The following is a 121,896-nucleotide window of genomic DNA, read 5'->3' on the forward strand; positions in this document are numbered from 1 at the left end:
GCTGTCCGGGCAAAATTTCCCTCATAGCACAGTGTATGGCGTAGGCCCGTCTTCATTAGCAAATCATGCTCGTAGCCATAACTGAAGGATCCGGGGGCATTGGGAAGGGGCCGGGGGGCTTCCCAACTAGTTTCAAGTCTTAAGTGATACATGTACTTTAGATACTAGTATTTTCGCTCCCACGCACAGGGCCCCTCCCATTCCACCAACACCCCGTTTCTATGGTCATATATAGGGACTATTCTTTTCGAGGTGGGGGCCGACAATATATTAGTATCTACTTAAGTACAATTATCTCCTGCGACGGGTGAGGACCAAACCCCGCCCAAGCCCTCGGCTCCTACAGCTATGGCAACGAACATTGAGCTGTTTTTCCGACTGGTTTCATCGACTGAAGTATTTGACTGATTTTATCGACTGAGATATGTGTGGGATTTTATCGTCTGGACGAGGCCACGTTAAAATGTCAGATTTATGTAAGATGAATCATTACTTGGAGATACCTAGGAAACCTATATACTACATGTAATTGGGGATCCGATTTATAGGAAGTTATAAGTTGTTTAATTGTTGCTGTTATGTAGGCACTATTTGCTCCTGAAATAAAGTGTTGAAGATCCAGTCCAAGAATCTGTATTCATTTCTGATCCTAACAGAACACACGTCGAAGAGCTACATTCCCTGCTAGTCAAATTGTACATAATATATTGAAGAAGAAGGCATGGATATCAACTTTATTCTTCCTTCAGCAGCAGTAGCAGCAATAAGAAATCTTGATCAAATATCAGTGTCTTGGAGTCTCAAACAGGGGTTTAAATGGGCTTTAAAAGGGACTTCTCAGAAAATTAATTACCCAGTCCGGAAAAGAAATATCGTTTTTTTGTCCAAATACAAAGGGATAGACAGCGACAGCTGGAATTTTTTGCAAAGGGTGCCCAAAAAGTACAGGTTTCTGTGACCTCCAGTAAAAAGGATGCGGGTGTTCAAAATGTTCTGGATACTAACGATGTATCTTTTTTTAATAACCTTGTGTTAATGGTGTCATCCTGCCAATTGCCATGATAAAGGTTGCAGCCATGCGAGATGTTTCAAGTTTTAGTGCCAAATGCACCAGCCGTCAAGACTCAAGATCACAGATTTAGACATGTTAGGCCTTACAACAGGAATCCTTTGTACAGGAATAGAAATTATTATCGTGAAAATAATTATAGATTATGTTATTTTGAATAATGGAAAAATAAGGATTTTGATTGTATTAATGATTAAAACATGGGGTCATGTTTTTGTTTGAAATAATTTTAAGGTGGATACACATGACTAATGTATAGGTCATATGTTATTTTATTATTGTTTAATTCTATTTTTAATTTCAAATCTATATTTTAACATTCATTAATGCTTGGTTAGTCATTAGAAGCAGACAACAATTAATTTGTCACTCCATATAAATTATGACAGGCTGGCAACTAGAGTGTTTGATCTCTTCAGTTTCTTTAACTATTGTTTTAAATGGCTTAAGACTTAATCCTTCAATAATTATATGCTTATTTCAACACTTTCATAGTAACTAATTTATATAAAAAGACAAGTGTATGTAGGATGAATTATACAGTAGTTGGAGAGACCAACTTAGTTGCAGGACTGATTTATAGGAAGTTATAAGTTATAAGTTGTTTACTTGTTGCTGTTATTTATTTGCTCCTGAAATAAAGTGTTGAAGATCTATTCAAAGAATCTGTAGTCATTTCCAATACTTAGAGAACACACTCCACGCGATACATTCCCTGAAAGTCGAACTATGTTATGAGCATGAAAGGGCTACTTAATAATATGAAATGAAATGGAGTTTAACGTCCTACTGTTGGGCTAATGAAGACGGACATACGCCATACAGTGTGCCATGAGGGAAATTTTGTCTGGACAGTGCACTACAGCCTACTCTTATATCGAATTCCACCTGTCAAGGAATCTTTTACGTTTATTCCAATGTGTACACAGGACCTCGTTTTGTCATCCCATCCGAATGACTACACAGCTAACCTTGTCAGGCCCTCTGTCCTGCATCACTGACAAAGGGGAATCACACCGGACAATCTGGATGAACTCTTTCGGGCAATGCAGGGATCGAACACCTACATGTAACCTCCAGACTAGCGAGCCGGCGTCTTACCCACTTAATCACTCCCGCTACATAATGAAGTGAAATGGGGTTTAACATCCTTCTGTTGTGCACCGACTAGGCTAATGAAGATGGGCATATGCCATACAGTGTGCTACAAGGGAAATTTTGCCCCGACAGTAGCGCTACAGCCTACTCTTATATATTGAATTCCAACTGCCAAGGGATATTTTACATGCACGCCAATGTGTACATGGGACCTTGGTTTTTCATGCCACCCGAAAGACTAGACAGCTGTAGTTTTTGTCACACCCTCCGTCCTGCCCTACGGACAAGGGGAAACCACCTGGATAAAATCCTGAGGAACTGTCTCCGCCAATACCGAGAACGAACCCGCGACCTCCAGGCTAGCGAACCAGCGCCTTACTCACTTAGCCACTGTTGTTCCAGGCTACTTATTGATCTTGGTTCACTTGGTTAGTCATTAGAAGCAGACAGCAATTAATTTGTCAGTCGATTTAAATAACTAAAGTGGGTGGTCTGTTAAGTTTCTTTTACTATAGTTTAAATGACTTAATCCTTCAATAATTATATGTTTATGTCAATACTTTCATAGTAACTAATTTATATAAAAAGAAAAATGTATGTAAGATGAATTATAGTTGGAGAGACCAGCTGAGGGAACCTATGTACCAGTTGGAGGACCAATTTATAGGAAGATATAAGTTGTTTACTTGTTGCTGTTATTTATTTGCTCTTGAAATAAAGTGTTGAAGATCTATTCGAAAAATCTGTATTCATTTCCGATACTTAGAGAACACACTCGACCAGATACATTCCCTGAAAGTGGAACCGTGTTATGAGCATGAAAGGGCTACTCAATGAAATAAAATGGGCTTTAACGTCCTACTGTTGTGCACCGACTGAGCTAATAAAGTCAGGCATATGCCATACAGGGGATCTTTTACATGCATGCCAATGTGTACATGGGACCTTGGTTTTTCATCCCATCCAAACGACTGCCCCACTGACAGGGGGAAACCACCCGGAAAATCCTGAGGAACTTTTTCGGCCAATACCAGGAACAAACCTCCAGGCTAGCGAGCCAGTGTCTTACTCACTTAGCCACCGTGGCTCCAGGCTACTTATTGTTATCTTAGTTCACTCCAATTAGTGATTCATAAAGTATGGTCCTCCACCATCAAGTCAAGCGACTGCTTTTTTTCGACTGAAATATACACTGAAATATTCGACTTGACGAGGTCACAAAAAAAAACCTGACTCGTCCAATACCCCCAGCCCCTGACTACAGGCCTATGTAGGATTCTATTGACTTAGATGACGGGCCAAAAATGCCCCCCCCCCCCAGAGGGCTCAAGGGGTCAGAAAATTGAACCCCAACATTTTTGGATAGCTTGGTCCCTAATCAACCCAAAACAACAAAAAAATCTGTTTTAACATACAAATCCTACGGGAGCTGTTTTGATGACATAACATACCACACTAAGAGGCCAAAGTTAATATCCGATTGACTTCAGATTGATACACAGAGTTTAAGATCTTGAGACGAACAAGTATGTTGATTTTCAAAGAATTTTTATGACTTGGAAGAGCTAAATCCATGATACAGTATTAAAAGTTTTGTATACAAAACGTTAGCATGGGGCAGAACTTTATAAAAACCAAACAAATTCTAATGGTTTTCTGAGTTGTTGCTCTTAATCAGATTTTAGTGTATTATAAATGTTTCATTACCGAAAAAAGTAAAAATATGCGACAACTCTTGTTGACTGCCCGGACGATTTAGCTGCTGTTGGGGTATGGTTCGTTGCCTGGCAACCTATCTTTGTTGTACTTATTGAAACAGCTCGCCTCTCAACCTCAAGGTACCTACTTTACCAAATTCAAGACCACCACCACGCCAAACTCAAGGAATTAATTCTGTTAAACCAAAAATTCTATATTCAGATATTTTAACCTCTAATGAAACTAACCTTCAACAGAATCCTGGGCTCAAAGATGAACCAAAATCAGACCCACATTCGAAAAGTGCTCCCTTTGGCAGCTTAACAAAAAAAGCCCTATTAGATAGCCAGTCGATACCTAAGAAGGGAGAGTTAACTTTGGAGAATGAAAACGACAAAGGTTCGTTTAAACCGGTACTGGGAAATTCGTCAGACAATCCGATATCGGAAACCAATAACAAAAAGTCTGCAGTGCATAAGGATGACAAACTTAATTCCCAACCGATAATGGAGATTTGTCCTGAGTTAGCTAGTCTGTCACTGGAGCCAAAGAAAGCAAAGGACACTATTTCACATGATCAAAAATTGGACAACTCGTTACGACGTACGGCACCGAGCAAATCGCCAATGGGGTTATTCAGTAAAATACTCAAATCTCCAGCACTTGATAACGTGGCCATTTATAATAAAAATGACACGAATCGGTTAGAGGAATGCCTCACAATGTTTCAAAGATCTTATGATATTAGTCATGGTCATAATTGGAACGCCGCATACGATATGGGTCTAACCTATATGTAAATGACTCCGCCCAAATAAGAATAAGCCCGAGAAGCGTTTGGAAAAACATTCGAATGCAATTCTCCTTTAAGTCGGTATAAAGGATATGAACAATCGGGTATATGTTTAGTTCACATGAGTCAAGAATCGGATAGCAAGCGAAATGACTATGGACAGGATGCTTTCGAAATGTTTAAAGAGGCCATACGATGCTGGGGATTGTGTCAGGATAATATGCCATCATTAGATAACCAAAGGCAATATATACATTCGCTGAAGTCAATTAGACAACTTATTTTAGGGGAAGAGGGACGGTCGAGAACTAAGAAGGTTAACGAAGTAGCTGATCTACACTACTGTGTACACGATTATGGCGAATCATTAGGGCTGTATAAAGAACTGAAAGACAAACTTGAACGTTCCAATGATGCTAAAGGTGCTAAAGATTTGGATATAACTAAAGGTATAATAAAAAATAATGTAAAACTTGGAAACTTTAGTGATGTTCTGGATTTGATTCTGATTCTAGTCAACAGTCAAGAAGGATTGGAAAGTAAGAGTTTCATCCTGGAAGTCTTGCTGGAGATAATTAAACCTGCTATCAACAATGAAAATACCAATCTGATTGAATCAGTTTTCAAAATTTATCGTCGTTTATCAAAATATGACGAAGATGGTGATGATGTAGTAGTCATTTACGATGAAGAGATTAGTGGGCGTCAGATCTTTGCTTGGTTGAAGACCCTTTCTGGGTTGAAGGTAACCGAAAATGACGACAACGTTCCAATAACTCATCCTGGAATAACTGGACAGATTGAACTCATCGCTAATAGTGAAGCTGTTATTTTTATAATGGACAAAAAGAAAGAGACCGACTACCGTGAGTACGTTGTAGCTTCAGCAGTTAAGGCAAGACTCGCTAAGGACCGGCGTTTGTCCAAAATTATTCCTGTTACAGTCAGCAACTACAGCTTCACATCGTCACTGAGAGCCTTCAAAAGCTTGTCATATCCTACTGATAACCGAGATGCTGACATTAAATCATGGCTATGCTCTTTCTGTGACATTTTTTTTATCGCCTGACAAAAATGTTTAAATGTTCAGAGCCATAAGCTTAAAGATGAGTCGCACTTTTACTTTTTAAAAAATAACTTGATTTTCTCTGGCTTCCTATATTTTGGAATTTCCCAAATAGAAAGTCGAAATGTTATTTAGCTGTGGAAACCACATAGATGTGCCATGGGTATAGAGAGATGCCGGTATAAAATTATCCCCGTCGAACAAAGATTATGGAGTTTGAGAAGGATCCGTGTATAACAGTGTGAACTGTTCTACAAAACCCCAAACTACCTGAATTTAGAACAAACAATGACCCCACCCCACCCCTCCCAGTTTATGGAACCCCAGATGAATAATATCTATAAACTGTGGTTGTTTTTTTAATCAAAGAATCAAAATTCGTAATTATATATAAATATATACCAGTAAATAAAACCAATACAATTCATGTACAGTATATAGGCTTTAGTTGTCTTCAGATTAAATATTAATAACTTTCTCTTTTCTGGTATTGCAAACAAGCAGATTTGCAATTTTATGAATCCTATTCCTTTTTTTTTTATCTGATTTGAGAAATTATTTTATGTTATAATTATGTATTAATTTAGCTTCATCTTATTTATATGATTTTTTACAACTTAACTTACCATCTACACATTAAATTTATGTTTTATTATCTAATAATTTTTTTCTATTCTAAAATTATTTATACAAAAACATTCATCAGTATTTAATGGCTTTATTCCCCAGTACAGGTTGTTTTTATACGCCCACACTTGCATGATTGACGTGTGCGTGTTGAATCAGAAGGTCTGGCATTAAGTCAGGTGGGGTGGTTTCGATTTCCCGTTTGTACGTGACAAGGAGTAGGGTCGCGAGTCTAACCTCGTGGGGTTTCTCCTTGTCCCTCGCTACTAATCACCCCTACGCGCAAGCGAATTATTTCATTGAAACATTATGTTGGTCCCGAAATGACCTAGTTTGTGTCGGGTGGATGTGACCCCATCTCTCTCTCTCTCTCTCTCTCTCTCTCTTTCTTTTTCTCTCTCTGCAATGACATTATTTTTGAATAGCCCCAAGACTCGCGAAAAGTACTTTAAACGTTTAAAGAGTTATTAAACCAGTGTTAAAATCAGTTTGTGTCGGCACGTCTTTTATCTTTTCACCACTTACAAGGTAGTGGAGCTTTACAGTGCCAATATTACGTGTTTTATTTCAACATTCCTGCTCTCTTTCATAGAATCAAATCTAGGTTCAGCTTAGCTTACACTTAAAGAATTCAACTGTTTCCAAATATTATCTTAAATACATTGTAATTATGATATTTTTGTTGACACCCCAGGAGCCTAGGTATCTCCACTGACTCACCAGACAGGAGGTCCCAGTTTGTGTCCCGTTATCGAGTGAGGATATTACTCGTTGGCGTACATGTAAAAGACGCCTTGACCGGTCCAAATTTCCCTCTTATTTCATGTTCATCATGGTGTTCAAGTAAATCATTTCATTTCCTAACAGCTCAAGTATATCTTATTTTTTAGTGTATTTTGTATAGACCCATAAAGGAACGGGAACAGATTATCAGGTCACCCAACAAAAAAAAATGACCCGAAATCATAAAGGGTACGTGTCCAGATAAGCAGTTTTGACGTTGAAATTTCATACCTACTCAGACTTTTATTTTTGAGACTGTTTAAATCGGGATAGTCCCTTTAAGTTTACATATATTAATTGTGCAACAAGATTTATATTCACTCATAAAGTTTACATATATTAATTGTACAACAAGATTTATATTCACCCTACATTTATAAAGTTTACGCGTATTAATTGTTCATCAAGATTTATATGAATTCTATTTTTATAAAGTTTACATGTATTAATTGTTCATCAAGATATATATTTATAAAGTTTACATTATACATCAAGATTTATATTTATTTTTATAAAGTTTACATTATACATCAAGATTTATATTTCTTGTATTTTTATAAAGTTGTCTAATTGTTGAACATCAGTTAAATCAGAATCAGTGTATATTACTAAATTTAATGTAGTTGCAGAATCAAATAATAAGGTGACAGTATATGCTTATTATTATCAGACAATCCTATATTTAATTTAAAGTCGTCTTATTGAGAAAACATTTTCAGCCAGGGGTCGCATCGCATGCAAGCTTAACGGATGGATACGAAAATGGCCCATCCAGAGTAATAAATGTGATAACATGGTCCGTCTTCATCAGTCCATTCGGTGCTGAAATGTAGGACGTTAAACTTCATTTCATTTCATGTAACATGGTATACTCTCTATCGAGAAATGTTATCTCTGACAAAAATAAATACATTTAATTATAATCCAATTAGAAGATTTTTGGACAGGGACACTAGTGGATGTTGTTATCATAGGTCAACAGCATTCAGTTGTTGTAACGTGTAAATATAATAAAACACTCGTTCTAAACATTTTATTGAAAATAGTGGTATATGTGTATATATAAATACAGACGATGTAATTAGATTATTGTAGACCTATAATGTCTGATAAGGTCAATTATATATTAATAAATAATACATTGATATGAAAGCTTAACAAACAAGAAGGGAAAATGCTACAAATCAAACTATATGTACGCCTACTATCATTTTTCGATTCTTTATATACTTGTATAGGTTTAGGTATTATTGTAAATATAACGGGGTCTATGATACAAATGCAGCCATTAATTTCATTGATTATCGGATTAAATGATCTTTTTTTAATACAAATTGATTCTGGCATTACGGATCTAAAACAACTCATTACCATTGTCCATACACAATATATTGTGATTGTCAGACATTCCAGTCAGTGGAGTTTAAGATATACATTAAGATTATAGTACATGTATATAAATAAAAGATATAGTATCAAAACAAATAAAATCTTTTTATCTGTTAATACGTGGGGCCTATAATAAGCCATTTTAAAATTAACCCTAGTTTTTCAAACTGATCATATTTTATATTAATTGACACTGTGACGGTGCCCAACAATTACTCAACAAAACATGGAACGAACAGCCGGTGAATGCCGCGCAGGCAACCAAAAACGTTAATGTTTTATACAAAGAAAAACTCAATTAGTACACTGTAGGAAAGGAAAATGAGACATATAACGACTATCCTAGTTTGGGGGCGTGGCATTTTGGGTGTGTCTGTCACTGGTACCCCACCGCAAAAACTGTCGGACGGTGGCCATTCATGATTTCTGTGGTGGTGCTGAACAACATTCAAAACGACCATCCTAGTTTGGGGGCGTGTCATATTGAGTGTGTCTGTAAGTTGCACATCACCGAAGAACTGTTTGAGAGTGGTCAGGGTCGGGTCTTCATATCGCTGTATGTAGTACTGGCACCTTGTAACTGGTCTTCATGTGGTTGTAGGTAGTAATAGTACCTTGTAACCAGGACGGACTGATCATACTGGTTTTCATATCGCCGTGGGAGGTAATATTACCTTGTAACCAGGACGAACTGGTCATCATATCACTGTAGGTAATAATAGTACCTTGTAACCATGACGAACAGGCTATACTGCTTTTCATAAGGCTGTAGATAGTAATGGTACCTTGTAACTAAGACGGACTGACCATACTTGTATTCATATGGTTGTAGGTAGTAGTAGTAGTACCTTGTAACAAGGACGGGTGTAGCACCATGGGTCTTTTGTCAGACGTGGAAAGCAGAAAATACATAAAACCGGTCGCCACATCTGGCGTTTAACCCATGCATCCTTTCTTACTACATATTATCATAATAGCGTTGTGAACGTCTAGTATTCTTCAGTACCGACCAGACTGCGCCATGGAGTGAGCTCCGTGGGTATATTTGCCCAGGCATGTGTTGACATTGTATTATACTATTAAAAAAAAGTAGGGGGTATTTGATTTTTAAGTGTTATTAAAGTCACCTAATGAAACTGACGAAGAAACAAATGACAAAATGAAATGAAGTTCACATTCATCGATTTATTCCAAATGATCGTTAGACTAAGTAAGGCACAGACTGACCATTATAAGGGTAAAATGATACCCGGGGTCAAACAGCAAAGTTACCACAGCATCACAACCAAGTCAGTAACGGGTAAATCCTCCTCTGTTTGCCAAACAAGCATTGATCCGACGTGGCATACTCCTAATGAGACGTCTAAGGTCATTTTGGTCCAGATTGTCCCATTCCTGTTGCAACGCAGCAGCAAGTTCTTGGACATTGGCAGGACGTTGTTGACGTTGACGTAACCTCTGTCCAAGCATGTCCCAGACATGCTCGATGGGGGAGAGGTCGGGACTCAGTGCTGGCCAAGGTAATGTGGTGATGTTCTGTTGTTGGAGGTAACCTGTAACGATCCTGGCCCTGTGACATCTTGCGTTGTCATCCTGGAAGATGAAACGGCGGCCATGACGTCGTGCGAACGGCACAACATGGACTGCCAAGATGTTGTCCCGGTAGTACTGGCCTGTAACACGCCCTGCAACAACATGTAAAGCCGTTCTTCCAGCAACAGTGATGCCTCCCCACACCATAACAGAACCACCCCCAAATCGATCATGTCTGATGACGTTAACGTCTTGGAAGCGCTCGTTTCGACGACGCCACACCCTCCTACGTCTGTCCAAAAAATCAACAGTGAACCTTGACTCATCTGAAAACATCACATTGCTCCAGCGTCGATTATCCCAGTGTTGACGATCCCTACACCAACGACGTCTTGCCTGAATGTGATGATCTCTCAAACAAGGGATCACGCGAGGACGTCGGGCGCGAAGGTGACCCCTATGCAGTCGATTCCGAATCGTCTGGCCACTCACTCTCACACCAGTGTCTGTTTGAAGACGAGCGCTGATCTGATTTGCTGTGATGACACGATTTCTCAAGGCCAAGGTACGGATAAATCGATCCTGGGCTTGAGTTGTCGCCCTTGGTCGACTTGAGCGTGGTCTGTCCTGTACAGATTGTGTATCACGGTATCTGGACCATAGCCTGCTTATGACAGACTGAGAAACATTCATCGTCCGCGCCACAACCGCCTGTGTTGTGCCGATCTGTAGCATGCCAAGGGCACGTAACCTTTCATTTTGGGTAAGCCGACGCATATCAAAATTTGTTTTCTGGTCACTAAAACAATTAAACTGATGTTTCCACCCTGGAATTCAATGCCACAATGACTGTAACATTCAAAGTCAGAGTCGTGCAAATCTTGGGTTGGACCCCCATGATGATCCCAAGCATCACCTGCATTCCATGCGGTAGCTATTGGTGCGTTTGGGCGTCACATGTAACTGGAAATGTTTCTTCTGTTAGGTTCTATAGTGACTTTTTTCGTAGTCATTTGCATATTTTAGTATTATGCCCCCAAAATCAAATATCCCCTACTTTTTTGGAATAGTATATATTCCATTTCATCCCAGCCACTGCTGAGAGCAAGTTAAAATTTCCTTTTCCCGTAGACAAGTCCATATGCCGAGAATAAACGTTCAGATTATGCTGAAGTCGCACGTGCAGCTAACTTGTTGTGGTGTTACCCCAGTTGCACTGAATTGTTTGCCAAAACGATCACACCTAACCTTACCATTATCGCACTTTGTAATAAGTATTTCCAAATCCAGGATTCCGGTGGCATTTTGACAGAAAAACGTTTAAAAACAAATTGAATTTGGTGCCTTCGGCCTTGACCCTTTATTCCGAGTAGGAGACTGGACACCAAATTATTTTGAGCGGAGATCACGCGAAACCAGAAATCCAAGATGGTGTCCAAAAATGGCGAGAAAAAATATGAAAACTCGATTTTCTCACTATTAAGGCATGTAGCCTAAGGTGTCGTTTTATGTTTTCGAGACTGCTGAGCACGAATTTGAGATAACCAAGATGGCGTCCAAAACTTACGGGAAAAATACAGAAATTCGAGAAAAAAAATTCAGTAGCGACCTAGATACCCAAGATGGCGGCCAAAAATGGCGGGAATAATATAAAAATTCGATTTAATAAATTTCTATGTACTAATAACATCATAGTGCCAAATTGGCTTCTCAAAGAATTGTCGAACTTCAGGTTGTCATTTTGAAAACTCTGACAGACAAATACTGTACATCAAAGGAGGGTAAACTGTTTGCGTTCTTTATTGACTTCAGAAAAGTATTTGAAACGGTAATGTTGGACTTTATAGAAAAAAAACTTCTTCAAATTGTAGATGGTTCAAATTTTTACATTTTGATTAAAAAATATGTAGCTTATCAGAAAAGTAAGGCGATAATTAACCAGATTGCTTCTTCAAATGCCCTGAACTAGTCACTAATGGACCATTGATTACTTTATGCTGATGATGTGGCAGTGAAAGTGGATTACAACCAAAACTTGATAAATTAGACGACTGTTATAAAGACTGGTGTCTTTCAGTAAATATTGATAAATCCAAAAATCTTATGTTTACTTAACAAGACTTTGTATTTCAAGGTATCACAGTTCACAATATATATTATCTTATCGCTATCTTGGTGTAATATTTTCTGCACCAGGTTCATTTTCACTAACCAAGGCTTTAAAACATGTTTTAAACTGTGTAAAGATGCATTATCTATAAATCCTCAGATTAAAACAAGTTTTTATATATTTGATCATACTATTAAACCCATAATATTGTATGGCAGTGAAATATGGGGAGCTTTTAATACACTTAGTCCTAAGTTCAAAAAAGGCTTCTCTTTAGAAAAGATATAACATGCTATAGAACCTGATAAGCTACATGTTAAATTTTGTAAATGTCTTTTAGCGGTACACAAAAAGAGTTTAAATTTTGCAGTTCTGGTCGAATTAGGTCGATCCCCATTGTATTTAGAAATTGTAAAGTCTCTTCTGTGTTTTTGGCATCACTCTGAGAGCTCATCTCCAGATTCATTATTAGCTCATGCTCTCGCAACTCGCAAAAAACTTCCCAAAGTTGGACAGTCATGGTTTTGCACTGTCACTGAATTATGTCAACTCTTGATTTTGCCTTTAATAAACACTTCATGTTATAAATTTTCGATATTTAAGACCAATTTGAAAAAGTTGCTGGTCAAATGTCATATAGAAACTTAATTGGCTTAAGCAAAGGGAATCATTGAATACTGGGAAACTAGATTTATATGCCCAACTTAAAACTAACTTTGGATATCAAAATTATCTATCCTTGAAGAAATGTGAATTCAGAAAGGATATCCCAATCTCAAAATATCCCTACATAGGCTCAAAATAGAAACTGGCAGGTATATAAGAGTAAATCACGCCTCTGTGAAAAATGCCTGTCGGGGAAAGTTGAGAACGAATTGCATTTTTTAATTGCTTGTACACATCTGGCTACAGACAGGAAATATTTATTTGAGGTTACTGAAAAATCCAATACTAACTTTATTAACTTGTGAAAATCTAGACATATTAAATGAACTTGGTCGCTTTTGCACAAGAACTTGCCATACAATTATTTTCTGTATCTTGGTTAAGCACCATACTGTGAATAATATATAGGCTTACATTATTTCTGACTTAATATTGAAGGTTAGGGCCTACTTATTTAAGTTGCTGTATTGGTCTGTAACATAGGCTACAGAGTTAAGTGGATTTGCCCCCCTTTCCATTAATAATGTACTCATGGCATGAGCCGTTTTTATCGGCATGAAGCCTTATTTAGTGCATAGGCCTACTATATTTATATTTAAAATACAAATGTGACGTCATCCTTTGATGTTGGCGTACAATTATTTCCAATAATGTACGGGCAACTTGCCAATTGTACATTATCTATACTAGACTCGCGTGACGTATATCATTGAAAAGCGCACGCGGGATAGTGTCTGTATTTTAAGTTGTTTAATGGTCTCGATCGAGCTAAAGACATTACGTAATATATTGAAACAACACTCGGCTAAGGCCTTCTGTAGTTTCAATATATTAATATTACTTAATGTCTCGCTCTCGACCATTAAACCATACACAGTCATGCTATTTTGTATATTTTTATTATTTGACTGTCATTTGGGTTGATCTATAGGCCTACCATATCCCCCGTGGACGTACCATATGCCGTCCTTGTCAGACCCTCAGTCCTGCACCACTGATAAGGACAGCTGTCTAGTCTCTTGGATGTCGGCTGTCCTGCACCAGAGTGACAATGAGAAACCATGCCAGAAAATCCCGATGAAATTTATACTCGACCAACACAGGGATCGAACCCGCGACACCAGATTATGGCGAGCTAGCATCTTACTCACTTGACTTATCAACCGTACGCGTATATATACTATTACTAAGCGTCATGGAAAACGCATCACTTTTTTTTCCCCAAATATTTTATTACTAGGTGGTTTGTATGTATAATATTATGCAATACTATGAACTATTGTTTGACACAATGCTCCCAAACTCAAAAAATATCGGCCCGTGTGCACAAAAAAAAAATTGCACGAGATACACATGAAAACCCCAATATTCACGTGCAGCATTGTGTGTGAGCCCTTTAAAAGCATGTTTTCAACTTAATGTGCAGTAAATGAACTGTGAAACGTCAATCTGGCGTAATTTATTGTTGGACGTGTGAAGGAATCGAGCTAGAGATGCCGAGAGTTACTGAAAATCAATGGAATGAAGCCATGGGAATGTCCAGGGCTGGGATGTCTACACGTGCTATTGTCAGACACTTCAATTGTCATCAGTCCACAATTGTAAGGTTGGTGGAACGTGTTCGAGTTACTGGATCAACACGTGACTGTCAACGTCCTGGTCCACAACGCGTTACCACAGAGGCGTTACAAATCAGGCTCAAGACCGCTACATCCGGGTCACTCATCTGCGTGACAGATTCCGCCCAGCGACTGGAACAGGTGCAGCAGTCATCGGAAGACAGGGACCAGTAAGTGCCAACACCGTAAGACGTCGTCTAAGAGAAGTAGGACTCCGTGCATAACGACCTTATATTGATATGGGCTCAAGGACACCAGACATGGAGAAGAGTAGACTGGCAAATAAGTGTGCTCTTCAGTGATGAGAGTCACTTTCATCTTTATCACGCTGATGGCCGTCAACGTGTGTGGAGACGTCTTGGGGAACGTCTTGGCAGACTGCTGCGTCTTCGAAACGAATCGATGGGGTGGGGGAAGTGTAATGGTGTGGGGCGAAGCTTCACATTTCATCACCGGACCGCCCTACACATTTGCAGGGGGCGCGTTAATTAATGCTGTAGCCTACCGTGATGATGGCCCGTGGAGGACACGCGCTACTGACATCTGTGTCGTACTTTTGGTTTTGACCCCTCTGACTTTGTACCCTTGATTACAGATTAAACATCCATAAGTGTACAATTGTGTTGTTATTGATGTGTCCCCATTTGAATATTGTTCACAATAAATAGCAAAATAAATGAGATATGTTTACAGGATCATTTTGTTATACGAAAAACTAAGTGATGCGTTTTCCATGGCGCTCAGTATAGTTGCTCCTATAATAGCCTATAATTATAAAGTGAAGGGGTGACCAATCGTGTTTCTAAAAATAGAACTGAGACCTTTCCAAGAAAAAGTCCTGTTATCTTAGAATCTACTATTACTATATGTCTTTAAAGCTTAAATGCGACAGCCCCTGTTTGTTTTGTATTCACAACCTAAACAAGTCGGCGCTGAAAGTCTCTACAAGAAGTAACATCGACTCATCGAGGTAAGTATTGTATAGGTATTATATATCTGGCTGGCTCAAATGCTGGCCGGATGTGATAATTACTCTCACTTAGTAAATTACACAGTTTACTATCAGATTCAGAATGCTACTTCCAGTTTGTGTAACTTCAAATAACGTGATTGAGAAATTATTGACGTTGCCACATTACTCCATTTGTGATAGAAAGCGTTCAACCTAGCGAAGTTATGGGGGGAAAGTCAGAGCCGGGCAAAGAGACCAGAGTTATTGTAAAGGTCGATGGGAATATCCCTGACCATGATTAAACCAAATAACCAATGACGCCTTCTAGTCTATTTATAGCTCGATAGGTTTTTTTATATATTATAATAGAACTTGGATCATACTATAAAATCTACCAATTGTTTTCCGTTTAGTACGTACGTAGTCCACGAGTAAATGCACAATAAATTGGTTAGTTTTAGGCATAGGCCTAATCCCTAAATAATTATATTAACATTAAGTTGATATTATCTTGGAAGTTGGATATTTTATATTTGTTCATTTTTCTTTACTTTGGTCCTAGTCTAAATCGTGTACGTTACAAATACAAGTTTCCAGATCCAGGTCGACAGTTGAAGCTGAAAACAAGTTGACAACTTTCCATTTCTTTCATTTACAACGCCTCTCGCGATTTAGTCTGTAGATGATATTGATAAAAACTTGAAGTGATTTATGAAATTGTGTTCTTTGGTGGAATAAACATATTTTAATTGGTTAATCTCCACTTTACGGTCAGACAGGTACGTACGCAAACGTAAGTAGAAATGGTTCCACCTGACTTCCGTCTTTGACTCAATTCTAAACAGAGAGAGAAATGGGGTTTACCGTCCACTCGCCACAAAGCAGGTCATTTCGGGACTAACATATGGTTTAATTATTTTATTTCAATAATGCGCTTCCGCGTAGGGGTCTTCAGCAGTGGGAGGAAACCGGAGGACCCGGAGAAAACCCACTAGGGTGGACAGGCAACCCTACTCCTTGTCACCATAGAAGTTCTATGTTGTCACTTACAACCAGGGAATCAAAACCACGCCAGTTGACTCAATGACAGGCCTTATGATACAGTGCGCACATGCTAACCATTCGGCCATCCACCCCCCCTCTAATTCTAAAGCATTGTACACCATGATACAATCAATCCATACAACCATTGGCTTGCCATATTATTATGTCTAATTAAAGGGGCATTATGTAAGATTGAGGTAAAAAGTTGACCTCTCTCGCTATGAATACTATGATAGTTAAAAAATAGATCATGAAAAAAGAATATGTTGAAAAGTGCCTCACTCTCACTCTGAACCGAGATATTAGAGATTCACTTTTCTTTTAGCCTGGTCTTGATCGTGATTACTAACCTTGGTAGGATAATAAATAAAATCTTGATTATCAATTTTTATGTATTCAAATCCACTAAATATCTCAGGCTAACGTTGGCATTGAGAGTTCATTAGGCCTATGGTTGGGTAAGTTAATTAATGTCCAATCAATCAATAGCTTAAATAGCATTTCAGACTTAAAGAAAGACCTGCAATAGGCAGATTTAGCTCTTGCATAATGTATGTTTAATAATTTATATAATATTTTAAAAGCCCAAAAGAAAATTTTGCAATAGGCAGATAATTTAGCTGTTACATAATGTGTGTTTAATGGTCAATACTTTGATGTTTTTGATAAAAAAATAATTTAATTCAAACCATGTTATTATACGTGTTGAAAATTTTGTTTGAGCAAAGCATCAATGTTCCAATGTTTCGAACACTGCTCCCATGAAGTTTTAATTCCTTTTATATGACAGGCCTACAGAGTTTGATCAATTGATATTCTAATATTGTTTTCATTTTCAAAGATATTACAAATTATCAAATGATATATAAACTATAATGCACTGGGGTACATTTTGGTACGCCCCACTTGATATGTGGTTCTATTGTCTTACACCTATTCTAAGTGTCCGCTAATGTGTTCGGAACAGTTGCCTAGCCTATGAAATTTATTTATTTCTGTTGTATTGCCATCAAGTGCAAATATTAATTATGTGACGACTTGTGTTGTTTCAATATATTACTTAATGTCTTACTCTCAACCATTAAACCACACATAATGGTTATTTATTCAGTTTCTTATTGCCTCATAGCGTTATTTTAGGACAATAGGAATCCCTTGCAAACTACAAACTACAATATTGTAAAAGATAAATCTCTAATAGTAGTAATAGGAATATTTTTTTTTTGATTTGATGTGACTCAACTCTTCAGGTACAAATTAGATTGTATGCAAAAACAGATCTGTTAACTTCCATTATGTAAGGGATTCAAATATCTGTAGTACCTTTTGACTTTGAGTTTACGTGAAACCAATAAGACCTGAGATGACCATGCAGCCCTTATAGTATATATTTAATTGACGCGTATACTATCTCCCTGACAATGTCTGTCTACTACATCATTAACACTGTTCATCATGTGCATTTTGCATACCGATAGTTCATTGGCCAATCACGCTATTTTACCGAGATTTCGCCTAATAGTTTGGATGCAGCTATGGCGGGTGGGGCGCCAGGCAGGGTAAGCTTACTCTTCCGGACACCTGTTACCACTGTTTGTCGTGTATTTTGTACACGGTGCACAGTCCATATGCTGATTACACTATTTTGCCTTATTACAGTATTTTGCCTATACCGTTTTTTTAGGACTTCGAATTTTGTCTAATGGTTTGGATTGTTCGTACTTGGTTTTATTTTATTATATACTGTGATGATGATTAATTTGTTAATATTTGTGTATTATTTAAAAGATGGGTTCCCGCGTACAAACTGGGTGATTTAATGGTATATATGGACTAAAAACATATTTAAACTAATTAATTTGTCATAACTTTGCTTCAAATCCTTCTCAAACATTGTAATTGTGAAGGAATGTCCTGCTATAAAAATTTGATCAAACCAGGTAATGTGTACGTCACATGACTTACCTCTCTTGGAAGTCAGAGGAGAATTCATTGCATACATAAGACGATGTTATCTTTAATCGCTTACTATTTATTACCAATATCGAATCCTAATTAAATTCTCGGGTTATCCACTACCCGCGTCTTTTTCCGTCATTTGTATCTCAGAAAGTGTTGTACATCTAACTCTTTATAAAGTTTATCAACTTGTACATCATGTGCTCAATGTTCGCGTGTGACCTTTGACATCACGCGTGCAGAAATTCCTAATTGTCAGGCTGTTGATTAGGGGAACCCTTACATTTTTATCCTGTATACGCTCCATGAGTGTTTTTCGGGGAATCCAGTATTTTTCTAGTAAGATTGGATATCTCTACTTTCTATATATACCAAAATTACCATACTTTTATTGGAAATAACCACCCGATAAATACTTTTCTGGGAACCCATCTTTAAGTCTAACTAAAAGTTAGATGACCTAATTATACTTGATGAAATATATCTTTAAACCTGTTTACCTTTTATTTCATGCAGATTTTGAATTACAAGCACGATGATGTCTGAGAGAGATAAGAGACTGTTACAGGTCAACCGTGAAAATCTTCTTAAAAACATTTTTGATGTGGACAGTGTTGCATCTCACTTACTTGCTGACGAAGTCATTACAGATTCTATGCATGACGAAATAGTGGTAATATATTTTGGTTGTCCATGTTCATGTGTCCTCACATTGAACACATACCCTGACATCTTGCCCTGTTAAAGGACAATATTGGTGTCAGTCATTATTACATATGTGATAACTGGTTAAACACATTTCAATTATGACTTTAACACAGAGATCATTGCTATGGTAGATGTGTAACAAACACTTGAGGAAACGGTAAGTGACGACAAAAATGATAATAACAATTTTTCTTTTTTTTGAATTGTCAGATATCCTCTCACGGTCTCTTATAACAACTTTTCGTCTTCAACGGAATTATCAGTGAAATGAAATTCGACCATGTATCTGTTATTGTTCATTACTTCTGTCAGTTTGTCATTTTTGTCATCACTTCCTGTTTCTTCAAGTGTTTGTTACAGATCTACCATAGCAATGATCTCTTTAATTTACATATATTATAAATTGATTTAAATTTGTGTTTTAACAGAGCCATAGGACCAAAGCTAGTAAAATTCGTGAATTGTTGACAATTATACCACGACGAGGTGAAGATGCTTTCAACCAGTTTTATGAAGCTCTAGTAAAAACAGATGAAGGAGCAGCAGCTGATTTACTCAAGCCTGAATTAAAGGAAATGAGAAAAAAAGGGAAAATTCCTCTCGCAAGTCATACAGTTGTAGATGAAGAACATGATGGCCTTCCAACAGGTAAAACATCTTAAAACAGAGTTTTGGTGTCCATATGGTCTAAAGTGTATGCTACAGTTTCCTCCCACTACTAAAGACCAATAAATACAAGCGAATTATTAAAATTAAATTGAGCTATATGTTAGTCCAGAAATGACATAGATTGTGTAAAGTGGATGTTGAACCCAGTTTCTCTCTTTCTCTTTATCACAGATAAATGAAATCTGATTAAAACACAGATCCTATTTTGTTTCGCTTTTTTTTATAGTTCAAAATTTTGTTTTACTTGTCTTTACTACATTAGGATCTTGAAGAGTTGTTATATAAACCATGTTCTAGTTGAGTTAAAGGATTAGCCAATGAAACGGTCTTTTAATCAAATTTCTTATCATACTCTGATGTCATAGGATCAAAAGTTGCTTGCATGACCTCTGATGCGACCTCCCACTACAACTGGTCAGATCTTTGTAGTGAAAAACCTGGAAGCCATCGAAAGTATAACAAAAAAAATATAGATCTGTATTTTAATCAGATTGGTTTAACATCATATTGTTCTGCAAAATCAGACTAATGAAGTCATGACAGCAGCGCTTCCACCTACTCTTTTAATTAAGGGCACACCAACACATGCATTGGTGGATCTTGTTTTTATACGCCCACATTGAAATGTGGTTGTATATTGTCGTCGCCCTCGTCCATCCCGCGTCCACAATTGCTTGTGGACGCTCTGGAGGCTAAAGTTAATATCTGATTGACTTCAAATTTATACATGAGACGACGAAGACTATTGATTTTCAGTGATTTCCGATAATTACTGCCAGAGTTATGGCCCTTGATCACTTTGAAAAATCTTGTGGACGCTCTAGAGGTCAAAGTCAATATCTGATTGACTTTAAATTTATACACAGTGTTTAAGGTCATGGGACGAAGACGCCTGATGATTTTCAGTGATTTTCGATAACCTTGTGAACACCCTAAGATCGTATTATGGACATTATTTACAGATTGTACCCCGACCACAACCTGTTTTATGATTTTCTAGGGGCTTTTCCGGAATGTAGTGAGAATTAGTTTAGTGTCCGGGGCTTATCTCTGATATTTGCAGTGGTCTTGATTCTTGAATAATACCCAATGTTTGTCTCTCTATAATGTCAATTACCACAAACAAGCATTCAATTCTTCTTTTAGATTGGCCTGATGAGTCAGAAGATTTCAAAGGTAACATCGTTGTAAAAAAAACTGAAGATGGTACTTCAATGCATAAAAAGTTTAAAATGATATTAGTTCAACCAATTAACAATTCATTACCAGTAAGTATTATAAAGATATAATATCTTATCCCATCACAAATATACATCAATTTTATGGTGGAATTGTTCATTTGGTCGAAAGGATTAACCCTATAGAATTTCAAGATATGAAAAAGTCATCATCCTATTTATGTTTGAACCTATTAAATATTGTGAAGAGAAAACAGTACAAAGTTTTCTTATCTGTATTCGAGTGCAAGGAAATGCCCTATTGAATTCCAAAATTATAGTGTTCTTATGTGATAATGGGCAATGTCAGCAAATATTATATCAAGTAAATGCTGGGATGGGGCATAAGGAATTACTTTGATATTTTATGAAACCTTGTGACTGTGATACTGGATGATGTTCTCAATGGAATTTCTTGATGAGAGCTTACTTAAATCTTTGGTGGGATTGGTTGTCAATACGTTCAGACTTTGCTGCTGGTATAGGAGGGACCTGTCCAAAGTTTAATTCCATAAATTACATTTCAGATCTATTCTATGAAAAACAAGCCACGAGGATTTTGTGTTGTTATAAACAATGAAGATTTTACTGATTCAAAAATAAAGATGGAAGATCGTACAGGATCAGAAAAAGACTATAATGCATGTCTTCAATTATTCACTGAGTTGAATTTTGAAGTTAAGACATTTGGCAACAAGACAGCATTTGTATGTTTATTATAATTTATCATACTCAAAATTGAATTAAGCTGATCTGATGTGTTATTCCCATTAGCGTGGATTAAAATCTATATGATGTTCAAATTATGTTTCGAAATATTGATCAGAAGTCAGTTTGTTTTTATATGCCTACATTGAAATGTGATTGTATATTGTCAATGGTCTGCGCATAGGTCCAGTGTCTACAATTGCTTGCAGTGGATGCTCTAAAGGTCATGAGACGAAGAAACCTATTGCTCACATTGAAAACACCAGTGGATGGTTTAGAGGCTAAATTTAATATCTGATTGACTTACAGAGCATTCAAGGTCATTGATTTTCAACGATTTCCATTAATTACTGCCATAGTTATGGCCCTTGATCACTTTGAAATCTCTTTATACATAGTGTTCGAGGTCATGAGACAATGAAACCTATGGATTTTCAACAATTTCCCACAAGGTCATGAGACAAAGAAACCTGTTGATTTTCAACAATTTAAGATAATTACTGCAAGAGTTCCAGAGTTATCGTCCTTGATCACTTTGAGTAATCTTGTGAACTCTCTGGAGGTCAAAGTGTAAGCCTGGGACAGAACAAGATGCCAAACAGATCCTAATAAATGGGTTCTTACTCTTAATCAATTTTTAGTGTATTGTAAATGCTTTCATTTTCCAGCAATAGACATAATATACGATAACCCTTGTTGACCGCATGGACAGCTTACATGCTGTGGGTGTATGTTTCATTGCCTGGCTACCTTTATTTTAATTTTAGTTTTATTTTGTAATTTTAGTTTTATTTTTTGGCATAAACCATCAACAGCTTTATCTCAATATCAAACTATAAATTGTTGTTGGTTTCTTATTTCAAGCAACTTGAAGAGATTGCACAAGCTTATAGTAGAAAAGATCATTTGAATTATGAATGTTTTGTGATGATTGTAATGTCACACGGATCTAAAGGGAACATATATGGGGTGGACGGTGAAGAAGTTGAGATCGAAAGACTAACCAATTGTTTTAATAAAGTTAACTGTCCTTCATTAAAAGGAAAACCAAAGTTATTCTTTATTCAAGCTTGTCAGGATGGTAGGTATAAGAGTATAATCTATTGTTTACATCAACAGAATATCAGTTATTTAAATTAGCATTTATTTGAAAACGTTTTAGGCATCCTTAAGATAATCCTTCTACCATAGCTTTATGGGAATCAGCCACTCATGGTATAGTTCACTATTTAAACTAAGATGCATTAATTAAAGGGGAGTTGGGTGGCCGAATGGTTAACGCATGAGCTTTGGAGCACAGGGTCTGTCATTGAGTCATGTGACGTGCATTCAATTCCCCTCTTGTTTTTTCTTCGGGTCCTCTGGTTTCCTCCCACTGCTAAAAACACATATGCGCAAGCGACTTATTGAAATAAAATTGAACTATATGTTAGTCCCAAAATGACCTGGTTTGTGTCAAACCATCTCTCTCTCTCTTTTGTATGAGCTAAATCTGCCTATTGCAGGTCTTTCTGTTGGCTTCAAATGACATAATATATAAATAATTATTTATATATATATTCACATATTCACAAGTCTGTATAGTGGGAGCCCCGAGGGGAGGGGGGTGAACGTAGCTGAAAAATGTACCAATTTTCTCCAAAATGGTATCAATGCATGTATATCTGGTATCATCAGAATTTTAGTCTGATGGGTTTCTGATGGTGGGTGTGGCTATGAGGGTTGTGATTCTGGGCGTGAATTCTTGCTAGATTAGCTCAAAGTGTACCACATGAAAATCGTGCAGAAGTGGAACGTACATCTTCAGGTATTACAAAAACACTATAACAGACATTTCTAGTGGTGGCATACCCCTGACAGAGCTATGTGTTTGCAAAAAATTGATTTTTGAGCAAAAAACGTTTTATTGGGCTAAAAATGCATTTTTGAAAAAAGAAATTGGCCCTGCAGCCACAGTTTATTGCCTTATCCTAGCATACAGCGACCTATGAGGGAAATTTTTCTTGGTCACCGGCACTACAGTTTAACATCCTACTGTTCTGCTCAGAATGAGCTAATGAAGACACACATATAATATGCTGTGAGGGAAATTTTTCCCAGACAGCGGCGCTACGGCCTACTCTTATATCCAACTCCAACTGCCAAGGGATCTTTTAAGTGCACATCAATGTGTACACGGGACCTCTGTTCTTTTGTCCTAGCTGAATGAAAGACCCTCTTTCCTACGCCAATGGCAAGGGGCAACCACGCCGGAAAATCCTGATGAACTTTATTAGCCAATACAGATCTTGATCACTGAGACACCCAAGATTGATTGCATCGAGACTTCAGTTCAGTTCAGTGCAACGGTTAAAATGAATTTTTTTTTTCTCACATTTTTACGTGTTTGATAAAGACAAGAGAACCGTTGATGAAACATTGCCAGAAATAAACATCCAAGTAACTTGTATTCCATATAATTTCTCTATGTTGTACATATTTAAGAAGTTTATTTAATACAATTTATTAGTATCCTGTGCACGCTGCACAGATATTTTTGATTAAGACTGGATGACAAAGTTGCTGCAGACCCATCATTTTAAATTTTAAACTGTTATTCATGTTTCTCCTTTTTATGTCTTATTCAGTCAAACAAGAAAACATCACACAAACAGTTATCACCGAGGAGGAAATTTCAATTTCAAAGAAAATGGATAAACTACGTATAAGTAAAGATGCATCAGATGGTGATGGTGAAGCTGCTTCAATGACAGACTTTGTCATTGCTATGGCAACAATGCCAGGTAATTTTTTTTTTTTTAAGTACAAAAATTCAATAAACGGCAGGGCGGGAAATGTTTGCCTGCCTACTTTTTGCTGGCTGGAAATATTTACCACTGAGTGAAAATATCTAGTGAAATTTACTTAAATATACATTATGCAAGAGCTAAATTGGCCTATTGCAGGTCTTTCTTTAGGCCTGAAATGTTATCTAAATTATTAATTAGACATCAATTAACTCATCCAGACTATAATCAACTCTCGATGTTATCGCTAGCCTACAATATTTACTGGATTAGAATCTGATCTGCTGCTCAACGCTCATTGATGATTAAATCAAAAAATGGATAATCGAGACTATGTTTCTTTTATCGTACCGACTTTAGTAATGATGATCAAGGCTAGGCCTAAAATTCAATCACTAAATTCTCTGTTCAGAAGGGATCAATTTGACTAAAATTTTCAGCAAATTCCCTTTACATTATCTAGTTTTTAACTTTTATAATGAGAACTGCCAGCTCTTTATCTAATCTCCCAATGTATCTTTAATGTTAAGCAATTTAACTTCTGACCAAAATACTTGCATAATACCTCGCATATGTTTAATTATTCCTTTCCAAAATTGTTATGTAAGAAATACTGCGAAGAAGGTGATCAAGCGCAATGATGCACTGCATCATTTTAAGTCAATATGGCTAATAAGAGCTGATTTCTCACTACACTAGTTTTCATCTGGCAAATATCTATGCATGTTCATCTAAAAAGAAATGGTACCATAAACAAATATGGCGGCTTGAGTGGAAATGTCCACAGCTCATTTCTCGGTTTATGTAACCATTTAAAACACTCAACAAAGCTATGTCAGCAACACAAAAAAACTGCTGATGGCCATATAATCGGTGCCTGGCAACAATGTTCATATTTTTTATTGTAGGTTATGTTTCATGGAGAAGAATAGATATTGGAACATGGTTTATTCAAGCCATTGTCTATATATTTAAAAATTATTCACATCAGAGAGATATTAATGGATTAATGACATATGTAAGTTTCCTTTCAAATACCAAAGACAGTTAAACATTGCCTATTCACCGATAATTTATAGAAGGCTGAATTATCCTGAATTATTGTGGGTGGTTGAGTGGTCTAATGTGTGCACTTTGGATCATAAGGTCTGTAATTGAGTTAAGTGTCATGGTTTTGATCCATACTTGCAGGTGACAAGCAGTAGAGTTGCTGTCCAACCTCATGGGTTTTCTCCAGGCTTTCTCCCACTGTATTGGCAAAGAAAGTTTATCTGGGTTTTACATCGTAAAATTAATGTCCCTTGGCAGATGGATTTCGATATAAGAGTAGGCCATAGTGCCGCTGCCCGGGCAAAATTTCCTCAAAGCACACTGTATGGCATATGGCCGTCTTTTTTAGCCCAGTGGGAGCAGAACAGTAGGACATTAAACCCCATTTCATTTGATGTATTAAATTGAAACAATGGGAGAAAGAAATACCATATTTTGATAGGTTTAGAGTTGTGTCTAACATCAGATTATTTCAATTACAGGTTAACAATTTAGTTCAGAAAGCAGGTGGAGGGGATAGACAATGTTCTGTTTTTAGATCATCCCTCAGTAAAGATTTTTATTTCTTCCCTGGTCTTGATGAAACACAATTTAGAAGCCAGCCACTCAATCAGATGTTAATGGAACCTAATTAATATTACAAATATTATGCAAATAAACCCCCCCCCCCCCGACTTAGCCCTGTGAAATACATTAAATAACAGAAAACAATATGTGAAGGATTGAAACATATGTATTATAAATGTGAAGTGAATCGGTTAACTCTTCTTCTACTTTGAAAAGTTTATCAAGATTGCGATCTTTGTTAAAGATACATTAGTTAAGAGTTTATAAAGAATTAGCCATTTTTGCTATAATAATTCAAAAATAGATGATAAGAAAAGAAAATGTTGAAAATTTCAGTCAAATTACTTTGTTCTGAACGGAATTGTCACTGTTGGAAGTTTGGACTAGAAAAAGGCATCAATTGTGTCTGCACCGTCTATGAGAATTGGCTATCGTTTGATTGACAGACGATAACTCCACTCACATATTCTCGATTATCAGGTAACATGCTCAATGGCTATGGTAGCCTCGCTTGGCAGGCCTTTTATCACCAGTTTCCGGTAGTGACATCAGCGACTATCGGTAAACGTTCACTTGGTCCGCCATTTATTGATTTAATTTCAAATGGACGCCTGTTTAAATCCGAACTATATCCAAGCCATCTGATGGTCTACAGAGTTGATTTTGAGCTTGTCATGTAAATAAAGGTCTAATTAATAATTTCTATAACATCTTAAGCCTAAATAAAGACTTGCAAAAGGCAGATTTAGCTCTTGCATAATGTATGTTTTGTTAAGTCAAATTTGACTTTGATTTGTCATTCTTAGTCGTATTTTGTCCATTCTTTGTCATAGATTGGATTGCAGTATAATTACATTTTCATAGACTGATCCAGAGCAGTAGAAATCAAATCCTTGTTGGATCTTTCATAATTGATTGACAAGCTCTTTCATGTTTCTGCAGACAGCTTAGGATTTTGACCTGATCTTGACATTAAAAACCCATTGCTGCTAAAATGATGCAGTCCTTATTGTGATACTGAAATAGTTTTGTTTGAACTTGAAACGAAACAAAAATGACACAAGGTAATTAGTAATATAACATGGAATTGTATATATCTATGTGAGTTAATTAGCTGATTTTTTTGTCCCCCGCCTTTCGAAGAAAGCAGGGGACTATTAAAATGGGTCTGTCCGTCTGTCTGTCCGTCTGTCTGTCCGTCCGTCCGTCCGTCTGTCTGTCCGTCACACTTTTTGGGACACAATAACTCTCTTCCTAATTGAGCTAGAATGTTCAAACTTGGTGTATGTGTTTATTAGGTCAATGCCTTGATGGAGTTCGAAGATGAGCATTTTCCGCTTAGGGTAAGCAGAGATAAGCAATTTGATTGGTTGATGCTTTGGGACACGATAACTCTCTTCCTAATTGGGCTAGAATGTTCAAACTTGGTGTATGTGTTGATTAGGTCAATGCCTTGATGGAGTTCGAAGATGAGCATTTTCCGCTTAGGGTAAGCAGAGATAAGCAATTTGATTGGTTGATGCTTTGGGACACGATAACTTTTAATTGAGCTAGAATGTTCAAACTTGGTGTATGTGTTTATTAGGTCAATGCCTCGATGGAGTTCGAAGATGAGCATTTTCCGCTTAGGGTAAGCAGAGATAAGCAATTTGATTGGTTGATACTTTGGGGCACGATAACTCTCTTCCTAATTGAGCTAGAATGTTCAAACTTGGTGTATGTGTTGATTAGGTCAATGCCTTGATGGAGTTCGAAAATGAGCATTTTCCGCTTAGGGTAAGCAGAGATAAGCAATTTGATTGGTTGATGCTTTGGGACACGATAACTTTAGTTCTAATTAAGTGAGATTGATGAAACTTGGTGTATAGTTTCATGACAGTAATACCTTGACTAAGTTTGATAATGAGCATTTTCTGCTCAGGGTAAGCAGCAATTTGATTGGTTGATACTTTGGGGCACGATAACTCTCTTCCTAATTGAGCTAGAATGTTCAAACTTGGTGTATGTGTTGATTAGGTCAATGCCTTGATGGAGTTCGAAGATGAGCATTTTCCGCTTAGGGTAAGCAGAGATAAGCAATTTGATTGGTTGATGCTTTGGGACACGATAACTTTAGTTCTAATTAAGTGAGATTGATGAAACTTGGTGTATAGTTTCATTACAGTAATACCTTGACTAAGTTTGATAATGAGCATTTTCTGCTCAGGGTAAGCAGAGCGATACGCAATTTGATTGGTCGAGACTTTGGAAAACAATAACTCTCCTACTTTGATTGTTAGACTATAAGTAAAGATATACTGTTTGATTGTTCAATACTTTGTAAAAGATAATTTGTGATAAATTTATATGTGTCCTCTAATTATTTTCCTATTTCGGCGGGGGACATCAGCCTCACTGTTGGCTTGTTTTTTAATGATTGAGCTTATTGCCAATGTCTTCACAGATCAGTATTGTATGTCCTTAGTTAAATGGGGGGGTTGGATGGCCGAATGGTTAGTGTCTGAACGCTGTATCATAAGGTCTATCATTGAGTCAGCTGGCATGGTTTCGATTCCCCAGCTGTACGTGACAAGGTGTAAGGCCGCCTGTCCAACCTCTTAGGTTTTCCCTGGGTCTTCCAGTTTCCTCCCACTGCTAAAGACCCCTCCGCTCAAGCAGATTATTGAAATAAAATTGAACCATGTTTGTCCCGAAATAGCCTAGTTTGTGTGAGTGGACGTTAAACTCTCTCTCTCTCTCTCTCTCTCTCTCTCTCTTCCTTAATTAAATTCTGTCTAATAAAGAACATTCAAGTCTGTTTAGTATTTACAAAGATATTGTCACTAGACAATACAAACAAGCTAACAGTGAATAGTACTCAAGCTATATTGATTTATAGCAGACTTAGTATTTGACAATAATAATATCATGAAAACAAATATTCTGGTTCTCAGATATTATTGTATCAAATAACTGGCCCATTTTTCTTTTAAAAAATAAATAAATAAAGGATTGTCTGGATCATTGGTTACTGCATGTTTATATTTCTCCTGGTTATATTTGAAGCAAACCAGAAGAGTACTGTAGGCACAGTTATCAAGTATGCATCCTGTATAAATGTTAAATGTTATTGACAATCATGAATCATACTGGATAATCACACATTACATTTCTATAAATAACATTATGAGGTAAATGTTTTGCCTTTAAATGTGATGTTTGTGATTGATAAGTCAATTAGCAACATGATCCTTTGACAAAAAGGGGGTTGGATGGCTGAATGGTTAGGACGTGCGCGCTGTATCAAACGGCCTGTCATTGAGTCAACTGGCGGGGTTTGTTTCCCCGGTTGTACGTGACATGGAGTAGGGTCGCCTGTCCAACCTCGTGGGTTTTCTCCAAGTCCTCCGGTTTCCTCCCACTGCTAAAGACCCCTATGCGCAAGCGAATTATTGAAATAAAATTGAACCATGTGTTAGTCCCGAAATGACCTAGTTGTGTCGAGTGGATGTTAAACCCCATTTCTCTCTCTCCCCCTTTGACAAAATACCAAAGCAACCCCCCCCCCCCCCCCCCCCGCATCAGATTTTTGTGAACGATCATATATATTTTTTTTATGTGGCCTAAACTTGTTTTATTAATTGTGATCTTATTTGACAATATGAGTCTTATGATTATTTTATGTGGTCTCATGCTTTCAGATAAAAATACTTAGCTCAAATAAACTTTGTGTTCTTATGTAACTAAAATAATTTTTTTTTTAATATTATTAATATTAAGGAGCTTTGAAATCTGATTAAAACACAGTTCGTTTTTTATAGTTCAAAATTTTATTTTACTTGTCTTCACTAGTAACCTACGTTCATACGTTCAGGTTGATGTAAGGGCTTAGCTAATCAAATGATCTTTTGAGCCAAATTCTTACCATGCTGTGTCCAAACACTGTGGCTAGACAATTTTCCGGCGTGGTTCCCCCTTGTCAGTGATGCAGGACGGAGGGCCTGACAAGGACAGCTGTCTAGTCTTTCGGATGATACGAAAAACCGAGATCCTGTGTATATATTGGAATGCACGTAAAAGATCCCCTAGCAGTTGGAATTCGATATAAGAGTAGGCGATAGTGCCGGTGCCCGGGCAAAATTTCCCTCATAGCACACTGTATGGCGTATGCCTGTCTTCATTAGCCCAGTATAGGAGCAGAACGGTAGGACGTTAAACCCCATTTCATTTCTGTGGCTAGACATTCACATAGTCTAGTCCTAAAACAAGATGTCCATGCCCATGAAATTAATTTAAGAATTGCCATTTCAGAAAATACATTTGCATTGCCAGTTCAGTATCAAACACTCTTAATTTTTTTATTGTAAAATTTGTCTTCATGGGCCATATCTATGTTTTTTAAATTAATCCTCAGATTCTTCATCAAGATCCGTGGTTGTTTATAATAATGCATGAATTATGGGATTTATTTCGGGAAGGGGCACAACTCTTACTTATACTGGATAATCAACCACATAAAAAAACACCCCCCCCCCCCCCCCCCCCCCCCGTTTACTTATGGGCAATTGAAGAAAACAAAACAAAGCAACAGTAGTATTTCGAAATAGCTGATTAGTGAGTAGAATAATAGGGTCAAAAGTCACTTGTATGAACCCTGACATGATCTCCCATTTCAATTGGTCAGATTTTCATTGAAAATATAAAATATAGATCTGCATTTTAATCAGATTGTAAATTTTTGTCAATAATGTAAATTAAATAATTGTAATGCAAGTAAAATACTTTATTAACATATAATTTTTTGCACCTAAATATTGTCTATAAAATGGTGTCTTAAGTACAGTATAATTGCAGATATAAAATGTCTGAATAATATAAAATGTATCTTGTGTTTTTATTTCAAACAAAGTGAAGACTTGATAGAATATTCTCTGGTTATATTCTCTCGATCCCCTGAAAAATGTCAATCGAGGAAACATGAGAATTTTAAGCGACAAGGTATGTGTAACCTGAATATGATTCCATCTCGACCCATTACTGTAGCTGAAAATTGTGATCATGTCACAATACAGATTTTGAAACTACCATAACTAGGACACTTAAAATCCCTTCTTACTCAAGAAGTCTGACAGTTTGGACCATTCTGGATTGACAATCGAGCTGTTGACTTCAGTTCTAATTGTGTGTGAGTGATAAAGTGTATGATTTCATTACCTAAGCAGAGAGATAAGTAAATTGAGTTCACAATGCTTTTGTAAAAATATAAATATGCAAGTAAATAATATATTTATTTTGGAATTGAGACAGGAGACACCAGCCTCACTGCTGGGTGGTTTCGGGGACTTTCTTGACTAAATTAAAAATATGATACCATTGTAGTATGGATGTAAATATGGGTGTGCTGTGTGATTGTTTGTGTATCCGGGGATGATGTCTAAATTGTTCTGTTTTGTCTTCAGTTTAAATATACTGGCTTGGTCATGGGGGATTCTTTTTCGCTTAGTTCATCCAGATTTTTCGGAATGGTTCTACCTTGTCAGGGATGCAGGTTGGAGAGCCTGGCAAAGACAACTGTCTAGTCGTTCGGATGGGACAAAAAACCAAGGTCCTGTGTACACGTTGGCGGGCACGTAAAAGATCCCTGACAGTTGGAATTTGATGTAAGAGTTGGCCGTAGTGCCACTGTCCGGGCCAAATTTCCCTCATAGCATACTGTATGGCATATGCCCATCTTGATTAGCCCAGTTCGGGGCAGAACAGTAGGACGTTAAACCCCATTTCATTTCATTTCTTTTTGGCTTTGGCCTTGGGTCATGGGTTCAGTTCCAGACAAGAGCACCCTGTCACATTGGCCCCCCAACTTTGAATCTGATAAATTATAAAAATTAGTTACATTTATTTTCTGGTTGAAAGTGATAATGTCTCTTTAAAACTGTTATAACCTATAACTATCGATTATATATAGTTATAAAACTCCATTGGGGTTGGATAGCCGAATGGTTAGCACGTGCGCGCTGTATAATAAAGCCGGTCATTGAGTCAGCTGGTGTGGTTTCAAATCCCCAGTTGTACGTGACAAGGAGTAGGGTCGCCTGTCCAACAAATTTTATATAATTTCATATTATTGTTCAGACACATCACACAGGTCCATCACAACCATCTTGAATTATGTTTTGTTAACATTTTGGCCCAGAAAGTTTATTGTGATTTTTCTGGGGTGGTTTCCCCTTGTCACAGATGCAGGATCGAGAACTTGACAACGACAGCTGTTTAGTGAATCGGATTGAATGGAAAACTGAGGTCCTGTGGACACATTGGTCTGCACATACAAGAACCCTTGACTACAGCTCTGAGCAAGATTTCCCTAATAGCAATTAAACTGCATGATGTATGCCCGTCTTCATTAGCCCAACCAGAGCTAATTTCATTTTGTTAACACTTCATAGTATTATGAAAGTATATTAGTCTGCTGAATAATCAAATCCCAATATGGTACCAATCTGTTTCAGTTTCACGGAGGTAATGCAAACACCTTCTTTTAACTCTGTAGAAGATGACTGACCTTACGTTCACATGTATTATAGGTCTAGGTGTTATTATATTGGGAAATAGTAACACAAACTGGTACAGGCAGAATGGTGCCTTTTACTGATTTTACACCTTTGTGTACTATTTTATGCATGCTACCCATCAAAATAGGAAATAATTTTTATCCAGATATACTTCCAACATATCTATTTATTTTCTTAATGATTTAAAAAATTGCTTTAAAATTTAATTTGCAGAAGAAAAAAGGATAATATTGAGAGCCAATGTCATATATCAATGATTAAGTATAGCAGCCATCATAGAACTATATACAACTTAGTTCTATGCAGCCATATAACTGTAGCAACCAAGCGAATATTCACTGCTGAGTCTGACCAGTTTGACATATGGAACAAAAAACATCTGCATTAAATATTTTTTTTTTTTTTTACTTTATCATAAGAAAACAAAAATATGAGATCAGCATTATCGTATCACTCCCCTGTGGAGAGAAAGCGCCCGTGAGTTCTGATGTCACGTGGTTCGCGTTTCTTACTGACGTCAAACCGTAAACAATATGGCTACCTTTATGTCACTGTTAAAGAAAGACTGAATGAAAGGTTTTCAATTTGTTATTATTTATAATTTTCTTGTAATACTAGTCCATATTATATAGACCCTATAATCTATTATAATGAGGTCCATGGCCAAATAACCTGTTTAACTGTTATTACCACAATCATCGTAACTTTACGTAGTGTGAAGTCAATAATGTTCTATTCTAGCCTTAATAGGTCCGGTAGCCTATTATACCTCTAGGTATAGTTGGTGTCTGATTAATCCATAGATTCTTAAACTGCTTTATTCACGAAGTAGAAAAACAGCTCATCCAAAAACGACACTTCGAATAATTTTCCAATGAGTTAAATTAACTCATGTACATAGATCATAGAACTAAATATTTAGTTCTATCTATGCATAGCCTAGAAGATAGACTAAGGTTGATATGGTTGACTCAAAGTATTACATACCTGTAATCTCAAAACACTGGTGATACAAGTCAGTCATGAGAGCAATCAATTTTATTTGTCTTAAATCTTTAGACTTTGTTTTCAAGGAGTTAAATAACCTAGCTACATGTAGCGTTGTGGCTGGAGTAAGGCGGAAGACATCAGTAGTGGGACCATTTCTATAAATAACCAAGCTGTATCTTTTATAAAAAAAAAGTCTACCTTAATCAGCAGAAATCTTTATTCTGAGAGAAAAAACATGCTTTATAAATGACAATATTATTATTAGGCCTATCTTATGGGTAGGGTAAATTTGAGGTCTGGGGTTAAGAGTTGGTTAGACAAAAGAAATTCTTTAATAAAGTCCATTCACTCCATTGTCACTTACTGTAAACAAATGTTATTTTAAGTAGCTAACCAATTTAACCACCAGGATTTTCAAAAATTGTATTTGAAAATGAAATGAAATGGGGTTTAACGTCTTACTGTTCTGCTCTGACTGGGCTAATGAAGATGGGCATATGCCATACAGTGTCCTATCAGGGCAATTTCGCCCTGGCAGCGGCACTGTGGCCTGCTCTTATATCCAATTCCAACTGCCAAGGGATCATTTGCGTGCATGCCAATGTATACACAGGACCTTGGTTTTTTTGTCTCATCCGAATGACTAGACAGCTGTCCTTGTCAGACCCTCCGTCCTGCACCACTGACAACAGGGAAACCACGTCGGAAAATCCTGATGAACAAAAATTGCATTTGAGAAATGTGAATGTGTTTGTAAGTTTCATTAAGTTTGCAGATGTCTGTAATGTAGTATTGTTTGATCATTACAAAGACTGGTTACTTTTTGTGGCTGATTTTTATAAAATCATAAAAATATTGCTACACAACACTGTACTTTATACTCTAAAAATGTCGTAATAGAATTGACTGTAATGAAATGATAAATCATGGAAAATATTGCTATTTTAAACTTTAAAAATATCATTATAAAATTGACTAAAAAAATTCTTCTTTTAGGTACCGAAGTCACTAAAAATATTCCGTTTTGAGAAATAGAGTACTAATGTCAATATTCTATTTTAACTTCACATAGTGCATGATGGGTAATAGTGAGTCATCATATGAAAGTCCAAAGCCAGTGAAATCTTTATTGCAAAATCAGGCGAGAATTGATAAATTAACTCGTTTTCTAGAAGCTAAAGCAGAATATGAGAAAACTGTGGAGGTGTTTGATGGGAACGGAATTGATAAATATGAACAAGACAAGGTAAGTGTTAATATATTTATAATTCGTTTACTGTTTATTTGAAAGTCAATTCATAATATAAGGCAAGTCAAGTTTGTAATATGGCAGGTTCCTAATAATAAGCACAAGTTGTAGCGCTACTCAATCTCATGTTGTAAAAGTTATGCTGTAAATAAACCATAGTCCACTATGTGTGGTTTAATGGTCGAGAGCAAGACATTGAGTAAAATATTGAAACAACACGAGGGACGTTAATATAATATAAGCTTATGTTGTTTCAATATATTATGCAGTGTCTTAAGCTCAAGACCATTAAACAACTTAAAATACAGACACTCGCACATGCTTTGTAATGAAATACATGTACGTCACATTGCGGCCATTCTTCGTACCATTATTTGAAATAATGGTACGCTAACATCAAAGGATGATGTCACATCTTTATTTTAAACAGTTTTAGTTATCACAGAACCTAACAGGACAATAAATGTAAAGTAAGTGCCATACAATAGTAGTAGCAGCAGAAGTCCAAAAACATAAATGTGTATATATGTATGTCAGACAACACAAGAATACTGAAATTCAAATTCCATGAAAACATGTATGAAAAAGAAACAATGTCCCTTCATTTACAACATTTCCAAAGTGTGATAAAAAAAAAGAAGAACTCTTTCAACATCTTACACTGGTAATACCATTAGGGATTTCCATTCTGAATGTTTTGCCATTAATTTGCCATAGATATATTTTGAATTCTTTAATTACCAGTATACCATAAAGATGTGTTAACAAATACAGCTGATTTGGATGCAGGATTCTGTTATATCACATGTCCCCAAATACAAATAAATAGAACAGTTTAATACAATTTCAAGTTTAATTCTAAATCCAAAGAAGGCCTACAGTATCCGTACTCTGTTTATATTTATGTTAACCCACAGTCTCTAGCTATTTACCTTAACAAAACTTGATACAAGCCTCTTTGAAAAGAAGAATGGTTCTTTTTGTTGTCTTGTTCCCTAGAGGTGTCCAACCTCGCAGGTTTTCGCCAGGTCCTCCGATGTTTCCTCCCACTGCTAAAAACCCCTACGAGCAAGCGAATTGTTGAAATAAGATTAAATCATGTGTTAGTCCTGAAATGACCTAGTTTGTGTCGAGTGGACTTATAACCCATCTCTCTCTCTCTCTCTCTAAAAAGATTAGCGCATAAATATGATTATCATAGTTATTGTTCTCTTTTTTTTGATTTGTTTAGCAAAGTATGAAAATGTTGAAAGGGCTCTTTAAGAAGTTGGACCCTAGATATGAGACTATGAAAAATATTGGTGAAGTTAGTGGAGAAATACAGCTGTCTTTTAAATATGATGCTGAAAAGGAATTTTTACTTGTCAAGGTTATAAAATGTCGGGAATTGAGGTGTGGAGGTATTCGCTCTAAAACTTCCAGTCCATATGTAAAGGTAAGACTTAGCTGGAAGAGGGGGGGGGGGGGGGGTTGTTGTTCACAATAAAATACTATTTATGGATAACATTTACTGTAGTTTATTACAGTGTGACATTTCAACAAGATTTCACAAGTAGTTATCAAGCATATATGTTTGATCCCTGCATTGGCTGAGAAAGTTAATCCAGATTTTCCGTCGTTGTTCCCCCTTATCAGTGATGCAGGATGGAGGGCTTGACAAGGACAGTTGTCTAGTCATTCGGATGGGATGAAAAAATGAGGTCCTGTGTACACATTGGCGTGCACGTAAAAGATCCCTTGACAGTTGGAATTTGACCGGGCAAAATTTCCCTCATAGCACACTGTATGGCGTATGCCTGTCTTCATTAGCCCAGTATAGGAGCAGAACAGTAGGACCCTAAAGCCCATTTCATTTCATATCAAGCATATCATATCAACACAAATAAATGGTTGTTTTGTTGTCTAACAATGCAACCAAAACATTCTAGATCGAACAATTTGATTGGCTGTCTTTACTGGTAAGGGAATTAGTGAAAAAGCAGGAAGCACTATCAGCACAATTGTCTTAGTCTGCATACAGTGCTTTATTTAGCAGGGGTGTTGCCTACCACCATTCATTTGAATTGATCACTCAAGATTTTAATTTACTCCTTAGTATTTTACCTTGATTTGCATTTTTCTTGCATTAAACTACATTGATGTTAAAGACATTGTTATATATTTCAGATGGACATGTATCCAGACAACCACAGTCAAGGTTCTCAACTTACTAAAATTGTTGTTGAAGAAAATAATCCAGTTTTCTCGGAAATTTTTTCCTTTAAAATTAATGAAATTGAAATAATTGACAATAATCTGGTGATACAAGTCTGGGATTATGACGTAGTTACGCAAGATGACTTTTTAGGTGAAGTTATTGTCAGACTTCAAGATTTCGACTTCAATAAATCACCTATTCATACAGCGTGGTACACCCTCAATATGAATGTAAGTTTCTATTCTGATGTCTTTATCATTACACGTCAATATACGCCCACATTTTATTAGAGTATATTGTCGGTACCCCTGTTTCTAGGTCCGCTCTACAAGTCAGAGTCTTTGAATTTTTTGTTCAACTTGCAGGTATTGTTTAGTTAATCGTAAGGATGAACCCTATCAAAATTTTTGATCGCACAATTTATAAACTAGTCCTAGTCCTAAAAAGGAACACTACTGAAATGAGTCGTGAAATAATTTTTAGCAACTATCCCAGTCTACAAAGCCTTATAAATACTCTACAGATCGTAGTTTTTGAGATTTATTTTTTACAACATTCTGGGATTGTTCAGCTAGTCCTGATGAGAATCCTATTGGAATTCAGAGTTACTGCCCCTGTTGATAAAAACTTGTAAATGCTCGACTATATTTTAAGTATGATGTAATATTATTTCAGACTGATCTAAGTGTTAGTGGTGATTTAGAGATAAGTTTAGCTTATAAGTTACCTCAACAACTCTATGTAACAGTTCATCAAGCCACTGGATTATCTCCCCCTGATGGCCAGTCGTCATCCAGTCCATTCGTCAAGGTAGCTATTCCTGGAACTAAATCTGTTTACAGTTCACAGGTATTATTTTTACTATTCTTTCTTTTATTGATTCTCTGATCTATAATAAATCTTGATTAACACTAGCAAACTGTGAGTGATTTGTTTTTAGGAGGTAAAATAATGAAATAAACAATTCAGTTATTGTATACAATCTTCACATTGGTTTAATAACGTAAGTTTTAAAAATGAGACATGATCTTTAAGTTTTTTAACTTTCTAGATTCAAACATATTTTTGCCAAAACTCCCAGGCAGTGAAACTGCAACCTCTGTGCGTTGATTCCTTCTTTATTGGCTTGTATAACACCTTAATGTTAATGGAGCTTTTGCATTGCAGATTGAAAAAAGTATTACCCAAAAATTGTAGAATGCGGTGTGCCATATGTAGAACTTCGTGAACTTAAAGATTATTTCGTTTTATTTTTAGGTTGTGCGAAACTGTTTAGATCCACAGTGGAATGAAACATTTGAATTCTTGGTTCCTCAAGAAGAGTTAGCTTTCAGGTAATATTAATACAAAAACTATACACAAGCTATCTGCTGTTGCATAAATAACGTTGAAAATCTTTTCCAAAAAAGGGATGGAAAATTTAGCTACTATAAAACTCAGAATTATTATCGATGTGAAGATTTATTTTGAATGCAAATTGGATGAATTCCACAATTGTGTAATGTAGATATAGATTTGAAATATCAAAAGTTTAAAAGTTGATCAGCAATTTGTCTTTTGTAATTGAATGGGGGATCATGAAGTCTGTCATTGAGTTAAGTTGCATGGTTTTTATCCAAGCTTGTAGGTGATAACTGACAATTAACCTCCCCAATTTATGCTAAAACACCTACACATTTAAAGTATTGAAATACGTTTGTACAATAACAAGTTGGTCCAGTTGGTCCTGAAAGGACCAAGTTTAAACCCCATATATTTATCTTTGAATTGGGCTCGTGATTTTCAGAATAATTGATTCTAGATCTTGTTTTTGTCCAACAGATATATTGTTTTCCATGTTGTTGATGAGAACGATAACTATGGTAACTCATCTCTTGGACAAGTCATACTTGACCTTGATACATTTGACCCTGAAAAAGGTCATCATGAGAGTTATAAGCTTGCTGATCTGGTAAGAAATATATTTTTATCATCTATCCAATAGTCATATTGTAGCTGGTCTCATTTTAAAGTGGTGTTATCACTCTCACCCTGTAAGAGATATATTTTAATTCTACATATATCTAGTAGGATTCATATTATAGCTGGTATTATCACTCTCACCCTGTAAGAGATATATTTTAATTCTACATATATCTAGTAGGATTCATATTATAGCTGGTATTATCACTCTCACCCTGTAAGAGATACATTTTAATTTGATATCTATCTAATAGGAGTCATATTTTAGCTGGTCTCATTTTAAACTGGTGTTATCAATCTCACCCTGTAAGAGATATATTTTAATTCTACATCTGTAAAGGTATTTTTACAATTGTTAAACTGATTGAAAAATGCTAACAAATTTGTACTACTCTTAAGATAAAGTTGAAATGTGTATAGCTTGATAGATTTGCCTCAAATTTGGCATACAGTCTTGTTTGTAACTATATATCCAGATCCAGCCTAGACCTCCAAATTGCTGATTCCGCTTTAAAATTATAGTTTTAGTTTTTTTGACTGTGACTGTTGGACTGTCATCTAAACCTTTTTCTGGTTGAAGATATTAAATTTTAAATGCAGAGATATGGGACAACTACGAATACATGTTCTCTCATGCAAAAAATATCTATTATTTTTCAGAAAAATTCAGAACATTTGAAAAATAAGACGTCTCAAACGGCAACATCTCAAGAATTTAGAGAATCTTTTATGGCACATGCTTCTATTCGTCATCCTCAGTTCCTGTTTCAGAAAGAATCCCAAACTGGCAAAAAGGTATGATTTCTTCTCTTTTCAACAGCTGATGGCAAGGGAATCCGAGGTTTAAGTAGCTCTGGAAGTCAAGCTGAACTTTACTGCAGATTAAAGGGGTGGCTGATGAAGCAAGGTGTCCCCCAAACTTAGTGCAAGAGAAATTTGAAAAATATTGTTGTGTCTTAAATTCTTAACACTAACACATTCATTGCAAATGAATTCTTCTTGGACTGTAGATTTTGAAGTTAAACAGAAAAAGTGGCAGTTAATCATAAATGTTATATATTAACAAAATATTACTAGAATTTAGAGAGGCCAGATATTATTTTGATGAAAAGGTCCCCCCATTTGAATTACAGGGGTATTTTGGGTGTTTTGTGGGGGTTATCTGACTTGATATTCTATCAGCTGTCATCCCTGATATGATAAACCTTCAACATTTTATTGATTGGAAATTTATTAATCACTTTTATTCAACAAGTTTTATTTATTTATATTCATATTTCAGGTTTTTACGTTGACCTGTAGAAAAGCTAAATGTAAAGGCAGAATCAGGGCTGTTGATGGAATCCTGGTCGCTTGAGGAAAATCAGGGCTGTTGATGGAATCCTGGTCACTTGAGTTAATAATAAAAAAATATTAACGCGAACCATTTCAAATACTTTTTCAAAGACTCGATACAAACTACATGATCATAATCTACATGATCATAATCTCAAACATACAGATTCCAGATCATAAAACATTTTTAGTTCAACATTTTATATTTAAATTGCCTTTTACAAACCAAAATATGTGCTTCCTCATTTATTATCAGGCGCTGAGTTCACAAAGCATTCTCAGACTTAAAGATACATTATGGGAGATTTTTATAGAGAGTTGGCCATTCTTGCTATAACAGTTCAAAAGTAGATGATGAAAGAAGAATATATTGAAAAATTCAGTCAAATTACTTTATTCTGAACATAGTTATCATCGTTGTAATATTTGCCTAGAAATGGTAGCGAAATGTGTCTTCACCTTCGCCGGTCGTTTGATTGACAGGCGTTAACTCCACCTACATATCTCGATTATTAAGTAAAGTTTTCAATAGCATACGGAAACGCTTTACAGCGGCCTTGCTAAGTACACTCTATCATTTAGCCTCGATCTAACTGATGTATTTTCATCAGGTTACCCCTTATCTGATTTAATCAATTAGTGAAATCCTATTTAAATCCGAGCTGTAGCCGAGCCATCCCTGGGTCTACAGAGTTGATTTTGGTCTTGTTGTTTAAATAAAGATCTAATTTATAATTTCTATAACATCTGAAGCCTAAATTAAGACTTGCAATAATCAGATTTAGCTCTTGCATAATGCATGTTTAAGTTAAGAATTTACACAAAATTGTTCGCCTTACTTTAACTAAAATATAGCCCTTTATAAAACTTTTATTGTTTTAATGTATCAAATACATCAATAAGAAACTATGTGCAAACTTTTGTGTTTCTGGATCCCAGATATTTCTCATAAACAGTGAATGAAAGTTGAGTAAATTCTTAACTTAAAGTAGCTAAGTCTCTAACTCAATATCATCCAAAATCTTCGACATTGTAAACACAATTTTATTTGTAGGTTTAAATCAACATTGATGTTGTGATATTACCGGGAAAAGATGGCCTTCTGATATCCAATATTTAAAGACAAAATAAACATTTTACAATTGGTACACGAATTGTTTACCATAATGCGTTTCAGCGCTATTTGTAATAAGGGACTCGAAAAACGAGGCTAGGCATATTCCACAAGTTATGTCAAACGGTGACATCATATTCTTATCTGGAGAGCATGCCAAATAAATACTATCGGCGTAGACTGGAATAACCAGACGCTAGAGATTGAAATTCGGTTGAGAATACTGGCGTATTTCGCCGAACCTAACTGATTAGAAATTACAGTAAAAACAGGAACGATTGAATGTAAATCAATTTATATACATTCATATTACATTATTGTATGCGTTGCGACCCATTTGTGTCAATTTCTAGGTCCCAAATATTAGCGACTTAGCTCCTTTAAGTCTGAGAATGCTTTGTGAACTCGGGGCCCGATTTAAAAGACATGTTGATGCTGTAACAGGGAGATGAAAAAATATAACTGAGTTGAGAAAAAATTGTCTGTCAATTGGCATTTTAAACATACATTATGCAAAAGCTAAACCTGCCAATTGCAGGTCTTTTTTTAACCCTGAAATGTTATCTAAATTATTAATTAGACATAAATTAACTTATCCAGACCATAATCAACTCTCGATGGCATCGCTAGCCTGCAATATTTACTGGATTAGAACCTGGTCTGCTGCTTCTGATTAAATCAAAAAATGGATAATTGAGACTATATTTTTTATCGTGCCGACTTTAGTAATGATGATAGAGGCTAGACCCCAAATTCAATCAGTAAATACTTGGTTCAGGGTGGATCAATTTGACTGGAATTTTCAGCAAATTCCCTTTACATTATCTAGTTTTAAACTATTATAGTGCGAACTACCAACTCTTTATCTAATCTCCCATAATTTATCTTTAATGTATTGCTCTATATATTGATGTTTACCCGACAGTTAGACTTGATGAGCTGCAATATTTTACAAATTTTATCGTTTGTTATGATGTGTGTGTTTTTGTTTATATTGTATTTACTTAAAGCCACTGGGCGGGTTGGATGGTCGAATGGTTAGCACATGCATGTTGTATCATAAGGTCTGTCATTGAGTCAAGTGGCGTGGTTTTGATTCCCCGCTTGTACATGTGACAAGGAAGGAGTAGGGTCGGAAGGAGTAGGGTCGTCTGTCCACCCTCATGGGTTTTTTCGAGGTCCTCCCACTGCTAAAGACAACTACGTGCAAGCAAATTATTGAAATAAAATTGAACCATGTTAGTCCCAAAATGACCTAGTTTGTGTCATGGAGGTTACTCTCTCTGTTTATTGTAATAAGTACTAGCTCGATACCCAACTTCACCTCAGGCCCAAGATCTGTGACTTTGACCTTCATAAATCTTGCCCTAAAAGATTAATGGGGGTCATGCTGGTTAATTTGATACCACATATGTGGAGATGGCTCGCGCGCGGGGTCGGGTGGGGTGGGGTGGGGTGGGGTGGGGGGGAACATGATAGGTGAACATACTGACAGACATCTTTGATTTTATTTATATACATTTAGATAGATAGGCTAATGATCACATTGAATGATGAAAATTACTATTTGAACATTCTAAGAACATTCAATTATGTGTATTTGATGAATGTATATGCATTTTCAGAGTTCTAAAATTAGTGAATAATTCAAATCAACTTTATAATTACTAACTGGTGAAACTGTGAGTGTCAGACTGTCAGTTCATTGTTGTTAGTGGTATTGACTTAACGGGCAATTCAAATACATGTAAATAGAACAATTAGTCATGTCAACACAAGTAAAAATGAGTAATTCTATATAAATAGTACAAGTAAAAACTGAGCAGTTCTATATAAATAGTACAGGGGAAAAATGATCTAGATTACTAACAAGAGCATTCTGACTGTTGTATTTATTTTATACACTCCCATGTCTTAAAGATTTATTTCCTCGACAGTTAGATTGGCAAAAGGCCTTATACTTCATTGATTAGAATATATATTCAAACTAACAAATATGATTGTAAGTTATTCACATCATTGATTAGAATATTCAAACTAACAAATTTTAATATGATTGTAAGTTATGAATTTAAAAAAACGTATTCTATTATAAATTGAAATATACAGAACTGTCAGTCAAATTTGCTATTGACATTTAAGCATTTATTTCTTAATTTATTTATTGTGAGCTCGATCTACTCACTTTCAGTCTATAATATTATTTTTCTAGTTCATAAGAAAATCGTACTTTTGGTTAATAATCGTTTTAACTATATATTGATAAAACAAAATGTGGTTAAAGGTAACCTCTTTTTCTCCAGTAAGTTTAGCTAAGTCTCTAACTCAATATCATCCAAAGTCTTACACGTTGAAAACACGAATTATTTGTCAATTCAAATCAACATTGATGATGTGATCTTACCAGGAAAAGGTAGGCTTCTGATATCCAATATTTAAGACAAAATAAACATTTTACCATTGGTACCTGAATCGTGTACCGTAGTGCGTTTCAGCGTTATTTGTAATAAGTGACCAGAAAGAACGAGGCTAGACATATTCCACAATTCCTGTCAAATGGTGACGCCATATCTTATCTGGAGAGCATGCACAATAGACTGGAATAACAAAATGCTAGAAATCGCCATTCGGTTGAGACTCATGCTGTATTTCGCTGGACATTACTGATTTGAAATTAGAGTCAAAACAGAAACAATTGAATGTAAATCAGTTTATATACAATCAGATTGCATTATTATATGCGTTGCGACCCATTTGGGTCAATTTCTAGGTCCCAAGTATTAGCGATTTAGCTCCTTTAAACTAAACTTATACATGAGTATTCAAAGTGGATTAGATTTCTTTTAAAAGCAGGTTATATAATATTTACATATGCATGTATATATTATGTTATGACCCAGAACTGTTGGCAGTCATCAGATTATCCCCCATTTATATTTTAAAGACTGATGGATTATAAATAGAAAATAAACTACAAACACATTATGTAATGTATTCTTTGAATGGCATTTAGTAATTGGAACATAATCAAATAAAATATATATTCGTGTTGATATGATATGCTGGATAACGTTTTGTGAAATCTTGTTGAAACATTGCTTGGTAATAAACCATAGTTATTTTTATTCATAAATAGTATTTTATTTGACCTATGTAAATGCTAAGGAAAATGTTTATTTACCAGAAATAATCCCTTTATCAAGCATTTTATAATTTTAAAAAATCTGAAAAAGTAATTTCATCAGAATAAAGGCAGATGGTCACAATTAGCTTGAATTTTCACAATATCTTTTATCTTTAGCAACACATGGGAAAAAATTAATTTCAATGATTTTGATACTTTTCCAGAATTCACAATCAACTGGCATTTAACTTATGTAATGCCAATTGTCATACAATTATCAACATTAATTTATTGTCCAGGAGCTAATGACCAAATAATATGGTGATAAGTCACAGAAGATTCGTTTCCCTAAACTTTCTGCAGGTGTCCATATCATTATTGAAATGGGGGGTTGGATGGCCGAATGGTTAGCATGTACGCGCTGTATCATACCTGTCATTGAGTCAACTGGCGTGGTTTTGAATCCCCGGTTGTACATGACAAGGAGTAGGGTTGCCTGTCCAACCTCGTGGGTTTTCTCCGGGTCCTCCCACTGCTAAAGACACCTACGTGCATGTGAATTATTGAAATAAAATTAAAACCATATGTTAGTCCCGAAATGACCTAGTTTGTGTTGAGTGGAGGTTAAACCCCATTTCTCTCTCTCTCTCTCTCTCATTATTGAAATATCACTTGACCAAACTGTGCACTGTTGTGGAATATAGCCACAACAGCACCTAAAGTACCTCTGTTCGGGTGTCTATAATATGATCATCATAATTGAAAGTTTCTAACAGCAAAGGTCTCTATAATTTAATGTACATATGTGATCCATCTGAAATGACAAGTCTATTACGATATAAACTAAAATGTTAAAATAGAGTGAAATATCTCTTTAATGACAAAACATGAAAGGTAACTCTCTTTGGGTTTTTTTTTATATATATATTTTGCCCATTTGGATATTTTAGTTCCTATAAAGTAACCAATGACATATATGTACTCTTTATGTTTTTTTAAAATTGTTATACATGTACTAATAATGTTTGAACATTATTTTTTTTTTATGAAATATTCTGTATTTTACTGTGATATAAAAGCCTCAGCTGTGATTATTACATTAATATGTATTACAAAATAAACAAGAACAAACTTTGTTTTCTTCATGAATTTAACCTTTTTACCACAGACTTAAAGATGCATTATGTAAGAAAATGAAATGAAATGAAATGAAATGGAGTTTAACGTCCTACTGTTCTGCTCCTAACCTGGGCTAATGAAGACGGGCATACGCCATACAGTGTGCTATGAGGGAAATTTTGCCCGGACAGCGGCACTACGGCCTACTCTTATATCGAATTCCAACTGCCAAGGGATCTTTTACGTGCACGCCAATGTGTACACAGGACCTCGGTTTTTCGTCCCATCCGAACGACTAGACAGCTTTCCTTGTCAGCCCCTCCGCATTATGTAAGAGTTAAATCTGCCCACTGCAGGTCTTTCTTTTGGCTGGGGATCACGGTGGCTAAGACGCTGGCTCGCTAGCCTTAGGTCTAATGTGGTTCCCCCTTGTCAGTGATGCAGGACGGAGGGCCTGGCAAGGACAACTGTCTAGTCGTTCGGATGGGCTCAAAAACCGAGATCCCGTGTACACATTGGCTTACACATAAAAGATCCCTTAACAGTAGGCGGCTGTCTGGGCAAAATTTCCCTCATAGCACAACGTATGGTATAGCCTATGCCCGTCTTCATTAGCCCAGTCCGGAATAGAACAGTAGGACGTTAAAGCCCATTTCATTTCATTTTATCTGGCTTCAGATTTTATATAAATTATTATTTAGACATTTATTCACTTGACGAGCATTTAATCAATCCTCTAGATCATCGGATGGCCAAGATTTAAATGAATTTGAGAAGCCGTGAGATTTAAAAATTTAATGATAAAATAAATACTCTACATCTTCAGTCATAACTACATCCAGAAAATAGTAATTTGAATGAAATTTTCAATATATTCATTTTTCATTATCTAATTTTGAAGTATTATAGTAAGACTGGACATTTCTCTATTTAAATGTGACAATGCACATTTTAATAACAGATACACAGAAACAACAGTATTTTTTCCTGTTTGTTCATTAACAACACTCCTGTTTCTAAAGAAATGGTGAAATATGTATATTATTTTAGGTAAAATAACTTGTAGGAAACCCCAAAGAAAATTTGACTGTCACAAACGCCTTTTCCTGCTATTCCAGCCCGTGAATACAGCAATTTATTTTATGATCACTAGTGGAATACCGCGTTTTATCAGTGAAATAAAAGTGTTATTCCACTGTCTAAAGTAGTCCATGTTGTTTTTACCTAAAATGATTGTAAAATCATAAAATAAATAGAACATTTGTCGTTTTGTCGTGAATAACATATTTTATTTCATCTCTAAGCAAGAAAACGTTTATATTTTGACGAATGCTACGCATTCGTGAAAATATAAGTTTTCTTGCTTCTCGATGGATTAAAAAAGGTTATTCACTCTAAAATGACAAATTACCCTCTATATAATCTCATTTACAGTCTATGGAGATAGGACCGTCAGGTGAAAATTTTGAAAATTAACTGTTGCAAATGCGTTTACCTGCTTTTCCAGCCCGTGAATACAGCATCTTCTATTGTTATCCAATACAGCCTACCATAAGTGGCCAACCTGAATCCCAAACAACTAATCAATCTATGGGGGCCTTGCCCTTGGCCTTCTGGAGAAAATCTAACTGCCACAAATGGGTTTTTCTGCTATTCTAGCCTGTGAATTAAGTAACTTCAGAGTTGTCCAATGGTTTTGTAACCGAAATCCCACTCTATGCCATCAGACCATTGCAGCTGCATTCACAAAATAAATAACAATTGATGCCCCAAAAAATGTCACACAAAATTGAGTGACTCAAGACAAAAATGTTTTAATTTATAATCAATTCAGTACAGATTTGTGGTATTCAAATAAAAGAAAAGTAAAATTAGTGTTTTATTAGATTTCAGGCACTTTATTTTGCCAACTAGGATGAAATAATAATTTTTGTTTTCACTTTACCCATCTACCAGAAAAGTCAGATTGCCCAAGTAAAGTTCGCTTCATACTACATCCGTATTCATAAACGTATCCGCATCCGCGTTTTGCCGTTGAAATAGAAAACGTCCGGCTTTCAAGGCTGAATTGTCTGTGAGAGATTGAGTTTCTATTTGGGGAGATGATGTAATAATTTAAGGGGAAAATACTCGCTGATTGGCAAAAACTCGGCTTACTAGCCGAAATGCCGGACGCACTTTACAAAAATACGCTCTGGGAGAAATCAATCCGGCTTAACGGACGCAGTTGTTTTTGTGCGCAATACGTGCCGGATTCTATTTCAACCCTTTCTCTAAAAATGACTAAAGTATACCACTACCAGTACGTATTCACGCACGTATTTACAGGTATATATGGATACGGATGTAGTATATACGGACCTTTATTTAGGGGGTAGCTGTCCCCTCCCCAACCCTCCTAGCTGGCTCGTAGGCATATGCCTGAATATAACATTCAATTTCATCAGCAACATATGCATGACCCCAACTAATTCAAATCTACAGAAAACAGAAAAATAATTGATTTTTTTATAGTCATTTAGGAAGTCCCACATAGTCCTACATATATTTCCCATTTAAGAAATTCTTTGGATTTCAATCCATGAGATTTTTTTGTTTTTGTTTAGAGATTTGACTCCTAAATTCAAAATGGTAAATTTAAAATAAATTATGCCATTTTTTTTTTTGGAAGTGGGGTGGGGATGGGAGCTTTTTGTATTGACCATAAAAAAAAATAGATATACATTGTCCGTCAATGTTACAGCACGCCCGAGAACATTTCCCGCTCTCGTGTGCTCTGAGCTAGTTACGGCCCTAGCTGCCATGGGGTGTTATTTTTTCCCCCTTTTTTGTATTAAATTTGGGGTTTAAATTACTATTTTTGGGGATTGGGATGTTATTCAATCAAAGATATATGTCGTGGAATCTTTTGTTTATTTTCAGATATCTGTAATAGTAGACTATACGATCATCACTAATTCAGTATATGACAACACGGATGATACCGGCCACGCCCTTTTTTGATGACGTATTTTGTCATCGGTTTAGTTAGGATTCACGCGGACCATGGTAGATGAAATCAGGCTCTTAATGTTTAGGATATGTACACAGGTAAGTTTATGCAACAGATCTAGTGTTTATGTAAGAATACCACGCCACGAAACACCTGTTTTATTTATTTCCACCTTGAATTATGACATCAGTCTTGTCGTACCAATATAATATATTTTTAATAGGTTATGGCTAAAGTACACGTGACATAGGTCTATACAGGACATAGTTAATGAATAAACTTGATTATAGCCATGCAGAGAACGAAGATTTTCAACATAAATGGTTTGAAACGTCTAACGTAAACCTTTACAAATGAAACTTCGATTTAAAAATACTTTCGAACCTTCTGGACAAGTAAAATAGGATGTAATTAATGGATAATTTACACAACAGGTAAGACACTAACACATCTAGTACTTATAAGGCTATTTTTTATTTTCTGGAGCTTTCAAGCCAGCAAGAGTGTTATTGTCCCTTTAAATGCCTGTTAAATCTTTTTGAAAAAGGTATAAATTTTGGAAGGTTGACATTATTGATCATAGGCTAAATATACCGTCTAATTGATAATATTGACATAATCATTATGGCTGTTCACCTACCGTACGTAGGTCTAGCCTAGCCTACACATGTCATTGTCATTGACTCACAAGCGAAGTCGCTGGATTGTTACAATGCCTCTGAATGACTAAGCGTTAACAGGTTGATTTATATAGTCAATCAACTATTTCTATAACAAAGTGTATGCAATATGCTCCCGTTTACTGTAACAGCAACAAGATCAAAAATAATATGTAATCAGAATGTAATCATCAATCGTGTAAACACAGGTAAAATATTGTTATGTAATCAACAAAATGTCTACAGATTACCATGAGCTCACATATAGAGCTCACATATGCGTATAGAGCTCACATCAAAATCTATCTTATCTATCAGATTACTTGGGGAAATGTAATCAGGTGCTGGTGAATTACAATTACTGATTAATTGTAATCAAAAATGAGTAGCCTATATTGTAACCCTGATCACTGCATATCTTATCTATCAAATTATTTGAGGAAATGTAATCAGTCACTAGTGAATTACAATTACTGATTATTTGTGATAAAAAAGGAGTATATTGTAATCCTGATTACTGATATCAACAATGTTTTCATATCTTATCTATTTGGGATGAAGACATTTTAAAGGCCCATTCTTGCAACAAGGTGTGATCATTCAAGACCTTAAATTCGCATATAATGGATTTTTTAATGCAGTACATATCTTGTCTTCTAGAATATAATCTTCAAATCGCTCAGTTAAAATTTAAAATTTACAGCTTCAACCTGTAAATATAGGTAATTTAATTTTGACTTAGAAGATGGCATCTCCAAGTCATAATTTTGTATTTTTCATTAGTTTAATTTGATATTTTTTAATGTCATTTTGATTAATTGAAGATTGTGCAAGGTTTAGGCGAGTAGCTTTATTTGCATGTGGCATTTCAGATGGCATTATCTTGATATTTGCTGCCACATTTGAAAGGTGTAATCAAATGGAACTGACCTCCTGCTGTCTTTGTGTGGCCCTTTATCTGTTACAGAACTAAATAATCCTAAAAACAGAATTGAATAATTTGGTAAGGACCATTTTTGTGAAGTAATTACTAAACTGTTTTGTTTGCCATACCCCCCTCGTGTACCAGAATGCATTTCAGCGACATTTGTAACAAGGGACTCGAAGAACGAGGCTAAACATATCCCACAAGGTATGTCAGTGACTTCTTATTCTTAAACAAAGATCATGTTCGATATTGGTGACTACTCTGGGGCATGCTCAGGAATTTGAGCAAGTTTTCCGTGAGTCTGGGGGATGACCTGAGGTTTTATTAAATCTGAAGCTTTGAAACAAGATTTCTGCTCTTTTCATGTTAGTACATGTAAGTCAGTCATTGTAAATTCAAAGACCCGTCCTTGCTCTCTTATCTGATTACCTGAGAAAATTTACCTGGGTATCTGTCCATGATTATGGATTTCCATAAATTATGTATCAATGAAGAGTTATAATTACAAGTTATGAGGTAAACTTGTAAACTTGTACGCCTACATTGAAATGTTAACCCAAATAGAAACAGAGTGGAATCCAAAACCATTTGAATAACATAAACTCTGTTAAGAATAGGATCCCATATTCATGAAGCAATGGCCCAAGAAATCCCTCTCTGGCCATTGCTGGATTGGCTTCCAGTTCAATCAAATCTATCCCAAATACAGCAACATCACAGCCCTTTGCTAAAACTTTGGACAGTGATTAAAAACGGTGCAATTATTGTTCGTCTCCAAAGAGTATTGTTTACATTGTATCCATGTTGATAGCCTCGTTTGTCACGCAATTAGTTTTTCTGCAATATTCGACTATGCACTGGTTAATTGGGCATAATAATATCGTGAGTTATGACGTAACATTATGTAAGCATATTTGGTCCAATTTGGAGCTAGGTTTAAAACGTAATGATATTGTTACGCAATTAGCTTGGTTGTTAATCAGATTATTGACCAGTCATAATTTGGAACAGAAATTTGCTTCCTTTGCAGCAGTGTTAGGTGGGATTAGCTCTAATCAAACGAAAGACTGTGAGGAGTATGATAGGATCCAAGTTATAATAAACTTGTAACAGAAGAAATATATAGTGGTTTAAAAAAACAAAGTCACAAAACCATCTGTTATAGCATCTAACACTGTAACCCAGGTATCATTTAATCTTGTGTATCTAGCACTAATTTCTTTCACATTCGTTTAATATCAAATCTTTGTTTTAAACCTTGTAAAAAATCGTTTAAAATCACCCAAAATCAAAGATTTAATATTAAACGAATGTGAAAGAAATTAGTGCTAGATACACAAGATGAAATAAAATCCAGATTACAGTGTAACGTTTCATAAGTGTAAAAACCTACTTCCTTGTGTTCTTGTTATTTCACTTACAAAATGTTAAATTTTAAAAAAATGGTTTTGTGATACCCTTGACTGGACTATTAACCACTACATTGAAATGTGACTGTATATTGCAGTCACCAAGGTCTTCTCTCTAGTTTCCTCTCTTTCACACAAGTGAATTATTAATATAAAATTGTAGTCCCAAAAATGACATAGTTTGTGTCAAGTGCAAGCCCATTTTCTCTCGGGAGCCACGGTGGCTCAGTGAGCAAGGTGATGCTCAACGACCAAGAGATCGGGGGTCATTCGGATGGATGAAATATCAAGGCCCTGTGTTAGTGTACATGTAAATGAACAATTGGCAGTTGAAATTCAACATAAAAGTAGGCTATAGCACACTCTATGGCGTATACCCGTCTTCATTAGCTTAGCCGGCGCAGAAAAGTAGAACGTTTAACCCTATCTAAAGTGAATGTTTATTTCCTACTCGAGATCCTTGAAATCAAGTCCTGAGTGTACACAATATATCTATACATGTTGGACAAAGGTCTATGTCTTAATCAAAATATTTTTGTTTTAAAATTTGATTTTTTAATTTTGTTTTCTTTCAGACATGATGAACTAGAATTCGAACAAAAAAACCCCCCAAAATGGTGAATTTCTTCAGACAAGTTCTTCTCCTCTTGTGGAAGAACTTTGTAATTCAGAGGAGAAAAGTATGTGTGTCTGTGTTTGAAGTTATACTACCATTATTATTTGCGGTGATCGTGTTGGTTGTAAGAATATTAGTGACATCCGAACACATTTCCGAACCGAAAATCTACCCCAACAAGACTGTTCAGATCTACAAGTGGTATAAGTCAAGTAAAACTTTAATATACGCTCCAAATAATGCAAGAGTTGATAGCATTATGGATGAATTTGTATTTTTACTGAATTCTGAGGCTGCACCAGTTCCAAAGTACAATTGTAAGTATATTATAAATTTTTTCATATCACAACTGAACTGATAAAGATGGCATACATGTGTAGTGAATTGGATAGAGCAGATTACTGTGGTAGAGTAGGCCCGGCAATAGTTCTGTTGAGGGTTCACTACAATGTAGAGGTGGGGGATGAGCCAACCAAGCAGCGGGCTCAGAAAGACTGACTTCAGATAGATTAACCAACAAATCTTTATTACTCTTTCAATACAGCTATATATCACTTCTGTCCAGTGCTCGTTGAGTTCCTGGGTCATTCTCCTAACAGTGCTCTTAAGTTGGCTCACTAAATGGCACTCTAAATAGCTCTCTTCTCAGAACTCTAATCTTAATGCTCCTTATCGGGTTGTCTGTAAAGCTCCCTACAAGTCAGGGTCAAACTAATCAGAACGTGTAATCACCTGGAGGCATCTTCTCTGTATCTTGCCTCTTCTAATTACTAACTCAACTGACTACTACTGGGCAAGACAAGGTATTATATACCGAAGATCACATGACATAACCATGTGGTATAAGTCACACCTACCATTCCTGCCAATCGAAAGCACACGCCAGCCAATATAGAAACGTGCCAACGACAGCGTGTGTTGGGACAGATTTACAAAATACATTTAAACAATATAAACACAAATGAAAATATTCGAAATGTAATAAGAGTTTTTGAAAATGGACAATTAAAGTAAATAACTAGTTAATTACTAACATAACGGAAAACAATAAGAAAACTAGGTTGCCTAAACTGAAGACGTGGATCGGACCATGAACATGCACTTCAGATCACCACACATGTATGTCTTGCAGTGTGCTATGAAGGGTATTTTGCCCGGACAGTGGCATTCCTGCTACTTTTTCGTTGAATTCTAACTGCCAAGGCTTCCTATACACAGGTACACAGGACTGACTGAGCGACTGACAAGGGAAAACCAAGTTTAAAAACCCAGGTGGCATGCAGCATTAGAACTGAGAGTGAATCTTATTGATTTTCAGCATTCTAGGTCTTTCTGTTCCAAAGATCATATATATCATGTGTCCAGAAAAGCTATAGACAGCAATAGAGATCAGTTTTCTTAATGGATGCTTTGGATCCCTATCAAATTTAGTTAAAATCTAAGTTTTCCTTTTGGTCTAACCTGTTGTTCTGTAGGCGTAAATCTTGTTTTTCTGTAAGACAATAGCAGGAATATTGATTAAAGAAGCTTATTATCATGATAAACTTCACTAATTTTTAACAATGGTATAAAAACACAATACTTGTGATATTTGAATAGATAGCTCATTAGGCCAATGCAATCTGATGATTAGTTTTTCAGGATTCTTACATGTGTATTAGGAGCAAGAACAATTTGTCTGTCTGTTGTCCATCCGTTACAGTCTGACTTCTTGTTCGGAACTGCCTGGTTAATAGTTATTCAGATTTGTTCAAATGAATTTTCTGTCTTAAAGAGGCAAATAGACATTCTTCCGTACACTGCATCAGCTAAAACTTGGGTCAAAGAGAACAAATGGTTGGAACTTCAATTAAAATGTAATCAAATATAATGAGACAGATGAAAAACGTCTGATTAGTTGTCTAAATCACAGTTAGCAGTCTTTTGGGAATTCAGCAGCAGGCTACTGTATCCTCAGAACTTCTTTGTTTAAAATACGTTTTTCTGCTGAGTACAGCTTAACTTATGTTGGTTTTGCTATTGAAAAGCCACTCTATGACCAACCTGAATTCCAATCAATCAATCAATCAGACTGTTGCAACTACCTTCACCAGAGAATACTGTCAAATGAAAAAAAGATAACTAAGCATATTTATGGTCGAAACCTCCACTCGGCCGAAAATGTCCACTTCATCTAATTTTTCCAGAATCAGTGTATTTAGTGACAGTTTCGGTAGTGCCGGTTGGGTGTGCCAGAATAATTAAGCGGTGTTGATACTTGATAGTCATAGGAGAGAGTAAACTATGGGGCAACTATTAAACCCCCCAAAATTACTCTTGCAGAACATTTTTTACTGATCTTTTAGAGGAATTTAGTAATGGGATAGAGCAATAAACTATACCACATACTTATGGAAGAACAATTACTGATTTATGTTGAGAAAATGCTCGTAATTATTATTTTGATTTGGTAATAAAATGTTCCAGGTTCCAGGGTTCGCCCATCTCCCCCAAAAGTTATGACAAATCAACGCCCTTGGCTATGGAGCAGTGTTCGTCCCTTTATAATTGATAATTGATGGCCATTTGATCTACAGAATATATATATCGAACAGTTAAATTACTGTACTCCTTAATAGATCGGTTTTACTAGTGTTATCAGATTGGAGGGTTGGATGGCCGAATGGTTAGCATCGTGTGTGCTGTATCATAAGGCCTGTCATTGAGTCAACTGGCGTGGTTTCGAATCCCCAGTTGTACGTGACAAGGAGTAGGGTCACCTGTCCAACCTCGTGGGTTTTCTCTGGATTCCTCCCACTGCTAAAGACCCCAACGCGCACAGCGAATTATTTAAATAAAATTAAACCATATGTTAGTCCCGAAATGACCTAGTTTGTGTCGAGTGGACATTTATCCCCATCTCTCTCTCTCTCTCTCTCTCTCTCTCTCTCTCAGATTGTTTGTTTATTAGTATGTACAGTACATGTAGTCACAAACAATTTGATCCAGTAATGTACTCCTTAACATACCTGTTTTACTATAAGTATTATCATAAGTATTATCACATGTAGTCACAATCGATTTGATCCAACTACCTGGTAAAATTATTGTTCTATAGTGTTGTTGTCGATATTTATTTATAATGTGTAAATAATCCTTCAATATTTAATGTTAGCTTACAGACAGACTATACTTAAAAAAGAGGTTTTATATAAGAGCTAAATCTGCCTATCACATGTCTTTGTATTGGTTTCAAATGTTATATAAATTATTATTTATTCACATGACAAGCCCATAATGAAGTCTCTAGGTGTTTATTATTGTAGCAATGGTACTTGACAATTGAGACTAAATCATCAAAACTTCAAAGTCATAACTTTGCTCAGAATATACTTTATTCAATAAAGTGATTGACTGAAATTTTCAATATATTTTTTTTGTCATTATTTATTTTTGAGCTATTATAGCAAGAACGGCCAGCTATTTATCTAAATCTTTAATTGTATTATTTTGTGATTTGTAAAAATTCTTCAGCATGATCGACTAATCTTAGTTGCTGTTATAATTTGAATTCATAGAGGCAAATTAAAGACTATATTTTCTGGGCTATCAACTAAAATTCAAATTGGTGTGGCCTTAGTTTACATACCGGGTACAGAAAATGTCATGATATATTCAGAAGGTATTTGAAGTCTTATCTAATAGACAGATCATATGTGCATCAATATCAAATGTTTGTAGTAACTGTTGTCATGGTTTCAAGATATCTATTCTAAATGTCTTTCTACTCAGTTTATGTTATCTATTTATTTATGAATCACATAAAAAACATGAAGTTAATTGGGGGTTAGATGTCCTAGTTTCTGAACCTGTTTGGCTAAAGAATATGAGCATACATATACACACCACAATATGGTACAAGGGAAATTTTTCACAAACAACAGAGTTTCCGCCTAACTGCAAAAGGTTCTTTTAAAGTACATGTCAATGTGTACACAAGATGTACACTGGTTTTCATATTTTTTTTGGTCCCATTTGATTGACTAGACATTTGACCAGTACATGTCTTACCCACTGAACCACTGTGGGACCCGTTATAACAAGGAAATAAGGAAGTATCAAATATTTTATTGGATTTGCTCCAAATGTGGAGTGGAATTCCCCTCTCTTATCAGATAATGTTGTAATTTAAAGACTGGGTCTGTCTTGTACATGTATATGCACACACTGATCAGCAGTGAATATTTGCTAGGCTGTTACAATCACTGATAAGAATGACATCGATGTGACTTATGAGCCACAAATATTAACTTTTTTCCTCCGATAAATTAAATTCTAAAACATTTGTCATATGTATTGGAAAAATAAATCAAGACATTTAAAGTATTTGTAGGTAAAAATTTCCTATTTTAGTGTAAATGGGTATTAAAATGAGTTAGGCGCCATTCTGCTTGAATCAGTAAGGTCTTATGTAAACAATGCATGTATCACCTAATAGTGATACTAAATTTTACTTCTTTTTCAAATTTTATTTTAAGGATATACAGAATTTATTTCTTAAAGTATATAGACAATATAACTAATAGTAAGGTTATCATTTAGTCTTTCTTTACTTTAGTGTTAATATTTTGATTTAAAGTCTATAAAAAGTAATTGCCTAAAAGCATGATTGGCTTTGACTGTTTTATAATCTTTGGATGCCAGTAGGCTTATTAAGAGAAACCTTGAGCAAAGATTTATACAGTTAACAATGCAGTCTGATCAATGCCAATCAAGTGTCAATGCTTTTTAATTCTTTATGGCTTAAAGCTTATTAGATCCTATAAATTATATTTCACTATGAAACTTTCAACCAATGAAATTTATATATTTATTTAACTTCTTTTCATTTGATGTGTTACAATATTTTTATCTTTAATTTGATTTGTTGAAATCATTGTCCTTTTGTCTGTATACAAATTAGTTACTTTAAAAGACCTCTACACACAGACAAGAGGGCAGATGAAATTAGAGACACACAGACAAGGAGATCGAATGCCTTGTATATAATTTGTAAATAATGTATTTTTAAAACTGTATATAAAGTAATATTGAAATGAATTTGGAATTGGACTTTTAATGAACAGTGACCGCCTTCACCAGAATACTTCTCCAGTAATGAGCTATACACCCCCAATCCTAGCTCATCCATATGTATGAAATATTACATATGTACATATGTATCACCTGGGTGCATATTCGAACCAGAATAGCCCCCCTGAACGTTGGGTGATACATGCGCCATTGAGCCAATGATTGACGCCGCGTGATATGACGTCATGCGTTGAAGGCAGTCATCTTTTACAGAGATATTAGAAGACTTTCGTAATACTCTGTGAAACAGATTGGTATATGGATACGCATAGTAACACACCTCAAGCAGGGGGCAGTATTGACAGTTGTGGGTCTGAGTTTGATAGCATAGATTAATCAAAGATTGTTGTGTTACTTATACCCTTGCAATTTAAAGTGTATTTTTCTCACAGTTTAATACACCCTGTAGTATGTACTCAGATAATCTCCTGGCTTGGATTGGATTTAAAATAGGCCTGTCAATTCTGTTCGTCCACAACAAAATGGCGTCCAGCATAGATCTATGAAATTTCAATTCAACATATCATTGTAAATACTGAATGGAATTGAACTTTAATCATTACAATATTGTAGTTAGCAAAGGTTAAATATTGAGCCAAAAAGATGCAATGAGACTGATAAATTTAACAGTTTCTAACTGTTTTCGATAATCAAAGTTGGCATTATTTGTTTTGGGTGCAAGAAGACGGCTAAATATTCCGGCACCAACCCTGTGTTCTAACTCTCATTAAATGACTGGCATTAAAGGGGCATTATGGGAGATTAAATTAAATAAAGAGCTGGCAGGTTTTACTATAATAGTTAAAACTAGATAATGTAAAGGAAATATGCTGAAAATTTGAGTCAAATTGGTCAGATCAAGTGAATGTATCTGGGGATTATGGCAGTAACATTCTGCACAAAGGCAACTGTCTACTCTGCCTTGAAAATAGATCTCTGCCCTAAATGGCTGCCATATCCTTCAACTGGGATCCACGGTGGCCAAGTGAGTAAGATGCTGGCTCGCTAACCTGGAGGTCGCGTGTCCGATCCCTGCATTGGCTGAGAAAGTTCATCTGGATTTTCAGGTGTGGTTTCACTGTGTCAGTGGTGCAACTTTAGACATGACGAAAAACTGAGGACCTGTGTATACATTCGATGTAAGAGTAGGCCATAGTGCCCCTGCCCAGGCAAAATTTCCCTCATAGCAAACTGTATGGTGTATGTTCGTCTTCAATAGCCCAGTTCAGAGCAGAAAAGTAGGATATTAAACCCCATTTCATTTCATTTCATTTGTAATGTGGTCTAAATGACATCTAGAACCATGGTTGACTATTCATAACAAAACACAACACAAGCTACCGGTATATATGGATAGAACTACTTCTCTATTATTTAATAATAATGTGACCTGTATGTGTTACGAAACGTCGTTATTAAATAATAGAGAAGTAGTTATATCCATATATACCGGTACCTTGTGTTGAGTTTTGTTATGAGGGGTATTTATAATGACAAACATCATAAAGATAAAATAATTAGGCTATAAATATATACCATCAAATTACCTGATTACATATCACATAGAAAGTGTTATGGAAATTTGGTTGACAGATTTAATTAATGATTTTCATCCAAAACAGACAACAATACCGGTAATTAATGTGGGTGATTAACTGAAGACTAATAATGAGATCAAATATACCTAAAACTATTTTAATGGACACTGTTTTATGATACATTGTTTCATAATTAACAGCGTGTGTATTTATATAAGTAGAAATCACTAAGCAATGTACTTCAAGGTTGACTGGTTAATACCAAGGTTATGTTTGTCCTTTTGCCATGTGCAGTATATATACTATAGCATATATTTAGATATGGTCATTGTATAAAATGTGTTCAATATGATTTGACTTATTATTAGAAGTTAAGGGGATTTTTTATGCGCTATTTGGATATATAGGACTTGTACTGTAGCTGTTGATTTTATTAGAAGCAGATTTGGAAGTAATTCTTTAGTGGTACCTGACAAACTTTCAGACACGGATGAACTAGTAACAGCAGACATTTTAAACTTAATTGTGTCAGGCATTTATTATAAATATCAGTTAAAACACAGAAAAAAGACAAATATTTGCCAGACATATTGACAGTTGATAGTTGCTATGGCATCTCAATGAGGTCATAGATGACTTAGTGACATCACAACTTTTTAGTAAATAATTCTATTTTTGAACAGCAGTGGGATTAACAGTTAAGGATGCCAGTCCAAGTTAAAGTGTCACCTGTGATGTCATTGGAAACAGTCTCGAACAATTATTCCTCACGGAAGACTGCGCCTTATGGACGGCAAGTTCTACTTCTCATGTGGAAAAATTATGTGGGTATAAAGCGGGCAAAATGTAGTACATCATTTCTAGTTATTCTCCCTGTTGCTTTTGCGTTATTAATAATGATGATTCGATTTATAATAAACTCTTCGCAAATAGATGCACCTACTGTATATACTTCACAGACATTAAATTCTTCCAGGCTGGATAATACCATGTGTTTATACGCACCTAATAATTCACTGATAAACACTATTATCACGGACATGACTAGTGGAATAAACCAGAGTGGTAAGAAACCAATATAATAAAAATTGTATCCTTTTTTTCTTTTGTTTTCTGACATATATTTATATTCAAGACTTTAGCCGATAAATCTCTGTAATGCACAAGACCATAGTGAGTTTGTAGATACATGTATATTGCTGGTCGTGTTATATTTTAAATGACTGTCTACTTTGTAGGCGCATGTACTACCATAGCCTAACACTGCACATGAAAAAAAACCTAAGTGGGGATCAGGCTGGCTAAGTGGGTAAGACGCTGGCTCGCTAGCTTGGAGGTCGGGTGTTCGATCCCTGCATTGGTTGAGAAAGATGCATTATGTAAGAGTTAAATCTACCCACTGCAGGTCTTTTTTCTGGCTGGGGATCACGGTTGCTTGAAAGATGTTTTGTGTACAATCACTGATAAGAATGACATCGATGCGACTTAATGAGCCACAAATATTAACTTTTTTCCTCCGATAAATTAAATGCTAAAACATTTGTCATATGTATTAGAAAAATAAATAAAGACATTTAAAGTATTTGTAGGTAAAAATTATTTCCTATTTTAGTGTAAATGGGTATTAAAATGAGTAAAAGGCGCCGTTCTGCTTGAATCAGTAAGGTCTTATGTAAACAATGCATGCGCCATTGAGCCAATGATTAACGCCGCGTGATATGACGTCATGCGTTGAAGGCAGTCATCTTTTACAGAGATATTAGAAGACTTTCGTAATACTCTGTGAAACAGATTGGTATATGGATACGCATAGTAACACACCTCAAGCGGGGGGCAGTATTGACAGTTGTGGGTCTGAGTTTGATAGCATAGATTAATCAAAGATTGTTGTGTTACTTATACCCTTGCAATTTAAAGTGTATTTTTCTCACAGCTTAATACACCCTGTAGTATGTACTCAGATAATCTCCTGGCTTGGATTGGATTTAAAATAGGCCTGTCAATTCTGTTCGTCCACAACAAAATGGCGTCCAGCATAGATCTATGAAATTTCAATTCAACATATCATTGTAAATACTGAATGGAATTGAACTTTAATCATTACAATATTGTAGTTAGCAAAGGTTAAATATTGAGCCAAAAAGATGCAATGAGACTGATAAATTTAACAGTTTCTAACTGTTTTCGATAATCAAAGTTGGCATTATTTGTTTTGGGTGCAAGAAGACGGCTAAATATTCCGGCACCAACCCTGTGTTCTAACTCTCATTAAATGACTGGCATTAAAGGGGCATTATGGGAGATTAAATTAAATAAAGAGCTGGCAGGTTTTACTATAATAGTTAAAACTAGATAATGTAAAGGAAATATGCTGAAAATTTGAGTCAAATTGGTCAGATCAAGTGAATGTATCTGGGGATTATGGCAGTAACATTCTGCACAAAGGCAACTGTCTACTCTGCCTTGAAAATAGATCTCTGCCCTAAATGGCTGCCATATCCTTCAACTGGGATCCACGGTGGCCAAGTGGGTAAGATGCTGGCTCGCTAACCTGGAGGTCGCGTGTCCGATCCCTGCATTGGCTGAGAAAGTTCATCTGGATTTTCGGGTGTGGTTTCACTGTGTCAGTGGTGCAACGTTGGACGGGACGAAAAACTGAGGACCTGTGTATACATTTGATGTAAGAGTAGGCCATAGTGCCCCTGCCCAGGTAAAATTTCCCTCATAGCAAACTGTATGGTGTATGTTCGTCTTCATTAGCCCAGTTCAGAGCAGAAAAGTAGGATATTAAACCCCATTTCATTTCATTTCATTTGTAATGTGGTCTAAATGACATCTAGAACCATGGTTGACTATTCATAACAAAACACAACACAAGGTACCGGTATATATGGATAGAACTACTTCTCTATTATTTAATAATAATGTGACCTGTATGTGTTACAAAACGTCGTTATTAAATAATAGAGAAGTAGTTATATCCATATATATACCATATATATACCTTGTGTTGAGTTTTGTTATGAGGGGTATTTATAATGACAAACATCATAAAGATAAAATAATTAGGCTTTAAATATATACCATCAAATTACCTGATTACATATCACATAGAAAGTGTTATGGAAATTTGGTTGACAGATTTAATTACTGATTTTCATCCAAAACAGACAATACCAGTAATTAATGTGGGTGATTAACTGAAGACTAATAATGAGATCAAATATACCTAAAACTATTATAATGGACACTGTTTTATATAATTTTATATGATACATTGTTTCATAATTGACAGCGTGTGTATTTATATAAGTAGAAATCACTAAGCAATAAGCTTCAAGGTTGACTGGTTAATAACCAAGCTTATGTTTGTCCTTTTGCCATGTGCAGTATATATACTATAGCATATATTAAGATATGGTCATTGTATAAAATGTGTTCAATATGATTTAAGGGGATTTTTTATGGACTGTTTGGATATAGAAGCAGACTTGGAAATCATTCTTTAGTTGTACCTAAACTTTCAGACACGGATGAACTAGTAACAGCAGACATTTTAAACTTAATTGTGTCAGGCATTTATTATAAATATCAGTTAAAACACAGAAAAAAGACAAATATTTGCCAGACATATTGACAGTTGATAGTTGCTATGGCATCTCAATGAGGTCACAGATGACTAAATGACATCACAACTTTTTAGTAAAAATTCTATTTTTGAACAGCAGTGGGATTAACAGTTAAGGATGCCAGTCCAAGTTAAAGTGTCACCTGTGATGTCATTGGAAACAGTCTCGAACAATTATTCCTCACGGAAGACTGCGCCTTATGGACGGCAGGTTCTACTTCTCATGTGGAAAAATTATGTGGGTATAAAGCGGGCAAAATGTAGTACATCGTTTCTAGTTATTCTCCCTGTTGCTTTTGCGTTATTAATAATGATGATTCGATTTATAATAAACTCTTCGCAAATAGATGCACCTACTGTATATACTTCACAGACATTAAATTCTTCCAGGCTGGATAATACCATGTGTTTATACGCACCTAATAATTCACTGATAAACACTATTATCACGGACATGACTAGTGGAATAAACCAGAGTGGTAAGAAACCAATATAATAAAAATTGTATCCTTTTTTTCTTTTGTTTTCTGACATATATTTATATTCAAGACTTTAGCCGATAAATCTCTGTAATGCACAAGACCATAGTGAGTTTGTAGATACATGTATATTGCTGGTCGTGTTATATTTTAAATAACTGTCTACTTTGTATGCGCATGTACTACCATAGCCTAACACTGCACATGAAAAAAAACCTAAGTTGGGATCAGGCTGGCTAAGTGGGTAAGACGCTGGCTCGCTAGCTTGGAGGTCGGGTGTTCGATCCCAGCATTGGTTGAGAAAGATGCATTATGTAAGAGTTAAATCTACCCACTGCAGGTCTTTTTTCTGGCTGGGGATACGGTGGCTAAGTGGGAAAGACGCTGGCTCGCTAGCCTGATGGTCAGGTGTTCGATCCCTGCATTGGTCGCAAAAGTTCATTCAGATTTTCCGGCATGGTTCCCCCTTGTCAGTGATGCAGGACGGAGAGTCTGACAAGAACAGCTGTTTAGCTGTTTTCGGATGGGATGAAAAACCAAGGTCCCATGTATACATTGGCGTGTACGTAAAAGATCCCTCAACAGTTGAAATTCGATATAAGAGTAGGCCGTAGTGCCCAGTTCGAAGCAGAACAGTAGGACATTAAACTCCATTTCATTTCATTTTGAAAAGACCTAAGTAAAATATTTAAAGGAATTATATAAAACAAACCAAACACAAATTGAGAATGAATTTAATCCGATTATGTTAGAAAAACTGGGGGGTTGGATGGCTGAATGGTTAGCGCGCGCGCTGTATCATAAAGTCTGTCATTGAGTCGACTGTCGTGGTTTCGAATCCCCGGTTGTACGTGACAAGGAGTAGGGTCGCCTGTCCAACCTCATGGGTTTTCTCCGGGTCCTCCGGTTTCCTCCCACTGCTAAAGACCCCTACGCGCAAGCGAATTATTGAAATAAAATTAAACCATATGTTAGTCCCGAAATGACCTGGTTTGTGTCGAGTGGACGTTAAACTCCATTTCTTTCTTTCTCTCTGTTAGAAAAACTAGTATTTAGATCACACCTCTGTGATTTACTGTTACAAGGAGCATTGATCAATAGATAACTGCTTGAAAGATGTTTTGTGTACAATTTCAAAACTTGCAAATTTGTAACTTAAATTTTTTGTACAACACTACCAAGTTCTTTGATTTTTATATAAGACTTTTTTTAGAAGATATAACAAGAAAGGGGTTAGAAAGGTGTTCCAGAAAAACACAAAACGATTTTGTTTAGCCTTAGAAATGTTTGATTTTTATATACATCTGCTCTTGTGTTGTGTATCCGACTCTTCTTGTGAATACTTTAATTGCTTTGCCTACACATGGGGGGGGGGGTCGGATGGCGGAATGGTTAGGTCTGTGTGCATTGTATCATAAGGTCTGTCATTAAGTCAGCTGGCGTGGTTTCGATTACCTGGTTGTATGTGACAAGGAGTGCATTCGCCTGTCCAACCTTGTGAGTTTTTCCGGGTCCTCTGGTTTCCTCCCACTGCTAAAGACTCTTACGCACAATCAAATTATTGAAATAAAATTGAATTATATGTTAGTCCTGAAATGACCTGGTGTGCGTGGAGTGGATGTTAAGCCCCATCTCTCTCTCTCTCTCTCTCTCTCTTTTGCCTACACATACTGTCACATACATGTACTTTCGACAACGATTTTTAAAAATGATTGTATGATGGTAATTATACATTTGGGCCCAAGATGGAAAACTGGATGTCAAGATGGATACAAAACTAAAGTTTTAGACTTTAAGATTCCTTGAGTCTGCAATTTCAAGCCTCTGCTGCCACTCACTAAAAAGGAGTGGAAGACAAAGAGTATAAAATGATGACAATTCTAAATAATAAAGATTGATCACTGTTGCCTAAAATCTTTACTTCTGACAAAAAGATCAGGAGTTATATTTTTTATTTTATCAAAATTTTTAAAATTTTAATCTAATTTTTGTATTTCAGTTTCATCAATGGGTTTTCCTACGGAAGAAGAATTATTGAATTATTACACGTTAAATCCGGAAAATATATCCATAGCGATAGTCTTTGAAGATATGACAGCAACAACTTCTGTTCTGCCTAAAAATATCAAATATTCCTTACGACCAAAGGAAGACGACGTTTCCAACTGGAGAACAGATAGAACGGTTCCGTTTGCTCAAACGGGTGGACCTCGAACAAATCCTGATCCAGGTAAGCAAAAAAGTCATTTATTTGCCCTGCCATATATATAGTGTCCACTTCAGATCATTAGGTCTGTCAGTGAGTCAAGTGGCATGGTTTCAATTCCCCACTTGTAAGTGAGAAAAAGTAGGGTTGCTTGTTTTCTTTGGGTCCTATACTTTCCTCCAACTGGGGGGTTGGATGGCCGAATGGTTAGCACGCGCGCGCTTTATCATACATGAGAAGGAGTAGGGTCGCCTGTCCAACCTCGTGGGTTTTCTCCGGGTCCTCCGGTTTCCTCCCACTGCTAAAGACCCCTACGCACAAGTGAATTATTGAAATAAAATTGAACCATGTGTTAGTCCCGAAATGACCTAGTTTGTGTCGAGTGGACATTAAACCCCATTTCTCTCTCTCTCTTTTTTCCTCCAACTACTAAATACATGTATCTGATTCCATACAACCTAGTTTGTATTGAGGGATGTTAACCCCATTTCTCTCTCTCCAGATCTTGTAGATGATTTTTCCCCCAAAAATAGAAATATAAAGAATAAAAATGTCAACTGATTTGGTGATACTTTACCTGTACTAATGTAGCACCATGGGCCTTCTGTCAGATGTGGAGATCGGAGCTTCTCAAACCTGTCGCCACAATTTACGTACGACCCATGCATCTTTTCTTACTACATATTTTAGTAGCATTTTGATCGTCTAGTATTTTCACTTGTCATCTTTCTTCCCCTTCATCTTGTGTATTTACTTCTTACTGGTTTCCTAAAGACTTTTGTCTTCTCAGTAGTTATAACATGGATACAAGCATAGTATAGATTACAATACTAAACCTCATCCAGCCAGACTCACTGGGCGAGTCTGCTGATAGAAATTGTTACATATTTTCCCTTCTGGAATCAAGCTGTTGTCTAACGAATTCTCACAAATATGATAGTTTTGTAGCTTGGGTTTTGACGTTCAATTATCTAATTGTTCAAATATGATGTAAATAATTAGAGAGATTGGTTAATTGACGTTAAATGATGTCGAAACCCACCCTTATATGGTTAAATGGAAATTTACTGGAGAAACTTCCCATGAGATATCTGTTATCAACCTAGAGTTGAATGTTTACCTCATTATGGCTCTTTTTTTCTATAACAATATGTCATTCATTCACTAAGTTGATTTAAGTACATACTGCATATATGTGAATCTTATAACTTGCCAAAGATATTAATTAATACAATATAATGCCATCATTAATTTCAAGGGCAAAAATTCTACAAAAAGTGTTAAACTAAAGCTTTAAAATCCAACAGAAAGTAGGCTTACATAATATTCATTTGTTTGTGGTTAATTACATATTCATTGCTATTATTATCAAGTCTGTTGAATTAAAGCTGTTGACAGTGATTTATTGCCTGGCAAACTATCTTTATGATACGCCCACATTTTCATCCTCTGTCGGTCCATTCACATTTTGATTGTGAACACTCTACAGGTCACAATTTTTATCCAATTTTGGCGAAACTTAAAATATAGGTTTATAAATTGCTTTCTTTTGATAATTTTGCATATCCTAATGTAACTTCCTGGATTATGGCTTGTGATTGTTCGAAAAAATTTATCCGATTTTGATTAAACATGCATTATGCAAGAGCTAAATCTGCCTATTGCAGGTCTTTCTTTTGGCCTGAAATGTTTTCTAAAGTATTAATTAGACATTAATTAACTGATCCAGGCCTTAATCAACTCTCGATGGCATCAGATTTCTCCGATATTAAATAGATTAGAATGGTTCAGCGATACTTTGATTTAATCAAATATGGAGGACCGAGACATAGCTTCGATCAACCAGTACGGTGGTTGAAATTATTGCACACGTCTGTCAAACCTTCAAAGGCTAATATCTTCGCTTGCAATAGAGTAATTTGAATGAAGTTTTCAAATTATTCATTTTACATCATCTACTTTCGAACTATTCTAGCAAGAATGGCTAGTTCTTTATCTAAATCTTACATAATGTATCTTTAAACTGAAAATATATCTTTATATCCCAAATACCTCGATCAGTCTGTTTCGATATTTGCGCATTTCAGACCACAACTTCCTGGATTATGGCCCCTGATTTATGAAAAATCCCCATTTTTTTTTAGCTTGTTCTCTATCCGTCTCTTGTTACAAACTGTGGGCATATCTTGCCTGGCAACCCGTAGTTTAAATTATTTCAATTATATTTTGTCAAAAAGATGATTAGGTGTCCAGCTTGTCTTGATCCTATGAACTGTTACTTCCTGAAAATAGGGGGGTTGGATGGCTGAATGGTTAGCGTGCGCGCGCTGTATCATAAAGTCTGTCATTGAGTCGACTTGCGTGGTTTTGAATCCCTGGTTGTACGTGACAAGGAGTAGGGTCGCCTGTCCAACCTCGTGGGTTTTCTCTGGGTCCTCCGGTTTCCTACCACTGCTAAAGACCCCTACGCGCAAGCGAATTATTGAAATAAAATTAAACCATATGTTAGTCCCGAAATGACCTAGTTTGGGTCGAGTGGACGTTAAACCCCATTTCTTTTTGTCTCTCTCTCTTTCTTTCCCAAAAATAATAAAATGGTTTTATGTGTTCATGTTTTCAGATTATATAGGGACATCATTTTTGGTATACCAGACCTTGATGGATCAGGCTATTATCAGAACCTGGAATTCAACAGCTGATTTCTCCAACATTAAATTTGAATTACAGAAAATGCCGTACCCACCATATTTCAAGGATCCTATGATAATAGTACTACAGCAACAATTACCGTTATTGTTATTACTCAGTTTTATACTTAACGTTATAATGACAGCTAAAAGTATTATTTATGAAAAAGAAAGAAAATTAAAGGTAGATATTACATTGGGAACCTACTTGTATTTATGCTTTCCCAGTTATTCATACTTTTTCATACGCTCATATAAGGCTGATGTCTGACAAAAGAAAAAATGACAACCACAATTACTAGGTTTAAGAATAAAGTGGATGTCAGTTTCGTTAGCCCTTGACCTTCAGGACTAACATCTGATACCACTTCTCATTTGGTGTTAAATAACATGGCTAACATCTGATACAACTTCTTATTTGAGGGGTAAACATGGCTAACATCTGATAACACTTCTCTGATATCATCTGATATCACTTCTCATTCAAGGACTCAACATGGCTAACATTTGATATCACTTCACATTGAAGGACTCAACATGGCCAACATCTGATAACTCTTCTTATTTGAGGAGAGAACATGGCTAACATCTGATAACTCTTCTTATTTGAGGAGCCAACATGGCTAACATCTGATAACACTTCTCATTGGATGTTTTAACATGACCAACATCTGATATCACTTCACATTCAAGGACTCAACATGGCTAACATCTGATAACTCTTCTCATTTGAGGAGAGAACATGGCTAACATCTGATAACACTTCTTATTTGAGGAGCCAACATGGCTAACATCTGATGTTACTTTTCTAAGTAGTAATTGTATTCTATAGAATTGTGACCTGTATATTCCATTTGAATTACTAAACACCATTTTTCTGTTTTTTTAAGGAATCAATGAAATTGATGGGATTAAGTAATGCAGCTCATTGGACAGCATGGTTTCTAACTGTATTTATATATCTAACAGTAGCTATGATTATCTATACTTTATTAATGGGTTTGCCGATATCACCTAAAGGACCCGTTCTTACCAATACAGACCCATCAATTATATTTGTATTTCTGATGTGTTATGGTCTATCGATTATTGCCTTCAGTTTTCTCATCTCCGTTTTCTTTAATAAAGGTAAGGCATGTAACATTGTAAATGTAATTTTTTAGAGGCATTTAGTAACTGGATAGAGCAATACAATACACAATAACACACACTAATGGAAAAACGGCTACTTATTTATTTGGGTGACGTTTCGAAAAGTATTCTTTTCACGTAAATGTAGAGGTAATAATATAAGAAATATAAGTTTCAGACAGATATGTTTTAAAACATATATACATTATGCAAGAGCTAAATCTGCCCATTGCAGGTCTTTCTTTGGGCCTGAAATGTTATCGAAATCATTAATTAGACATTTATTAACTTATCCAGACCATAATCGGTTCTTGATGTCATCGCTAGCCAGCAATACATTTAGTGAAAAATAATTAAACGTAAAATGGATAATCAAGACTTTCTTTTTATCGCACCGATCTTCGTAATGTTGATCAAGGCTAGCCTAAAATTCAAAAGCTAATATCTTGGTTCACTGTGGAGCAATTTGACTGAAATTTTCAGCATATTCTATTTACATTATCTATTTTGTAACTATTATAGCAAGAACTGTCAACTCTTTATCTAGTCTAACATAATGCCCCTTTAATAATTGCTATGTTATCTGGTCACATTACACGTTTTCCAGATTGTAAATTTTGATTGTAAATGTGATATTTGTCCTGGGGCCCGTTTCATGAAATTTTAACTAAGATAAAATCCAAATTTAGTAATTTGATTGGATAATATTAGATTGATTTTGGTGCGCTTAGCCAATCAAAATTGAAGTATCTACTAAAATTGGATTTTATCTTTAGTTAAGATTTCGAGAAACAAGGCCCAGGGGGGTTTGTTGACAAAGATTTTAAAGCTATCATCAGTAACTTTGCTTGTAATGGCCACAATATGGTGCTGCCCTATCAGTTATAAATATATTGATCTGTGTTAAAAATGTTAGATCTAATTGATAAGGCCAACTTCAAGTTTGGTCAAAGGTCATGAGATGTAAACAGGGCTAGTGCTAATCCCAACCCTATCCCTAACCCTGGAACTAGCCCTAATGCTTACCCTAACCCTTACCTACAATCTCGCCAACAATCAATTGCCCAAACCTTATTTACATCTCAGCGACCTTGACAAAAATTGAGTTGGCCATAACAAATAGTTCTAGCTGTGATTAAACATGTCTTCTATTTTCAGCTAATGTTGGTGCTGCTGCTGCTGGAATTCTCTTCTTTGCTACTTATGTACCATATTTCTTTATCTCCACTAATTATGAGACAATGACTAGAACTGAGAAACTAGCAGCTTGTCTCTTATCAACACAGGCTATGAGTATGGGAGCTTATACTATCGGCCTATACGAAGGAACAGGTACAGACAAAAGCTTTTATTCTTTTGATAATAACTTTATGTTAATATTTGTAGGATAAAGCACAGGGCTGCGATTTTGCTGGGGAAAGAAAGACTGAAAAAAATAACCTGAGAAAAAGAAAAACCGAGGCCGGCAAGCCTAGCCGATGTTTTTCTGTCAAGGGTTTTTTCAGAAGTTTTTCTTCCCCAGCATAACCAAAGTCAAGGACTTTATCTTGCTTATAAACCGTCTATGTTTACATGTATGCAAAATGAGAATATCCCAGAATTCCCATAAGAAAAACCTCAAATTATTCCGGGCATAGAATATACCCCAAAGATCAAAGAGATTTACTGTTACAGGTTTATAAGATAAAATAAAGCACAAACTTAGGTTTAGAATGTGTGGGAACAACTTTTGTGTTTCATCAAATCCTATGGAATTCTTTGAATTGCAATCTGATTAGAATACAGATCTATATTTTGTTTCGTTTTTTTTATACTTTCAATGGCCTCTACTGAATGAAGATCTGACCAGTTGTAGTGGGAGGTCACATTAGGGGTCATACGAGCGACCTTTGACCATTGATGTCAAACATTTAATTAACCAATCATCGTTGATGTTTCTAGTAGGATACCCACAGAACTTGCTGCAACAGACCGCTTCATTGGCTAATCCCTCACACTAGACCCTAATGTAGTACAGACAAGTAAAATGTAATTTTGAATTATGAAATACAAAGCGAAATAGGATCTGTGTTTTAATTAGATTATTTGAATTGATGACCCTTAGAAAAAATGTGATTTTGATTTACATGTCAAACAGTTTGTTTATAATCTGTATATTTATTTTATTACAAATAGGTGATGGTATACAGTGGAGTAATATAGCTGAACCTGCTACAGTGGATGATAATTTCTCAATGTTGGATGCCATTTTAATGATGTTAGGTGATACAGCTATTTACATGATAATAGTTTGGTACGTGGATAATGTACATCCAGGAGAATTTGGAGTTCCGAAACCATTTTATTTTCCGTTCACTGTAAGTTTTATTCCTCCATTAATAATACCAATTAAAACTATAATAATGTACCATATATTAAAACCTGTGTTTTGATGGTGAAATATAAGATTATATAAATATATAATTATATACAATTATGAAAAAAATTATATGAAACATACAATTAAATAAAATATACAATTAAATAAAATATACAATTAAATAAAATATACAATTAAATAAAATATACAATTATTGAAAAATATACAACTATTGAAAATATACAACTATTGAAAATATACAACTATTGAAAAATATACAATACAATTATTGAAAAATATACAATTATTGAAAAATATACAATTATTGAAAAATATACAATTATTGAAAAATATACATTATATTAGAATAAAGTCTACAATTATAGTCAAAATAAGATCTATAATTATTTACTTCATAGTTTAGGTACCGTAATTTAAATCTCATTTGAAAACAACTTAAGCAAAGATTATTTAACAATTTATGAAATGCTTTGTTTTGTTAGAGATCTTACTGGTGTGGAAATAAAACAGCAAATTTCTCAAACATTGCTGCATCAACAAGTGATCCAGCACATTTCGAAAAAGAGCCGTCAGGCATGAAAGCTGGTGTTACCATATCTGGTCTGAAAAAGGTAAATAAATTGTGATTATACATGTACATGGCTTTCACTTCAAAATATATTTTAAAAAATATGATAATATTCAACATAATCCCAATTTAAATACACTTATTGTTTACTATAGATGCATTATGTAACATTTAGATAAAGAGCAGACTGTTCTTCCTATAATAGTTTGAAAATAGATTATGAACAAAGATATGAATGTTTGAAGTTTTGACAGTAAATAGTCATGATAAACAGAGTTATCCATTTGAACATTTAAAGAGTAGATATTTAATATCTCAACCATTTGATGGTCTGAAGAGTTGGTCATGTTAATAAATGTTGAGATTATAATTAATATAACATTTGAAGCCAGAAAAAAGAACTGTAATATGAGCAGATTTTACTCTTATATAAAACATCTTTTAAGCTATAATTCGTAGAAATTTTGATTTTAATTTGTAAAATTCACCTGTGTAATTGATCCAGAAGCAAGGCAAAATATCCAAGAACAACCATCAAAATATAGGCTTAAAATGAGTTGTTTCTGATTTAGGAGTTTAAAACGGGAGGTAAAAAGAAGAAAGCGGTTAATAATATGAACTTGAATATGTTAGAAGGTCAGATATCTGTTTTATTGGGTCATAACGGAGCTGGAAAAACAACAACAATGTCCATGTTAACAGGTGAGTTACAGAAAACCTTCAGAGCTACAGAACATTGTCAATTACAGAGCACACAACTTACAGAGCAGCCAGTTCTGCTGCTGCTGGAGGATCCAGTATAGATAGTCTTTTAAAGTTACAAAGCAAACAGAGTAATGGATCAGGAAAAACATTTGAGTCATTATATCCAATTCCACTGCTGATGTAGATCAGTAGCTACAAGCTACAGTACAGCACGCTTGTAACAGAGCATCAATGAAACTTTAAGGCTTTCAGAGTGGATTATGAAAAACTTCCGAGTCATTACATATAATGAGTCGCAAAAATGTGTTCATTTGTTTGGAAATTATTCCTGGGACAAGCCCCCAGGACCCGAATTTGGCTCGCTAAACTGACATCCCCTCAAACTTCTATTTCGTTCCAACAGGCTTGATATATGGCTTTGTGTTTTTCGACAAAATATGTTCTGATCCTAAGTATGTTGTAATGCAAAAATATATGATATATGAATAATTGGATTTTATGACCTGCAATTTAAAGCTTTTAATATAATATGATTATTATAGGTTTTATAACACCAACCTCAGGAACAGCTATTGTTAATGGTTATGATATAACAACTGATATAGCTGGTGTTCGAGAAAGTCTTGGATTATGTCCACAGCATAACATACTCTTTGATACCATGACTGTTGACGAACATCTGGAATTTTTTGCATTGGTAATTATAGTTTTTGTGTATTTCATGAATCTTATGATTTTGTTGATTTTTTTTTTCCCCACGAAATTTCAAATAAAATGGAATGAGATGAAATGGGGGTTTAACATCCTACTGTTCTGCTCCAAACTGGGCTAATGAAGACAGGCATACACCATACAGTTTGCTATGACGGAAATTTTGCCTGGACAGTGGCTCTATGGCCTACTCTTATATCGAATTCCAACTGTCAAGGTATCTTTTACGTGCACGCCACACGGGACCTAGATTTTTTTCCCATCTGAGCGACTAGACAGCTGTCCTTGACAGGCCCTCCGTCCTGCATCACTGACAAAGGGGAACCACGCCGGAAAATCTGGATGAACTTTCTCGGCCCATGCAGGGATCAAACACCCGACCTCCAGGCTAGCTAGTTTAAATTCAATTTATTTCCTTACAACATATACTCTTCAAAAAAAGTAGGGGATATTGAAATGCAAATACCTATGCAGGTTGTGATATAATAAATAGTCATGGACACTTGACATACTTTGAGAGTATGTTCACAGATGAAGAACTTATCACCCCAACAGAACCACTGAGCTGCACATGCGACACGCAATAGCGCCATACACGTGGGAGGGGTTCATTGTCAAATTTGACACTTCAAGGAAGGGTTGATGAAAACTGCCGTGTGCTGGTTTATCTATCCAGGTTTGCTTTCCTATCGGTTCTTGCATAATATTTACTGTTTAGCATATCTTTGCTTTAGTGTGTTACGTTTAATTTGATTGGGAGACGTGTTCGTCGACGTCAACGTCAACCCACAACACTGCAAGAATTGGCCGTGGCACTGCCCCAAATCGTGATTGGACGGTTGATTAGGAGCATGCCACGACAAATTGCTGAATGTCTGAGGATTGGTGGAGCAATTAATCATTATTAAGACAAAAATCAAAACGTCCATTTTCACTTTTGATGGTGCATCTCTTTGCGAGTGAAATGGGGCCGTTAGATAAGCCGCCCATATGAACTGTTTATATTCATGTGTAGGCAATTGGCCTGTTATTAACGTACACTGGTTACCTCTAATAAAAACAGCAGTGCATTTCCGCAGTTTTGTATTGTATCTGAATATCCCCTACTGTGTTAAATAAAAACTACAAGTTTGACTGACAACTCAAATATTGAAATGTATTTGTAATGGAAAGATTACAAATCTAAAATGTATACATTAATCATTTGTTAAACTGGCTTTGTGAGTTAATGATGATAACGGGTGTGTTTTATTTTTCTAGTTGAAAGGAGCAGATAGATCATCAGTTAAAGCAGAAGTAGCAACAATGGCTCAAGAGATTGGATTAGAAACCAAGCGATCCACACGTTCAATGCATTTATCTGGTGGACAGAAAAGGAAATTGTCCGTGGGAATAGCTCTTATATCTGATTCAAAGGTATGTATACTCCTCAGATTCATCTAAATCATGTCATTGAATCAACTGGCGTGGTTTTGATTCCGCGGTTGTAAGTGACAATTCCCCAGCTAGTTAATTTCACTTCCAGTTCAGTTTATTCAATCTCTATGTCCGCCTCCACCTGGGGTGACCTTGCAGACAGTTGCCTCCTAGGAGACTTGCTGAAAAGGAAGTCATGAATGAGAGGGTGAAAATGAAACAGTGAAATTTTATCATCTCCATTTTCTTAGGCAAATTTAAGGACGGGGTGGTGGTGTGGAGGGGGGGTGGGGGTCTAGTGGTCAAACACGTGTGTATGAAATCAGGGTCTGTCATTGAGTCAATGACATGAATCCAATGGTTCTTTTAAGGATGTGGGGTTGGGTGTTCTAGTGGGTTTAACGCGTGTGTGTGTGTTTCTCTCTCTCTTAATCTCTCTCTCAAAGACCATTCCTGTTTCACTGCCAGTCAATCAAAACTAGTAAATATGGCTAAAACAAGGGCCTTGATTTCCAAACATTGATTCTTTACTATAGATAGTAATACTGGATGAACCGACATCAGGAATGGATCCAGCAGCGAGAAGACAGACCTGGGACATTCTACAAAGAAATCGTGCCAATAGAACTATCATTCTAACAACTCACTTTATGGATGAAGCAGATTTACTCGGAGATCGAATCGCTATCATGTCGGAAGGAGAAGTTAAATGTTGTGGTAGTTCTCACTTCCTTAAAAAATTACATGGTAAGATTTTCAAACTGCAGATCTGATTATTTTTAACAAATCTCCGAATTTGATTCTTATTATCTCTTATTTCTGTCTCCAAGGCTCTACATGGCGACCAAATATATTTTCTGGCTAGTTAAAATTTTCACTTGAGTCGCCAGCTGGCGACTGTAAGTTTTTTTTCTCGTTTTAAAATAATTACAAAGTTTTTTTTTACAAAATTGAATTTGTTTATTCAGCACTTCGTAAAACCGGAACTTACTAGGGGAAATAACTCCAATTTAACGACAATATTTACGACATTCATATATTTTCTTACCATGTGCCGAAAATCGTTCTAACTTCTAACTTACGGCAATGTATACAAAATGTCCGACTACGCATGTTGTTGACCCATTTTTCTAACCCATACATTAAAGTTATTCCCTATATATTAATAAAATGAATAAAAAACAAAATCTTTTAAGCTCTTTCTTTAAAAAAAGGACGATTCCTCTCTGACACAGTCTTCTGACGGAAATCTAGCCGGTAGTGGCAGTAGTTCAACTACGAGTCAAGTGACCTTGTTGTTAATATTATTAAAATTAAAATTTATTTAAATCAAAACTGGTGTTCTTTTTTCTGCATTGTTTTATATTTAGCATTATGAAAAAGATTAAAAAAAACAACGCGTAATATCTAGTAGTGATTTTCGTTACAGACTACAGTTAATAGCACTGTAATTTCTGGCTACTAAAATTTTGGTGCTGGCTAGTAAATTTTTAGCATTTAGTAGCCAGTGAAGACTAAATTTTCCATGCCCATATTGACCCTTGTCTGTCTCTTATTTCTCACAGTGGCTAAGTGAGTAAGATACTGGCTCTTTTGCCAGGAGGTCAAAGGTTCGCTCCCGGTGTTGGCTAAGAAAGTTCACGATTTTCCAACAAGGTTTCCTCTTGGCAGTGGTGCAGGACGGAAGGCCAGACAAGGAGAGCTGTCTAGTCATTCGGATGGGACAAAAAAATGAACTCCGGTGTACACATTGGTAGTTGGAATATGATATAAGAGAAGGCCGTAGTGCTGCTGTCTGGGCAAAATTTTCCTCATAGCACACTGTATGGCATATGCCTGTCTTCATTAAGCCAGTCGAAGCAGAACAATAGGACATTAAACCCCATTTCATTTCATTTCTATCTTAAAAAGATTGAATTATATACCCATGATTAATCTGACGTATATTGTTGTCCGTCAGTCTGTCTTGTGAAGACTGTACACACCATGAATGCTATTTCGCCCATATATGCCGGACATGTCCTACACTATTTTCCAAACATCTGATCAGGAATATGTCCAGTCGGACATCAACATATGGTGAATAATATTCAAATTACCAAAATTATTTGACTGTACTGGGTATATAACTTTTACTCATCCGGATTATCGTTGACAATAGGCTGAATTGATTACGTAATTAAGTGATCAGCATATTTATTGTGTTATACCATCTATACACCTACCTTGATTAACTACTTAATCTGCCTTGATTGGCTGACTTAATCCCTTGTCGGACAATTCATCAATCCAATCCTGAACAGAAGTCGTTCATTGCTTCTCCTTTGCTGTACTATGTATCAATCCAATAAGAGTGATTATAAACTAATCTACGTGATTAACTCGTGGTTTCTCCATTGTCGGACATTTTAATCTCCTTGATATCAGCCAACAACATGTAGAAACTAATTAAATATCCTAATAGTATAGAACTCCCCACATCAATATATCTGTTAACCTGTCTGCGATATCACTTCGGTGGAAGCGGACGTTAAATAAAGCTATTTTACACACACACACGCAGTAGTCGACATGCTATCATTCTATTGTATTACGACAATAATTTTGTAGGAATATTACTGACATAAATTTGAATACCGTACAGGAATTAAATATGAAAATTAACGAGGTGCACCTATTTTTAATACGTACGAATTTGAATATTTTGTTGACACATGATTTTTAATTGTGGTCTGAGTCCGCCTGCTTAAATCTTGATAAGAGTTATGCCCCTTTATTTTTGGTAAAAATGTCTGACAAAAATTTTTTTGAATTAGCAACTTTGGTACACATTATAGCTGTTGTTACATTCTTTCAGGGAGTGTACCCTGTTATGTTTTAGAGTTCAATCTCTGTCAAATTTGTTAAATCTTGTCAAGGCATTACAAGGCATATAAAATCTGGTGAAACTATTGGGAAATGATTAATGTTTGCAGAAAAATTTAATCAGATAAAATGTGTTTTACAGATAATCTGTGCAGTATTAAATATGGAAATGGAAAAATCCTTTTCTAGCCACTTCACTTTTGACCCTTTCTTTTATTGAAAACTACCAATATATGACCCTTACCCTTAATAATTAAAATATTGATTTAAATTATTTAGTAAAAACCCTACAGCTGTAATTCTGTTAACTCATTATCACACAATATTTTTTTTATAGGTGCTGGCTATCATCTGGTAATTGTTAAATCGGAAACATGTAACATATTCAACGTAACACAAGTCGTTCAGAAATACATTCCATCCTCTGTGCTAGAAAGTCAGATTAGTGCTGAAGTCTCTTATCTATTACCAAATGAAGAATCGGCTAAGTTTTCTGCCTTGTTTAGAGAAATTGAAGATAGGAAGAATGAACTTGGAATCAATAGTTTTGGTACATCAGCAACTACTATGGAAGAAGTATTCTTAAAGTAAGATTGAATTGTGTGTTAGTTTCAAGCATTCATTTTCAGTGGACATTCATAAGAATATAATAAAAGATAAAATTAACCAATGGATGAATATAAACGATTATTTATGACATGGTTTGTGATCAAAATTTGACACATGAATTTTCGGTTGATGAAAAAATATGAGGTATAAGATAAGAAAACAGACAATTAATTTTGTATGCAATTGCACCAGTGTTATCTTCCATTTAATATGTGCAATCAGTTTAAAACAAGAACACTATTGTGATTTATCTGCACTGAGTCAAAGTTACTGATAATGTAAATATGATATTACAGAGTTGGAGAAGGTGTGGAGGATGAAGATGATGAACCTCAGTTAAACGGCGTTCAAAATCCGGCATTTCAGAAAGATGTGACTCAAAATGGTAGCCCAAGTACAAATGGAAATGCAACAGAAATTAATATTGATAGAGATATATTGGGTAAGGGTGATAACTTTATTTTACTGATTATGATATTTAAAGTTTAAGCCATTTTTATATTGTTGTCGCCCCAGTCCGCCCAGCTGTTTGTGGACATTTTACAGGTTACAATTTTTATCCGATTTTGACGAAGCTTGAGATATAGGTTTATATCCCAAAGCTCTTGGTTCCTTTCAGTATTCGCATTTATCAGACCGTAACTTCGTGGATTATGGCCCCTGATTGTATTAAGAATCATGTTTTTAGGTTGCGGACACTATAGAGGTCACATTTTTATCTGATTTTGATGATAATTAAAATATATGTTTATCTTCCCAAGATCTCGGTTGGTTTCGATATTAGTGCATATATGACCAAACTTCCAGGATGGCCCCTGATTGTACTACAAATCATGTTTTTAACTTGTAGATACTCTACAGGTCACAATTTTTATCCGATTTCGATAAAACTTAAAATGTATGTTCATAACCCAAAGATTTGGTTCCTTTTGATATTGACACATGTCGGACTGTAACATCCTGGATTATAGCCCCTGATTGTACAAAAAAATTGCTTTTTTAGCATATTCTCTGTCCATCTCTTACAAATGGTGGGGGGGGGTTGGGTGGCTGAATGGTTAGCAAGTGCGTGCTGTACCATAAAGTCTGTCATTGAGTCAACTGGCGTGGTTTCGAATCCCCGGTTGTACGTGGCAAGGAGTAGGGTCGCCTGTCCAACCTTGTGGGTTTTCTCCGGTTCCTCTGGTTTCCTCCCACTGCTAAAGACCCCTACGCGCAAATGAATTATTGAAATAAAATTAAACCATGTGTTAGTCCCGAAATGACCTAGTTTGTGTCGAGTGGACGTTAAACCCTATTTCTCTCTCTCTCACAAATGGTGGGTGTATCTTGCGTGTCAACGACTTGTGATTTCACTTTATGGTTCCAGAAAAATGAAGAGAACAGATGGGCACCAACAATATTTGTTCAGAACTTCTGAAGAATCTAGTACATGTTTTCATTTACGTTATATCATATTGTATTCAAATTGTTTATGATTTTATTTCAGCTTTCAATAAAGGCTTCAGACGAGTGAGTGGCTTTAAACTGGAATTATCACGATTTTATGGGATGTTTATCAAGAAGGCTATCCATACCTGGAGAAACAAAGTTGTCACGCTTGTCCAGCTACTAGTCCCAGTCTTTGCTACAGCAGCTGCACTTGCCATTGCCAATGTGCAGACGGATCCTATCCAAAAACCTTCTCTAACCCTTAACTTAGCCCCCTTTGGTGGATCTATATCAAGTTATGGTGTATCCAATGCTACAACAATGAATAACGATCTATCAGATAAATACGGAAACCTGTTTTCAGCTGCTGTAGATACAGCTCAAAACTTAACAGCAACAGAAGCACAAGATTACAATTCATATTTTGTGAGTAAAGCTGCGGCCTTAGGAACCAGAACTTATAACAGAAAAATGGTCATTGGAGCAGAGTTTTCTGATGATGGCGCTGGTAATACTGTGGCTAAAATGTGGTACAATGGACAACCATATCATTCTGCACCGATATCAGTTGCTTACATGATGAATACATTTGCTAGATATTTTTCTGGTGATGATTATGAAATTGAAACGAGAAACTATCCCTTACCAGCAGACGCTGAAAAGAGTTCCAACTCAACGTCTTTATTTTCTGGCATCTTTGGCTTTGTGATTGCCTTTTGTATCTTATTTGGAATGGCGTTTTTATCTAGCAGCTTTGTAGTTTTCTTGGTAAAAGAGAAACAGTTTGGTGCTAAACATTTGCAGAAGGTGAGTGGTGTCGGAACCATGGTTTACTGGCTGTCCAACATAACCTGGGATTTCATCAACTACTTGATTCCGTGTGTATTGATCATTGCTGTGTTTGGAATATTTGGTACGGAAGAATATCTGTCTGGAAGTAACTTGGGTTATGTCAGTTTATCCTTTCTACTTTATGGTTTAGACATCTTGCCGTTTGTGTATCTGATGCAGTATTTATTTACCACACCTGCTACTGGAATGGTCGTCCTTATAATCATCAACATATTTACAGGTACTGTTTTATTTCACAGTTCTTATTCTATTCCTCATCTAAAAACATTACTCATTTCATGCAGGGTGGGAGGTATGCCATCTATGCAATAGGCGTGTCCGATCTCCTGATCTCTCGGGGGTTGGATAGCTAGCCGAATGGTTAGCACAAGCGCGCTGTATCATAAGGTCTGTCATTGAGTCATCTGGCATGGTTTTGATCCCCGGTTGTACGTGACAAGCAGTAGGGTCACCTGTCCAAGCTTGTAGGTTTTCTCTGGGTCCTCTGGTTTCCTCCCACTGCTATTGTGTCGAGTGGACGTTAAACCCCATTACCGTTATCGAAATGTTGATGATGATCATCATAGCCATCATCATTATCGACATGATGATGATGATGACCATCATCATTATCAACATGTGGATGATGATCATCATAGCCATCATCATCATCTTTATTGACATGTTGATGATGTTCATCATAGCCATCAATATTATCGACATGATAATGATCATTATCATAGCCATCATCATTATCAACATGTGGATGATGATTATCATTGCTATCATCATCATCGACATGATGATCATCATAGCCATCATCATCATCTTCAGTTTATGTAAAATAAATACCCTCAATACCTTTTATAAACCAATCATAATACAATGCTTAATGCATGATGTTGACTCGGCTACATAAAAACAATTGTGGTTGTTTGGGGATAAGGGTTATTTTTGTCAAGTCAAGTTTAATTTCTACCCATACAGAAAATAAAATGTTATAATAATTATTATCTTTCATATTTACAGGTTTAGTTTCATTAATGGCTGTGTTTATTCTGGGTATGCCTGGTCTTGGTACAACAGATGTAGCTGATGCATTAGATTGGATTTTTTCGATTGTATTCCCTCAGTTCAATCTGGGTAAATGTATAATGAATATTTATACCAACTATAATATATTAGATGCATGTGGTCAACTTGGTTATCCAGATATATGTAGTACAAAGCCAGAGTTTCAATGTTGTTTGGGTAAGTATATGTATAACATTTCTTTTTTCTTGAGTTACTTCCCTTATTGTTAGTTTATTTTTCATTTTGAGAGAGAGTTCAGTCCTATTTCAACCTTCTGATTCAACGCGCATGCATTAACAATTCGTCCACCCAACCCCCCCTTTTTATATGCATGTAGTCATATATTGTTGTCGCCACAGTCCATCGGCTACAATTGCTTGTGGATGCTCTAGAGGCTAAAGTTAATATTTCATTGACTTTAAATTTATACACAGTGTTTAAGGTCATGAGAAGATTTCCAACGATTTCCGATAATTACTGACAGAGTTATGGTCCTTGATCACTTTGAAAAATCTTGTTGGCCCTCTACAGGCTAAAGTTAATTTCCGATTGACTTTAGATTTATACACAGTGCTTAAGGTCATGAGACAAAGAATCCTATTGAAAAATGTTTTGGACGCTCTAGAGGCTAAAGTTAATTTCCGATTGACTTTAAATTTATACACAGTGTTTAAGGTCATGAGATGAAGAATCCTATTGATTTTCCGATTAGTACTGCCAGAGTAATATGGCCCGTGTTCACCTTTAAAAATCTTTTGGATGCTTTAGAGACCATAGTTATCATCTGATTGATTTTATATTTATACACTGTGTGTATGCTTGCATATAATGGTTTCGATTGACTTTAGATTGATACACAGAGTTTAAGGTCTTGAGACGAACAAGTATATCAATTTTCAATGATAGCTAAATCCATGATATCAAATGTTTTGTATACTAAATGTTAGCATGAGCCAAACAAATTCTAATGATTTTCTGATAATTACTTAATGACTTGTTACTCTTAATCAGATTTAAGTCTATTATAAATGTTTCATTACTTCCAAAAATAAAAATATTTTACAACTCTTGTTGACTGCCCAGACGATTTAGCTGCTGTGACTGTATGTTTCATTGCCTGGCAACCTATCTTTCATTTTGAGTGAAGTCTGTATCAGTACAAGCTCGAGTCGAGTGGCGTAGTTTTGATTCCCCGCTTGTACGTGACAACCTCTAGGAGTTTCTCTGGTCTTTCGTGCAAGCGAATTATAGAAATAAATGTGAACCTTATGTTAGTCTCGAATGACCTAGTTTGTGTTGAGTGGATGTTAAATCTCCCCCCTCTCTCTCTCTCTCTCTCTCTCTCTCTCTCTGACATTTGGAAATCGAAATATGGGTAAGCTGTATAGGCAAAATTGCACTCAATGCCCATGGTACGTATGCCCATGGTCTGTATGTATGTATGTATGTATGTATGCCAGTATAAGATAACTGAGTAGGTGCAGAAGCAGAAATGAAGGATGTCGCCCTCATCCCCTTTCTGAATGTTATTTATTTCTGCCATTTATTTTGATTCCTGATTTTGTTTTACAGCTAATTATGTAACGGAAGATTATTTGTCAATTGAAGTACCTGGTATCGGACGCTATCTTTTATTAATGGTTGTCCAGGCAGTCGTCTTTTTTGGTTTCACTCTTTTGATAGAGGCCCAGATTATGCAGAAACTTTGGTACAAGATCCGACCTGTATCTAAAGATGTCGCACCTGTCACTTATCACCAATCTAATGGCAGTCTGAGGCTAATGGAGGATGATGATGTCTCGAATGAAAAGGCGCGCTTAGCTAATATGTCTATGGATAGCGCTAAAGATTCCTTTATATTGAAAGACTTGTTCAAGAGATACGGAACATTTGTAGCCGTTGATCACATCAGCGTGGGTATTGCAGAACGAGAATGTTTTGGATTATTAGGTCAGAATGGAGCTGGTAAAACAACCACGTTTAAAATGTTGACAGGTGATGTGATGTTGACAGATGGAAATGCTTATTTAGAATCTAATGATATTAAATCTGATATACAGAAGGTAAGTTTATTTTTAAACTCGTCCAATACCAAAAGAAACCAAAAGAGAAATTAGTACAAGAGAAAAATAAATGAGTAAAATTAGATGTACTAGCTATATTGAGTACAGTGTTGGCTCCATTAACCAGGAGGTCCGATCCCGGTGTCCGCGAGAAAGTTCTTCTGTATTTTCCAGTCTCGTTTCCCCTTTGTTTGTGGTGCCAGACAGATCACCTGACAAAGAAAAGCTCCAGGCGTTCGGATGGAACGAAAAATCAAGGAGCTTAATTGAGTGCCCTTTAGGGAAGATATTATTCGGATGGAACAAAAAATTAAGGAGCTTAATTAAGTGCCCTTTAGGGAAGATCTTGTAACCGCTTAGAAATAAAATGGTATCTTCTAAATTTACAGGTTCAGGAAAATATGGGATATTGTCCTCAGTTTGATGCTTTAATAGATCAGATGACAGGAAGAGAGACATTATATATGTACGGTAGATTGAGGGGTGTGCCAGAAGATCATCTCAAGGGTGTGGTCAATAGTTTGATTGACATTCTGATGTTGAGGAAACATGCTGATAAAAAAACTCAAGTCTACAGGTATTATAAATATCTACGTCTGTGTCTGACTAATTGCATCAAAATGTCACAGATATATATATTATTGATAAATAAAATACAGATGTGACATCATTCTTTGATGTTGGCATACCATTATTTCAAATAATGGTAAGGGCAACAAGCAAATCATACATTGTTTTATGCCAGATGAAATGTTGGACTCATTTTATATGACAATTTCATTGCAGTGCATGTACAAGTTAGTGTCTGTATTTTAAGATGTCTAGCATCCTTATTATGCAGAATCAATATATTACTTAATGTCTCGCTCTTGACCACACGAGGAGGTTTGGATGGCCGAATGGTTAAGCGAATTATTGAAATAAATTTGAACCATATATGTTAGTCCCGAAAAGACCTAGTTTGTTTCAAGTGGACATTAAAGACATTTCTCTTAGGGGTCTCTAGCATTGGCAGGAAACTTGAGGACCCGAAGAAAACCCATGAGGTTGGAAAGGCGACCCTACTCCTTGACACGTACAACCGGGGAATTGAAACCACGTCAGTTGAATCAATGACAGACATTATGATACAGCGCGCACGTGCTAACAATTCGGCCATCAAACCCGCCCATGCTGACGCAGAAAGTAGACATATTTAATAAAGGGTCTTCTAACCCGAAACACTATGAAGATCAATAATATAACCAGCTGGGTTTTTTTTAACTATTTTGTGCTTTGATTTTTAAATATCTATTAATATCTATAATATTATATATATGCTTTTGTTATTTGCAGTGGCGGTAACAAACGTAAATTGAGTGTTGCTATAGCTCTGATTGGTGATCCAGGTTTTATTCTGTTGGATGAACCGTCAAGTGGAGTTGATCCGAGAGCCAGACGCCAGCTGTGGAATGTTTTATCTAAGGTTCGAGACAGCGGCAAAACACTGATTTTAACGTCACACAGGTATGTGGAAATAATTTTTATACGCCCACCTTTTGAATGCTCTAGTGACAAAAGTTGTCATCCGATTAGCATGATTGTTTTATGCATCATTGAAATAAGTGAAATGAAGAAGCCTATTGAATTTCAGCAATTTCCGTCTATTACTTTTAAATCAGTTTTGAAATAAAGGGAAGTTATAAAGGCATGTTTTTAGTTTCTAGAAAGTGTATTAATGTGAATTGATTTGAATAAAAAATGAAGTTAAATATAAACATAAAATTTTCTGTTTTTTAAAGACTTGTAGTATTGATATAATTTAATGTGTTTATTTGGTTTTATAGTATGGAAGAATGTGATGCCCTTTGTACTCGAGTGGCCATCATGGTTAATGGTGTATTCAAGTGTCTGGGTAGTCCACAACATCTAAAGAATAAGTTCGGACAAGGTTACACTTTGATCTGTCGCATGAAAACGGGAGAAGAAGATGGTGAAACATATCCAATATATCCTCTAGTGGAATTCATCAAACAGCAATTTCCTTCTACAATCGTATTTGATGATCACCAAGGTTACGCTCATTTCCAGATTCCAGATAAAAGCATTCCTCTTGCAGGAATTTTTGAAGTGATGGAAAAATCGAAAGAAGAGTATTTTGTTGAAGATTACTCCGTTCACCAAACAACTCTTGAACAAGTATTCTTAACATTTACAGGAAAGCAGATAGCGCCACGAGAAACCAAGGCAGGGCTTTGTCAAGGATTTTCATGTTGTTAGAATGTGTATTGTGGTCATGTGATTCCTTTGTATACTTTAGTCCCAAACAAAACTAGTGATTTATTTCTCAAACTGCTTGCTCAGATATACACATATGTTATCTGTGGGTAGACTTATCCTCAAGGGTTCTTGATTCAAAGTTATGACGAAATCAAATTAAGTGGGGTTTAACGTCCTGCTGTTCTGCACTGACTGGTCAAATGATTCCAACACAAAATCAGATTTATCAATCTAATTAAAGTACAGATCTATATTTCGTTTTATTTTTTTATACTTTTGATGGCCTACACTACATGAAGATCTGATCAGTTGTACTGGGAGGTTGCATCAGGGGTCATCCGATTGCCTTTTGACCCTATGACGTTAGACATTAATAATCAACCCGCATTGTCGTTTCTAGGGGTTTACCCACAGTTCCGTGCAAGACATGCCAAGAACTTGCTGTAACAGACTGTTTCATTGGCTAATTCCTGACATCAACTAGAACGCCTGTTATATAACAACTCTTGCAGACCCTAGTTTTGTGAAGACAAATAAAATGAAATTTTGAACTATAAAAAACTGAAACGAAATAGGATCTGTGTTTAATCAGATTGTCAAATTTCTGCACATTTTGGATGAAGAACAAATGTCAATAACCATTTTTATAGGTTGCTGTGAAGTATCATGTCTTCTATGGTCCTTAGTGTCATTGGTGGAAATACTACTTTATCATCAAAGGAAATCGAATCAACACTTGTCTAAGGTCATTTTGAAACGAGCATTAAAGAATTAGATCTGTCATCTCATCTTCACCTGATTCAGTAGGGCCATCTTGATCAAGATAGAAACAAATTATACATTGATCAAAAACTACTTAGCTGTTTCTGTACATTTACAGCACACATTGAGGAATAATCTTAAATGCCATAGGAGAAGGGAAATTTGTAATGTTCTTTCTTCTTATGACACTGTTGAATCAAAGAATCTCTGCTCCGGTTAACTATTATTGGAATCAGTTATATGCGTCCAGGATTTTTATCTGTCATAAAAGAGCCATGACTTTTATTTAACTTAAACAGCTAATGCTGCTGATCATCATTAGAAGGATTTTGAAAACTCATCTTTCACTATATTGTAATCACAATAGTTCAAAAATGATTCTATTCTTTTCAGTATTTTAAAATAACACAGGGCTGGATTTATCAATAGGCAAGTAGGTAAATCTGATGAAAAAAAAAGTGTTGAGTAAAATATTTTGATGGGCCTCTTATTGATTCAATTAAAGCAAAGCTGGGAAATATTTTTTTTCTTAATTGAATGTTAGATAATAAATTTGAGTAAATTTTAGCGGTGATTAAGCTATGAAAAGTTAGATATTGTCCCAAAAATGCAAATGATGGTCATCGACTTTAATGACTAAAGATTAAGTTTAAGTGTATACAGAACAAGAACCCAGTAGGATACTGTAATACTAATGTTTTGCATTCAGGGTTTTAATTTACTAGTTTATTTACGTGACATGTTTTTTATCTCTTAATTTTACATATTTTTTTTATTTAATATAGTTTACTTATATTGTATATTACGTAGATGTGTTCTTGTGAAGGCATCAGATTGGCTTGAGAATTTATTAATAAGATGCAGGACAAGTGCTGTTATGAGAATCATTTGCCATATTAGATTATATCTTTTGTTAGTGGGGCTTAACGTCCACTTACGCCTCTGGTGATATCCAGACAAAATTATATCTTTAAATATTTCATATTTCCATATATTATGGAAGATTAGATAAAGAGTTGGCAGTTCTCACTGTAATAGTTAAAAACTAGATAATGTAAAGGGAATATGCTGAAAATTTCAGTCAAATAGCTCCACTCTGAACCAAGACAGCAACGATTGAATATTAGGCCTAGCCTCGATCATCATTACTAAAGTCGGTACGATAAAAATATAGTCTCGATTATCCATTTTTGGATTTAATCATCAATGAGCTTTGAGCAGCAGATCACATTCAAATCCAGTGAAATTCTGACACATAAAATGTTACTGATATTTGATTATGGTCTTTCATGTTAACAAATGTCTAATTAATGATTATAATTATATTAAAATTTCAGGCCTAAAAAATGTCCTGCAATAGGCAGATTTAGCTCTTGCATAATGTATGGTTAATGAAGCCATTAACTATGACATCTTAAAATAATTGTTAAATATTGACATATATGTATATATCTAACCTGTAAAGCATAAATTTTAAATAAAATAAAAAAATGATTAAAACTATTGCCATTGGTAATGCTAAGATTTTCTTAAGGCAATTGCTAATATCCGTTACTCAAGTAACCAATAATTATTTATTTGAACATTATACTTAAAGCACAACGTTATTATTTAATGTTTTATAGTTTGTTGTATGTATGTATGTTAGATAAAATAAATTTTCACCTTGTTATTTACCTTATAAATGTAAAATTGTGTGATATTGCTATCTACCGGCAGTGTCAGATTTAGATGAAGAGGTGCCCTGGCTATTACACCGATAAGGACCCTCTCAATCTCCCATTCTCATGACTAGACGAAAATATCAGAGTGTTTTAAAAAAAAATGAATAAAGAAAGACTTATATGACATAGTCAAAAATATTACAGACCTTTACCAATAGGATTAAAATACAGATCTTTATTTCGTTTCATTTTTTTTTTTTTTTATATACTTTCGATGACCTCTACTACATGAAGATCTGACCGCATGCCAAGAACTCGCCATAACAGACCCCTTCATTGGCTAATCCCTCACATAAACCATAGCGCAAGTTATATAACAACTCTTCCAGATCATAGTAAAAACCGGTATAACAAAATTTAGAACTATAAAAAAAAAAAACGAAATAGGATCTGTGTTTTAATCAGATTGGACCTTGACTGTAGGCCTCCTATACATATTGAGGTAAATCTGACACTGTCTACTGGTAGTTATTGATGAATACTGTATGTGCCTCTTGTTAATTAGAACAAGTTAAGATATACTATGTTAATAAAAAAATTGTTTATTACTGTTAGATGTAATGGTAATTTTTACTGTTATTGTTAACACTAAGATTTCATATTTACACAGATTATGGGGCACACTGATCAGCAGTGAATATTCAATAGGTCGCTACAATCACAGATAAGGAGGACGTCAATGCGACTTAATGAGCCACAAATATTAACTTTTTTCCTGCCAAAAAATTACATTCTAAAACATTTTTTTTTTATATATTAGAAAAATAAATATAGACGTATTTGTAGGTAAAAATTATTTCCTATTTAATGTAAATGGGTATTAAAATGAGTAAAAGGCACCATTCTGCCTGAAGCAGTAATGTCTTATGTAAACAATGCACGGCCAATGGAGCCAATAACTGATGTCGGGTGACGTTACATCACATGTTGAAGGCCGTCATCTTTTACAGAGCTATTAGAAGACTTTCGTTATCCTCTGTGAAACAGATTGATGATGGGAGTCTCACATGTTGTAGCAAAACAAGGCCTTAAATATTATGATTGTTTTAGCCATGCACAACACTTACTATACTGGATCATGGTGTATATTTCTCTTTATATTTTATTAAACATGACAAAACAGCAAATTGCTGTAGTTTAGGACAAAAAGAGATAGCTATGTTTATAAAAAATAACCTGTTGTCATATGGCAATTATCGAATATGGTTTTATTGATATATTTGAACTGATTTTGTTACAGCATTATCTTCAGAGATCTCTATTTCAAGGAATCTATATATATATATACCTCCCGGAATGTATGATATATTGTTTTCCCCTCTTTATTGTACCCTTATTTAGAAATTTGGATTTGATTTTTAGCTAATTATTTAGAAATTTGGATTTAATTTTTAGCTAATATTTCCCTCCTTTCTGAAACGTTTAGTGAAATAGAAATTGAATCTAATGAGGTCAGTGTTAAGCATAATTCTTATCATGTTATACCAGGGTTATATCATGGACAACTTTCTCAATTAATATGTAAAATTGTATATCAGAGTCTCAGAGAGCAATTATGTATGTAAAGTTTGAGCAATGCAATACCAGAAGCATAATCTTAAATAACTCTTTTCTTCCCCTTTCCTAATTATTAACCACCGCATGTTCACAGGCTTCTTGTAGGATCACTCTATATATAAGCTGTAATGATGTCAAACAAACTGTGACATGTAATTCCAAAATCGGCTATACGGGCTGTGCTTCAACAATAGCATCGATATACAAACATATCAAAATCATTGAGGACGGGTCAGTGTCTTAATGCATTGAAGAGTCCAGTTGAATTTTGTATTGTAAAATACTTCAACACATTGTTAAAGATGCTGCTATAATAGCTCAAATATAGATGATGGAAAATGAATATTTTGAAAATTTCATTCAAATTGATTTATTCCGAACAATGTTATGGCTACTTGAAGATATAGTGTAGATTGTTTATTATTGTAGCAACAGTACCTAACAAACGAGACTAAAGTCTTGATTATCCATTTTATCATTAAATTTTAAAATCTCATAGGTGTTCAAATCCATTTAAATCTCGGCCATCCAATGGTCTAGAGAGTTGGCATGTAAATAAAAATAAGTCAAGACAAAAGAAATACAATAGGCAGATTTAGCTCTTACATAATGCATCTTTAATGAAAGAGCATAATATGTTGTTTATGTTTTTAAATATGTCATATATATAATAATATCCATCATCTGAATAGAAGTTTGATACTCTATGTAAAATCCAGCCATTATTCTCAATATCTAAAGTGCTTTGGTATTTTATGCAAATTATTTATATACTGAAATAATTAAACCACAAGAATATTTAATTTCGAGTTATTTATAGATGTATTTTATTTAAAAGCTGGACTTTTTACAATAGAATTTTAAAGTCATTGTGGTACAAAATGTATGGTTTGGTATTTACTGGTATTCGAATTTTAACTTACCAATATAAAAAACTTAATTCCAAAATGCAAAGATTATTTTTCTATTTAATATCAACATTTTTCTGACATAAATATTGGATGTTTTTCTTTGTTTAAACGTTTAATATTGTTAAAAAATAAAATAAAAGTAGCTTTGTCTATACATGTTCTTTCTTTTTTATTTTTTTAATGGTGAAAAACATCCAAGAATTGGAAACCTCACATTCAGAGAACAAACTGTATGTTTATGTGTTCTTTGATTTTTGTTCCGTCTTCATGAGCCCAGGTTGCTGCAAAACAGTAGAATGTTAAACCCCATTTCATTTATCTTTGTCACAGGACGGAATTAAAATAAGGTTCATCTTCATCTAACATGTAATTGAATATCTGACTGACTAACATACTAATAGCAAGAAGGAGTGAATTGAATTCCCATGCCATAATTAATTTATGATATTTTATATAATACAATGAGTTGGGAATAAGTCTATAGATATAAGCCCATGGAAAACCCAGATTCAGAAACCTTGGAATTTTTAAGATATATTTCACAACTTTGGTGGGACTGGATGAACCCTGTTGAAAGTCAATAGTTGGCCATCATACATTTGATACGTGAGAGAGAGAGAGAAATGGGGTTTAAGTCCACTCGACACAAACTAGGTAATTTCGGGACTAACACACAATTCAATTTCATTTCAATAATAACTTGCACGTAGGTGTCTTTAGCTGTGGGGGGAAACCCACAAGGTTGGATCGACGAACCTACACCTTGTCATGTACAATTGGGGAATCAAAAACACTCCACTTGACTCAATGACACACCTTGTGATTTCACGAGCACATGTTAACCCCTATAACCACTCCATTTGATACATGTAATAGACTTTCTGACTGTTGGAGTTTGACGAAAGAGTAGGTGGAAATGCCGCTGTCTGGGTAAAAATTATTTCATCATCATAGCACATATGACATATTCCCCATTTGTGCAGAACTGGCGACCACGAAGCCCATTTCAATTCACAAATTACAAAACCATAGATTTAAATTAAATACTTGATCAGTTTATTATAAATTATACATGTTCATTAATGTGATATGTCTGTTAACAAATATATAGAGTTAACCATTATAAATGTGATATGTCTGTTAACTAATATATAGAATTAACCATTATAAATGTGATATGTCTGTTAACAAATATATAGAATTAACCAGTATAAATGTGATATGTTTGTTAACAAATATATAGAGTTAACCAGTATAAATGTGATATGTCTGTTAAAAAGTATATAGAGTTAACCAATATAAATGTGATATGTCTGTTAACAAATATATAGAATTAACTAGTATAAATAAATACAAATGTATTATCAATCAACACGAACAATCAGTCATATAAACAAGTAGTTGCCATGCAAGATATGCCCACATAAAGCAAGAAATGGACAGAGAACCAGATAACAAAAAGCGATTATTTGTACAATCAGGGGCCATAATCGGACATCTAGCAATATCAAAAGGAAGCAAAATCTTTGGGATATCAACAAATCTTTTAAGATTTATCTAAATCAGATATAAATTGTGCCCCTAATAGGATCCACAACCTCAATATTACATACATTTACACAATTTACGTACACGGAGCGGCCATTTTGTAGGACATGTTCGTTCCGATTTTCATGAAATTTCAACTCAACCATCATTAGCGTATAACAGTGATCTGTTTCAAAGATTTTTAAAATTGGATAAAAATTGTGACCTCAAGGGCCATGATCATGAAGTTATGATCTGATACACACCAATATCTAAATGGACCAAGAACTTTTGGAGATAAACCTATATTTCAAATTTTTCTTTTCAAAAGCAGATAAAAACTGTGACCTGTGGAGTGTCCAAAAAAACAAATTGTGAACGAACGGACAGGGGCAACAACAACATACGTCTACATAAATACAGTTCATAAATGTACAAGTGATCCAGTGGCTTTGAGCTTGGAACAGTGACATATTTACCATATTTCGTTTCATGGTGCTTCCTTGTTACAGCTAAGAAAATTGTGATTTATTCTATTGCTTAATTTTTTCATCAAATCTTTATTCTAGATATAAACCATTGATTTAAAGTTGTATTTGGTGAATATTTACAACTATTTCTAATTATTATATGACCTACCAAGTATGTACAGTATTGTATATTACACTGGCCTATCTTTTTACTAAACAATATTTTTATTCAGGTTCTCTGAATGGAATTGGGGAACAGGCTTAGCCGGCGTAAAACCCCTCTCCCAATCATACCTAAACCTAATAGTCTGACCACCAGTCACCAATCCTGGACTAATGTTCCTCTTGTACTTGTCAGTCCCAAACACTTTTTCGTAAAGGGTTCCCTTCCTACATAGGGTAAAACTGTCATGGTTAATTATAAAGGCCATGGGCAGTATAATGTACTGAGCTGTATCAAGCTGTGACACCAGTATTAAAGTGAACTATCAACATTGCAGCAGATTTAATAAAATTATAAATTACTGTATACGATATTAAAGTCAAAATGTCCAGTACAGCCATCAATAAGGTCCTAACCAGATGGACATGATACCACCATGACCATCGCGCATAAAAACATATCGGCCTTGTTGACCAAGTCTACTATATCGTTGCGTAGTTTTAGTATCTCCTGATAAATATAATGTAAACATATCACGCGGTCCTGGTCCTAGGAATGGTAAAACACCCAATAAAACTCCATCAAAGTTATAATGAAACACCTGTTCACGATAATGATCACTAATATTATAATGCTGTGTTGTTGAAATGAGAAATCCAACTGAAATTAAATAAAAATTTCAATTCAAACATAAAACAATATTGTTATTTTGTTTTATATTCACAAATATTCCAGTCAATTTCAGACTTACATAGTACAAGGTTTTGAATTGACATTGTTCATGTCATAAGCACGTTTTTTTCTTGATATTGATTACTTCAAGGGCAAACTACAATTTGTTGGGAATGTAAGTTATATAGATTATTTAGGCAATGAGATAAGAACTTACGTTGTTTATTAATATAACAATATTCTATTGGTCGACCAGCTACTTCAACACAAAATCTTAAATCTACTTCAGTTTTACTGAAATATGAATATATGCCAGAATTAAATATTATCTGTTACAAATTTCTCAATGAAAATAAATTTACAGCTCAAATTAATGTGGTTTGGTTCAAGGCCTAGATATCAACCCTTTTCAGGTCTAAGAAAGATGGTTTATCTCATGGACCTCATAGATTAACTGAATATTAAGACTATTTTTTATGATTTGGTTCAAGACATGGTCATCAATTTTTAAAAGAAGTATTCAAGGTCTCCACTACTGACTAATTATTGTGGTTTGATTCAAGCTTGCTCATCAATCTTTATCATACTGGTTTTAGCTCACTTGTTTTACTTACTTGTTTTCATTTATTCTAAATATAAGAAGATGACAATCAACAGCAACAACTATCTCAGTATAAGAATTACCATATTCATCTGATCGTTGTTTATCACTAATTATCTTCACAGCTTTAAACACACCTTGTATACGACCATCTTTAACCTCTAACGATGAACTGAAATACCAACATTTATAAATTTAATGAGTCAATAAAACTGGTAAATTTTGGAATGTAGGACCGTTGTGCTCACAAAAAAACATTTTGGATAAAGGCTTGTTGTGCTCACATGAAAATTTGGGATAAAGGCATGTAATGTTCAGACAGAAATTTGAGATTGTGCACACAAGTCAATACAACATGTTAATTTTGGAATGTTTCACACAAATAATCGGGATGTAGGCGTGTTATGCCACCACAAAAATTTGGGATGTAGGCTTGTTATGCGGATGCAAAAATTTGGGATGTAGGCTTATTGTACCGACACAACAATTTGGGATAAAGGCTGTGCTCTCACGAAAAATTGGACTTTCCCATATGAATAATATTTACTGGATTATCCGAACTCACTACTAGCAACACAATGACAAGACTGTGTTGACTATATAAAAAAAAAAAGTATTTTTCTTGGATGCATTTTGGACGGCAGCCCTTTATCCAAATATAGATATGCAGCTTATTACCTTGTGTATGTAAGGTTTATACATATATGAAATGAAATGAAATGGGGTTTAACGTCCTACTGTTCTGCTCCTATACTGGGCTAATGAAGACGGGCATACGCCATACAGTGTGCTATGAGGGAATTTTGCTCGGGCAGTGGCACTATCGCCTACTCTTATATCGAATTCCAACTGCTGAGGGATCTTTAACATGCATTCCAATGTATTCACCGGACCTCGGTTGTTCATATCATCCGAAGTACTAGACAGCTGTCCTTGTCAGGCCCTCCATTCTGCACCACTGACAAGGGGGAACCATGCCAGAAAATCCAGGTTTATGCAGCTTACCTTTTGTATGTAAGATTTATACAGCTTACCTTGTGTATGTTGGGGTTAGAGATATACAGCTTACCTTGTGTATGTAAGATTTATACAGCTTACCTTGTGTATATAAGGTTTAGAAATATACAGCTTACCTTGTGTATGTAAGGTTCAGAGATATACAGCTTACCTTGTGTATGTAAGATTTATACAGCTTACCTTGTGTATGTAAGATTTATACAGCTTACCTTGTGTATGTAAGGTTTAGAAATATACAGCTTACCTTGGGTATGTAAGGTTTAGAGATATACTGCTTACCTTGAGAATGTAACCTTGACAGGTATAGGTGTAAGACAATCATCTGTGTCTAGTATTATAATCTCTGTTTCTAAATGTAATAATAATCTGTCAGCCATGATGTGTAAACCATTTATTTTACTATATTCTCTACTCGAACTTTCTGCAATTTCATAATTATCTTCACTATCTGGGCACAGATGACATCTTTTTACTCTGAAAAAATGAAGTTATAATACTGATATACAATAACTTTATTGTCTTTTAAAGGAAATTACATGAAATGGGGGTCTAACAATGTTCTACTTTTATGAACCGACTGGGCTTATGAAGACGGACATATGCCATGCAGCGTGTTCAATGGCAATTTTGTCCAGACTTGAGGCTGATGTCCCTCACCAAATTGAGACTCTCGCTCAACTGGAATAAAGTTATCATGTCCCAAAACAATGTTCTACTTTTATGCACCGACTGGGCTTATGAAGACGGACATATGCCATGCAGCGTGTTCAATGGTAATTTTGTCCAGACTTGAGGCTGATGTCCCTCACCAAATTGAGACTCTCGCTCAACTGGAATAAAGTTATCATGTCCCAAAACACATTGACGCTGAAAATGTTCATTATTGAACCCAGTCACTCAATTAGAATAAAAGTTTTCAAGCTCCATATTCTCGACCAATCAAATTGCTTATCACTCAGCTTCAGAGCCGAAAATGCTCATTATTGAACGCAGTCATGGCATCGATGTAATGAAACTATAAATCGAATTTCATCACTCTGACTTAATTAGAAGTAAAGTTACTGTGTCTAAAAGCATTGACCAATCAAATTGTATATCTCTGCTTAGCCTAAGCAGACAATACTCATCATTGAACTCAATCAAGGTACTCACATAATAAACACCTACACCAAGTTTGAACATTAGAAGCAGAGTTATTGTGTCCCAAAAAGTGTGACGGATGGACAGATTCATTTCTTCGAAAAAAGGGGGGGACAATCGTTATTACTATGCACAAGTTACCGAGTAAAACATTGGGACCAGAGAAATTATAGTTAACTTACGTATTTTGATGGCTCTCATAACCAAACAGGCTGGAACCTATTACTAAGTCTGTCAATACCATTCCAGATACATTGTTAACAGTAGTACAGTTTTGTGTAGTAAGAAGTTCTCCACCCTGACCATAGAAATAAACTGACCTACAATATAATTCCATAGAAAGTTGATGGGGATGCTCGATTGAAGATATTTTGGGGATTGAGAGAAGTCAATTCTGGAAAGTTCAATCAGCTATCCCGAAAATGAATACTGGGAGATAATTCTACGATAAATGATCTAAAAAATTCTGAGCTGAGATCCTAAGGTATACGAAGCACAATCCTACAGACGTTAAAATTCCACCTAGAACTATTGTCCATTATTTGATTCATCAGCTTTACTGTTAGCTTTCTTAAAATCATGAAATGGGGTTCCTCTTGATGTCAATTTAAACAGGCATTATTCAAGAGTTAAATCTTTAGGCCATAAATGCTACATAAATTATTAATTAGACATTTATTACATGACAAGATCATAATCAACTCTCAATACCATCAGATGGCTCAGATTTTGAGTATATTACAGTCTGATACATGCCAAGATCTTTGGGTTACAAGCATGCATTTCAAGTTTCATCAAAATTGGTTCAAAATTGTGACCTAGAGGGACCACAGGCTAAAAACGTGATTTTTCGTACAATCAGGGGCCATAATCCATGAAGTTTCGATCCAATACATGCCAATATCGACAGCAACCAAGATCTTTAGGTGATAAACCTGTATTTCAAGTTTCATCAAAATAGGATAAAAATTGTGACCTCTAGGGTGGACACAAACAAATTGTGTTTTCAGACAGATAGGGCCGACGACAATATACGTCCACATGAAAATGTGGGCATATAAAAATTGATTTTTGTACTTTTAAGGGCCATAATCCAGGAAATTATGGTCTGAGTCTGATATGTCCGAATATTGAAAGGAAGTAAGTTCTTTTGGGTATAAACATATATTTTAAGTTCCACCAAAATCGAACAAAACTTGTGACTTCTAAAGGGTCCGCAGCCTTGGTATTACATAAATTTACACTATTTGAGTACAAGGAGCAGCCATTTTGTCGGGCAGTTTTGGTCTGATTTTCACGAAATTCAAACTCAACCATCATCAGGGGGTAACAATGATATATTTATACCACTTTCAAAATCAGATAAAATTTGTGACCTATAGAGGGTCCACAAGCTAAAATGACGATTTTTTGGGTACAATCAGGGACCATAATCCAGAAGTTATGGTCAGATATACGTGAATATCAAAAGGAACCGAGATTTTTGGGTTATTAACATACATTTTAAGTTTTGACTTGTAGAGTGTCAACAAACAAATTATGGATGGAAGGACTCGGGCAAGGACAATATACGTCTACATGAAAAGTGGGCGTATAATAAAAACGAATAAAAAAACTGAAAAGTTATCTGCTTAGATAAAATATGTTTACATAGAAACACAAAAATTGGTTATCTAGGAATTTTTGGGTGCACAAATTTTCATAATAATTTGGATATGTGATCCAGAAAAATAATCACATTCGAAAAAACAGGTCAAATTTGCTGCTATGAAAACACAAAATTCTACTTAGCAAAAGGCATAATTAATATAACAGGATGAGGTTTGTACACAGTAAAGATATCTTCAATGGTTTATGTTCTGTCCGGGACTGTACAGCGCAGTGGGCGTTTACATCTATCCCCCGAATTCATTGATTTGATCTGAAGTTTGTTTGTTGTTTGTGGTGTCTTAATATTGTGTCCTGTCTGTATTTGTTTGTGGGTGGTGCAGTCCCCCTGCACTTACTATAAACTTTGAGATAATGGACCTTGTATCAAAAGGTATTAATGAGCTACAAAACGGCCAAGCAACAAATTTGCTCTCAGGAAACTTACCTCGAAGATGTTACTTTAGGAATACTCTCATCATGAACAATCACCCATAAGATGTCTGTTCTTGGTACCACATGATTAATAGACTCTGTCATCATGTACGGTGGCCTATAACTCTTATCAAACTCAAACTTGGGATGAAGAAAAGATTCTTTACTTGAACAATCAATAAACTGAAAGAAATTGATCATCATCAATTAATACAGATACGATGGGCCAGCAATTAATATAGATGGGATGGGTCAACAATAAATATAGATAGGATGGGCCAACGGTCAACAATTAATATAGATAGGATGGACCAACGGTCAACAATTAATATAGATAGGATGGGCCAATGGTCAACAATTAATATAGATAGGATATGCCAACAATTAATATAGATGGGATGGGCCAACAATTAATATAGGTAGGATAGGCCAACAATTAATATAGATGGGTCAACAATTAATATATATAGATGGGATGGGTCAACAATTAATAAAGATAGGATGGGCCAACAATCAATATAGATAGGATGGGCCAACAATCAATAGAGATAGGATGGGTCAACAATTAATATAGATAGGATGGGTCAAGAATTTATATAGGTGAGATGGGCCAACAATTAATACAGGTGGGATGGGCCAACAATTAATATACATGGGATGAGCCAACAATTAATATAGATAGGATGGGTCAACAATTTATATAGATAGGATAACAATTAATATAGATAGGATGGGCCAACAATTAATATAGATAGGATGGGCCAACAATTAATATAGATAGGATGGGTCAACAATTTATATACGTGGGATGGGCCAACAATTAAAATAGGAGGGATGGGCCAACAATTAAAATAAATAGGATGGGCCAACTCCCATCCTAACAATTTTAACAAGATATAGAGAATAGGATTGGAAATGAAATGGGTTTTAACATCTTACTTTTTTTCACTGATTGGGGTAATGAAGCCATGCATACAGTATGCAGCGGGCTATGAGGGAAAGTTTGCCCGGGCAAGGGCTACGGATTACTATTATTTAAATTCCAAATGTTAAACATACATTATGCAAGAGCTAAATCTTTCTTTAGGCCTGAAATGTTATCTAAACTATTAATTAGACATAAATTAACCTATCCAGACCATAATCAACGCTAGATGGCATCGCTAGCCTGCGATCTTAAGTAGATTATGAGCCGATTTACTGCATAACTTTCCTTCACGATTTAACGATTAAAGGGATAATCGAGATTATACTGTTTATCGTACTGACATTATAAGATCAGATAAGAGTGATGTGATACAACACACAGTTTTAAAACTAATCCAAAAAGTTATGGTCTGAAATGCGCAAATATCAAAAGGGACAGATCTTTGGGATATAAAGATATATTTAAACGTTTTTTAAAATCAGATAAAAGATTGTGACCTCTAGAGAATCCACAAGCTAAAAATACAATTTTTCGTACAATCAGGGACCATAAATCAGGAAGTTACGATCCGATATGTGCTAATATCGAAAGTTTCATCCAAGTTTCATCAAAATCAGATTAAAATTGTGACCTCTAGAGGCTACACCATTAGCGTACACTATTAGCGCATAAAAGGGCCGCCATGTTGGCCGGCAGTTTTGGTCCGATTTTCATGAAATTCAAACTTATCATGTGTAACAGTGATATATTCGAACATATATTTTTAAATCGGATAATAATTGTGACATCTAGAGGGACCACAAGCTAAAATCATGATTTTCAGGGGCCATAATTCAGGAAGTTACGATCCGATATGTGCGAATTTTGAAAGCAACCAAGATCTTTGGTTTTAAAACCTCAATTCAAGTTTCATCAAAATCGGATTAAAATTGGTCCACAACCTTAATATACCTGCCCCGGAGTTCACAAAGCATTCTCAGACTTAAGTTAAGAATTTACTCAACTTTCAATCACAGTTTATGAGAAATATCTTTGCTCCAGAAACACAAAACTTTGCACATAGTTTCTTATTAATGTATTTGATACATTAAAACAACAAAAGTTTTATAAAGGGCTATATTTTAGTTAAAATAAGGTGAACAATTTTGAGTAAATTCTTAACTTAAGTCTGAGAATGCTTTGTGAACTTGGGGCCAGATGTTTACACTATTTGCATACGAGGGGCGTCCATCTTGTCTGGCAGTTTTGGTCCAATTTTCATGAAATTCGAACTTAAAATTCAGTATGGTGTAACGGTGATATATTCGAACGTTTTTTTAAATCGGATAATAATTGTGACCTCTAGAGGGACCACAAGCTAAAAACGCGATTTTTCAAACAACCAGGGGCCATAATTCAGAAAGTTACGATCCAATATGCACAAATATCTAAAAGAACCAAGATCTTTGTGTTACAATCATGAATTTCAAGTTTCATCAAAATTGGTTCAAAATTGTGACCTCTAGAGGGACCACAGGCTAAAAAATTTTAATACAATCAGGGGCCATAATCCATGCAGTTTTGATCCGATACATGCCAAAATCGGATAAGAATTGTGACCTGTAGAGTGTCCACAAACAATATACGTCCATATGAAAATGTGGGGGTATAAAAATAACGAGATGCACCTACTTCAGAACACAATATGCTACATAACATAAAACTATTTGTAGTTTTAATCTATTAAAGGGAATGAAAGCTCCCCATACAAAAATATAAACATTAGTTGTATACTGGTTGAAAGTATGGCCTTTAGAGATCGTTCAATGAAATTTTACTGATTTGCTATTCAATCAAGAGGCACTTCTAATCAATTTTCAGATTGATTAGCACTTTTTTTTAAACATCTAATCAATTTTTTTTCTTATTACATACACTGGCAGCCATATTCAAAGAATTCTGTGTGCGAATGACTAGGACTTTCACGACGTACGAATGTTATATGGTACAGAGTTCTCAGTAAAAGTTCTTTTTGGTGCTGGTGGGCATTTAAGAGGGTCTGACAAGCTTATGTCTATGTTTTTGAATATCTATTTAAAACTTACCATGCCTCGAACTCCATAATTAGAAACTGTAGTAAGCTGAACTCGAATATATAGAGTATGACCATATCTAACATAATCTATAATTCGATTAGGGAAAGGTCTCAGTTCCGCATGTTCTCTTTTCTTGATAACTCTTTCAGTTTTCTTTTTAATATTTTTATGGGTCTTCTCTATATGTACTTTATTACTTACACGACCTTGAATAATCTAGAAATTAAATACAATTTTGTTCACAAAAAGAACACTGATCAGGTGTACATTCAATCTATAGCATATTCTAAGCTCTAAACAACCTGCCTTAAGTGGGCTGAATCTGTTCGTTTCACACATAGAGCAGAAGTCTGTCAAATCAATCAGAAACTTAAAATCTTTTCATATAGTCAATATTTAGTTTCCATTTGTCCCCTACTGCCAAATAAATTGAATCTTAAAAATTCATACACAGTTTGTTTTCCATTGCGGTAAATTAATATTTTCTTTCTGGCCAGGAGTAATCTTACATGGATCCCCTGGCTGAAAATGTCATAGAGGTCCTTGCATCCACAGTGAAAAGGAGACATACTCTGCTCACTGTTTGTCACATACACACAAATGCTATTGGTATGTTAGTATAGATATTTATTTGACACAAACATAAACAATAAAAGAAATGGAATGCGGTTTAACGTCTTATTGTTCTGCTACGACTGGGCTAATAAAGACAGGCATATGCCATACAATTTTGCCTGGACAGCAGCACTACAGCCTACTCATATATCAAATTCCAACTGTCAAGGGATCTTATATGTGCACACCGATGTGTACATGGGACCTTGCCTTGGTTTTTGTCCCATCTGAACAACTACATTTTATCCATTGCCAAGCCCTGGGTCCTGCACCACTAAAAAGGAGGAACCATGTCGGAAACTCCCGATGAACTTTCTCGTCCAACACAGGGATCGAATACAGGACCTCCAGGTTAGCGAGCCAATGTCAATCCAACTGAGCCACCGTGCTACAAACTTATACAACATAGGGTTATAAATAAAATTATAATTTTATTAATTAAATGCTTTATATTAAATTACTGAAGTCTGTGAATGGTCCAATTCAATTTCCACTGTGGTCTGTAAGTATAATTTTAATCAAGATAGGGTAAACTTTACCGTGACATATAGACATATTTATCTACGGTACAAATTTTTTTTAAAAACTAATATGGAGACCCTTTTAATATTGGGGAAATTTGCTGCAGTCCAGTCAGACGCCTTACCCTCTGCTTACTCTGGCTAAACCTAATGTTTGTGCATGACCCTTCCCCACCCCTATGGGACTGACAATTTTATTTGAAAAAATCTGAATAAGTGTTAGATTTAATAATATTAAACTACCGGTAAACCAACCATATTGAAGTGTCTAGAATAAAAAAAATGGCTATGATTAATACTAACCTCCATATCAAACATGGCATCTTTTTGATAATGATAGTCTAGAGCATTCTTCATTTCTTTAGCCCATCCGTCACTTCCATATACACCAGCATCATTGTCTGTCCTTTGGTGATGATGTCTTACAGCTTCTATCATCTTTAGTATAGCCTGAAACATATCATTATACTTAAAACCATGTTATATTCTCTATTTTATTATACTTAAAACCATGTTTTTTTCTCTATGTTATTGTACCTAAAACCATGTTATATTCTCTATATTATCATACTTTAAAACCCTGTTTTTTTCTCTATGTTATTATACCTAAAACCATACTATATTCTCTATATTATTATACTTTAAAACCATGTTATATTCTCTATATTATTATACTTAAAACCATGTTATATTCTCTATATTATTATACTTAAAACCATGTTATATTCTCTATATTATCATACTTTACAACCATGTTATATTCTCTATATTATTATACTTAAAGCCATGTTAAATTCTCTATATTATTATACTTAAAGCCATGTTAAATTCTCTATATTATTATACATAAAACTATTATTATACTTAAAGCCATGTTATATTCTCTATATTATTATACTTAAAACCATGTTATTTTCTCTATATTATTATACTTAAAACTATTATTATACTTAAAACCATGTTATGTTCTCTATATTATTATACTTAAAACCATGTTATATTCTCTATATTATTATACTTAAAGCCATGTTAAATTCTCTATATTATTATACATAAAACTATGTTATATTCTCTATATTATTATACTTAAAACTAAATCCATGTTAAATTCTCTATATTATTACACATAAAACCATGTTATATTCTTTAGTGTTTTTAACCCTTTAGCACTAGCACTATAACTTAGGTATCATTTAGTTAAACTGTCTTAGCACTAGCGGTGTTGAGTAATTAACAGACTAATTACTCAGCACTCAGCACCTCTTGTGAAAGTAAATCCAACACTCATTATTTAATCTAAATAGACCATTTTGAACTATTTGACAGTAAGAACTCAATATATTACAATGATTCTCAACAAATTTGACCACTTTGCCTATAGTGGTTTGAAACTAAACACACCTTCTTTGTTGAATTTTTCATTTACCCAATAAAACTACAAATGTCTGCTGTCAGCGAAAACCAAAATAAATAAAATGAAACATGTTTCAATGTCCTAACTGCTGCGACTGGGGTAATGAAGAAGGGCATATGTCATCCAGTGTAGTATGAGGGAAATTTTGCACAGACAACTGCTCTGGCCTACTTTTATATCGAATTCCCACTGCTAACCGATAGGTTAGCGAGCCAACGTCTTACTCACTGAGCTACCATGGCTCCAAAAAGACGAAAATAGTTACATAGTTTGATTAGGTAAGTTTATGTTGTCATAAATCTAATTTACAGAGTTACTGGATAAATATATTAAAGTACCATAAGATTGTACCTCTTTCCAGCCTTTTTTAATCATTCTTAACAGATTAATCCTTGCTGTTTCTCCTTCGTTGCCAGTCCAATATAAATATAACATTCCTGAAGGATTACCTATACAATTTGCTCCATAACCAACATTCAACATATGGACTGTATTACCCTCAAAATTATATATCTCTGTCATTGTTGGATTATATAAAGCATCTGAAATAATTTAAATATATTAACAATTTATAGTTAGAAAACATGCAGAACTCGTAGAATAAATGAAATGGAATGGAGTGTAACATCCTACTGTTCTGCTCCAACAGGACTAATGAAGACAGGCATATGACATACAGTGTGCTATGAGCAAAACCCTGCCCTGACAGCAGCACTACGACCTACTCTCATATCAAATTCAAGCTATTAAGGGTTTTCTAACGTGCCATCCCAACGACTATTCATTGTCATTTGCCTATAGAATAAATATTTCTTCTTAATTTGTTACAATGTAAACTGAGAGAAGCCACCACATTTCTAATTTTGATCTTTAATAGCTAGAGAATTAATAAAACTCTTCTTTAAACAACAATTATTTCAAAAATAGGATAAATACTAACTAATTTGAATTATTTTATTATTTTTTTGTAATACAACAAATATAGATAATTCGGTTTGAGAAAGAAATGAATGAAACAAATCACAGCGGCTTAATCCAGACTTCAAAGAGAACAGATACAAGAGTTTAAACTTCAGGCAGTGTAAACCAACGAAATATTCTAATCTGCCGTCTCCTTGATAGGATTTAATGTGTCCCTCGGATACAAACTAAACTAGGTCATTTTGGGACTAACATGTAGGTCAATTGTTTTTCGATAATTTGATTGCATGTGGGGGTCTCCAGGTGTGGGATAAAATATGAGACCCTTGAAAAAAAACACAAGGTTGGACAGACAAGCCTATTCCTTGTCACATGAAACCACTTAACTCAATGACAGAACTTATGATCTAAAGTGCATGCTTTAGAGCCCCCCCCCCCACTAATGGATAAAAACTTACTAGAACATTTCTCCATTAAATCTTCGTAATACAATGCATTACTGTCAGTTGTTACTGGTGTAAAAATCTGTAGTCTACAAATATCAGTATATTATTTTACTAAATAGATCTGAAGGCTGCCGCGATACCCCGCGGATGGCTATATTATCACAATAATTTTATCACCTGAAATCTCAAATATAGCTTTATCACGATATATCGCGATAATTCTGAAAATATCTCAATAATTCTAAAAAAATATCGCATATTTTCATCTTTGATCACAATTCACGTTAAATCTGTTCAAAATACTCCAGAAATGAAGAAGAAATAAACCGTAACAAGTGTGGATACTAGATCTATTCCATCTTCCAAATTCCACAACAGACTTTAAGACAGCCGTTTAAAACGCAAAGGACCAACTAACCGACATTAGTCTCATGTATCAAGTACATTTCACTGAATAATATTAATCATTATCATACACGTGTTGGCTACGCTTTGATATAGTCTGGTCCCATACCCCCACAAAAAAAGCATCCACGATATTTATAATTATGATTGATATTATAACAGTAAAGATACCAGTTAAACTGCACACAACAATATACGTCACCATAGTAACGAAGAAGTGGTTTATCGTTGATTACCAAGTCCGTTGAAAATTACATTGATTTTTTACATTGAAAAATCGTCTGGATAATATTTTTTTTATTCTTTGAATAAAATGGCTTCCAATCTTAAATCTGTCAATGTCAATCGGAATATTTCTGATGAAAGTTCGGCAGATTGCAAAAACACACTGCTGCTGACACAAAAAAGAACATTTCTTCTGTCACTCATATGGGGATATTTTAGTTTAAAAAGAACATCCAACAACTCTGTTAACCAGATATTGAGTTAATGAATATTTATTCGGTATTCCGGGCATTCCAGTCGATCAGAATAGAATGATCTGAGTTGACGATACCTACAGGAATAATCTTAACGCAGCATATATACATGTATATACGTCTCACTTCATCAGTGCATCTCACGTACATTGCTAAATATCAAATGGAGACACTAAGATACATTAATCCATTTATACACCTCAAGTTATATCCATTTTATATCAGTAATTATCACAATATTGAATTTTTGAAGCATGATAATTTTAATTCGCAATAATTTACTCCAGACGATAATCCATGATATCGCGATAATTTATTTTACCAATATCGGGAGATATCGCGATATTTTTTTTCTGTATTGTTGCAACCTTAACAGATCTACAAAAAACATGTATTGTAATTCTACTGAATTCCCAATTTTACTACATAAAGTGCTCATTTAATTTTCATGTCAAAGGAATAAACCAATACATAATATATTGACAGAACTTGATCAATAGTCTGTAAAACACACTTGTTACTTTCAAAATGGCCAACAACTTTTAAACTGTGCTGATTACCAATAATATACAATAAGACCTACCCTGTATATACATCTAATTCCACAACTTTAGTTGGTGGTAATAACATCTGAAAATCACCAGTTAAATGACCATGATCTGATAACCGAAGATTCAAATGGCTTCCACATAAATCAGCTTCCGGAATACATTTGCTGAAAAAAATATTTTCTTAATATTATTTTAAAAAAACTCAGATAAGCTGTTCGTAGGTAAATCGCATGTATGTAATGAGTGCATTTACAAGACATTAAAAAATGATCAAGAATAACAACAAATGAAGTAATTATTAGAAACTAATATTTGATAGGCTTTTAGTTTTTCCTACTGTCATTATTAAAGCATCTTTCATGAAAGAGTTCCCTCCCCTTTGTTCTTTATTGGGGTCCTTGGGAGTTATCTCCCATGTGTGGAATCTTTTGTACTTAGACAGGTTCAATAAAACATAGACTGGATAACCTGCTCTAATACGTCAGACTCGCTCCTACGTCACTCCTTTTCTGACTTGCATATAGAGACAGGTAGTGGGCAGCCATGTTTTGATGTAGTGTTACTAAAAATAGACAGGTATCCCTAATGATGGCGTTCAGCGTTAAAATGAGTAAGCTAGTAGAAGATTTGTTAAGCTTTTCTTTAATGAATAAGATTGCTCTAGCCAAACTAAATGTTGATCGTGCGACATCTTATTATCTTAAACCCAAACAAAGCGACAGTTTAAAATCAGCACTTATGATCAGATACAATTTCGTAGGCCTACCGGCTATGGCAAATCGCTCAGTCATATTTGATTTATTGCCGTATTTCTCAAATTCAAAAATATAATTAATGTACCGTTAAACTCCAATATTGAGAAGAAATTGCATAGTTTCGGCTGTAATCCACAAGCTAAACATAAACTACCGCTGCATTTATTTGGTGTTGACATCTTTATTGCATACTTCAGCGACCGATCATGTTTTTTGTTTACATTGGTAATGTGCGCAGAAAGAGATGCATACTGCCGGGAGGAATTCCTCCTGGCAAGACGGCTGCCCGCTACCTGTCTCTATATTGAAGTCAGAATAGCGCAGTGACGTAGGAACCAATCTGGCGTCATTTAGAGCAGGTTGTCCAGTCTAAATAAAACATGGCCTATCTAAAATCATGCTGCACATAGGTCTCGCTATCTAGCATTCGACTTTGCCGTCAGCTCACGCTCTAGACTGTTTGACCCAGAGGTCATTTGTCATGTGATTAACTACATGTTTGGAACATTGATCTTGTTTTATATTCAATACATTTTAATCCATGCCATCCCTGGCAAACCAGAGAAGTATACCCACAGAGCATGGGACAGATGCGTGCCAAACCAGATATCCACCCACAATTTTAGCTGAAATTTGTGAAAAATATGGAGAATTCACCAAAAATTCACCTAGATCTACCACCAAAAATTCACCTAGATCTACCACAGTGAAAACTGACAATGAGAGACATTTTTCTTAAATATTCAAATTGACGATAATTTTGTTAAAAGCTTTTGAAGTTGTTGTCATATTATTGTGGAATTTAGCCCAAGCACTCCCAAGAAATCAAATTTGACATCACTGTTAACCAGTGATCTGATTTCAAAATTTGTCTTGTCGAACATTTTTAACGAAAATAAAGGGTCAGGCTTTTAACTGACTCTGTATACAATCGTTAACATTTCCATAATCTTGTTGTTTATTTATGATTACATTGTCACTTTGTAAAGTGCCCCTGAACATGTTATATGAAAGGGTGCACTGTAAATATGCTGTAATAATAATAACAATAACTCTTATTGTTATTTAAGCAGATGGTTTCAGACCACAATTAAAAATCATGTGTCAACAAAATATTCAAATTTGTACGTAATAAAAAAAATAGGCGCGCCTCGTTATTTTTCATATTTAATTCCTGTACGGTATTTAAATTTGTCAGTAATATTCCTACAAAATTATGTGTTGTCGTAATACGATAGACTGAAAGCGTGCCGATTACTGTTGACCCGTACTTTTGTTCAAATTCACCGTATTTTTCGGGGTATAAGTCGATACTTTTTTCAGCAGAACAATTTAAGACGTTTGGAAAATAGTGTCAGACATGTCCAGAATATACGGGCGAAATCCCATCTCTGCTGTTAACATTTATTAAACAAAAAAAAAATCTCATGAACTTGCCATTGTGTATAAATTTAAGGGCAATTGAAATATTACTTTAACATCTTGAGTGCACAAAATTTTTTCAAAGTAGCCAAGGGCAATAATTATGGAAGTTAGTGTTGGAAATTGATGAAAACCAATAGGTTTCTTCACCTCATTAACACTGAATAAATTAAAAGTCAATTTCTTCAACTTTGGAGGAAATTATCAACAATCATTAAATATCAACAAGCATTTTTGTTTTAATGAGATAGACAACCTTTATCAATTTCAAAAAAGTTAATCATATCAAAAATCGCATTGTGTCAGGCCTGCTTAAGGCTAACTTTTAAATAGGCCCTAAACTTTGTTGCTTATCAGGCCTTTAGTAGTATATAAAATATTATTTACTTACTCATCCCTAACTGTATACATGTATAGAAACTGTGTTCTCCACATTACTTTCAACAGTTGTATTTTACCATCATAAGATTGGATTACATGCCATGGATCATGTTTATACTTAATATCTGAACAGAACTGTAGACCAGCAATATGATCACGACCTTCTTCACCAGATATATCAGCATACAATGTACTATAAAAACAATACAATAATTATTATTCAAATAAAACCAAAGACTTACAAATCAACTCCTTACTCTTAATCCTGTATAGTGTGTATTCAGTTGTCACTCAATGGCAGATAATTTTTATCACTGACCTCTTAACAGAAGTGACCTCTTAATAAAATCTCAAGTGTTTGTTAGTGCTGATATCAAGTAAACTTTTACACTTGGATGCATCGGGAGCAAGTATCATTGGAACCAGTGGTCTGCCTTCGGTTAATGGGAGAGGGAGAGAAATGGGGTTTAACGTCCACTCGACACAAACTAGGTCATTTCGGGACTAACAAATGGTTTAATTTTATTTCAGTAATTTGCTTGCGCGTAGGGGTCTTTAGCAGTGGGAGGAAACTGGAGGACCCCGAGAAAACCCACGAGGTTGGACAGGCGACCCTACTCCTTGTCACGTACAACCGGGGTTCGAAACCACACCAGTTGGCTCAATGACAGGCCTTATGATACAGCACGCACGTGCTAACCATTCGGCCATCCAACCCCCCTCCTTCAGTTAATAGAATCTAACTGCGATTGAAACACATGTGAGAACTAAAGGTGGTCTGCATCCACATGGCTCTGCAAACCAGTCAAATTTTCATGTACATATGTTTTGTTTATCTCAGATTGTGAAGACAATGTTTTGACAGAATTTGACAAATTTTAGCATTACCTAATTTTTTTAATTTATTTGCGTTTTATAGTTAAATTCTAATTACCCAATTTTATGGTTAAGTAAATTGACAGTCTTGCTGTCCATTCAAAGAACATTTTTAATACTAGAATTTTACCTTGAAACAAAACGTTGATAAGGTGATAGTGAATCCCCACGTAGTAGAGCTTTTATTAAAGAAAGATGAAGATACAAATATGGATGGCTTGCTACCAAATTTTCTAAAAATCTTTCTCCTTCTTGTAACTGGCATACGTCACCATCTGTTAAAAACAAAAATTCAAATATATTGTATTGATTAAATTGTTTAGAAGATCTCTCAAATTACTGGTACTTGATTTTGTTAAATTTCTTTTTTTTACATAATGGACCTTAGTTGAAGACATGCAAATACCCTGGCAGTAAAAAAATGATCTCTGCGACATATTAATATAAAACTTCTAAATTTTTCTTTTTTAGTCCTGAAAATCATTCACTTACACTGTTTATATGTATTGCTATGAGAAGCTGAACGATTCTAGTAAATGGAATGATAATCATGGTGATGTTTCCAGCTTTGAATGGAAAGACAAATTAAAGACTAGATATTACAGGCAAGTATTAATCTACAGTTCTTAACTGGCGATATCTACTATCAAAAGAGTGATATTAAATCTATCATTCAGTGAGCATAATTTGAAAGTTTACAGAATATAAGATGGATAAAAATTTTAATTATTCCAATGTAGTCATGAATAAATCTTTCATTGAAAGCAGTAGAAGAGTAGAAGAATCCTGTAAAGGCGCAAGCAAGTCAGGATCACCAGCAGATGAAGGGCTGTAGCGCGAAACAACGCCTGGATAAACCAGTCTTGTCAAGTTTGTTGCTTGGGGATGATTTTGGGGAATTTTCCTTATTAATGTATGAATGACAGAAAAGAATTAAGAAATTGATACACATACCTTTCCACATTCCACTATGATAACAAAAGAAGGCATCAACAGCTTCTAACCATGTACCAACAGGTGTTGATGGTGCTATTTGTAAAACAGCTTGCCAAGAATCATATGATGAAGAACTCTTCTCACATGTCATTGGTCTGTTGGTATATAAAAATTGAAATGAGGATCTAATCAGATGCGATTACTCATGTATTATTATTGTTGTAATTTAATAACTTGAATCATTGCAACCCTTGGCAGTTGGCATTTGAAGTAGAGAGTACAGCAGAAACTCCTCTGTTCAGGCAAAATTTTAATCAAAACACACTGGAGGACCCAGAGAAAACCGTTGAGGTTGGACAGGCAACCATACTCCTTGTCACGTACAAGCCAGGAATCGAAACCACACCACTCGACTCAATGACAGACCTTATTTGCCGATGATGACTCGGAATCGGAGATAGTAGAAGTAGTTGGGAGAGTGATTCAATCAAAGTTCAGTAGTCAAAGTGGAAAATAGTAGGAAATACAAATAATCCCTTTAGTTATAATAAATTTGAAACTGAAAAAATATAAAAACTTACCCCTGATCGTAAACATTTGCCAATAACATGAGCATTTGAACTTTAATCTGTACATAATTAACAGTTAAAGGAGAAAACAATGAGAAGATCACTTCACTTGCTTCACGGTGAAGTTTTCGGGCTAAACTTGGTTCATTTAATTGAGTATAAAATCTAGCTGCTTCACTCAGGTAATAAGCCCTGTGATATCCTACGAAAAAAAATAACATTCTTATATTGTTGGCAATTTGCAATCCATAAAAAAAATTTGAATGAATCTGGTAATGCAGGCTTTCCATATGCTCAAATATAAAATATGCGATCCTGATAAACGCTACTGTCATCTAACACTGTAGTGATCATTTGACAAAATAAAAACACAAAAACAACCCCCCTCCCTCGCATCAGATTTTTAGGAAGGACTATCTGAGAACCAGAATGGTTTTTTTGTATGGCCTTACGGAAGATTCTATATCAAACATGTGAAAATAGCATGTGGATTTACTCAATAAATGCTACAGTTTAAAAATCTGCAATATTTCAATAATAAAGGTCATTTACCTGTAGCATCTTGAGCTAATTTCAGAAAATAATGGGCAGCATTTTTATTACCATGAGCCCAAAATATATATGGTACAACGTCATCAAATATGTTCTCTACAAAATCTGGGTACCTGAAAATGCAAGAATATAACATGTTATACAAAAGAACTAGAAAAAATTTTCCAATTCAACTGGTGGGGAGGGGGGGCTACTGTGGCTCAGTAAGATGTTGGCACGCTAACCTGAAGGGCCTGTGTTTGATCTCAGTGTTTGCCGAGAAACTTCATTTTGATTTTCCAGTGTGGTTCCCCCTCGTCAGTGGCGTAGGATAGTGGGCCTGGCAAGGGACAACATATAATTGTTCGTATGGGGTGGAAAACCAAGGTCCCTTGTGCACATTGCCGTACAGGTGAAAGAACCCTTGACAGTTGTAATTCGATATAAGAGTAGACAGTAATGCCACTGTCCAGACAAAATTTCCCTCACAGCACACTTCATGGCTTATGCCTGTCTTCATTAACTCAGTCGCAGCAGAACAATAGGATGTTAAACACCATTTCATTTCCATTTCAACTGGAGTAATTCCAACTACATTATCTAGTTTTAAATAAGTCATGTCCAATGTCTAATATTAATATTTATACATCTCATTATTACAATTAAAAATGCATTATGGAAGAGCTGAATCTGCCTATTGCAAATCTTTCTTTAGGTCTAAACATTAATTAACTTGCCAAGATCATAATCAACTCTTAAGCCATCGGATGGCTCCGATATTTAGTAGATTTGAATGTTTTGTAGATTAATGAAAGAACCGTAAAAATTGATAATCAAGGATTTGTTAATTATTGTAACAAAGGTAGTAATGACAATTGAGGCTAGACTATAATTGTATCGCTAAAATATCTAGGGTCAGAATTTAGTAATTTGACTGAAATTTTCAGCATATTCTCTTTTCACTATCTATTTTTAACTATTATTGTAAGAACTGTCAGCATATTCTGTTTTCATTATCTATGTTTTAACTATTATAGCGAGAACTGTCAGCTCTTTATCTAATCTTACCTAATGCCCCTTCAACATTACCAATGAAACCAAACAGATTGCTAATTGTTTAATGATTACCTACTTAAAGATGCATTATGTAAGATTTAGATAAAGAGCCGGCCATTTATACTATAGTTCAAAAAAGATAATTAAAAACAACCATATTGAAAATTTCATTCAAATTACTTCATTCTGAGCGAAGTTATCACTGTTTAAAGTTGTGGCATAAATTGTTTATTATTGTAGCAACTAGCAATGGTACTTGTTAATCAAGACTAAGCCTCGATTCGCCATTTAAAATTGGATCATGTTTCAGTCCATTTAAATCTCTGCCATCCGATGGTCTATGGAGCTGATTATAGGTTTGTCAAATTAATTGTCATGTGAATAAGTGTCTAAATAATATTTTATATAACATTTCAAGATAAAATAAAGATATACAATAGGCTGATTAAACTCTTACATAATGCATCTTTAAGGAATAATTATTTTATAAGATTTGTCCTGTATTACCTTCTACAAAGCATTTTACGAACTTTGTCAACATTTTCCTCGATAACTTGTTGATCAGTTTTGCAACTTTTGTTTTGAAGACCAAATTGTTGTAGCATCACATCAACTAACCTACACAGGACTTTCAAAAACAGAAATAAAAAATGCCATAATATATTTTTACAATTTTTTCAAGAACAGGAAAAATATATTTATTAGTCTGAAATCCAAAGAGGGCCAAGCAATAAACCGTTCGACAAAGCAGTGATTTTTTTATGTTAACAAATGTGGTTATACATTGCTGTGGCACAAGCTGTCCACCTTTCTTGTTAGTACAGAGACAGAGAGAGAGAGACACAGAGACAGAGAGAGAGAGAGACAGAGAGAGAGAGAGGGTTTAAAGTCCACTCAACACAAACTAGGTCATTTCAGGACTAACACATGATTCAATTTTATTTCAACAATTCCCTTGCGCGTAGGGGTCTTTAGCTGTGGGAGGAAACCGGAGGACCCGGAGAAAATCCACGAGGTTGGACTGGCGACCCTACCCCTTGTCACGTACAACTGGGCATTCAAAACCACACCAGTTGACTCAATGACAGACGTTATGATACAGTGGGCACATGCTAACCAATCGGCCATCCACCACCCCCCCCCCCCATATTGTAATGAGATTGTCTATCCTTTCTAACCGATTCAAAGAGGTAGCATCTTAAACCGTCACCCTCTTCTTTCCACTTACCTGATAGTATATTTACTTTTGAGTCCTCAACTATATTAGTTGGAGATGAACCAATGAAGTAAATAGTATATGGTAACCACCTTGCAATTTGGTCCCCATCTTCTTCATTTCTGTTATCAGTTCCCTTCATTAAAAACCACACAGTCCGAACTGTATATTTATACACCAGTTTATCTGGTTTTCCTTCATCTTTACGATATTGCATAAACCATACAGGATTGTTACTATATTTTCTGGATACTTTGATCAAATGAAACAGACTACGTGTTAACCATGAATACTGAATACTTGAAAACAATCGCGTTCTTTTATATTTATTTACTATTTCTTTAAGTTTACTGGGTAACAATGAATATCCAATCATGGACAAGTTAGATGATTTCTTCCACAAATTTTTGATACACAGATCCATGAGCGTTGGAACAGTTTTTTGAATATTTTGAGCACAGCTTTCTAAATCCTCTGCAAAATCACCCACTTCAAGGTCAAGATTTTCAACATCTTGAAATGGAATTGAAAAATCGTGTAGCATTTTTTCTTTTAACTGCTGGCGTCGACGTCTTTTTTTCTTTTTACTTAGAGCTTTAACTTTATCACTTTTGTGATTGTCTAAAAAGCATGCGTAATCAGAACTACTGCTTGAGCAATCACTACCTAATAAATCATCTTCTTGGTCAACTGACTCATTTAAAGTCATGGACTCAAATTCTTCCTCTGCAGAAAAATATTCTGATATGTCAGAAACATCTGATAAATCGGAATCATTTAAGTCATCTTCACACGGAAATAATTCTGTAGAATATTTCTTGGATGATTTCCGCCTAATTCTGGGTTTGGGTTCACTTTCTTCTGTAGCACCACGTCCTATTTCCATGGAAATGGTTCTAGCATAGGAAGGATGAGATGTTAGAGCACTGAGGTCAGGATCATCCATTGTCAATTATATTGCACTGAAATATAGAAATTATTTTTCTTTTGAGTAAGCTTATATTATTCTTATAAAGGCTATATCAATATTATAAAAATTTAATAAATCACAAGTTATGGCAAATAAACAAACATAGTATTGCTTTAATAAGCTTAATAATTTAATAACTTTTTTGGAAACACAAAATAATAATTTAGTTGAATTTAAGAAGCCCTGATAGCTTTGATTGAAGGGAGATAACTTGTGTTTGTGATTTGTGTTGATAAGAACATAATATAATGTATGCTTTCGTTGCAATTCGCTGTAATGTATCGTAATTAGTGATTGATTACTTCACTAACAATGAGCAGAAAAGGTCCTTCAGATGTGATTGGTGATATATAGCCAATAACCCATCGCTATATAAATACAATATTATCATATATACTACCCATCAAATGATAATCCAATATCATCAAATATCTGCTTACCAGTATAATTAATGCAACAAATAGATGCCTATCACCCAATACCTACGTACCCAATAACACTCCTTTAAATTCAACTAAATTGTTATTTTGTGTTTCCAAAGTCAGCATTTTGGAACATTGAGTGTATTGGGTAATTCGACGTTTCTGATTTTTAGGGTAAGACAATTTCATGCATAAAAGAAAATCACCAAAAATTTGAGTAGAGAGAGAGAGGGAAAGAGAGAAAGAAATGGGGTTTAACCTTCACTCGACACAAACTAGGTCATTTCGGGACTAACATATGGTTTAATTTGATTCCAATAATTTGCTTGCACGTAGGGGTCTTTAGTAGTGGGAGGAAACCGGAGAACGAGGTTGGACAGGCGAATCTACTCCTTGTCACGTACAACCGGGGATTCGAAACCACGCCAGTTGACTCAATGACAGGCCGTATGATACAGCACGCACATGCTAACCATTCGCGATTCGGCCATCCATCCAATCCCCCACCAAAAATTCGAAGGAAAAAAACAGAACATTAAAATTTTTGAAAAACAGGCGGTGCAAAAAAATAAAATAATTTTTTATTTTTTTTTCAAAAACCACATAGGGGCACCATCAGTTTATCTGTGATTATACGCCATACGGTACTGTCTGACTGAGTGTTTAACTGTAGGCCTACACACAAGTTCCTACAGTCCCTCTCTTCCCACTGTTATTGATCGACTCAGACGACTGCCGACATTTTTATTTGCTCTGTTTTATAATAAGTATCAACAACATAAAAGCAAAATATTACCTTGATGTAGTAACCCTGGCGTGCTATTTAATGCTGTCTTGTCTTTTATGGTGTAACAATCTATAAATTGACAGTATTATAGGCCTATTTGCAAAACATCATTTCATACTATTGAGCAACATCTCCATAAACAAAAGGGGGGTAAATCATTGAAATCTCTTGTAGTCTCGATTACCATGAATGAAATTGGCTATACAAAGGACCAAAGGGTTGCATGCTAAAAAATAGCCCGGCTATTTAAGTAGTTACAAAATATGCACAAAAATGAATTAACAACTGCAAAACGAATTGTTCTTATTATTAGTAGTTGTACTATTTGTAAAATGAATTATTTTATTGTTTTCTTTTATTCTAGTATTTGTGCTACAATTATGTGATTTAATCAAGTTATAATCAAAAAATAATTTTAATTTAACATTGTCATTATGCATCGGCGACTAATGACTACTAATGATAAATAAATAAATTAATGACACAAAAATTGGGCGTGGCTCTGCCCCTGGGGGGGGGGGGGGTTTGGACATAGATCAATATAAATAGGTACAAGCCTATGATGGATCATGCCGAATTGGATCCAAATATGTCAATTACCCCATTGCAACCTGTAGATTATTTACAGACAAAGTGGATCATGCACTAAAATCAATAGTTGCCGTCCTTAGATTATAATGAATACCAAGATGATCCATTCAGAATTGCGGCCTGTATATGATAAATACAAAAATTGGGCTTGGCTCGATCTGCCCCTTGGGGTTTGGACTCGCAGCAAAATTAATAGTTGCCATCCTCAGGCTATATGGAATACATATGCCAAGTTCCAAGACGATCCATTAAGAATTGTGGCCTGTAGGAACACATAGACACACAAAGAAAAATGGGTGTGGCTCTGCCCTGCGGGTTGAGCATTCATTAGAAACAATAGGGATCATCCTTAGGGTATAAGGAATAGGTCTACAAAGATTCAAAAGTATCTGTTAAGAATTGCGGCCTGTAGGTGACACACAGACACACACAAAAATTGAGCTTGGCTCTGTCCCACGACGCCGTGCAAGCTGCAAAAATAAAGGAGGTCATCCTTAGGGTATAATGAATAAGTATGAAAAGTTTTCAAGACGATCCATTAAGAATGGCTACCTGTAGGCGACACACAGAAGCATAGAGAGAAAATGGGCTTGGCTCTGCCCCTGGGGGTTGGGCATGCACCATATACAATAGGGATTATCTTTCGGGTATAAGGAATAAGTATGCAAAGTTTCAAGATAATTTGTTAAGAAATGCCACCTGTAGATGAAAAACAAACAAATACAAAAATGGGCATAGTTCTGCCCCTGGGGATCAGGCATGCACCAAAAACAATTGGGATCTGGGAGAAGACTTGTAAATTGTATAATTTGTTCTGATCCCGTTTGTATTATACGCATATACTTATATGTATGTATTTGCAAATAAACTATATTATATATAAAAAAACAAGCAATTGGGATCATCCTTAAGGAATAAATATGTAACGTTTCAAGACAATCAGTTAAGAATTGCGGCCTGTAGGCAACACCCAGACACACACACACCCACACAAGACAGGGGCGACAGCAAAATCACATTTTAGCTTGTAGCATAGGCGTAGGAGCTCAAAGTAATTCAGGGGGGCATAAGAGTAAATTGCCCGAAATCAATATAATATAATCAATATAGTATATATATCGAAATCTATATGATCAATATATAGTATATTATATTAATTATATATAATCAATATAATATAATATAAATCAATACCTATCGTAAGAGAGCTTCGGGCATATTTTCGGGCATGCAGTGGACAAGAAAAAGATAGAAAATACATTTCGGGCAGTGTGGATCTCATAGAAATAAGTTAGTTATATTTTTTCTCTAAACGTTAATAGAAAAAAAAGGTCGTCAAATTTTTCATTGCCCGAAAAGAAATTTTTTGGGGGGCAAATGACCCCCCTGCCCCCCCCCCCCGACTCCTACGCCTATGGCTTGTAGACCATCTAGAAGTCACAATTTGTATTAAATTTTAAAAACTGTTTAAATAAATTAAATTTTGTAAAAATCCGCTCGAGGACAAAATTGCCACTCCTTGCATGCAAAGTCTAAAAGTATGTAATACCAAGTCACAATTTTTATCCAATTTTGATGAAATATGAAATGTATGTTTACAACCTTAACTTAAAATATGTTTTCATCCCAAAGATCTTGGTTCCCTTTGATATTGTCGCCTGTTGGACCATAACATCCTGGATTATGGCCTCTGATTGTATAAAAAAAAGCCCTTTTTAGCTTGTTCTCTTGTCTATCTCTTCAGAATGTCTCTTGTCCATCTCCCCAGAATGTGGGCGTTTCTTGCATGGCAACTGCCTGTATTCAATAAACACAATCTGATTGAACAACAGATAAGGGCTTATGTAAGTTCTCTCCAAATAGTATTTCTACCATAATAGCTATATACCTTTGTTTCAGATAGGACTTGAGGCTAAAAACAATTGTTTTAAAAAATATTTATGAAAATGATATAAAGCATTGTATAAATATTTAATTTTTTCATTAAAACAGTTATATGGTAAAAACTATTGGTCTGTTCAAGATGCATTATGTAAGATTTAAATAAAGAACTGGCCGTTGTTGTTATTACTAGTTCAAAAATAGTAATGCAAAATGTAACATAGGACCGAAAGATCTAATGATAAGATGACTGTGGATTTGACTTCTTTATTTCAACATTGCAGGAAGAAACATTAAACATTATTATATCTATAATTCTAACAATCAATACATCACACAGGAACATAATATATCATAACAGATAGTAGTCATTACGGCCATCGTCCTAATTCATGTCTGCTTCCATTTTCACATGCCCTCGTTCTGTCTTGAAGAGCAGTCTAGAGTCTATGGTCTCTTAAGCTTGTCTGAGTTAGTATCTAACAGCTATTCACAAGGTATAATACATATATATTAGTAGCCTTAATTTAATGGACCATCATAAAATATAATCTAATCATATTGAAGTGATGTCTTACTAACTAACTTAATTATTAGATGTGTGATACACCTGCCAATATCATTGTCTTACAAAAATAAATATATTGAAAAACTCATTCAAAATACTTTATTCTGAGCGTAGTTATCCATGTCTGTAGTTTGACAAGATGAGTGCATTGATTGTTTATTATCGTTACCATGTAGCTGGTTATTCGAGGCTTAGCCTCACTTCTCCATTTTTGAATTCAATCATTAAATGGCTGAACCGTTCTAATCTAATGCCTGATAAAGGACCTGCAATATGCAGATTTAGCTGTTGAATAATGCCTCTTTAACAAATTTATAGAGTTAACCAGTGTAAATCTGATAAGTATGTTATAAAAAATATATAGAGTTAACCAGTATAAATATGATATGTCTGTTAACAAATATATAGAATTAACCAGTATAAATGTGATATGTCTGTTAACAAATATATAGAATTAACCAGTATAAATGTGATATGTCTGTTAACAAATATATAGAATTAACCAGTATAAATGCGATATAGAAATAAACAGTATAAATAAATAAATACAAATGTTTTAACAATCAACACCAACAATCAGTTATATAAAATACAGTTCATACATGTACCAGTGATGCAGCTTGATACAGTACTCATATTTAAATGATGCCTACTTTATTAAGGATTATGGTGCCTACTTGTAACAGCTAAGAATTGATTAATCCCATTGCTTTTTCTCATTTTCATGAACTTCAACTCTTTATTGATCAAACCATTGATTTAGAGTTGTATTTGGTGATTATATAGAGGATATTTGTCGTTTTAGAGTGAATAACATATTTTATTTCATCGAGAAGCAAGAAAACTTATATTTTCACGAATGCGTAGCATGAGTGAAAATATAAACGTTTTCTGCTTAGAGATGAAATAAAATATGTTATTCACGACAAAACGACAAATGTTCTATTTATTTTATGATTTTACAATCATTTTAGGTAAAAACAACATGGACTACTGCTAGCCAGTGGAATAACACTTTTATTTCATTGATAAACCGCGGTATTCCACTACTGATCATAAAATAAAAATTATTATTTGACCTACCCAGTATGTACAGCATTGTATATCATAGGCTATAGTTAGTCCCGAAATGACCTAGTTTGTGTCGAGTGGACGTTAAACCCAATTTCTCTCTCTCTCTCCAACAGGCGAGCATGTTGGAAGATTTGCATAATCGATTTTGCAAATCGTCGTGGTAAATATGACAATTAGGTGAAACAGATTAGACTAATTTTTGCTGTAAATGTGTTTGAAAAGGATTTGCAAATCGATTAGCCATTATCGTTTTCTCGCAAAAACGCCTTAAATTAGGAGAGTTATTGTGTTCCAAAGTCTCGACCAATCAAATTGCTTATCGCTCTGCTTACCCTGAGCAGAAAATGTTCATTATCGAACTATACAGTTGTAATGAAAATATACACCAAGTTTGATCACTCTCACTTAATCAGAACTAAAGCATAGACTAAAATTATTGTGTCCCAAAGTATCAACAAATCAAATTGCTTATCTCTGCTTACTGTAGACATCGACCTAATAATAAACACTTGCACAAAGTTTGAACATTCTAGCTCAATTAGGAGAGTTATTGTGTCCCAAAAAGTATGACGGAAAGACAGACGGAAGAACCCGATAGGCGGAGGACAAAAAAAAAAAAAAAAAAAAAAAAGCAAAACATAACTTTTGAAAAACAGGCAGTGCAAAACAAAAAACAAAACAAAAATTTTTTTTTTCAAAAATCACATAGGAGAGGCACAATCAGTTTATACAAGGGCGTTCCTGTCTCCACGCCTACTTGTAATTTTACGGTATTGTGTAACTAACTCAACTGTACAAAAGGACATTACTACGTAACAAATACAAGTTCCA

At 35.1% G+C, this 121,896-nt stretch overlaps 4 protein-coding genes across 7 annotated transcripts; 3 read left to right on the forward strand and 1 right to left on the reverse strand.

Annotated features, from left to right (window-relative positions):
* The first annotated feature begins 15,282 nt into the window (after nucleotides 1-15,282).
* Nucleotides 15,283-30,955, forward strand: LOC126828257 (caspase-3). Of its 3 annotated transcripts, none has more exons than XM_050557930.2 (9): nucleotides 15,283-15,421; nucleotides 18,923-19,079; nucleotides 19,543-19,762; nucleotides 20,930-21,051; nucleotides 21,528-21,707; nucleotides 22,573-22,789; nucleotides 24,336-24,491; nucleotides 25,403-25,512; nucleotides 26,027-30,955. In XM_050557930.2, exons 2-9 carry the CDS (start codon nucleotides 18,942-18,944, stop codon nucleotides 26,177-26,179), a joined length of 1,296 nt encoding a protein of 431 aa, XP_050413887.2. In that variant the 5' UTR covers nucleotides 15,283-15,421; nucleotides 18,923-18,941; the 3' UTR covers nucleotides 26,180-30,955. The 3 variants fall into 3 exon arrangements, with proteins under 3 accessions (XP_050413887.2, XP_050413886.2, XP_050413885.2); XM_050557929.2 differs by lacking the exon at nucleotides 15,283-15,421 and adding an exon at nucleotides 15,982-16,196; XM_050557928.2 differs by lacking the exon at nucleotides 15,283-15,421 and adding an exon at nucleotides 15,982-16,182.
* A 2,231-nt stretch (nucleotides 30,956-33,186) lies between these two features.
* Nucleotides 33,187-42,933, forward strand: LOC126828258 (synaptotagmin-10). 2 transcript variants are annotated; one of them, XM_050557931.2, is made up of 9 exons: nucleotides 33,187-33,238; nucleotides 34,649-34,898; nucleotides 36,133-36,336; nucleotides 37,068-37,328; nucleotides 37,774-37,947; nucleotides 38,356-38,432; nucleotides 38,920-39,049; nucleotides 39,721-39,855; nucleotides 40,343-42,933. In XM_050557931.2, exons 2-9 carry the CDS (start codon nucleotides 34,728-34,730, stop codon nucleotides 40,415-40,417), a joined length of 1,227 nt encoding a protein of 408 aa, XP_050413888.1. In that variant the 5' UTR covers nucleotides 33,187-33,238; nucleotides 34,649-34,727; the 3' UTR covers nucleotides 40,418-42,933. The 2 variants fall into 2 exon arrangements, with proteins under 2 accessions (XP_050413888.1, XP_050413889.1); XM_050557932.2 differs by having other exon boundaries at nucleotides 34,725-34,898.
* A 5,730-nt stretch (nucleotides 42,934-48,663) lies between these two features.
* LOC126828250 (phospholipid-transporting ATPase ABCA3) lies at nucleotides 48,664-91,157 on the forward strand. The gene is made up of 20 exons (XM_050557912.2): nucleotides 48,664-48,842; nucleotides 52,316-52,673; nucleotides 65,113-65,343; nucleotides 67,940-68,190; nucleotides 68,897-69,134; nucleotides 70,296-70,469; nucleotides 71,313-71,494; nucleotides 72,000-72,128; nucleotides 72,658-72,787; nucleotides 73,333-73,487; nucleotides 74,762-74,917; nucleotides 75,454-75,664; nucleotides 78,120-78,369; nucleotides 78,688-78,833; nucleotides 79,881-80,894; nucleotides 81,683-81,904; nucleotides 83,300-83,790; nucleotides 84,180-84,367; nucleotides 85,126-85,296; nucleotides 85,617-91,157. Exons 2-20 carry the CDS (start codon nucleotides 52,355-52,357, stop codon nucleotides 86,047-86,049), a joined length of 5,091 nt encoding a protein of 1,696 aa, XP_050413869.2. The 5' UTR covers nucleotides 48,664-48,842; nucleotides 52,316-52,354; the 3' UTR covers nucleotides 86,050-91,157.
* Nucleotides 91,158-92,037: 880 nt separating this feature from the next.
* LOC126828251 (uncharacterized) lies at nucleotides 92,038-117,087 on the reverse strand. Its single transcript, XM_050557913.2, has 19 exons — nucleotides 116,961-117,087; nucleotides 114,785-115,734; nucleotides 114,064-114,184; nucleotides 112,522-112,634; nucleotides 111,982-112,171; nucleotides 111,419-111,555; nucleotides 110,595-110,739; nucleotides 109,599-109,781; nucleotides 107,063-107,194; nucleotides 105,608-105,681; nucleotides 104,580-104,770; nucleotides 103,118-103,264; nucleotides 101,688-101,894; nucleotides 98,689-98,858; nucleotides 96,776-96,913; nucleotides 95,733-95,927; nucleotides 94,450-94,608; nucleotides 94,053-94,129; nucleotides 92,038-93,823 (listed from the first exon to the last, which is right to left on the reverse strand). The coding sequence occupies exons 2-19, from the start codon at nucleotides 115,716-115,718 to the stop codon at nucleotides 93,564-93,566; spliced, it is 3,573 nt and encodes a 1,190-aa protein (XP_050413870.2). The 5' UTR covers nucleotides 115,719-115,734; nucleotides 116,961-117,087; the 3' UTR covers nucleotides 92,038-93,563.
* Nucleotides 117,088-121,896: the final 4,809 nt, after the last annotated feature.

This window comes from Patella vulgata, chromosome 7 (assembly GCF_932274485.2).
Source record: "Patella vulgata chromosome 7, xgPatVulg1.2, whole genome shotgun sequence".
In the NCBI taxonomy this organism is placed as follows: Eukaryota; Metazoa; Mollusca; class Gastropoda; family Patellidae; genus Patella; species Patella vulgata.

What these genes read in the sequence shown, in the direction of transcription:
- LOC126828257 (XM_050557930.2), top strand. Translation starts at nt 18,942, where the DNA reads ATGATGTCTGAGAGAGATAAGAGACTGTTACAGGTCAACCGTGAAAAT. An exon ending in CTATGCATGACGAAATAGTG is followed by an intron (nt 19,080 to 19,542) that starts GTAATATATTTT and finishes GTGTTTTAACAG; the next exon opens with AGCCATAGGACCAAAGCTAG. An exon ending in TGCTATGGCAACAATGCCAG is followed by an intron (nt 24,492 to 25,402) that starts GTAATTTTTTTT and finishes TTTTTATTGTAG; the next exon opens with GTTATGTTTCATGGAGAAGA.
- LOC126828258 (XM_050557931.2), top strand. Translation starts at nt 34,728, where the DNA reads ATGATGGGTAATAGTGAGTCATCATATGAAAGTCCAAAGCCAGTGAAA. An exon ending in CTTCCAGTCCATATGTAAAG is followed by an intron (nt 36,337 to 37,067) that starts GTAAGACTTAGC and finishes TATATATTTCAG; the next exon opens with ATGGACATGTATCCAGACAA. An exon ending in CAAGAAGAGTTAGCTTTCAG is followed by an intron (nt 38,433 to 38,919) that starts GTAATATTAATA and finishes TTTGTCCAACAG; the next exon opens with ATATATTGTTTTCCATGTTG.
- LOC126828250 (XM_050557912.2), top strand. Translation starts at nt 52,355, where the DNA reads ATGGTGAATTTCTTCAGACAAGTTCTTCTCCTCTTGTGGAAGAACTTT. An exon ending in CTCTTATATCTGATTCAAAG is followed by an intron (nt 74,918 to 75,453) that starts GTATGTATACTC and finishes TCTTTACTATAG; the next exon opens with ATAGTAATACTGGATGAACC. An exon ending in CTTCCTTAAAAAATTACATG is followed by an intron (nt 75,665 to 78,119) that starts GTAAGATTTTCA and finishes TTTTTTTTATAG; the next exon opens with GTGCTGGCTATCATCTGGTA.
- LOC126828251 (XM_050557913.2), bottom strand. Translation starts at nt 115,718, where the DNA reads ATGGATGATCCTGACCTCAGTGCTCTAACATCTCATCCTTCCTATGCT. An exon ending in TCATAGTGGAATGTGGAAAG is followed by an intron (nt 110,740 to 111,418) that starts GTATGTGTATCA and finishes TGTTTTTAACAG; the next exon opens with ATGGTGACGTATGCCAGTTA. An exon ending in ATTATGGAGTTCGAGGCATG is followed by an intron (nt 98,859 to 101,687) that starts GTAAGTTTTAAA and finishes AATTTCTTTCAG; the next exon opens with TTTATTGATTGTTCAAGTAA.